The sequence below is a fragment of the Nelumbo lutea genome, chromosome 6 (assembly GCF_056320005.1).
Source record: "Nelumbo lutea isolate HS-2025 chromosome 6, American lotus-T2T, whole genome shotgun sequence".
NCBI lineage: Eukaryota > Viridiplantae > Streptophyta > Magnoliopsida > Proteales > Nelumbonaceae > Nelumbo > Nelumbo lutea.
Window position 1 is genome coordinate 62,996,114 of NC_142689.1, and position 144,179 is coordinate 63,140,292.

The 144,179-nt window shown below is 38.5% G+C and overlaps 2 protein-coding genes across 16 annotated transcripts; both read right to left on the reverse strand.

Annotated features, from left to right (window-relative positions):
- Positions 1 to 316: 316 nt before the first annotated feature.
- LOC148849228 (serine/threonine protein phosphatase 2A 55 kDa regulatory subunit B beta isoform-like) lies at positions 317 to 99,320 on the reverse strand. 15 transcript variants are annotated; one of them, XM_088950441.1, is made up of 15 exons: positions 98,929 to 99,276; positions 98,109 to 98,200; positions 95,930 to 96,033; positions 95,752 to 95,847; positions 95,530 to 95,649; positions 8,464 to 8,610; positions 6,067 to 6,158; positions 4,291 to 4,409; positions 3,321 to 3,444; positions 3,079 to 3,202; positions 2,540 to 2,608; positions 2,371 to 2,462; positions 2,211 to 2,285; positions 2,047 to 2,114; positions 317 to 953 (listed from the first exon to the last, which is right to left on the reverse strand). In XM_088950441.1, the coding sequence occupies exons 2-15, from the start codon at positions 98,143 to 98,145 to the stop codon at positions 793 to 795; spliced, it is 1,428 nt and encodes a 475-aa protein (XP_088806567.1). In that variant the 5' UTR covers positions 98,146 to 98,200; positions 98,929 to 99,276; the 3' UTR covers positions 317 to 792. The 15 variants fall into 15 exon arrangements, with proteins under 15 accessions (XP_088806567.1, XP_088806566.1, XP_088806565.1 ...); XM_088950440.1 differs by having other exon boundaries at positions 8,461 to 8,610; XM_088950439.1 differs by having other exon boundaries at positions 6,067 to 6,161; positions 8,461 to 8,610.
- A 17,612-nt stretch (positions 99,321 to 116,932) lies between these two features.
- LOC148849229 (L-ascorbate oxidase homolog) lies at positions 116,933 to 123,439 on the reverse strand. The gene is made up of 8 exons (XM_088951590.1): positions 123,293 to 123,439; positions 123,098 to 123,207; positions 122,468 to 122,738; positions 122,270 to 122,366; positions 121,832 to 122,177; positions 118,876 to 119,241; positions 118,467 to 118,545; positions 116,933 to 117,130 (listed from the first exon to the last, which is right to left on the reverse strand). The coding sequence occupies exons 1-8, from the start codon at positions 123,437 to 123,439 to the stop codon at positions 116,933 to 116,935; spliced, it is 1,614 nt and encodes a 537-aa protein (XP_088807716.1).
- Between the last annotated feature and the right edge of the window lie 20,740 nt (positions 123,440 to 144,179).

Here is a 144,179-nt window from a genome sequence, read left to right on the forward strand (position 1 = left end):
TAGCAGCTTTCCCTCATAACTATAGAATAATTTTGCCAACTTGTGCCTCTTCCTCAAATACATGCACAAGAGAGCCACATACGCATATACCTATCTTGGCTTGGGTTAACTGGAAAAACAAAACTGCTACAGAATCCAATTCTCAGACACGGTTTGCATGCTTTTCAAAGACCATCACTAGAAGAACCATAAAACAGAAAAGCAACAAGTCCAGACTATTGCTTAGTTGTGTACAGATGCCATAATCATGAATCCAACTACCAGTTCTTCCCTCCACTGCTACGCTGGTAATATAAATGAAACCATTTATTCAAAATTTTATAGACAACCAGAGAAAAGAATGAATGTTTTTAAAATAATCATACATGGAACTAGTGAACTATTATTCCATCACTAGATAGTCTGGATTTACACAAACTGCTAAAAGACATTGTGACAGGCATTTTTCAACTCTATTTATCATAGTAATCAAAATATGTATAAACTTACCAGAGCTTGTGATACGAACCAAATGGATGCCCTACCCCCAACTACCAAAACATGCTCTTCCCCATGGTTCCCAGGGAATAGGCAATGTGGGTGCAACTTCCCTCCTTTTGAGGTAACATATTTGCACCACCCTAACAAAACCTTCCAAAAAAAGGATGAAAATAGAAAAAAAAAAGAACAAGTAAAGAATTTCATCTTTTCTACAAAAGAATTAGACAAGTGAGCAGCTTGCCGCAGATCATGATACAAATTGCATGCAGTAATGGAACCCACTCCACCTCTTCCAATTCTGAAAATAATCATTCACTGAACATCATTTTGGGGAACATTCGCATAATACATATAGAGGCTATTAGCAGCAGCACAAGCAAGAACATTTGAGGTTGGATGCCATGCCAAGTGGAGCAACTTGGTTGAGAAATCATAAACTCCTCCATTTGCATCTGCACTCAGAACGTCAGCTCCTGATAATACAATACATGAGAACGTATCAAATTATCGGGCACGGTACAAGATGCAGTGAAGAATGACAAGATGTAAATAATGTAAGGCAGTTACTAAAACCCTAAAAGGGTCAGCAGGGGTTGGTCAATGTCCTAAAGACAAGGGGCTAGTTTAAAGCTTTGAGAGTTGGAAAAGTAATGGAGTTTGTTATTTTCTTTGGTTAAGGAGTTTGTTCTACCCAGAAAAAATAAATGAACATGGATCCTAGAACAGACCACAATTCATTGATCATGGTTTTCAATTCCAAATAAGACCCAACCTAGGGTTTTTGTCTTGTAGATGGAAAATAATGTATGTGGCGTGGCCCCAAGGATCTGCTTTTGCAGTTGCAGAGTGAGTGGACCAATCATTTTTAACAGAACCCACGCATGAACAGCCAAACAATTTTTGAACATCCAAAGGAATGCTCAAATCCTGTAGTTGCAATAAGCAGATAGATAAATTTTGGGCATGCAAGATTCTCACAAGGTGGAATTCCTCAGGTGTCCAGCCTCCATCCACCTCCCACCCCTTGTCTCTATGTATACCTGTATTTCTGTAGGTCAATTTTATGGTCTAACAAACTGATACCTTTAACTGGAGCTTGTCCTACCATTTAATGCATGCGACCTGCAGATTCATACATGGCCTTTTGGACAGCAAGAATATACGTATGGCAAGATATTCAGAAAATATTGAGCTTCAGGCATTATGCTATTTACAGACCATATTGAGCCCATACGAGAGTGATGAACCTTTACATATGGGTAGACCTGTTCATGGGCCAGGCTAAGGCTTGGCTTTTGTCAAAATTCTAATGGGCCTTCCCCGAAGCCTGAAGCCCGGCCCATGAACAGGTCTACATATGCGAATGGACTTCAAAGTACTTCCTCCCTTCTGTTTTGCCAATAAGTAATTCAGTTCAGCCAATTCGGCATTTATCAATGGGCTCATTGCTCTTATTCCTCTTTAGAATAGTAGTTAGTTTAACCCAGGATGAATAGGAAATTTGCAATGGTTATTCTTCTAAGCATGTGAGGTGATAGAAAACAAAACAGCCACACCAATACCTACCTCGTCTTCGAGAACGTGTCAAACTGGTGAAAGATCTTGAAGGCTTGGTAGGTGTCTGAGCTTGACGTCTGAACCATTTAGAGGGGTAGAAACAGAAATAAGGTAATACCCAAGAATGCATAAATGCCTTAAAAAAACCACGGAACCTAAACTCCTGTGAGTACCTGTTAGGATTTTTACTGGCCTCTAATGTTGCCTCATTATTGCCGGAAACAGTGCCAAAAACACGAAATAGGTTGCTGAATCACAGAATAACATTCAGTAAACAGCAATAAGTAGAGAATCTGAAAGCAGAACATAATAGATAAGAGTAGAAACCAAAACCTGTAAGAACCAGTGGCAACATGAAGGCCATCGCCACTCAAACAGCATTCGAATTTGTCAAAGATGGAATCATTTTCATATAGATCACATAGCTACATAACAGAAAAGTTAATGAATAATTATTGGCACAAGTACCAATGGGTTCAGAGATTTAAAAGCGGAAAGTCACCTTAGGCCTTAGATACTCGTGGACCTGGAAGGTTGCAACAGGTCTAGATTCCATGTTTAAATCCCAAAGCTGAAATGACAACCAACAATCTATCAAAACTAATTCACAGATATAGATTAGACTTTGGCATAGCCGCCTAAATTATATGGGAGTTAGATGCATATGGGGATTATCTGGTTCATCATGACAGGGTAAGAAATCTAAAAGCATTTAGAGAAATGTCTTGAGACTGTGCCTACAGGACCCATAAATAAACTTTCGGGAGTCTTCAAGGATGAGGACCTGCCTAAGGCAGTGATTACATTAAGAAACAGTACCAATCAGATGATCTTTAACCATCTGAACATGAAGCTCTTTTGCACTTCAAATATAAACTTTTCCGCCACCAACTAAAATCAAATAGAAATTACAGTTTAATCATCTTTAAAACTTTTCCATATTTTCAAAGGATTTAGACAGAATCTCAGATAAGAAAATAGACCCTTTAAAGAACAAAATGTAGACGACCTTCAGAAAGAACTCAAAAAACAAGCACCAACCTTTAGGGTCATATAGTCACGACTCAATATGTGTCTTCCATCCGTCCCAAACTTAATATCTGATATTGAAGTAATTATCTCAGTGAAAAATGATCGTGAACCAGGTGTACCATGTTCCTCAAACCTACAAAGTAATTTAAACATCACTTTCACTTGAATAAACACTGTTTAAGGTATGCAAAAATATAGAGCTAGTTGTCAACTGACATGCATGAGAACCATTAGTAAGTCAAAATTCTTACAGTTTAGCATGGGTGTCACACAAAGCTGATTGCCTCATGTCAATAAGTCGTATTGTGCCCTTTGAACTACTGTACGCTAATGTATTGCAATGGGTAGGATGGAATTCTGCAGATGTTATAACCTCTGTAAACCAATAAAAGATATTACTGAATTGATAAGCCAGCCTGACTGGTTGAAGCAGCAGTAACCAAGTAGATGAAGTTACAAATTATGAATGTGTCCACTTATCCTACACATCTATTTAACCTAAATACTGATGGATGTGCTGGTATCAAATACAAATAGTGGGATATAGCAACATGGATAAGTGCAATAGCTCAGAATATTTTGCATCCAAGAAAATATAAAAGAAAATGCTTGTATTTAATATACACAATAATAGTTCAATATATAAAGGATTATGAAAACGCAAATAGACAATGTATCTCAAGATTCATTTCCATACATATGTCCCCTTCCATCCTATTAGGCTATTACCACTTGGAAATCCCCTTCAATCTCCCAATTGGATAATCCATCAAGATAGCCAGTTCGAATCCCCGAAGAAGAGCTTGTTTGGTCTTTCTTGAAGTAAAAGGGAAAATTTCAGCCCAAAAGCCCTTGCAATGTGTCCAAGAAAGCCCTTGTCATTCTTCTTTTGTTTAAAAAAGTAAAATATTTAAGATATAAAAAAAAAGAGTAAAATCTTTGAAGCTACGCATCAGTCAGGTGAAACTCCAATATAAAGTGGAGTATAAAGCCAAGATGGACTGGCATAGCGGAAAAAGCAGCAAATCAAAAGTGTTCCCTATCCAAAGAATAGTTCACATTGGTGGCATAATTTCTCCATGTGGCAAAAATAGGAGTGTCATGTAGAAATGATGCTCTCTTACCCAATTTAGCCTACTTTTCTCCATATGTAGAGAACACACATAAATACATTGATATAAACCAAAAGAGGCAGAGAGGAGGAGGAAGGAAACAGCATACCAGTGAGGTCTTCCATATTAACAGGCTTCACATCGACAATGTTGAAACTTTGATTACATATCTCTAAGTTCCACAAATTTATTCGCAAATCATCTGCTGATATGAATGTCTCACCATCACTGAGGATGGTTAAAAAAGAGAAAACAAAAAAGAAACAGAAAACATGAACAGATGAGCCAAAATTAAAAGCTCATGGTAGCAGCAAAAGGAAAATTCTTATTTAAGCCATTAAGCATCCACGTAACTTCTGCCATCTTGAAAGCAATTCTGATAAATTAAATTTTTTCATCAAATATTATGACAAGTGGAGATTTTTTTTGATGAATTGACTAGCAGAGATTATCACCAAACACATTAGTTTGCCAGCAGATCTCAAAAAATAAATAAGACCAACCCAGCATTGATGAACTAAAAAGTAGAAAATGGACAAAATACTGCATAAAATATATCATTTTAAGGACAATATAGAGTTTGATAGTGTTTTGGTCATAATTCTCAAAAAAAAAGAACTTGAGTAGAATTAGGGTTTCCCTATTCAGGGTGTATAAGTATGCACTATGTTTGCTAAAACCCCTTAATTATATTCCTTAGAGAGAATACTCTTTGATTTTGATTTTATGTGAAAGAGCTACTTTGTAAGGGTTAAACCCAATAACAGGTATAAGCAGTCCCATCAGCTTAGACTCTTAGTGGGTTATACCCATGAGTGGGCCCCACAATTGGTAGATAGGTCATGGGACCCATACACCATTGGGTACGTATGTATTTTAAACTTATACATCTTAACGATGAGTCCCATTAATCGGTAAAAGGTGAAACCCACTATACTGATTTGGTAGTGGGCATGACCCACTTTAATATTTTAACAGTGGGCCCCACAAAAAGGTGGGCCCCACTGATATATACTGTTTAAATAGTGAGCATGGCCCACTTTAAACTTAAATGTTCCAACAGTGGACCCAAATGGAACTGTAAAACCCTTCAGTGGGTTATATGCATACCCTAAGATTAACAGTGTGTACTATTTTTTTATCTTAATTAGCATAAACAACTCTAATGGTTGTACTGCAACTTTTACAATAACAGTTTACTCCTTTTCACAATTAAAAATACTTGTACTTGTGTTTCTTGGTTTACCAGAATGTATGGTAAAACCAACAGACTTAAACATCACCTATGTGACACACCAAAGTGCATCTGAATTTGCACTTACAAAATATTGTACCAATAACAATACTTTAACCCATGGTCAAGGAGTGCAAGTTGAGTTCCCAATTTGAAGAATTTCCAGTGTCAGGCACTGGCTCTTGGGCCGGGTCCATTCAAATTTTAAGAAACTTGGAACCCTATCCCACCCAAGTTGCATCCCCACCATGGCCCCTGGCCTCTAAGACACTGGATAAGAGATTATAACATTATAGCCTCCAACTTTAACTGCTTTTCACCTGGGCACCTAAATCTTTCAAAGGCCTAGCTGATTCTCTACTCGGATTGGGGTGAATCAGGAAGAGCTTAATTGGAAAATACCAAGCTAGGGAATAAATTTGTAACTCTAGGAAGAAGTTATAAATGATCGTATTGGCAACCTATTGTTTTTTTTACTTGCTTGTAATTCCATTGTGTTCAAATGTGTGGTTTTTTCTACTCATTTTATGACATAATACAATCTGATTGCTATTTCCAGAACAAAGAAAGAAGATCTCACATCATAGACATGAGAGAACATAATCATATTTACTTCTAAAAAGGGAACGAAAGAAATAGGCTCAAGCATACCTGTTGTTTGAAATGGAATTAATATGATAATCATGTGCATGTGCATATACTCTTCGACATCTAGGAACAAGATTTGTCTCATGGCCAATGATCTGCTAAAGAGAAAACAAAGAAACACATCTTTTAAAGAAAATTTCAAGTTCAGTCTCAAGGAACTGATTTGTGGAGCCAGCCAAATTAAAATTTTACTTACTACCTAATGGATGACAGAAAAAACTTGCAAGCACACAGAGATTTAAGAGTCAAATAAATAAAGCAATAAAAAATGCTTACCAAGAGACAATGGACAATAAAATTATAAGAGGGAAGGAAAGACTGAAAGATTCAAAAGCCCATAGTTAACTCTTAGAGGACATATTCACTGGTTACCATGGTTTACAATTTTCAAAATAAATCCTGTAATTTCAGTTTTGATCATTATTCAGAACATTTTTTATCAATATTTAGAGTATCCTTTATATATATTTCCAGTTTCAAATATTTCTGCAGGAGATTTCAGAAAATTCTCTGAAATGATGCAATGCTTCATAAGAAATTTCCATAAACACTGAAATTTCGACTGTAGCTTAAATAGATGAAAAAATACATAACCTCCCAATCTCTCCCAAGTTTTTTCTGGATTGCTTACTTCTTCCCAAAGAATTTATAACATCGATGCATGAATTTTCATTAAAAATAATTACATTATGTTCTTTCCAAAAATTTATATATCATAGAAACATGGGTAAACGATACATAATTTATTGTAGAAGTTTAGTTGATTTGGTACATGAATTAACAAAAATACATGTCCACATAGATACCATTTAAAAAAATTATATATAAGAATGTTATTTTAATATTTCATAAGTTGTCTTTGTTGTTGTTGTTGCTTGAAGAATAATTCAAGAAATAAGCAAAACAACAGACGATAAAGTTGTTTATACCATATATGGAGAGAGAGAGAAAGATGAAAAACTACCTTGCGTGCATTCTAAAGTACAATGACAGTTAGATTTAATGCTTAGCCTTGCTGGTAAATATATTAATTTTTAAAACCAATCATATATGTAGAACTTTTATAACTAAGATATTAAATTCGACCTAATATTTACTAATAATATAAAAGATTGGGGCACTAGAATAAATAATACCGCACAAGTAGAGCAGATCAATTTCCTTCCATGTCATGGAAATCCGGCTTTTAGATCAAATGATAGATATACAGTTGTAACCATTATATATAGTGCCTTAGAACCCGGGGCAACAGTAGACAGATAACATTAAATAGCAAATATAACTTGTGAAGTGTCATTTGTTCAGGGATCAGGGCATATTGTTGATTTTGTCCCCTAAGAAATTCCTACATAGTAATCATCAAATTGGATGAACTTTAACCATATAATGGATGCATCATTTTGGGACCTTTCTACGAGTTGAAATAAAACATTCAATATGGCAACTCACAGTGGCATAAAACTTTAACCTATATAACTTGTGAAGTGCCACTTGTTCAGGGATCAAGGCATAATGTTGATCTTGCCCCCTAAGAAATTCCTACATAAGTAATCATCAAATTGGATGAACTTTAACCATATAATAGATGCATTATTTTGGGACCTTTATATGAGTTAAAACAAAATATTCAATATGGTAACTCACAATGTAATCATGGTTCAACACGATTTTTTAGCCCAGTAATATATAGTGGAACCCAGACAGTGGACAGTACTGTGCCCTCTGAGTTTGAGATGTGGCAATTCACTAGACCCCAATCAATTTTGCACCGCTTAGAGTACCAGTAATAAGACAGAATTAGATCCATGATTTATCAATCCCTTTCTTATCAATAACTAATAATTTCATTAGATACTTCAATCATGTAATCAGTATGGCCTCCCAGGTGTTCATCATAACTAGTAATGGATTTGTTGAAGACCTTCTTTGCTGAACTGTATTGCCAAACATAATATGCTTGTTAGATGTAACATATTATGGCCTCCAAGGTCATAATATGTTTTGTTCTTTTCCTCTTTGTAACATACTATCATCAAAATATCATTATTCTGTTGAATATCCAAAAAAAAGCAATTATTTTCTATATTTTATGTTTCTTGTTTTAAATAGTTGTTTTGGTTGTAATAATAACTTCCAAATATGTATCAATTTCAATTCTATATTTTTATAAAGGTTTACCATTTATCATAGATTTCAAACATTTTCATAGTGTTCTAATAGTTTCATAATTTTATTATGCTTCTACAAGTCAACTTTAAGAAAAAGCAGTAAAGAATCAATCATGTCATGATAGTTTTTTTTTTTGTTAACTTTAGGCGAGTGTGAAGCAGAAAAATAAAATATATGACAACATTAAAATTTGAAAAACAGAACCAGAAAACCAGAGTTGAATACAACTACCACAGGTAAGTGTAGAGAAGGAAATCCTCCAGGGGGAAATACAAAGTCAGTTGCTACTCCAATTGGTCCCACAAGTCTTCTATTTCCTACTGATGCTGAAGGATCTAAATTCATGTCGCATATCTTCTTCACCTTCTTCTCTTGAACCTATTCAAAAGTCACACAAAAGACAGTACAATTTTTGTGAGACTAGCCTTCTTTTCCCCCTCTAGAGATGCTAAAAAAATGCTGGTGAGAAAAAGAGAAAAAACGATAACCAGGATATCATAGACACCAAAAAGCACCAATGGCAACCAAATGATTAATATAAAAAGATTCACCACAAAAAAAATAGGTAATTATGATTTGGGTTTGAAATGAATTAGCATTGAAATGGAGAGAATGACAAGCAGCACAGAGATTAGAGAAAGGATACCTAAAAATTAGGTGAACAAGAGAAGACATAAATCAGAATATGTGTATACAGACATAAGGACCATTATGTGATGTTGGTTTCAGCTATCCATGGTCTTGGTTGGGGACTACTGGATACAGACCTAACCTTTGTTATTTTCTGCACACAATGTGTTCTCTTGCTTGAAAGCCCAAGATTTTATCATTGCACCAAGCAATGGTTCCTTTGTATAATAAGAACTATAGAAGCCACAGATCTGATAACTAGGGTTCGTACAGGAGAAGGGAGAAAAGTTTTGAGGGGTGTGTCTTGTGTATCACACACCCAAACAATATATGTTATATATTAATGAAATACAAAAACGAGAAAGGACCATTGTGCCCTTCTCTAGTTCAAGAAAGAATAAAAGAACTAATAAGAAATATATGCAGTGATATGGTACATAGTATACACACTAAAAAGATACTCCCAAATAAGAAAAACAAGAGATCAGCCCTTTTCTCTACAACCCCCTCAAACTGATGCCAAGAAAAAAGCATCAGTCTATCAGCTAGAAATTTGTGTCGAGGATGAGTCATAGCTTTGGTGAAGATATCTGCAAATTGAAGCGCAGAAGAGATATGAGGAAGAAACTGATCTCAAATAAAATGGAAATCAACCTCAATGTGCTTTGTGCATTCATGGAGTATAGGATTTGAGGCAATCTTGATTGCACCAAACATTATTAGCTTGGATATGAACCGAATGAGAGACCAAAATATATAAGTCATGAAGAAGAGCTTTAAACCTACAATCTCACTGCAAACAGATGACATGGTGTGATACTCTGCTTCAATAGAGGATTTAGATACTGCTGGTTCCTTCTTGGACTTCTAGGAAACTGTTGGAAAACGTGGGATTTCTGGTGTAGATGTATATTTGGTAGTTAGCATTTATATTTGGTAATTGTGTAAAAATAGAATTATGTGAATATGTATTCCTAGGATTGTGGAAAAATATAATCCCTTAAATATGGGGATTAAAAAAGGTTAGTCCCTTAATTATAGGGATTGATTAGTCCCTTAATTATAGGGATTGATTTAGAAAATTTATTTTCTATTTATTGCAGCAGTTTACTATATAAATATGCCGATTGGCAATGGAATGAAGCAGATCAGTTTTCTACCATTTCAAACAGAAACAAGAGGATCACCCAAGAAAACATACCATGCTGTTGTAGACCTTTGAGTGCCTAGGCACCCTGCCCAGTCAACATTGGTATAAGCAAATAAGTCCAAGGAAGATGATGATGAGAAAAACACACATTCAGACAAAGTACCACAAATGTATCTAATAATCCTAAGGATAATGGATATATGTGATTGTCAAGGAGATGGGCTAACCACTTGGACAACATAGGAAGGGACAAGTCATGGTAAGATAAATAAGACTACCCACAAGCTGCTGATATAATGTAGCATCTGTAAGAGGTTCACCATCATCTTTAGAGAGCTTCAGATTGATTTCAAGAGGGGTGTCAACCTGCTTTTCATTTGTCAGATGAGCCAATGTGACTTAATCTATAGCGCACTTCTATTGGTTGACAAAATAGCCCTGAGAAGACCAAGTTACCTCAAAGCCCAAAAAATAGGTAAAAAGACCAAGATCCTTCATCTTGAAGGTCTTACTAAGAAGACCCTTCACATGAGTAATACCCTTAAGATCTCCAATAATAAGGATGCCATCCACATATAAAAGCGAAAGAGTAATGCCCTTCACATGAGTAAGACCCTTAAGATCTCTAATAAGGACTCTTAAAACTATCTGTAATAACAGAAGGAAATCTCTCAAACCAAGCTCTAGGAATTTGTTTGAGTCCATATGGAGATCTCTTTAGATTATAGACCATGGTAGGATCATCACGATATCCTAGAGGGGGTTTCATAAATACTATCTCCTTCAAATGTCCATGTAGAAAAACATTCTTAACATCCACTTGATAAATGTCCCATTGTTTGACAATAGAGATGGCAAGCACAATGCGAACTATGGACAGCTTGGCAACATGAGCAAATTTCTCCTCATAATCAATGCCATACTCCTGTTTATATCCTTATACCACCAAATGAGCCTTGTACCTATCAAGGCTACCACTAGAATTCAATTTCACATAGTAGATCCATCTACTGCTAATGATAGAGGCATCAGGAGCAGGAACCAAATCCCATGTAACATTTCTAGGAGGGCCTGAATTTCAGTGTTCAAAGCTTCTTTCCAATGCAGAATAGACAGCCTGCCAGTAAATCTTAGGAATCTCTGTCGATGACAAAATAGCGGAAAAGGAGCTATAGGGTGGAGAGAAACCATAGCGGTTAGGAGGCTTAGAAATGCAAGTAGAGAGACATAAAGGTGGAGGAGAAGAGGGTAAGGCATGAGAATAACAAGTAGGAAGAGAACTTACAGTGTCATCATTGGAGGAGTTACCTTGAACTGATAGTGTTGGAGCTAGGGCAATAGGTTCTTGACCAGTTGTCCACCTTCTTGCATACTGAATAAGAGATGGAGCAAGACCTGATGAGCAGTCCAAAGAACTTGTAGTATCAAAGGAGCACAGAACCGAAAAAGGAGTAGGACACTTTGCAATGTGACTAAAAAAGGAGATATTTTCAAGAATCACTACATTTCTAGAAATCTTGATTCGACAAACTTGAGGATCATAACAAATAAATCCTTTGTGGTTGGAGTTATATCCCATAAAGGCACACATGATAGACTAAGGATGAGCTTAGTCTGTTCATGGGGAGGAGGTGGACAAAGCACATACACCCAAAAACATGAAGAGAAGAGAAGTTTGGTGGCTAATGAAACAATGTTTGGAATGGAGAAGTATTACCAAGAACTAAGGAATCAAATTAATAAGATGACCAACTGTACAAGCTACCTCCACCCAAAAGGGAGTAGGACCAGGGGAATCCTACAACAAGGTTCTCACCAGTTTTTGCGTTCTGCAACCCCATTCTGTTGTAGAGTGCCAGGGCAAGACTTTTGTGAATGTATACCTTGTTCCCTTAGAAAAAAAATTGGAAGTCTCCATTAATGTATTGCCCCCCTAAATCTAAATGGAATATTCCCACAGTTGTGTCAAATTGGTTCTTCAGCAGAGCAAGAAAAAGTTTAAACATAGAAAAGCTTCTAATTTCTATGTAATGAAGTATATCCAAGTATAGTAAGTACAATCATCAACAAAAATCAAAAAATATTTGTAGCCCAACCGTGAAGTCATGGGTGACAACTAAACATTACTGTAAATCAACTTAGAAAGGAACACAATAATGCGCATCATAAGTTGAAAAAGGCAAAATATGACTTACTCAAACTACAAGAAATGCATGATTTATTTTTTTAGTAGTCAATAAAAAAGGAAGTTTATTAATAGAAAAAGTACATTTGATAGTGATACTGATGAGAAATCACTAGAAAAAAAAATGCATGATTTATTAACATGAGCAAAATGTGGATAAACTCACCGATGTACCATATTACTGTAGTTCATATTGTATTGTATCTCTTATTTTATTATTTTCTCTTCAGCCCTGCAAAGGCCTTTCTATAAATATTTTATTTGTTGCCCTACAAGGGCCACTCTGTAAATTCTCTAATTCCATTATCTATATAAAGGCCTATTGGGGTAGTGATACAGGAGCTAAAGAGGCAAAATCGGAATTTTATGAAATTTTATGTATTTCTGTATTTTCTTGGACAGTAGGGGTATTTTTGTGATCAATTATTTAACTGAACAGGAGTTGATGAGAAAAGAGATTAGCAAAAATCATGCCAGTGGCTTCTCATTCCTATTTGTGGTACTGATTGGTCTTGTCAGTTATGTCATAAATAGAGGATGTTGAAGTCCAAAGACCAAATATCAGCCATCTTTTGTCAGCATCACTGATGTAGGACCAGCTCAGTTCTAGTCCTTAGAGAATGTTGAATGATCTTCTTGATCAAAGTCATTGGCTTCGATGGCTGTAATGGCTTCTTGGAAGAATAAGAGATAAAATAGGGAGAAGAAGAGAGAAAATACTTCGAATCACTCACAGGGTGCCTAGAATCACTCTAGAGCATGGGAATCACTCACCATAGCTAGCATAAGCTGAAAAAACTCAATATAATTTATAAACTCTAATCTCATAATAATCCCAGGAGTCAAACTGTTAAACTCATAATAGTCTTAGGAGTCAAACTGTTAGGCTCAATAATCCTAGTAGGACTCAGACTAAGCTGTCATATCCTATTTCAATTCAAAGAACACTCAATAACTCTAATCCTACTTATGCAATGACTCTAAAATTTTAAACATAAACAAACTATAATTAAAAAAATGAAACCCTATCAATGGACCCCACATAAAATTGCTAAATGACAAAAACACCCCTACTATCCAAAAATACAGAAATGCATAAATTTTCATTAAATTCCAGTTTTGCCTCTTAAGCTCCTGCATCAGGTAGGGTCAAAGTATCCATTTCTTCACCCTAGAATTCTGTATTCTTCTTTGGGTTTGTTGACATGGTATCAGAGCAGGCTGCTCTATAATTTCTGTTCTTTCCTTGCTCACTCGTTGGCCATATTAGGGGTATTGTTCTCTGGGTGTTTCAACTGGTGTTAGGGCTGTTCTCTTCAACCCTAATCCTAGTTCTCTTTCGAGGCTTTTATTTGGGAGGATACTGTAGAGAAGATGGGCCGAATGGCCCATAGACTGTTACTGTATATTATCTTTATGTTCTTCTCTGTAATGGGCCTTATTCTGGGCCCATACTCTTTTATGTTCCTCTTGTAATTTCTTGTCCAACTAAGGACCTCTCTTGTAATTACTAAAAGATTAACTTAATAAAAGTGTATTAGAGAGTTAGAGGGAGGTTATGTTCGAACTCCTCATCCTCTAACTCTCCTTGCCGCAGCTCTCTCTTCTTCTCTAATCTTCTCTTGCTAGTTTTCTTTGTTTCAAACACAGTCCCTACTTCTAGGACTGTTTTTCAACTTGGTATCAGAGCAGGCCATTGCTTGGCGTGTCCCTCATGTGGTTCTAGTTCAGCCAACTACATGAGGAGGTTCTAGGGTTGAGAGTTTACAGTCATCCGCCTGATTCTTGGAGGTCATTGGAGGGTTCCCAAGCTTCTACACACTTGGAGAAGGGTTCGGTGACCAGGAAGAATCAGAGAACAAGTTGCTTTGCCTGATTTAAAATCAGAAAAAAGGGTTTTCGAAGTCATCCTAGAGGACAAGTGTTCAACCTGGTTTATAGTTCAAACTAGAGACTCTCTTACTGTAAGTCTTTGCTCAGTTGTTTCTGGGTTAATTTTTTACTGTTCCGGACTGTTAAAAGTCCGAAGTTTCTTTGGAAACAGTACAACTATTCGGCTATCCTCTGGTCTGATTTAATCCAGAGATTTCTGGGTTGTTTTTCATTTCTTTTCTGGACTGTCAAGTAGCCGAAATACCTCTGGAATCACTACTGCTGAGACTACTTCATTCGGCCACTGTTGCTGGACTGCTCCTACTCAGAAATTTCTGGGTTGCTTTGGAGGTCCTATTCGGCTGATCATTGGGTTGGGAAGTTGCTGAGACTATTTTAAAACTAAGTGATACTAGTCTCATCTTCATTCCAGCCCCTTCTTGGACCTATACTGAACACTTTGAAGTGGTTTCTTCAGTTAACAGTGGGCTGTTAAGTATTGCACACTGAGTGTTCGACAAAAGGTCTCTTAAGGACTGTGGTCTTTTGTCTTCCTCTTTGGGAAATCGGCTGTTAGAATCTGAAATACCTTGTGATTGGAGGTTGTTGGGTGTCTTTTTGAAGGCTGAAACAGTAAAAAAAAAACTACCACCGAACTTTGCATGATGGATTTCTCAAACTTTGAAAACAAGAATGCTGCTAAATATGGGCAGATTTTGGGAACCCCAACCGGTTCTATGCTGGCTATAACTACAGTCAAGCTTGATGGGACCAACTACTTGGCTTGGTCACAATCAGTGAAAATCCATATTTGTAGCAAAGGAAAATGGGGTTTTATTTCCGGGAGCAAGAAAGCTCCTTCAGAGGATGATCCATCTTATGAGAGATGGGTACAAGAAAACTACACTGTGATTGGGTGGCTTGTGAACTCAATGCAGCCACAGATCAGTCAACATTATCTGTGGATGAATTCGGCTAAAGAAATCTGGGATAGTGTTGCAGAGACTTACTCCCAGAAGTTGAATGTTGCTAGAGCTTACAAAATGAGAAGTGATGTGAAGAATCTAAGACAGGGGAAGATGTCACTTGCAACATACTTCTCAACCTTAAAATCTATATGGCAAAAGATTGATTTGATAGAGGCTGTGACTTGGGATACCCCTAAGGATGCTGAAACATACAGGAAATTGGTTGAACGGAATAGGGTCTTTGAGTTCTTGACAGGGCCGAAATTCTGAATATGATATTACAAAGCAAAACATCTTGTCCAAGGAAGATGTTTCATTGTCACAAGCATATACTCTGGTCAGTAGTGAAGAAAGTAGAAGGCAAGTGCAGGTTCAAGGAGTTGGTACCAATGATCATTTTGCAAACATGGGAATTAAACCCAAAGGGGTTACAGAAGCTCACAGTGGCACAGGAAGGAAGTAATGTATGAATATTGTAAGAAGCCGAAACATACAAAGGACGAGTGCTGGAAATTGCATCCCAATCTTGTACCTATCAGATTCCAGAAGAAGAATGATAGTAGAAAGACAGGAAGTGCACATGCAGCCACAGGCACAAATACAGAGGTTGAATCTACCAGTGCACAGTTGGCAGCCATGAAAGCTGAATATGAGAAGTTTGGAAAGATGATCAGTCAGCTTGAAGGTGCATCTTCATCATCCATCCCTTCTGGAAGTTCAGCCACCATTGCATTTGCTCACTCAGGTATAAGGGCTTCCGCTAACCATGCATCCACCTCAGGTACACACAAAACCCCTTGGATCATAGACTCAGGTGCTTCTGATCACATGACCAACCTTTCCACTTTATTTGTTTCTTATGATTTACTTCCTGGCCGTGACAAAATCACCCTACAAACTCCTTACTCTTATCTTCCACTCTTCATGTGCATAAATTAAATACCAACTTATTATCTGTAAGTAGCCTGACCAAATCATCGAATTGTTGTGTAACCTTTTTTTCCTTCTCACTGTGTGTTTCAGGACCTGAAGTCTCAGAAGGTGATTGGGAGTGGCCATGAAGCGAATGGAATATACTTGCTCGACACCCCTGGCCAATGCTTTGATCATCCCAAGAATGTTGCTTTTGGTTCTACTTTTTTAGAGTCTATTAGTCAAATTATGTTGAGTCATTGTCGGTTGGGTCATTTACCTTTTTCTGCTTTAAGCCATTTGTTTCCGAAACTGTTTAAGGGAGTCAGTGTGTCTAGTCTAAATTGTGAGTCTTGTCAGTTGTCAAAGCATTGTAGAAAAAATTACCTTGTGAGCAATAAAAGATCCTCTTTTCTTTTTCATATTTTGCACTATGATGTGTGGGGGCCGTACTATTTATCCTCTATGGGGGGTTACAGATATTTTATCTTGTTTATTGATGACTTCTCTAGATTCACCTGGATATACTTAATGGAATCCCGGGATGAAGTCCCAAGACTTGTGAGGCAATTTCATGAGCTTGTTCTAACTCAATTTGGTACCAGAATTAATGTTTTTAGATCTGACAATGCAAAAGAGTATTTTGAGAAGAGTTTATCCTTGTATCTTTCTGACATGGGGGTTATTCATCAAAGCTCCTGTGTTAGAACCCCTTAACAAAATGGAGTTGCTGAGAGGAAAAATAGACATATTGTTGAAGTTGCAAGGAGCCTTTTGTTTACCTCACATGTTCCCACAAGATTTTGGGGTGATGCTGTACTTACTGCTACCTATCTCATAAACCGTATGCCATCCATGGTACTAGGGTTTAAATCCCCCTTCAGTCTTCTTCATCTAGACAAGGATCTCTTCCCAATTCCTCTTCGTGTGTTTGGCTGTACCTGTTATGTTCACATTCCAAGTGTGCAAAGACACAAGTTTGAACCGAAAGCCCACAAATGTATCTTCCTTGGTTACTCCCCCACACAAAAGTGTTATTGCTGTTTTGATCCAAAGACTGGCACCCGACATGTATCTATGGATGTTACCTTTAATGAACTTTCTCCTTTTTATGGTTCCTCTCAGGATGGACATTGTCCACAAGGAGAGAGTCTGTCACAAGTTTTTGCTATTCCTCTTCCTGTTCCAGTTGAGTCTCTTGACAAACCTGTATCCTCACCAAATGAGTCAAAGGAGGATCAATCACTTCATACCTCTTGTCCCAGGGACCCTATTTCTTTACCCCCTCGCCCTATCCATAGTCCCAAAGTGTATCAAAGGTAGAGATCCAGGAATGAATAAATGGTTTCCTTTACAACAGATGAAACTCATACACTCCCAATCACAGATAAGATAATAGGTACTGCTTCAACTCCTTTGGAATCATCTTTTCCAGACCCTGATGTCCCCATTGCTGTTAGGAAAGGGAAGCGGAAATGTATTGCACACTGCATTTCCAAACACCTTTCTTATGACCTGCTTTCTCCTTCATACTTTGCCTATCTCTCTTCTGTTTCTTCTAACCCCATTCCTAGGTCTATCTCAGAAGCTCTTGGGATTCCAGAATTGAGAGATGCCATGGAAACCGAAATAGATGCTCTACATGCAAATGGTACTTGGGAGGTGGTGGATTTGCCTGAAGGGAAGGATCCGATTGGGTGCAAGTGGGTTTCACTATTAAATACAGGGCTGATGGAACTATTGAGAGGTACAAGGCTAGGCTTGTTGCAAAAGGCTACACACAGACATATGGGATTGACTACCTGGAGACTTTTGCCCCTATTGCCAAGATGACATCTGTGAGGGTTCTTTTATCTCTGGCAGCTCACTTTGATTGACTTCTCTATCAGTTGGATGTAAAGAATGCATTTCTGAATGGCGACTTACATGAGGAAGTCTACATGTGTCTTCCCCCAGGGATGTATGGGAAAGATATGCAAGGAAAGGTATGCAAATTGAAGAAATCTCTTTATGGTCTTAAACAATCTCCTAGAGCCTGGTTTGAGAGATTTAGAGCTGCACTTGTTAAATTCAGCTATGTTCAGACACAGTCGGATCATACTCAGTTTGTGAAGAAAAGTAGATCTTTAGCAGTGTATCTCATTGTGTATGTTGATGACATTATAGTGACTGGTGATGATGCCTCAGGCATTCTGGCTCTTAAGTCTTTCCTCTGTACAGAATTTGAGATTAAGGATCTGGGGGAGTTGAGATACTTCCTTGGCATAGAAGTTGCCAGATCCAAGGATGGGATCCTTATTTCCCCAAGGAAATATGTTCTTGATTTATTGTCTAAAACTGGAAAACTGGGTGCAAGATTAGCTGCAACTCCCATTGATATGAGTCACAAACTTTCAGCTACAGATGGAATTCTGTTGGAAGACAAAGGGGTTTTTCAGAGACTTCTTGGGAAGCTTCTGTACCTGTGCATGACTAGACCAGATATTGCGTATGCTGTCAGTTGCATTAGCCAGTTCATGCATGCTCCTAGAGATACTCATATTGCATCAGCAGAACGGATTTTGTGCTATCTGAAAGGCTCTCCAGGGAAAGGAATCCTTTTTACCAAGCTTGACCACTTGAAACTTGAAGCCTATACTGATGCTGATTGGGCTGGAAATATGGATGACAGAAGATCTACTTCAGGATATTGCAGTCTGGTGGCTGGTAATGTTGTCTCTTGGAGGAGTAAGAAACAATCTGTTGTGGCCAGATCTTCTGCAGAAGCAGAGTATAGGGCCATGGCACATGGGGTCTCAGAATTGTTGTGGCTAAGGTCCTTAATGGAAGAACTTGGGATTGATCATGACAGACCCATGATGTTGTACTGTGATAATCAGGCTGCCATCAACATTGCTCACAACCCGGTACAACATGATAGAACCAAACATATTGAAGTTGATAGACATTTTATTCGAGAAAGAGTCTCCTCCGGAGAAGTGTGCCTTCCATTCGTTACTTCTGAAGGACAATTGGCAGACTTTTTCACCAAGGGCATTTCCAAGGCAAGACTTCATCATGACACTGGCAAGCTGAGCATGATTGACATCTATGCTCAGCTTGTGGGGGAGTGTAGAGAAGATGGGCCGAATGGCCCATAGATTGTTACTGTATATTATCTTTATGTTCTTCTCTGTAATGGGCCTTATTCTGGGCCCATACTCTTTTATGTTCCTCTTTTGTAATTTCTTGTCCAACTAAGGACCTCTCTTGTAATTACTAAAAGATTAACTTAATAAAAGTGTATTAGAGAGTTAGAGGGAGGTTAAGTTCGAACTCCTCGTCCTCTAACTCTCCTTGCCACAGCTGTCTCTTCTTCTCTAATCTTCTCTTGCTAGTTTTCTTTGTTTCAAACACAGTCCCTACTTCTAGGACTGCTTTTCAACTGATACCTGACTGGTTGTGTCACCCATATTTGTTTTTCTTCTCACTCAGAAAATCTGTGGGATCTGACAAGTCTTGGAGGAGTTCTGGTCTTCTCTATTGGGTGGGAGCTGTCAACAAACCCAGAGCAGAATACAGAATTTTGGGGATGAAGAATGGATGATTCGACTCTACCCCAAGGGTCCTTTATATAGAAAGTGAAATTAAAGAAATTACAAAGAGGGCCGTAGGGCAACACAATTTAGAGAATTTATAGAGAGGCCCTTGCAGGGCTGAAGTGAAAATAATAATAAATAAGAAAACAATACAAAAGAGACTACAATAAAATGGTACATCAAGGAGTTTCTTCACACTCCCTCTCAAACTGATGTAGAGGCATGAGCATCAGTTTGCTAAATAGAAATAAGTGTCTGGATCTCGTCATGGCCTTTGTGAAGATGTTAGCAACTTGCATATCAAAGGCAACATGAGGGAGAGAGATAGAGTTTGCAAGAAACAGGTCACGGATAAAGTGGTAGTCCACCTCAATATGCTTTGTCCTTTCATGAAAGACTGGATTAGAAGAAATCTTAATGGCACTAGTGTTATCCACATACAGAGGAATGGGCGTAGGAGAGGAATATCCTAACTCTTGAAATAAAGATTGAAGCCAAACAACTTCACTACAAACAGATGACATTGTCCTGTACTCTGCTTCCGTAGAGGACTTGGAAACAATCAGTTGTTTCTTGCACTTCCATGATATTAGAGAGTCACCCATGAAGACACACCACCCGGTAGTGGAGCGTCGTGTGTCGGGGCGTCCAGCCCAATCTGCATCAGCATAGGCCTTTAGTTGGAGAGAAGAAGATGAAGAGAAGAAAAGACCCTGTGATAAAGAACCTCGAATATAGCGTAGGTTGACGAGGTGCAGAAACAAACTAACTAATAACTTGAATTGCATGTGAGATGTCAAGATGAGTCATGGTGAGATAGATGAGAGACCTTACAAGTTGCCGATAGAGGGAAGCATTAGGAAGCAGGGAGCCTTCTAGTTTGGATAATTTGACATTCAGCTCCAAGGGAGTACCAACCTGTTTATTATCACTGAGGTTGGCCAACTTAACAAGATCAGAGGCATACTTATGTTGGCAGACAAAATAACCTCGGGAGCTCCGTTGGACTTCAAGTCCCAAGAAATAGTTAAGAGGGCTGAGATCCTTCATGAAGAAGGAACTATGGAGAAGAGACTTGAGGTCTTGGATTCCTTCTATATCATCTCCAGTCAATAATATGTCATCCACATACAACAAGAGAATGGTAAGGCCCTGGGGTCTTTTCTGAACAAAGAGAGTAGTCCAATGCGCTTTGGCTATATCCGGTTTGCACGACAACATCTTTGAATTTTTCAAACCAAGCTCGAGGGGCTTGCTTGAGCCCACAGAGGGACTTCTTTAGTCGACAAACGAGGGAGGGATCACTACAGTACCCTAGAGGAGGTTTCATATATACTGTTTCCTTTAGATGCCCGTGTAAAAAGGCATTTTTCATATCCATTTGAAAGGTCGTCCTAGAGTGAGCAAAAGAGAGGGCTAAAAGAACACAAACTATAGTAATCTAGGCTACTGGAGCAAAAGTTTCTTCATAGTCAATGCCATACTCCTGCTTACATCCCTGTGCCACAAGCCTGGCTTTGTAATAGTCCCAAGACCCATCAGATTTCAGCTTGATGGAATTGACCCATTTGCTCCCAATAATAGAGCCATCTGAAGGTGTTAGGACAAGGTCCCAGGTGTCATTCTCATGCAAATCTTGAATCTCTGCATCCATGGCTTCTTGCCACTGAGGGTTGCTACTAGCCTGCTGGTAAGAACTGGGAATATCTGTAGAGGTCAAAATAGTAGAGAAGGAACTATGATTTGAAGGAAAACCATAGCGGTCAAGTGGTCTAGAGATATGAGCAGAACAACGTAAAGGAACGGGAGGAATAATTGAGGAATCAATTATAGGGTTGTTTGTGATGGGCGAGGGATCTGGACTAGGAGGAAGAGGGGTCGTAGGTGTAGGAGCTGGACCATGAACCCGCTTGCAAGAGAAGACGAGAAGTTCCTTCTCAACAGTGGATGATGGAGTTTCCTGTTGTTCAAAATCATTCAAAACTGAAACAGAGGGTGCAGATAACTTGGCAAATTTTGAATAATTACAAGGGAGACCCTTGGTTGGGCAAGAAATAACAAGAACATAACATAGAAGAGGATGGGCCCAGAATAAAGCCCATTACAGAAAGGAACATAAATAATAAGAAAGAATAACAGCCTATGGGCCATTCGGCCCATCTTCTCTACATGATTCTTGTAGGAGAGTCCTTAAAACACTGAGAATGTGGCCATTCTTTCTTTCTGCCACACCATTTTGCAAAGGAGTGTCCGGGTAGCATCGTTGGACTTGTATGCCATGATGTTTCAGGTAAGCCAAAAATTCTCCGTCACTGTATTCTTCCCCTGAGTCTGAGCATAAGGTTTGTGCATTCACTTGGAAACGAACTCGAACCATGTTATGAAACAACCTAAAGGTTGGAAAAACTTTTGATTTATGTTTGAGAAAGTAGATCCAAGTGTACCCGATACAATCATAAATGAATAACACAAAATACTTGTATCCCATCCAAGAAACAACAAAAGAAGTTCAACATCACTATGAATAATTTCAAGAAGCGAAGTAGCATGTTCAACTCGGTAAGTGAAAGGTAAAATCTGACTCTTACACAAACAACAAGAAACACAAGATGTATCAAAGGATTTCATAGAAGGAATTTTAGTTTTAATACAACTAGACTCAAATAAGTATTTAAGTTTTTCAAAATTTGGGTGGCCCAAGTGTTTATGCCACAAATCCCAGACATAATTTCTCTAACTCAAAACAAGACACAAAGTAGAAAAGCTAAAAAAAAGCAAAGGGTGGTGCTGATGGAGATTTCTCAAACTCCAATGCAAACAAGCGGCCCATCCTACGCCCCTTCCCTTTCACCTTCCCAGTGCACTAGTCCTAAATCAAACAACCATCATAGGAAAAGGTTAGAATGTGACCATCAACTAATTGACCAATTGAAATAAGGTTGGCAATAAGTTTAGGAACAAGGAAGGTTTTAGCAAGGGACAAGGAATATGAGAGGGAAAGTTTGATACACAAGTCATCACTCCCAGTGATGTCAAGTTTCTCACCATTAGCAGTGACAATGTGTCTATGGTTGGTCTCAAACAGTCTGTTTGAAGGTTCAGGATAGGCCCCAATCATATGATTTGTAGCACCAAAATCAATTATCCAAATGTAAGAGGGAGAAGAGCAATAACCAGAGAACTCACCAGATAGGTCAATAGTAGAAAAGGTAGATGACATGGCAGAGGATACCAGTTGTTGTATCCCTTCCTTACTCATGGAAGCAGAGGATTCTCCCTTGGCAATAGGGGTATCGGACACTCGTCCTTCATATTCAGCCCAGAGATCAATAAAGCCTGAATAGTATTCTTGTATCTTTTTGTCCCCCTACCAATAAGCATAGATTTCAGGTTCAACCCGGTATTGCCGTGACATATTGGACTGATGATAAACCTTTTTCAAATAGGCATACATCTCATAGGCAGTCCTCAGTCTTCTCATAGGAACATTAATGTGAGGCACAGTCGAGCTCAAAATCCAAGAGACTAATTTTCCGTTGTCTAGCTTCCATTGTGTATAGGCTTTACTATCAGCCTCAGCCGCAGCCTCATCAGGTTTACATACAGTCCCATTCAAGTAACCTTCAAGTCCCTTTCCCTCAACATAGAAATCAAAATGGAACTTCCACATATTGTAGTTAGTTCCACCAAATTATATAGGGAGAAAATCAACCTTTTCAGCCATCATAAATGAAAAAAAAAACAACCCAGAATAGAAGCACTGATGTTGAAAAGTACTCAAATCAGCAATGAAAGGCAGAAAACTACTTCACAGTATTCTTTAGAAAAGTAAAATGAGGGATGAAGCATGAAATACAGACAAATCCAAGGCAATTTCAGTAGGAAACTTTAGAGAATAATAAAAAAATCCTCTAGAATTAGGGCAGCACAAACTAGGGTTCCAAAGATTGATAACCAAGAGAAGAAAATACCCTAGGGCAGCACAAAAACTAGGGTTACAAGGACTGATAACAGTCCAACCTGAAATGAGAAGTTTTCCAGATCAGCTTTAAGAAAGAACCTGATGTCTGTTGAAGTTCCTCAGTCAGAAGTAAAAGAAACCAGGTTCAAAACTGTTGCTATTGAGAGAGGAAGTAGCTAGACTGTTGAGATTCCTTAATCTGTGACTGTTCAAAACTGAACCACAAGGAGAAAAGCTGTTGCCGCCCTGGAGAGAAGACCAGAACTCCTCCAAGACTTGTCAGTTTCTGCCGATTTTCTGAGAAAAAGAAGAAGGTTCTGGGCGACACAGCCGGTCAGAAATCCTTCCAGACAAGCTTTCAAGAGGAACAAGGGTTAGGATTAAAGAGAACAGCCCTAACACCAGCCAAAAACACCCTGAGAACAAAGAACCCTAATATGCCCAACGAATGAGCAAGGAAAGAGCAGAGATTATAGAGCAGCCTGCTCTGATACCATGTCAACAGACCTAGAGCAAAATACAGAATTCTAGGGATGAAGAATGGATGATTCGACCCTACCCCAAGGGTCCTTTATATAGAAAGTGAAATTAAAGAAATTACAGAGAGGCCCTTGTAAGGCAACACAATTTAGAGAATTTACAAAGAGGCCCTTACAGGGCTGAAGTGAAAATAATAATAAATAAGAAAACAATACAAAAGGGACTACAATAAAATGGTACATCAGGGAGTTTCTTCACAGCAGCAACCTTCTTCCTCCTTCTATGAACTGGTTCCTCCAGGGTGGCAGTAGCCTGGCTTCTTATGGTTCAGTTTTGAACAGCAACAGACTGAGGAATCTCAACAGTCTGGCTTCTTCCTCCTTCAACAACAGCAGTCTTGAACTTTATTTTTCTGGTTTCTTATGCTTCAGACCGAGGAACTTCAATAGACATAAGGTCTTCTCTTCAAGCTGCTCTAGAAAACTTCTCATTTCAGGTTGGGTGTATCTCACTATTGTCTTAATCAACTGTTATCAGTCCTTGAAACTCTAGTTTTGTGCTGCCCTAGGGTATTTTCTTTTCTCCTCAGTTATCAGTCCTTGGAACCCTAGTTTTGTGTTGTTCTGGGTTGTTTATTGGAGGATTTTGATTCCTCTATTAAGTTTTCTTGCTGAATTTGCTATGGGTTGGTGTTGTTTTGGGATCAGACTTCATTGCTATTTGTATGCATTTCATGCTTCAGCCCTAATATTAAATCTTTTTTTTTCAGAAATACTGTGATTGGATGAGGTGATTCACTGCCTAGTTTATTGCTGATTTAAGTGGACTGATTAACATTGCAAACATCAGTGCTGCTATCCTTTTCCCTAGGTTGATTTTGCTTATTTATGATGGCTGAAAAGATCGACTTTCTGTGTGTAAAATTTGATGGAACTAACTACAGTATGTGGAAGTTCCATTTTGATTTCTATGTTGAGGGAAAGAGACTTGAAGGTTACTTGAATGGGACTGTATGTAAACCTGATGAGGCTAAGGCTGACAGTAAAGCCTATACACAATGGAAGCTGGACAACGGAAAGTTAGTCTCCTGGATTTTGAGCTCCAATTTGCTTCACATTGGTGTTCCCATGAGAAGACTAAGGACTACCCATGAGATGTATTCCTATTTCAAGAAGGTTTATCATCAGTCCAATATTGCCAGGGGGACAAAAAGATACAAGAATACTATGCAGGCCTTATTGATCTCTAGGCTGAATATGAACTAGTTCATACTGAACCTTCTGACCCCGTTGAGTGTGTCAAGTATTTGCAGAAGCATATTGAAAATAGAAAGGTGAACTAGTTTCTTATGAGGCTGAGATTTGAGTATGAAATAATTAGGTCAAATATTGAGTAGAAGAACTCTTCTAGATTTAGATTCAGTGATGGGAGAGTTGTTGAGGGAAGAAACAAGACCCTAACTTTTGCCAACATAGAAGGGAAACATCTTGATTCAGGGACTGATATTGTTTTTATTGCATGTGGGAATAAGAAATTTGGAGGAAAAGATCCTTCTAAAACTCAATGCTATGAATGTAAGGGATATGGGCATATAGCTTCACATTGCAAAAAGAAGAATGTCTACACCTGTTAAAAACAACACGGACATATCATTCCAAATTGCCCAATTCGTCCACCTAAGGGTCCATTGAAGAAGAATCAGCCACAATCTTATCAGGTGACAAGTGTCCAATGCCTCTACTGCCAAGGAAGAATCCTCTGCTTCCATGAATAAGGAAGAGATACGACAACTGGTATCCTCTGCTATCTCATCTTCCTTTTCTACTACCGGCCTAACTGGTGAGTTCTCCGGTTATTGCTCTTCTCCCTCTACAAATCATATTACTGGGACCTATCCTGAACCCTCAAATAGACTGTTTGAGACCAACCATAGACATATTGTCATTGCTAACAGTGAGAAACTTGATGTCATTGGGAGTGATGATTTGTGTGTCAAACTTTCCCCCTCAAACTCCTTGTCCCTTGTCAAGACCTTCCTTGTTCCTAAACTTACTTCTAATCTTATTTCAGCTGGTTAACTAGTTGTTGAAGGTCACATTCTAACCTTTTCCTCTAATGGTTGTTTGATTCAGGACCAATGCACTGGGAAGGTGAAAGGGAAGGGGTGTAGGCTGGGCTGCTTGTTTGTGTTAGAGTTTGAAAAATCACAACTAGCATCATCCTATGCTTATTTTAGCTCTTCCACATTGAGTCCTATTTTGAGTCAAAGAAACTATGTTTGGGATTTGTGGCACAAATGTTTGGGTCACCCAAATTCTGAAAAACTTAAATATTTGTTTAAGTCTGGCTTTATTAAAACTAAAGTTCCATCTATGAAATCTTTTGATACATCTCGTGTTTCTTGTTGTTTGAGTAAGAGTCGTATTTTACCATTCACTCACCGAGCTGAACATGCTACTTCACCTTTGAAATTATACATGGTGATGTTTGGATTTCATCTGTTATTTCTTGAATGGTATACAAGTATATGACTGTACTAAGTACACTTGGATCTACTTTCTCAAACACAAATCAGAAGTTTTTCCAACCTTTCAGTTGTTTCATACCATGGTTCGAGTTTGGTTTCAAGCAAATGTGCAGAACTTACCTAGGGGGAGAATACAATGACGGGGAATTTTTGGTTTATCTAAAACATCATGGCATACAAGTCCAACGATACTGTCCAGACACTCCTCAACAAAATGGTGTGGCAAAAAGAAAGAATGAGCACATTCTCAGTGTTGTAAGGACACTTTTACAAGAGTCACATGCACCTCCCACATTTTGCATAGAACCCACTAGTACGATAGTAAATCTAATAAATTTTATCCATTCATCTGTTCTTGTTAACATATCTTGGATCCCCCCAGATCTTTCCCATCTTCATGTGTCTTGGTGTTTATGCTTTGTTTATCTTCCCCTCATGAACGTTCAAAGCTTTCAACTCAATCTGTCATGTGTGCTTTTATGGGATATAGCCCTAACCACAAGGGATTCCTTTGTTATGATCCCTCTGCACGTCATATTTGTATTTCTTGAAATATGATATTTCTTGAGCATTTCTCCTTTTTTTTTCAAGAATTGCCAAGTTATTTGCACCCTTTGTTTCAGTTTTGTATGATTTTGAATCATAGGATACTCTGTCGTCGACTGCTAAGAAGGATCTTCTCATCTTCTCTCGCAAGCAGGTTCGTGGTCCAGCTCCTGCGCTATGACCCCTCATCCTCCTAGTCCGGATCCTTCGCCCATCACAGACAAACCTGTAAGTAACGTTCCGATTTCAGATTCCTCAGTTGTTCCTCTTGTACCTTTGTGTCATTTTACTCATATCTCTAGACCACCTGACCGTTATGGTTTTCCTTCAAACCATAGCTCCTTCTCTACTATTTTGTTCTCTACAAATATTCCCCGTTCTTACCAGCAGGCCAGTAGCAGCCCTTAGTGGCGAGATGCCATGGATGTAGAGATTCAAGCTTTGCATGAGAGTGACACCTAGGACCTTGTCCTAGCACCTTTAGATGGCACTATTATTGGAAGCAAATGGGTATACTCCATCAAGATAAAATTTGATGGGTCTTTGGACCACTACAAAGCCACACTTGTGGCTTAGGGATATATGCAGGAGTATGGCATTGACTATTAGGAGACATTTGCTCCAGTGGCCAAGATCACTAAAATCCGTGTTCTTTTAGCCCTCTCTGCTACACACTCTTGGACTATCTTTCAATTGAACGTGAAAAATGCTTTTCCACATGGGCATCTAAAGGAAACATTATATATGAAACCTCCTTCTAGGTACTATAGTGATCCCTCCCTCATCTATCGGCTAAAGAAATCCCTCAATGGGCTAAAGCAATCCCCTCAAGCTTAGTTTGAAAAATTCAGATATGTTATGCAAGCCAGGTATAACCAAAGTGCATCGGACTACTCTCTCTTTGTTCGGAAAAGACCCCAGGACCTTACCATTCTCTTACTATATGTGGATGACATGTTGTTGACTGGAGATGATATAGAAGGAATTCAAGACCTCAAGTCTCTTCTCCATAGTTCCTTTCACATGAAAGATCTGGGCCCTCTTAACTATTTCTTGGGACTTGAAATTCAACGGAGCTCCTGGGGATATTTTATTTGCCAACACAAGTATGCCTCTGATCTTGTTAAGTTTGCCAACCTTACTGATGATAAATGAGTTGATACTCCCTTGGAGCTGAATATCAAATTGTCCAAATCAAAAGGCTCCCTGCTTCTTGATGCCTCCCTCTATCAGAAACTTGTGGGCTCTCTCATCTATCTCACCATGACTCGTCCTGACATCTCACATGTAATTCAAGTTGTTAGTCAATTTGTCTCTACCCCTTGTCAGCTTCATTTGACTGTAGTGCATCAGATCATCTACTATGTTCGGGGCTCTTTATCATAGGGTCTTTTCTTCTCTTCATCTTCTTCTATCCAACTAAGGGCCTATGCTGATGCAGATTGAGATGGATGCCTCGACACACACCGGTCCACTACCGGGTGGTGTGCCTTCATGGGTGACTCTCTAATATCATGGAAATGCAAGAAATAACATACTGTTTCCAAGTCATCTATGGAAGCAAAGTACAAGGCAATGTCATCTGTTTATAGTAAAGTTGTTTGGCTTCAATCTTTATTTCAGGAGTTGGGTCATTCCTCTCCTACACCCATCGCTCTGTATGCAGGCAACACTAGTGCTCTTAAGATTGCCTCTAACCCCGTCTTTCATAAAAGGACAAACCATATTGAGATGGACTGCCACTTTATCCGCGACCTGTTTCTTGCAAACTCTATCTCTCTCCCTCATGTTGCCTCCGATATGCAAGTTGCTGACATCTTCACAAACTGATGCTCATGCCTCTACATCAGTTTGAGGAGTGTAGAGAAACTCACTGATGTACCATATTATTGTAGTTCCTATTGAATTGTACCTCTTATTTTATTATTTTCTCTTCAGCCCTACAAGGGCCTTTCTGTAAATATTTTATTTGTTGCCCTACAAGGAACTCTCTATAAATTCTCTAATTTCATTATCTATATAAAGGGCCCCTTGGGGTAGGGTTGAAGTATCCATTTCTTCACCCCAGAATTTTGTATTCTTCTCTGGGTTTGTTGACACAAAAGAGGTAGATTTAGAAGATAAACATCCAGAACAAAACAAAATTCAAGTTTATTAGCAAAAGGGTGGCCAAGGTGTCTAAGCCATAAATGTCACTCATTGTTTTTGCAAATGAATTCTAAACTAGGTGTAGTAGAAATTAGGCAAGAAGAGTCAGGTGATGTAAGTGTCTTCTCAAACTCCAAGACAAACAACCGTCCAAGTCTACACCCCTTCCCCTTCATTGTCCTAGTGTGTTGGTCCTAAATTAAACAACCACCACGAGAAAAAGATACAATGTACCATCCTCAACAAGTTGTCCAATAAAAAGTAAATTAATAGTAAGTTTAGGGACAAGAAGTGTCCTAGGAAAGTGAAACTAAGAGGAAGCAGAAGCATGTAAAGACAAATCACTACAACCAATGATTGCTAATTTTTCACCATTGGCTGTAATGATGTGTTTATCAAGGAACTGGGGTTTAAGATACTAACCAGAATGTGCCCCTGTCAAGTCATTAGAGGCACCAAAATCAATTATCCAAGCATGATTGGGTGAACAACAATACAAAGAAGACTCACCAGACAATCTAATGGCTAAAGATGCAAAAGAAATAGCAGTAGAAACTAATTGCCACACCTTCTCAGTAAGAATACCAAAAGACTCACTCTTGGTTGTAGACCTAGCCGAAGAGGAGGGAATTGTACCACCACCAGCTGAATTCTCAACACTAATGTAAAAAGTCTTATGTTGTCCCTTTATATAACCAGAAGTACTTCCCTTAGGTAGACGTGTAGGCCACTCAGTTATTATGTGTCCCTTCTGTTTGAAGTAGGTACATGTATTTTTCTTTTTGCAATGAGAAGCAACATGACCATACTCCTTATACTCATAGCATTACACCTTGCATAGATCCTTTTTAGGCTTGGACCCATTTGCTAGAAAAATTGCTTTTGACCCCATATCCTACTCCCCACTGATAGCTGACTGAGTTACAAGTCTTGTTTCCTCCCTTAGAAGTTCTCCCAGGATCACATCTAGAAATGGAGTGACATCCCTACTCAAAAATTTTGATATGACCACCTCGTATTCCAGTCGAAAGTGCATCAAGAAATGCATGATCTTTCTTTTATCTAAATGTTCTATCATAACCTTGACACAACATGCGATCAAGGATTCACCCATATGAATCAGTTCATGCTCTGCCCAAGGATTCACAAAGCCAACATAATACTCCTAAATTTTCTTCTCCCCTTGGCTATAGGAGAAGACTTCGGTCTCTATCTGATATTGTTTGGAAAGATTAGATTGTTGATAAACTTTATCCAATCTCAATTGATCCAAGAATCCAAGAAACAATTTTAGCCTCATCAATCTTGTAGTGTTTAACCCCCTTACTATTAGATTCATTTGGTTTGAGTAATGAATCATCAATATGACCCCAGAGACCCTGCCCCCAACACAAAACTAGAAGTGGAACATCCATAGTGAATAATTACTCCAATCAAATCTGACTGCAAGAATATCTCTCCTTCTGACGCCATTACAAAGAAATACAACTTCAAAGACAAGAAAATTGGTATTAAAGCAAGTAATAAAGGGAAAACTTGCAGAAATCCAATCTAGAACAAGTTTGATGAAGTAAATAACAAGGAGACAAAGAGGTCCAACACAAAATGAATCAGCCTTCACTAGGAAACAACTTCCAACATACTAGAAGATCAAATAGCAGTCCAGAGAAGGAAAGTTGTTGAGCAAGAGCAAGAGAAGAGAAGAGAGGAGAGAAGAGAGGGAGAGAGGAGAGGAGAGCAGAGAGGACTGAAAGCCCCTTCAGAACATAGAGGGCGAAAGAATGATATATTATTATTTATACTAGTACAGTCGAACAATATAAACAAAGTAGAAATTACAACAGTACCCTCATGGTACTAAACCTGAATACATAAACAACTGACAACACTCCCCCTCAAGTTGGAGCATAGATATCAATCATGCCCAATTTGTCACAAAGATCATGATGTCTGGAAAGGTTTAAACCCTCTGTAAAGATGTTTGCAAGCTAGTTCTCAGAAGTGACATAGGGGGTACACACTTCGCCTGTGATAACTTTCTCTTTGATAAAATGCTTGTCAACTTCGATGTGCTTTGTTCTATCATGTAGCACCGGATTGGCAGCAATGCTTATAGCTACTTTGTTATCACAAAATAGAGTTATAGGTTTGGTCACTTGGAAACCCAACTCCCCCAACAAATTCTTTATCCACATGCCTTCAGCAACCCCGTGGGCCATAGCACGATATTCAGCTTCAGCACTGGATCTACCTACCACATTTTGCTTTTTACTCCTCCATGTAACAAGGTTCCCTCCTATAAAGGTGCAGTAGCCACTGGTAGACTTTCTGTCACTTTGTGATCCAGCCCAATCTGCATCTGTATAAACTTCAACTTTCAAATGTCCGTGCTTTTGAAACAACAAACCAGTACCCGGATACTTCTTCAGATATCGGAGGATTCTCTCTGCTGCTTCAAAATGAGAAGACCTAGGAGCATGCCTGAATTGACTGAGGACACCAACAACATATGCAATGTTTGGGCGAGTCATAGAAAGGTATAACAATCTCCCTACAAGCCTCTGAAACTGTTTCACATCCTTGAGCAATTCACCACAATTGTCACCTAATTTATGGTTGGGGTAAATGGGAGAGTCAACTGGTTTCACCCCCATCTTTCCAGTGTCCTGAAGTAAATCTAGGACATATTTCCTTTGAGAAATGAAGATACCCTTCTTTGATCGGGCAACTTCAATTCCAAGGAAGTATCTGGCAGGTCCTAGATCCTTCACTTCAAACTGAGTGGCAAGAAAAAGTTTCAATTTCTGAATTTCATCTTCCCAATCACCAGTAACAATTATGTCATCCACATATACAATTAGAGCAGCAATTTTACCTTCTCCTTTTTTCACGAACAGTGTGTGATCTGATTGACATTGCCTGTATCCTTTCTGCTGAACTGCCACATGGAATCTACTGAACCAAGCTCTTGGTGATTGTTTCAGCCCGTATAAGGACTTCTTCAACTTGCACACTTTCTGTTCATTGCCTTGGGCTAGAAACCCAAGAGGTTGAATCATGTACACTTCCTCTTCAAGGTCACCATTCAAGAATGCATTCTTGATGTCCAGCTGGTGTAAAACCCAATCCAGATTGGCTGCAAGAGAGAAAAGAACTCTAATGGAATTCATCTTGGCAACGGGAGCAAAAGTTTCTGCATAATCAACTCCATACACTTGAGTAAATCCCTAAACGAGCTTTATACCTTTCCACTGTTCCATCAGCCTTATGCTTGACTGTGAACAACCATTTACATCCAACTGGAACCTTTCCCTTAGGAAGGTCAACAAGTTCCCATGTGCCATTTTTGTGAAGGGCATTAATTTCTTCCCTCATGGCATTTGTCCATTCAGGAACTGAAAGAGCTTCTGCCACATTCTTAGGGATAGGGACACTGTCAATAGAGGTAAGGAAGGCACGGAATGAGGATGAAATGTTCTCATAGGAGACAAAGTTGGAAATGGGATGTTTAGTGGTGCACAATCTAACACCCTTCCTGTGAGCAAAAGGACGGTCAAGATCATTAGCAGTAGAGGAATCATTTTCAATAGATTCAAGGACATCATTGGGAGCCAAAATACCTGAGTGAGTATGATTCTCCCTCGAGGAGTCTGGTGGCACTGGAGGTACAGCTTCCGGATTCTCTACAGCTCTTGGATTTGGTTGGCCTTTGTGACAACGAGAAAAAACACGAAAAGGTGGAGGGTCAGGGAGAGAGGGAAGCTGAACCAGTTTCTCCTCATGTCTACGCTCCCCCTGAGGAGAAACAGGATAGAAAGGAGTTGAAAACAGTCCTAGAAGTAAGGACTGTGTTTGAAACAAAGGAAACTAGCAAGAGAAGATTAGAGAAGAAGAGAGAACTGCGGCAAAGAGAGTTAGAGGATGAGAGTTTCGAACATAACCTCCCTCTAACTCTCTAATACACTTTTATTAAGTTAATCTTTTAGTAATTACAAGAGAGGTCCTTAGTTGGACAAGAAATTACAAAATGGGCCCAGAATAAGGCCCATTATAGAGAAGAACATAAAGATAACATACAGTAACAGCCTATGGGCCATTCGACCCATCTTCTCTACACTCCCCCTCAAGCTGAGCATAGATGTCAATCATGCCCAGCTTGCCAGTGTCATGATGAAGTCTTGCCTTGGAGATGCCTTTGGTGAGAAAGTCTGCCAATTGGCCTTCAGAGCTAACGAATGGAAGGCACACTTCTCCGGAGGAGACTCTTTCTCGGATAAAATGTCTATCAACTTCAATATGTTTGGTTCTATCATGTTGTACCGGGTTGTGAGCAATGTTGATGGCAGCCTGATTATCACAGTACAACATCATGGGTCTGTCATGATCAATCCCAAGTTCTTCCATTAAGGACCTTAGCCACAACAATTCTGAGACCCCATGTGCCATGGCCCTATACTCTGCTTCTGCAGAAGATCTGGCCACAACAGATTGTTTCTTACTCCTCCAAGAGACAACATTACCAGCCACCAGACTGCAATATCCTGAAGTAGATCTTCTGTCATCCATATTTCCAGCCCAATCAGCATCAGTATAGGCTTCAAGTTTCAAGTGGTCAAGCTTGGTAAAAAGGATTCCTTTCCCTGGAGAGCCTTTCAGATAGCACAAAATCCGTTCTGCTGCTGCCATATGAGTATCTCTAGGAGTATGCATGAATTGGCTAATGCAACTGACAGCATATGCAATATCTGGTCTAGTCATGCACAGGTACAGGAGCTTCCCAAGAAGTCTCTGAAAAACCCCTTTGTCTTCCAACAGAGTTCCATCTGTAGCTGAAAGTTTGTGACACATATCAATGGGAGTTGCAGCTGGTCTTGCACCCAGTTTTCCAGTTTCAGACAATAAATCAAGAACATATTTCCTTTGGGAAATAAGGATCCCATCCTTGGACCTGGCAACTTCTATGCCAAGGAAGTATCTCAACTCCCCCAGATCCTTAATCTCAAATTCTGTACGGAGGAAAGACTTAAGAGCCAGAATGTCTGAGGCATCGTCACTAGTCACTATAATGTCATCAACATACACAATGAGATACACTGCTAAAGATCTACTTTTCTTCACAAACAGAGTATGATCCGACTGTGTCTGAACATAGCCGAATTTAACAAGTGCAGCTCTAAATCTCTCAAACCAGGCTCTAGGAGATTGTTTGAGAACATAAAGAGATTTCTTCAATCTACATACCTTTCCTTGCATATCTTTCCCATACATCCTTGGGGGAAGGCACATGTAGACTTCCTCATGTAAGTCACCATTCAGGAATGCATTCTTTACATCCAACTGATAGAGAGGCCAATCAAAGTGAGCTGCCAGAGATAAAAGAACCCTCACAGATGTCATCTGGGCAACATGGGCAAAAGTCTCCAGGTAGTCAATCCCATATGTCTGTGTATACCCTTTTGCAACAAGCCTAGCCTTGTACCTCTCAATAGTTCCATCAGCTCTGTATTTAATGGTGAAAGCCCACTTGCACCCAACCGGATCCTTCCCTTCAGGCAAATCCACCACCTCCCAAGTACCATTTGCATGTAGAGCATCTATTTCGGTTTCCATGGCATCTCTCCATTCTGGAATCCCAAGAGCTTCTGAGACAGACCTAGGAATGGGGTTAGAAGCAACAGAAGAGAGATAGGCAAAGTATGAAGGAGAAAGCAGGTCATAAGAAAGGTGTTTGGAAATGCAGTGTGCAGTACACTTCCGCTTCCCTTTCCTAACAGCAATGGGGACATCAAGGTCTGGAAAAGATGATTCCAAAGGAGTTAAATCAGTACCTGTTATCTCATCTGTGATTGGGAATGTATGAGCTTCATCTGTTGTAAGGGAAACCATTTGCTCATTCCTGGAACTCTGCCTTTGATAAACTTTGGGATTATGGATAGGGCGAGGGGGTAAAGAAATAGGGTCCCCTGGACAAGAGGTATGAAGTGACTGATCCTCCCTTGACTCATTTGGTGAGGATACAGGTTTGTCAAGAGACTCAACTGGAACAGGAAGAGGAAGAGCAAAAACTTGTGACAGACTCTCCCCCTGTGGACAAAGTCCATCCAGAGAGAAACTATATAAAGGAGAAAGTTCATTAAAGGTAACATCCATAGAGACATGTCGGGTGCCAGTCTTTGGATCAAAACAGCAATATCCCTTTTGTGTGGGGGAGTAACCAAGGAAGATACATTTGTGGGCTTTCGGTTCAAACTTGTGTCTTTGCACACTTGGAATGTGAACATAACAGGTACAGCCAAACACACGAAGAGGAATTGGGAAGAGATCCTTGTCTGGATGAAGAAGACTGAAGGGGGATTTAAACCCTAGAACCCTGGTGGCATACGGTTTATGAGATAGGTAGCAGTAAGTACAGCATCACCCCAAAATCTTCTGGGAACATGTGAGGCAAACAAAAGGCTCTTTGCAATTTCAACAATGTCTATTTTTTCTCTCAGCAACTCTATTTTGTTAAGGGGTTCTAACACAGGAGCTTTGATGAATAACCCCCATGTCTGAAAGATACAAGGATAAACTCTTCTCAAAGTATTCTTTTGCATTGTCAGATTTGAAAACCTTAATTCTGGTACCAAATTGAGTTAGAACAAGCTCATGAAATTGCCTCACAAGTCTTGGGACTTCACCCGGGATTTCATTAAGTATATCCAGGTGAATCTAGAGAAGCCATCAATGAACAAGATAAAATATCTGTAACCCCCCGTAGAGGATAAATGGTATGGCCCCCACACATCTGAGTGCACAATATGAAAAAGAAAAGAGGATCTTTTATTGCTCACAGGGTAATTTTTTCTACAATGCTTTGACAACTAACATGACTCGCAATTGAGACTGGACACACTGACTTCCTTAAATAGTTTTGGAAACAAATGGCTTAAAGCAGAAAAAGGTAAATGACCCAACCGACAATGACTCAACATAATTTGACTAACAGACTCTGAAAAAGTAGAACCAAAAGCAACCTTCTTGGGATGATCAAAGCATTGGCCAGGGGTGTCGAGCAAGTATATTCCATTCGCTTCATGGCCACTCCCAATCACCTTCTAAGACTTCAGGTCCTGAAACACATAGTGAGAAGGGAAAAAAGGTTACACAACAATTCAATGATTTGGTCAGGCTACTTACAGATAACAAATTGGTATTTAATTTAGGCACATGAAGAGTGGAAGGTAAGAGTAAGGAGTCTGTAGCCTTGACAATTCCCTTGCCGGAAATAGGGGCAAGAGAACCATCAGCTAAGGTGATTTTGTCACGGCCAGGAAGTAAATCATATGAAACAAATAAAGTGGAAAGATTGGTCATGTGATCAGGAGCACCTGAGTCTATGATCCAAGGGGTTTTGTGTGTACCTGAGGTGGATGCATGGTTAGCGGAAGCCCTTATACCTGAGTGAGCAAAGGCAATGGTGGCTGAACTTCCAGAAGGGATGGATGATGAAGATGCACCTTCAAGCTGACTGATCGTCTTTCCAAACTTCTCATATTCAGCTTTCATGGCTGCCAACTGTGCACTGGTAGATTCAACCTCTGTATCTGTGCCTGTGGCTGCATGTGCACTTCCTGTCTTTCTACTATCATTCTTCTTCTGGAATCTGATAGGTATAAGATTGGGATGCAACTTCCAGCACTTGTCCTTTGAATGTTTCGACTTCTTACAATATTCACACACCACTTTTTTCCTTCCTGAGCCACTGTGAGCTTCTATAACCCCTTTGGGTTTAATTCCCATATTTGCAAAATAATCATTAATACCAACTCCTTGAACCTACACTTGCCTTCTACTTTCTTCACTGCTGACCAGAGTATATGCTTGTGACAATGAAACATCTTCCTTGGACAAGATGTTTTGCTTTGTAATATCATATTCAGAATTCAGCGCTGTCAAGAACTCAAACACCCTATTCCATTCAACCAATTTCCTGTATGTTTCAGCATCCTTAGAGGTATCCCAAGTCACAGCCTCTATCAAATCAATCTCTTGCCATATAGATTTTAAGATTGAGAAGTATGCTGCAAGTGACTTCTCCCCCTGTCTTAGATTTTTCACATCACTTCTCAGTTTGTAAGCTCTGGCAACATTCAACTTCTGAGAATAATTCTCTGCAACACTATCCCAGATCTCTTTAGCCAAATTCATCCACAGATAATGTTGACTGATCTGTGGCTACACTGAGTTCACAAGCCACCCAATTATAGTGTAGTTCTCTTGTACCCATTTCTCATAAGATGGATCATCCTCTGGAGGAGCCTTCTTGCTCCCAGAAATAAAACCCCATTTTCCTTTGCTACAAATATGGATTTTCACTGATTGTGACCAAGCTAAGTAATTTGTCCCATCAAGCTTGACTGTAGTTACAGCTAGCATAGAATCGGTTGGGGTTCCCAACATCTGCCCATATTCAGTAGTGTTCTTGTTTTCAAAGTTTGAGAAATCCATCATGCAAAGTTCGGTGATAGTTCTTTTCTTTTTCTGTTTCAGCCTCCAAAAGACACCCAGCAACCTCCCAACACAAGATATTTCTGATTCTAACAGCCGATGCCTCAAGAGGAAGACAAAAGAAATACAGTCCTTGAGAGACCTTCTGTCGAACACTCAGTGTGCAATACTTAACAGCCCACTGTTTACTATTTTAGCCTTCAAAGTATAGGGCACTGTTTACTGTTTCAGCCTTCAAGAAGGGGCTGGAATGTAGATGAGACTAGTACCTCTTAGTTTTAACAGTCTCAACAACTTCCCAACCCAATAATCAGCCGAATAGGACCTCCAAAAACAACCCAGAAATTTCTGGGTAGGAGCAGTCCAGCAACAGTGGCCGAATGAAGTAGTCTCAGCAACAGTGATTCCAGGGGTATTTCAGCTACTTGACAGTCCAGAAAAGAGATAAAAAACAACCCAAAAATCTCTGGATTAAGTAAGACCAGAGGATAGCCGAATAGTAGCACTGTTTCCAAGGAAACTTCGACCCTTTTAATAGTCCAAAACAATGAAAAATTAACCCAGAAACAACTGAGCAAAGACTTACAATAAGAAAGTCTCTGGTTTGTACAATAAACCAGGCCGAACACTTGTCCTCTAGGATGACTTCGAAAAACCTTTTCTCTGATTTTAAATCAGGCAAAGCAACTTGTTCTCTGATTCTTCCTGATCACCGAACCCTTCTCCAAGTGTGTAGAAGCTTGGGAACCCTCCAATGACCTCCAAGAATCAGGCGGATGACTATAAACTCTCAGCCCTAGAACCTCCTCATGTAGTTGGCTGGACTAGAACCACATGAGGGACACGCCAAGCAGTGGCCTGCTCTGATACCAAGTTGAAAACAGTCCTAGAAGTAGGGACTGTGTTTGAAACAAAGGAAACAAGCAAGAGAAGATTAGAGAAGAAGAGAGAGCTACGGCAAGAAGAGTTAGAGGATGAGAGTTTCGAACATAACCTCCCTCTAACTCTCTAATACACTTTTATTAAGTTAATCTTTTAGTAATTACAAGAGAGGTCCTTAGTTGGACAAGAAATTACAAAAGAGGAACATAAAAGAGTATGGGCCCAGAATAAGGCCCATTACAGAGAAGAACATAAAGATAACATACAGTAACAGCCTATGGGCCATTCCGCCCATCTTCTCTACAAAAGGCTCATCTTCAAAGAAAAAAACATCCATGGAGACATAGAATTTATGAGAAACAGGATCAAAAACACGGTATCCCTTTTGAGTGAAGGAGTAACCAAGAAATATGCAAGGTATAGCACGAGAATCCAATTTCCCACGGGTGGGAGACGGATTTTGGACAAAACACCGGCAACCAAAGACACGAGGAGGAATAGAAAGAATGGGAGCCTTAGGAAAGAGAAGTTGATGTGGGGCTTTGTACTCTAACCGATGAGAGGGCATATGGTTTATAAGGTAAGTGGAACAAAGAACAGCTTCAAACCAAAACCGTTTGGGAACATTTATATGAAGTAGTAAACCTCGAGCCACTTCAAGGAGATGTCGGTTCTTCCGTTCGGCCACACCATTTTGTTGTGGTCTGCAGGCACAAGAGCTACGGTGAAGGGAACCATGCGAAGCAAAAAATTCCCTGAGGTCACTATGAAAAAATTCTTTTGCATTATCTGATTGGAAAATTTGGATTTCAGTTTGAAATTGAGTGAAAACCATCCGCTGGAAATCTTGAATGATTTTTGGTACTTCTTCCCTTGTTCGCATTGGGTATACCCAAGTAAATCTAGAATAATCATCAATGAGGGTAATGAAATACTTGTAGCCACTCTCAAATGGTAAAGTAACAGGGCCCCACACATCAGAATGAACAATGTGAAATGGAGATTCAGATTTACTATTTTTTTGAAGAAAATGAGTTCTACAATGCTGACTCAACTGACACGTTTGACAAGAAAAATCAGAAACAAACATTGACTTAAACAGTTCTGGGAATACAATTTTCAAAGACTCAAGACAAATGACAAGACGACAATGCCATAAATAGACTTTTTTCTTACAGGACTGACTCATAGACTCTGTAACATGAAGACTAGCCTTATTATCCAGCATGTAAAGTCCATCAGCCATACGACCCCTACCAATCGTCCTCCCCGAGGCCAGATCCTGAATCACACAATGAGAAGGGAAAAAAGTCATTGAGCAATTCTATGAATTAGTAACACTACTAACAGAGAACAAATTAATGGGAAAATTTGGAACATGAAGAACATCAGAAAGGGTAAGGCCAAGAGGAAGAGAGAGAGTTCCTTGACCAACTATGGAAGAGTATGATCCATCGGCTAGTCTCACCTTGTCTCTTCTAGAAAGAGGGTGATAGGTTTGAAAGTAAGAGGACGTACCAGTCATATGTTTTGATGCTCCAGAATCAATGATCCATGGAGAGTCAGGGGTGTGAGAAGTAACATGGAAAGCAGTGGCAGGGTTACCTGACGTAGATGCAAATGAGGTTGAGGGAGGAGTATCCATCTGACGAATTGCTCTAACATAGAGCTCTAAATGGTCACAGAAGGAATTCATAATGTCCTCCCTTGGGTCAGGTCCAGTGACATGTGTCTGAGTCACAGTAGAAATGGGGGGCTGATGCTCCCAAGTAGCCATGTTGGCCATGTGATGTTTCTTTGTACTTTGCTGTCCGTACTTCTTATTCACCTCTGAACCTTGCTTCTTAGTCAGATCTTGAGCCCATTTTGGTTTCCCATGAAAATCCCAACAGGTATCTTTGGTGTGTCGGGGTTTCTGGCAATGAGTGCACCACAATTTTTCCTTATCTTCTGTTTTTTTCTGGAGATCTCCTTTCTGGGAAGAAGATCCCACACCAGTAGATACACCCCCTTTTGCAACTAACACAACAGCATCCCCACCAGGGCTGTTCATCAAATTTCTCCTGCTTTCTTCAGATTGTACAAGAGCATAGACTTCCTAAACAGAAGGAAGATCCTTAGAGCTGAGAATCTGAACCTTGATGGATTCATACATAGGATTCAGACCATGTAAGAATGCAAACACCCTTTGCTGGGAGACAAGCTGTTTGTACTTCTTAGCATCCTCATCACACTTCCAATCCACACTCTGGTAGTGATCCAACTCCTTCTAGGCAGATGTTAAGTCAGAGTAATAGACCGATAAATACTTCTCCTCCTGTCTACAAGTAGAAGATGTTGCCTGCAGTTGATAAATTTTGGCATAGTGTCGCAATTTTGAATATGTAGACTTTGCTTGTTCCCAGATTTCATTCACAGTTTCAGCCCACATGAAATTCTTCCTGATTTGAGGTTGCATGGGAACCAAGAGCCAGGACATAACAATACTGTTCTCCTGATTCCATCTATCATATTCAGCACTCCCGGAGGATGGTTCTTTTATCCTCCCATTAATATAGCCTATCTTCTCCCTTGCAGTGGTGTATAACTTGATCCCTCTTGACCGCTCTAAGTAATTTAAACCATCAAGAGGGACAACAGCCATAGGAAAGGATAGGTCACCCCCACCCGTTCCATTCAGCATTGAGAAAACTCCAGATGTGGCTGAATCTTCACTACTCATGATTTCGGGTTTAAGAAAAAAAACAGCAACCAAAGGGGTACTTCCGTACAAGGCAATTATAGAAATAGGTCCTTCTGACCTACGGTTTCACTAGGAGCAAAGACTGAACACTGCTGTTGCAGTATTGGAACAGGTCTGTATAACCTACGGTCTTGTAGGAATCCAAAAAACAACACTGCAACTGCAGTACATAACCAGGTCTGTATGACCTACAATTGTACAGAGGTCATATGACCCCCCAACAGAATGGAAAATACAAGGTGAGGTTCACCACACCCCAAATCGGCAGGCCTGGTAGCCGAACAGTCAATGACTGAGATCAATACAACATCTGCTTTAGGGCATCAACAGTCCATCAAAGGGGTAAAGAAATACAAAAAAAAATTGTCGAATACAACTGCTTTGTTAAAGAAATACAGTTCATCAATAGTCCATCAATCGGCTGAACAGTCAATCCGTAGGGCAGCCGAACAGTAAATGAACAGTACCTCTTTTAACTTCAGATGATAGCCTCTCTGTAAACCAGAACTCCCTCTACGAACCTCAGATGATGTCCTCTCTACAGTCGAACAGACAATGAATACAACTTCTGGGCTGGAAGATGAAAAGTCTCTATAACTTCTAGGTCGAACTGAATACAACTGATTAGCAGTTCGATGGATACAGCTCTGGGAGATGAAGAGACTATCTGTTCGACATTAAACAACAGGTTTGCTTGACACCACCCTTCAGGCCTGGATGACTTGCTTTGATACCATGTTGAGCAAGAGCAAGAGAAGAGAAGAGAAGAGAGGAGAGAAGAGAGGGAGAGAGGAGAGGAGAGCCGAGAGGACTGAAAGCCCCTTCAGAACATAGAGGGCGAAAGAATGATATATTATTATTTATACTAGTACAGTCGAACAATATAAACAGAGGAGAAATTACAACAGTACCCTTATGGTACTAAACCTGAATACATAAACAACTGACAACAAAAGTCCAGATTCAAACAAGGCTGAAGGATGTGCCAAAACCCTCCAACACAATTATTCCAGCCACTAATCCAATAATATGATGAAATAAAATAACTGGTCAAAGGGGGAAGGATCAAAACCCTCTATAAATAACCACAGAATAATAGTTCTAAGATGTAACAGTCCAGAAAAGGTAAGTTGCAGGCCTGTCGATGGTAGGAAAAGCTCAAAACCCTTCAAATCAGGTTTGAACTCCAATCCAAGTGAATGGATAAGTTCCAGAGCCTAGGGTGGCTCAGAATCCAGAAGCCCGAGGTGATTGAACCAAGCAGCTGAGAGACAAGATAAACAAAATCAACCTGAAAGCTGAAAATCCAAAGAAATGGTGCTGAGTTTGTACAGAGCAGAACAACCTTTACACAGACCTCAAAACAGTCTTCAGTGACAGAGCTAGATTGCTTCCACGTTAGTCTTTTGAACTTGGAGCAAGAGCTGATGAAGACCTGCTCTGATACCATGATAACTAGGGATCATACAGGAGAAGGGAGAACAGCTTTGAGGGGTGTGTCTTGTGCATCACATGCCCAAACAAGATATATTATATATTAATGAAATACAAGAGATGAGACAGGACCATTGTGCCCTTTTCTAGTTCAAGAAAGAATAAAAGAACTAATAAGAGATATAGACAGTGATATGGTACATAGGAAACACACTAGGAAGATACTCCCAAACAAGAAAGACAAGAGATCAGCCCTTCTCTCTACAAGATCTACCCTCCCTGATATGGTGAGATAATGATCAAGCGCCATCAAATCCATCTCACATCCATCTTATGACAATGAAAGAATCATCCTCTACCTCCACTTAATCAAAAACCAATAAGAATACTAATCCAATACTCTGAACTAAAACCAAAATTTCAAATCTAAACATGACTTCCAACCTAATCTGGTGAGAAAAGATCAGGAACTGTTTAGTCACTCATGTCCTCTGAAAACTCTTCCAACACCAGAAGACCCTTGATTTCCAAAGAAGCACTTATTAAAGTTGAACTTAACTAGAATGGGGAACCACTAAGATGCCTTGAAAATCCCTCTATGCAAAGTTGCAAACCAAATTAGCAAATTCAGGGAAGCAAAAATAATAATAGTAATAATAATAAATATATAAATAAATAAATAAATGATCCGCCCTTCCCCAATTCAGAAGGCTTTGGATGACTAATTCCCTTAAAGAAATGCTTTCAGCTAAAATCGAGGAATGAGGAAAATGCAGCTAATAGACATCAACCGTGAATGTGGAATGTAGCAAAAATCTGAAACCATTTTCTACTCCACATTTCCATTTCTATCCAAATTCATACATAGTCTTATCATTATGATGCCAATGATCATCTCAGATGATTGCACCTTATCAAAGGATATGCAGTCATTTCTCTCCAAATATTCCATCAAATAGCTGCTCAAGTGCTTCTCCACATAATCTTCCTTCTTCTAGTGGAAAGCAAGAAGAAACATGCCTAAAACAAGCACAAGTTGTCTAAGGAAGGCTGCAAATGAGCACTGTGGAAGAATACCATTTCACCATTGTCCTTGCATAAAGTGCACATGTGAGAAGATTAGCTTCCATGTTTTATGTCAGCACGACACCTCTGATGTATGTCACTCATCAAGGAAAAAAAAACATGTCCACATGTTCCCAGCAAAGAACCCCAACTGTTGGTAAAATGAGACTCACTAATATAGCTTTCTCCAAAAAAATCCATGAAAAGTATTCTCATAACTAAACTGTCAAAAACCTCATAGAAAGATGAAAAAGAGAATATTCCATTAGGGTCTATTAATCAGATATAAACCATTTGGGTCAAGAAAGATACCTATAAGAAGGTTCTAAGGCAAGATTACAGAGGTCTAATGTGGGCTGTGCCGAGACGACACGGCCTACATTTTCATGCCGCCCACACTATAGCGGGCTATGCTGGCATGACCCGTGCAGATTGGGGGTGGGGCTCAGCATGAATCCAGGCCCATATTCCACGGGCCTTGGGTCAGGCTGGCCTGTATTATTTCATTTTCATTTTTTGTTTTTACTACAAAAAATAAAAAAATTATAAAAAATAATGAAATTTTGAAGGAAAAAATGACAAATTCAGTGATTGCAACAACAATTTGAAAAAAAAAAAACATCTTAAAATTTTATTCCATGTGAATAATCAATTCATAAAACAAAAATATAAAATGATTAAATGAACTTGAAAAATTGCTATAATAAAATGATTAAATGATGTGTTGGGCCGTGCCGACATGGCCCATGGGCCAAAAACCCTCAGTGCAGCCCAGTCCAGCCCCAGGGGTCATGCTGTGCCTAGCATGACCCATCACTATAGCTTGTGTGCCGTGCTGGCCCGCAGGTGGCCCAACCCATATTACACCTCTAAGATTATATCAGTAAACTGATAATTCCATTGTCATATTTGAAACCCAAAATTCCAAGAGGACCCGACAAGTGAAACAAAGGAAACTAAGGAAATAAGTTGAAAATTGAAAAAGAATATCACTAGATAGGGTCAATGATGCATAATTAGAAACCAAGATGCTCCTCAGCAGCCTTCTCAGCCTTGATCCTCAGTTTACAGTGAGTGGGATTATATCAATGTATTGATGGTTCCATACTCATCTTCAAAACAAAATATTCCAAGAGGGCCTAACAAGTGAAGCACAAACAACAAAGAAATAAGGGTATTTCTAAATGGATGTATCGAGAGGCTGGTCCAAATGGGTATAGGTGGGGAGCGAAGGAATGGAAGTAGAGTCATGGTGATTTAAGAAGTATCATGTCTCAAGATGCACATCAAACAATAAGAAATGTTTTAGTAGGGGATGGCGCACATATGGAGATTACAGGTGCAAGGAGTCTTGTGGCTTCACTTTCAAGGCCACATCACTCCAAATCGAGACTCGAACCTGAATTCACACACTGAACCAAACTTGGGTCAGGATTGTTTTGTCAATCCAAGCCCAAACAACTTATTACCTTTGTCTTCCTCGCAAACCCCATCTGAAGATTGTGAAAGAACAGAGGAAGGCTATTCACCGGTCTTGCAGGAGAATGAGAAATGACCTTCAGAATCTATGATGACCATAGATGCTGTTGGTACTGATGAAGGCAGGTTGACTAGCATATTTGTAGTGTCCAGGATGGAGACTCAGTTGAGCTGGAGAACCATAGAACAGTTGTTGAGTCGGAGAAGGTTTTGATGGTTCAAGAAGAAGATAGTAGGGGTTTAGAAAACCTGGATGAGGCGTCTGGCTCTAGCCCTATTGCGATGCTGCCAACGAGAGCTTGGCCTACAATAGGGGAGATGGCATGGAAAGGGAGTTGCAATTCAATGGTTGTAGAGAAGATGGGCCGAATGGCCCATATGTTGTTTGTCCTTTTTTATCTTTTTATGTTCTTTGCTGTTGTTTCGACTATTGCTACAGTAGTCCGAACAGGAAGAGGAGAAGAAGAAGAAGAAGAAGGTCTTCCGAAAATCTGATGGGTTAAACCCATTCAGTCGACCCCCTTAATCTATATTAGATTCTAATCATAGTTACAAAGACAGAAATAACCTTACTTAAGTGTGGGGCAGAGTAACTCTAATAACACTGCCACATAAGCAAGTTACTTAATAAACAGAAGAAGACTAAACTACCCCTATTCGGCACATCTTAACACTCCCCCTCAAGCTGGAGAATATATGTCATATAATCCCAGCTTGTTACATAGATGGTTCACTTTCCCTGAGCTTAGAGCTTTTGTAAACAAATCTGCCCACTGGTCATTGGAACCCACATGTTCTGTATTTATTTCTCTGGCAAGAACCTTCTCTCTCACAAAGTGGCAATCAACCTCTATGTGCTTTGTTCTCTCATGAAAGATAGGATTGGATGAGATATGTAGTGTAGCTTGGTTGTCACAGTACAATTTCATAGGTTTATTCATGTGAAACCCAATTTCTTGTAGGAGATTCCTCAGCCACACTAATTCACAGGTAGTGTGAGCCATGGCCCTATATTCGGCTTCCGCACTGCTTCTAGCTACAACCGTCTGTTTTTTTACTCTTCCATGTCACAAGATTTCCTCCCAGAAATGTGCAATAGCCTGTAATAGATCTTTTGTCACTCACTGAGCCTGCCCAGTCTGCATCTGTATACCCAACTACTTCAAGTTTTCCTCCTGGTTTATACAATAGCCCACGGCCTGGAACTCCTTTCAGATACCTTATAATTCTAAGGACTGCATCCCAGTGAGGTATACGAGGGTTCTGCATGAATTGGCTCACCACACTGACTGCAAAGGAGATGTCGGGTCTCGTGATAGTCAAATAGTTCAGCTTTCCCACTAGTTGTCTATACCTTCCAGGATCTTCAAATACTTCTCCTGTATCACTGCTCAACTTAACATTTGGTTCCATAGGGGTCTCAGCCGGTTTTGCACCTAACAGTCTTGTTTCTTCCAATAGATCAAGGACATATTTCCTTTGGCACAGATTCACACCTTGTTTTGACCTGGCAACCTTTATTCCCAAGAAATACTTTAATTTTCCAAGGTCCTTTGTTTGAAAATGATTTTGCAGAAATACCTTTAGTTTGCCAATCCCCAATTTATCACTACCAATGATGACAATATCATCCACATAGACCACTAATAAAATCTTCCCAGCTTCTAAGTCATAGCTAAACACTGAGTGATCAACCTAGCATTGCTTCATTCCAAAACTCTTCACCACTTCGCTGAACTTCCCAAACCAAGCACGTGGAGATTGCTTCAACCCATAAATTGCTTTCTTCAGCTTGCACACCTTACCACCCTCCCCCTGAGCAACAAACCCAGGTGGTTGCTCCATATATACCTCCTCCACTAGATTACCATGGAGGAAGGCATTCTTTATGTCAAGTTGAAGGAGAGGCCAATCATACATAACTGCCAAGGAAATTAGGACACGAACAGAACCAATTTTAGCCACTGGAGAGAATGTCTCCATATAGTCCACACCATATACCTGTGAGTAACCTTTAGCAACAAGTCTGGCCTTCAGACGCTCCACACTACCATCTGGCAAGTATTTCACAGTATACACCCATTTACAGCCCACAGCATGCTTCCCAGGTGGAAGAGTAGTAAGTTCCCATGTTTGAGTATGTTGAAGAGCAGAAAGTTCCTCCTCCATTGCCCGCCGCCATCCAGGTGAACTAAGAGCTTCTTGAACATTGTTAGGTAGGGAAATAGAAGACAAAAGTGAAACAAACTGGCGATGTGAGGCAGAAAGACGAGATAATGAAACAAAATTGGAAATGGGATGAGGTGTAGAACTACATTTACCTTTCCGTAAGGCAATGGGTAGGTCGAGATCTGAAGGTTCAGCAATAGGAGCCATGAGAGGATCCGCAGATGAGGTAGAAGCAGGAGGAGGGGCCGGTGTTGTTCGACGTGTATACACTTGTCGGATCGGTGGTCGTTCAGTGGTGGCCTGCACTGGATGAGGAGATGAGTCTACTCCAACAACAGCCTCTGGAACTGAATCATTGACAAGAAGAGGAAGAGGAGGTAAGGGTGAGGACAAGGGTGCTTCATGACTGGAGAAGAAGGGGACAGACTCAAAAAATGTGACATCAGGGCAGACATAGCACTTTCGGGCAATAGGATTATAACACTTGTACCCTTTTTGAGTCCGAGAGTAGCCAAGGAAGACACATTTAATTGAGCGTGCATCTAGCTTATCTATTCCAAGACTCAGATTATGAACAAAGCACACACAACCAAAGACACGAGGAGTTAATGGAAACGGAGATAAAGTGGGAAACAAGATGGAGAAGGGGGACCGGCCATGAAGAATAAAAGAGGGCATCCGATTAATGAGAAAACATGCAGTGAGTACAGCATCACTCCAAAGCCGTTTAGGAACATACATGTGGTGAAGCATAGACCGAGCAATTTCAAGAAGATGACGATTCTTCCGTTCAGCCACCCCATTTTGTTGAGGGGTGAAAGCACACGAGGTCTGATGAATAATGCCATGCTGTTCTAAATACTGTTGAAATGCAGTAAGAAAGTTGTTTTTTTCACTATAGCTACTGTAGCTACAGTAGTCCAAACCAGTAAGGAGAAGAAGAAAGAGAAGAGAAGAAGGAGAAGATGAAAGAACTGTCGAACTTGATAGCTAAACCCTATCAGTCGACCTCTTAATAGTGATTAAGCTTCTAATTAAATGTACAAGGACTAAACTGCCCCTACTTAAGTATGGGACAGAGAACCTCTAATAAGACTGCCACATAAGCTCATAACTTAACCAAGGTGAGATGACTAATCTACCCTTATTCGACTAACTCTAACAAAAGTATTCACGACCATTATCTGAATGAAGAATTTTGATTGGAACACCAAATTGTGTGCGTATTTCAGCATGGAATTTTTTAAAAATGGAAAATAATTCACTTCTTTCTTTCATTAAGTAAATCCATGTCATTCTTGAACAATCATCAATAAAGGAGACAAAATACTTGTACCCATTATAAGACTCTATTTTGATCGGACCCCAAACATCTGAGTGAACCAAAGAAAAAGGACTCAACATACAACTCTCAACTCTTGGACTGAAGGACACACGACGGTGTTTACCAAACTGACATGAATCACATTGTAAAACTGACAACTGACTCAATGATGGAACCAACATCTTGAGGACCTTGAGAGATGGATGTCCCAGTCGGCAATGCCATGTAGAGGAGTAAGGGAAGTCTGAAGTGCAATTGAAGATCCACCGCCATCAAGGTAATACAATCCACCAGCTTCATGCCCCCCACCAATCTTCTTCCCCATCTTGAGATCCTGAAAAACACAAGTGGAAGGAAAGAAGGTAACAGAACAGTTAAGAGCTTTGGTTATTTTACTAACAGACATAAGATTGAATGGAAACTTAGGTACGTATAAAACAGATGGTAAAGGGACAGAAGCCAAGTCAACATTACCAACACCACAGATGGGAGATGAGGACCCATTGGCAAGTGTAACAGTTTGTGGTGTGGAGGTTTCAGCAAGATGACATGCAAGCGATACCTGATTGGGCATATGTGGCAGTAGTATGCTGTGAAGTAGTTTGAAGGAACCGTTCATACTCATCACGCGGAACACTCACCATCTCCCTCCCAGAAGTATATGTAGATGTGGAAGGTGTTAGGTCTGCCAATTTACTGTCACTAATAGCAACCTCGCCTGCTACAGCATGATTAGCCCATTTAGAGGGAGGGCCATGTAGATCATAACAGAAATTCACTGTGTGTCCATCTCTACCACAATGAGTACACTTCCTTGTAGAGTTATTTTTTCCTCTGCCACGGCCTCCCCCTGAGTCACGGCCACCCCTACCAATCATGGAATTGCCATGGCCCCCTCTGGAATGACCTCCCCCTCTTGTACTATGTCCACCACCTCTAGCTGTCACAAGTGCTGATCTATCATACTGTGTGGGGTTCTCTGTCTGGCCCAAAGAAATTCTACGAAGTCTTGAGAATACTTCCTCAACTGTAGGAAGAGTAGAGCCCCCCAATATTTGAGCTCTAACTGGTTCATATTCCGACTTCAGCCCCACTAAAAATCTTGTAACATCTAGCTGCTCCCTTTGCTGTTGCTGAACTTGAATATCTGGAGTAAGGGGATGATAGACATTGAGTTCATTCCTTATATTCTTCATGCAGGCATAGTACTCTTCTAGTGTTTTGGTTCCTTGTTGTAAATCATACTCCTAATACAGCTGATATACTCTTGTTGTGTTATCTTGTCCAGAATATAGCTTCTTAGCATGCTCCCATATATCCTTAGCCGTATCAAGGAACATGAAGTTGGCACTGATTTTGGGTTCCATACTATTCCACAGCCAAGTCATGATTTGAGCATCTTCTTGTTCCCAATCATCAAACCCTGGAGAGTCAACTGGTGGCTTCTCATCTCTAACATGCTTTGCTTTCTTCTTTGCCTTGAGAAAAACTTCCACTGATTTAGCCCATGGAACATAGTTCTCCCCATTTAGCTTAATTGAGGTCATTTGTACTCCTAGGTAGTCGGAGGAAATTACTACACTAGGTTTCTGACTGAAAAGAAGACTGCTAGTGAGTAGTTAGCAGCTATGAAGGCAAAGTATGAGAAGTTTGGAAGGATGATGAGTCACCTAGAGGGTGTGGCCTCTTCTTCCAATCCTCTAGGAAATTCAACCTCTTTTGCATTTCCTCATTCAGGTATATGGGCTTCTGCCAATCATGCAACTATCTCAAGTAATCATAGGATCCCTTGGATTATTGATTCTAGTGCTTCTGATCATATGACAAGCCTTTCCAGTTTGTTTGTTTCTTATGATTTACTCCCTGGCCATGACAAAATCACCCAAGCCGATGGCTTTCTTGCTCTTATCTTCGACAAGGGAATCATCAAGGCTATAGATTCTTTGGTACTTCCTTCTGCTCTTCATGTACCCAAACTAAATACAAATTTATTATTTGTAAGCAGCCTAACTAAGTCTTTGAACTGCTATGTAACCTTTTTTCCTTCCTATTGTGTTTTTCAAGATCTGGAGTCTCAGAAAGTGATTGGGAGTGGTCATAAGGCGAATGGAATATATCTGTTGGACACTCTTGGCCAGGGCTATGGGCAACCTGGAAAAGCTGCCTTTGGATCTACATCTTCAGAGTCTGTCAGTCGAGTCATGTTATGTCATTTTCATTTGGGTCATTTTTCTTTTTCCGCATTAAGTCATTTATTCACAAAACTATTTAAGGGAATTAATTTGTCTAGTCTTCATTGTGAGTCTTGTGAGTTGTCAAAACATTGTAGAAGCAGTTATCCTTTGAATAATAAAAGATCTTCTTCATTCCATATTGTGCACTCTGATGTGTGGGGGCCTTACCACTTACCTTCTATGGGTGGCTACAAATATTTTATCTTGTTCATTGATGATTTTTCACAATTCACTTGGATATTTTTTATGAAGTCCCGTGATGAAGTTCCCAGACTTGTGAGGCAATTCCATGAATTTGTTCTAACCTAGTTTGATACTAGAATTAAAATTTTCAGATCCAACAATGCAAAAGAATATTTTGAGAAAAACCTAACCTGTTATCTCATTGATTTGGGGGTTATTCACCAAAGCTCCTATGTTAGGACATCATAATAGAATGAAGTTGCTGAAAGAAAAAATCGGCATATTGTTGAAGTTGCAAGAAGTATCCTGTTTGCCTCACATGTCCCTACAAAATTTTGGGGTAATGTTGCTCTCACTACAACCTACCTAATCAACTGTATGCCATCCAGGGTTTTGGGGTTTAAGTCTTCCTTCAGTCTTCTTCATCTAGGCAAGGATCTTTTTCCTATTCCACTCCGTGTCTTTGGCTGCACTTGTTATGTACATATCCCAAGTGTCTAGAGACATAAATTTGAACCAAAAGCCCACAAGTGTATTTTCCTTGGTTATTCCCCCACACAAAAGGGTTATTGTTGTTTTCATCCAAAGACTGGAACTAGGTATGTCTTAATGGATGTCACCTTTGATGAGTTTTCTTCTTTTTATAATTCTTCTCAGGAGAGGCATTGTCCAAAGGGGGAGGATTTGTCACAGTTGTTTGCTCTTCCCCTTCCTGTCCCAATTGAGCCTTCTTTTGAGCCTCTCCCTCCTTCATATGAGCTAAGGGGGGATCAGTCATCTCATTCTCATTCCAGTGTTCCTATCCCTCCTCCATTACCTCCCCGTCTTCTTTTTAATCGCAGGTTGTACCAACGGCAAAGAACTAGAAGTGAGCAGATTGTTTCCCCCCCACAACATGAGCCTCTTGCACTTCCAGTCACAGAAGATACAACAGGTACTGATACAACCCCTTTGGAGCATCCTTCCCAGACCTTGATATCCCTATTGCTATCAAGAAAGGAAAAAGGAAGTGTACTGCACATTGCATTTCCAAACACCTTTCTTATAGTTTGCTCTCTCCCTCATATTTTGGTTATCTTTCTTCTATTGCTTCTAACCCAATACCAAAGTCTGTGTCAAAAGCTCTTACTATTCCAGAATGGAGGGATGCTATGAGAATAGAAATTGATGCCCTGCATAAGAGTGACACTTGGAAAGTGGTTGATTTCCTAAAGGGAAGGAACCAGTAGGCTGTAAGTGGCATGGCATTATTGAAAGGTACAAGGCTAGGGTGGTTGCAAAAGGTTATATACAGACATATGGGATTAACTATCTGGAGACCTTTAATCCCGTTGCAAAGATGACTTCTGTGAGGGTTCTGCTATCTCTGGCTGCACACTCAGACTGGCCTCTTTACTAGCTGGAGGTAAAGAATGCATTTCTAAATGGAGAGTTACATAAGGAGGTCTATATGTCTCTTCCTCCAAGGATGTATGAAACAGATATGAAGGGGAGAGTTTGCAAGCTGAAGAAATCACTTTATGGACTTAAACAGTTCCCTAGGGCATGATTTGAAAGGTTTAGGGCTGCCCTTGTTAACTTTGGCTATGTACAAACTCAATCTGATCATACCCTCTTTGTGAAGAGGAGAGGATCTTTGGCTGTATATCTGATTGTGTATGTTGATGGTATTGTTGTGACTGGTAATGATGTATCAGGGATTAATGATCTTAAATATTTCCTTCATACAGAGTTTGAGATCAAAGATCTGGGGGAATTGAGTTACTTTCTTGGCATAGAAGTTGCTCGATCTAAGGATGGGATCCTTATCTCTCAACGAAAGTATGTACTTGACTTGCTCTCTGAAACAAGGAAGATGGGTGCTAGACCAGTTGCTATTCCTATTGATATGAGTCATAAACTCTTTGCCTCAGATGGAGTATTGTTGAAAGATAAGGGAGTCTTCCAGAGGCTACTTGGGAAACTTCTCTATCTATGCATGACTCGGCCAGACATTGCATATGCTGTCAATTGCATTAGTCAATTCATGCATGCTCCCAGGGACACTCACATGGCAGTAACAAAATGAATTCTGTGTTATTTGAAGGGTTCTCCTGGAAAGGGAATTCTATTTGCTAAACATGGTCATATGAAACTTGAAGCCTACACAAATGCTGATTGGGTAGGAAATATTGATGACAGAAGATCTACCTCTGGATACTGTAGCTTGGTGGCAGGTAATATTGTCTCTTGGAGAAGCAAGAAACAATCAGTTGTTGCCAGATCTTCAGCCAAAGCTGAATACAGGGCCATGGCTCATGGAGTTTCTGAACTGTTGTGGCTTCGATCTTTGATGGAGGAACTGGGTATTGAGCATGATAAGCTATTGATGTTGTACTATGATAATCAGGCTGCCATCAACATTGCTCACAATCCAGTGCAACATGACAGTACCAAACATATTGAAGTTGACAGACACTTCATTCGAGAAAGAGTGGCTTCTAGAGAAGTGTGTCTACCTTTCATCACTTACGAAGGACAGTTAGCTGATTTCCTCACCAAGGGCATTCCCAAGGCTAAATTTCAGCATGATAATGGCAAGCTTGGCATGATTGACATCTATGCTTAGCTTGAGGGGGAGTGTAGAGAAGATGGGCCGAATGGCCCATAGGTTGTTTGTCCTTTTTTATCTTTTTTATGTTCTTTGCTATAATAGGCCTTAATTTGGGCCTTTATTTCTCTTATGTTATGTTTTTTAATTTTTTGCCCAACCAGGGCATCTCTATAAACTACTAAAGTTTAAGTTAATGAAATGGGATTAGGAGTGTAAGAGGAGATTATGTTCGAAATCTCTCTCTGAACCCTTATTGCCACCACCTTCTTCTTCCTCTTCTCTCTTCTTGAAACCTTATTTCTGCTACTTTCAATCGATTCACTGCAATATTTTAAACAGTCCTTTCATTTCAAAAGGTTGTTTTTCTTCTATGGTAAAGTGGATTTTGCAGCAAATGGTGGGAACCAAAACACAGAGCCTTGTGGCAGATGCACATATAAGAAAGTGGAAGGCAGATATCCTTTGCTTATAGGAAACTAAAATGCAAGTAATGGAAGCCCAGAAAATCACAAGTATTTGGAGGGAGCGTGATTGTGACTTGGAAATCTTGACAGGGGTGGGTACTGTAGGAGGGCTGGTGGTGATTTGGGATACAAATTCTGTAGGGGTGAAGGGCAAAAAGGTGGGGCAGTTATCTATTTTAGTTTGCTTCTAAATTCTCGAAGACGGCTGGGAGTTTGTATTAACACCTGTATTATGGCCCAAATTCTCGAAGAATGGAAGGGGACAAGGCTCGAGGTTCAGACGGTTTCACCATGGCAGTTTTTAAACATTGTTGGGAGTTCTTGAAGGGTGATGTTGTGAGGGTGTTAGAGGAATTTCATAATAGAGCAGCCTTGTAAAGGAGAAATTCAACTTTTATTAACCTAGTTCCCAAGAAAAAAGGTGTCAAAGAACTGAGATTATAGGCCAATTAGCCTTGTTGGCAGTATCTACAAGATAATTGCCAAGGTTCAACCCAAGATGTTCTAGCTGGTGATTGGGAGAAGAATAATGTCAGAAAATCAAGGTGCATTTGTGGAGGGAAGGCTCATGGTGGATGGAGTGCTAGTCACTAATGAGATGATTGATTCTAGATTAAGAAGTGGTAGATCTGGTTTGCCATGTAAAGTGGATTTTGAAAAGGCCTATGATCACGTTGGCAGTTCTTGAAATACATTCTAAGAAGAACGATTTTTGACTCCAAATGGAGAAATTGGATGAAAGTGTGTACCAATACTACACCATTCTCAGTCTTGGCAAATGGAGTGTCTTGTGGTCGTTTTAAGAGTTAAAGGGGTCTGAGGCATGGGAACCCACTATCCCCTTTCTTATTCATTTGTGTAATGGAAGCTATTAATAGAAAGATAAAAAGGGCCACTTCAGTGGGGGTTTTATATAAGGATTTGCAATGGGATATGAAAGGGCTGAGGTCTCTTTTTTAGTTTGCTGACAACACACTTATTTTTTGTGATGCATCTCGTGAACAACTTGGTTATATCATGCAGTTTTGTTGTAGTTTGAGGTTGTGTCAGACTTGCATGTTGTTAGAGTCAGCTAAGGAAGGGTATTTCAGTCTTTTCATCATATGTTTAAGTATTATGTTAGTTACATGTCCCATACTTAAGAAGGGGCATATTTGACTTTGTACCTTATTTTTTTGATATATATATATATATGGTCGTCTGGGAGTCTTTTTGACTTCTCAGTTCGACACTTCTTTCTCCTCTCTTCTTCTTCTTTCTCTCTTTCTCTCTTCTTTATCTCTGAAACCAGTTCGACTGGTCTATTTTCACATGGTATCAGAGCATCGCTAAACAGGAGAAAAAGATACTACAGCTTCATTCGATCAGATCCTCTTCCCTCTTTCTTTCTTTTATTTTATTTTTTCTGGTCTGCACAATCTGGAGTGTGGGAGAAGGCTGCGGCAATTCCCAGAGGTCTGCGGCAACCTATTCAGGTGTTCCTAGGGTTACGGTGGCCTAGTTACAGGTGAAAGCGGAGTGCGGAAGCCCTAGTAGGAGATTTCTGGACTGCTGGTGTGACAGCCTTAGTGGTCGTGTAGTTGTAGTTGTGGTGGTCTGAACCCTCTATTGAGCAGTTTCAAGAAGGATATTTTTATGGTGGTTATGATTTTTTTATTAGAAATCGTATGTTAACAGAAGTGGTCAAATGTGTGCTCGGGTAGTATCGTGGTGATTGTATGAGGAGACGCTGTACGGTAGTGAGCGTGTTGGTGTAGTACTCAAAGAACAATAGTCGACATGTTTGGGACTGATAATTTTTTTTTGAACGGGCAGAACTAGTTCCGTAGATTGAAATGGCGTCAATGGGAGATGTTAGTAGTGATAAGGGTGTCAATTGGACTGGATTTGGTTCAATCCAATCCAATCTAATGTGAGTCCATTATAAATGGACCAGGTCCAATCCAATCCAATGAATGTTTTGGATCAAATTGGACCGGTCCAATTCAATGTCTGGACCATCCAATCTGTTCAAATTTATTTTGATTTAGATTGGTTTCAACCCAAACCCAGCCCATTGACACATATATTCCTATCTTATATCAATGGACCAGATAGACTTAATCCAACCCAATCCAATATAAATTTGTTACGGAAGGACCAGGTCCAATCTAATCTAATAAATATTTTGGACCGGATTGGTCCAATACAATATATCTTGTTGGTCCATCCAATCCGTCCAAATTGATTTTTTTGGACTGGACGGGGTCCAATCCAAAACCGGTCCATTGACACCCTTAAGCGGTGACCAGAAATCGAGTGTGATGATTTCCTCTGATTTTTTAAGTGTGCAAATGACATCCATCAAACTCAACAGTGAAAATTATGTGCCATGGGCTAAGTTGGTGGAAGTGTTTCTTAAGGCTAAGAAGAAAGTAAAACATGTGCGGGAGGAGAAACCTACAACTGAATCTCTAGGTTTCAGTGATTGGGAGCAGGAGGATGCTCAAATTATGACATGGTTGTGGATTAGTATGGAACCTAAAATCAATGTCAACTTCATGTTCTTAGACACAGCAAAGGAAATATGGGAGCACGCTAAGAAACTCTATTCTGGACAAGACAACACTACGAGAGTTTATCGGCTTTATCAGAAGTACTTTAGTTTGCAGCAAGGAAATCAGACCCTTGAAGAGTATTATGCCAGTATGAGAAATCGTCGGAATGAACTTAATGTCTACCACACCTTAACTCCGGATGTCAAAATTCAACAACAACAAAGGGAGCAACTTGATGTTACCCAGTTCTTAGTGGGGTTGAAATCAAACTATGAACTTGCAAAGCACATATATTAGGTGGATCTGCCCTCCTCACTCTAGAGGAAGTGTTTGCCCATCTCCTTAGGATTTCTCTTGGTCCCACAAAGAGTACCATACCTCCTAACAGATCAGAACTCATTGGAACACGAGGAGGAGCTTATGGAAATAGAGAAGATGGTCGTGCAGTTCGAGGGGGCCGTGGTAACCCTATGTTTAGTTGTAGTAATGGTACTGGTGGAGGTCGTGATTCAGGGGGAGGCTGTGGTAGACGAAGAGGATGCACTACTAGGAAATGTACACACTGTGGAAGAGAAGGGCACGCAGTTAACTTCTGCTTTGATCTACATGGGCCACCCTCCACATGGGCTAATCATACAACTGTTGGTGGTTGTGAAGTCAGTGATAATCAGCCAATTGATCCAACACCTTCTACAACCACAACTACTTCTGGGAAGGAGATGATGAGTATTCCAAGATATGAGTATGAGAGATTCCTTCTAGCTACTTCACATCAGAACATTGCCACCCTTGCTCATTCAGGTATGGCTTGCCTAGCATCAAAACCTTCCCCTTGGATAATTGACTCTGGAGCCTCTGATCACATGATTGGGACTCTAGGTGTGTTTTCCTCTCTTTCTCAAACCTCCACATCACATAATGTTACCCTACTCCCATTTATGGTGTTGGTAATGTTGACACTGCATCTCTTTTTGTTTTGTTTTATATGTACCCAAGTTTCTTTTTAATCTTATGTTTGTTAGTAAATTAACCAAGTCTCTCAATTGTTCTACCACTTTTTACCCTTCCTCTTGTGTTTTTCAGGATCTCAAGATGGAGAAGAAGATTGGTCGATGGCATGAAATTTGTGGATTGTATTCCCTTGATGGGGGTGGTTCTAAAGTTGCACTTCAAACTTCTTTGACTCCTCTCTAGTGGCATTGTAGACTTGGCCATCCATCTCTTAAAGCTCTCAAGCTACTTGTTCCATCATTGTGTCGTTTGTCTTCTTTGCAGTGAGTCGTGCTAGTATGGGAAACACCATCGGATTTCCTTCAATCCTAGAGTTGATAGTCGCATATTGAGTCCTTTTGCTTTGGTTCATTCAGATATTTGTTTATTCTTTCTTGTTTTTTTTTTTATGTTTCTTTTCTGTAATGGGCCTTATTCTAGGCTCATCCTGTCAATATTAAGTTCTTTGTAAATTCTTGCCCAACTAAGGGCCTCCTTGTAATTATTCAAATATATCTAAATAAAATAGTGTTAGGGTGCTGAGAGAGGGTAAGTTCGAAACTCTCTTCTCAGACCCTCATTGCCGAACTCTCAGCTCTCCTCTCTTCAGTTTTCTTCATGGTATCAGAGCATACCTGAACTTCAATATCCTAGGGCTGGAAGCTTAACTCGTGTTGCCTGATTCTTGGAGGTCATTGGAAATGCCCAAGACTCAAATCTCTTGGAGAAGTGGTTCAGTGGCCAGGAAGAATCAAAGAAAAGAAAAAATAAAGGGGAAGGGGAACAACTCGGTTCTGGTTTGAAGCTCGAAACTGTAAGTTGTGCTCAGATTTCTGGGTTCAGTTTTTCTTCTGGTTGTTTTGTATTGCTTTCGAATGTGTTTGGACTGTTGAAGTGTCCGAAAACTTTGGTTGTTCTGTACTACCTTCGGCTGCCATTGAATCTGGTTTAACCCAGAAATTTCTAGGTTGTTTTTCACTCCTTCTTGAACTGCTAAAACTGCCGAAACATCCTTGTAACAAGGTTGTGGATTGTTACTTATACTTGGCTGTTTTTGGGGGGCTGTACGAACTGTTCTTGAGGCCTTTTTTTCTTTTTGACAGTAGGGTTGTCTCTATTGCCCACACTGTGTTTGTAAAAATGGCTATTTCAGCAATACCAAGTGGTACTTACCTTGAAGTCCAGATTTGAAAAGGTACTTCGGCTGAGTGCCTAGAAGGCTGAACTCAGTGTGTTGCCTTCTTGTGATCGGCTGAACTCTGTTATTGCTTGTCCTTATTCAGTATACTTGTAGAAGTCATCTGAAATCATATTTGGAGTGTTTACATGATGTACACCTCAAAGTTTGAAAACAAAAGTGGTGCTGAATATGGACTGGTTCAGGGGACTCCAAGTGATTCCTTATTGACTGTGACCAAAGTTAAACTAGATGGAACTAATTATCTGGCATGGTCACAATCAGTAAAGACTCATGTATTTAGTAGAGGAAAGTGGGGGTTCATTTCCGGGAGTAAGAAGGCTCCCCCAGAAGATGATCCATCCTACAAGAAGTGGATGCAAGAAAATTACACTGTCATTGGGTGGCTTGTGAACTCAATGCAGCCACAAATCAGTCAACACTACCTATGGATGAATTCAGCAAAAGAAATTTGGGACAGTGTTGCAGAAACCTATTCCCAAAAACTCAATGTGGCCCGGGCATATAAGTTGAGAAGTGATGTAAAGAATTTAAGGGAAGGGGAGAAACCTCTTGTTGTATATTTCTCAACCCTGAAGTCCCTATGGCAAGAGATTGACCTAATAGAAACTGTAACTTGGGACACCACCAATGATGCAGAGACCTACAGAAAATTGGTTGAAAGGAATAGGGTATTTGAGTTCTTAACTAGACTAAACCCAGAATACGATATCACAAAACAAAATATTCTTCCCAAGGAGTGTGTTTCTTTGTCACAAGCTTATGCATTGGTGAGTAGTGAAGAGAGCAGAAGGGTTGTCCAGGTTCAAGGGGCTAATATTAATGATCACTTTGCCTATATGGGGATTAAACCTAAAGAGAATGCTGGAACTTCTGGTGGCACAAGAAAGAAAGAAGTTATGAGTACTGCACGAAGTCGAAGCACACCAAAGACAAGTGCTGGAAATTACATCCTAATCTTGTTCCCATTCGGTTTAAAAAAAAACATGATAGTAAAAGATCAGGAAGTGCAAATGTAGCTGCCGGGCCAGATAGTGAAGAGATGTCTGCTTCTGCACAGTTGGCAGCCATGAGAGCAGAATATGAAAAGCATGGGAAGATGATCAGTCAGTTGAGTGATATGACCTCTCCTTCCAACCCTTCAGGAAATTCTATTGCTTCAGCATTTGCTCATTCAGGTATAAGGGCTTCTGCCAATCATGCTACCACTTCAGGTAATCTCAAGATCCCTTGGATTATTGACTCAGGTGCTTCTGACCATATGACCAATCTGTCTACCTTGTTTGTTTCATATGTCTTACTTCCTGGACGTGATAAAATCACTTTAGTTGATGGTTCACTTGCACCTATCTCTAGTAAGGGAACCATCAAGGCTATGGATTCTTTGTTCCTACCTTCTGCCCTCCATGTACCTAAACTAAATACAAATCTGTTGTCTGTGAGTAGTTTAACCAAGTCACTAAACTGTTGTGTAACCTTTTTTCCTTCCTACTGTGTTTTTTAGGATCTGGAGTCTCAGAAGGTGATTGGGATTGGCCATGAGGCAAACGGAATATACCTGCTTGATACTCCGGGACAATGCACTGATCATCTTGGGAATGTTGCTCTCGGATCTGTCTCTTCAGAGTCTATTAGTCGGATTATGCTGTCTCATTGTCGTTTTGGTCATCTGTCTTTTTCTGCCTTGAGTCATCTATTCCCTAAACTGTTTAAGGGAATTAGTTTGTCCAGTCTTCATTGTGAGACTTGTGAATTGTCAAAGCATTGTAGAAACAATTATCCTTTGAGCAATAAAAGATCTTTTGTTCCTTTTAATATTGTGCATTCTAATGTGTGGGGACCTTACCACTTACCCTCCATGAGTGGCTACAAATATTTTATCCTGTTTATTGATGATTTTTCTCAGTTCACTTGGATATTCCTGATGAAATCCCGTGATGAAGTTCCAAGACTTGTAAAACAATTCCATGAATTTGTTCTAACCCAATTTGATACCAGGATTAAAATCTTCAGATCGGACAATGCAAAAGAATACTTTGAGAAAAACCTATCCTGCTATCTTTCTGACATGGGGGTTATTCACCAAAGCTCATGTGCTAGGACCCCAGAACAGAATGTGGTTGCTGAGAGGAAAAATAGGCATATTGTTGAAGTTGCAAGAAGTATCTTATTTGCCCAACATGTTCCTACCAGGTTTTGGGGTGATGTTGTTCGTACTACTACCTACCTTATAAACCGTATGTCATCCAGGGTTTTGGGGTTTAAGTCTCCCTTCACTCTTCTTCATCCAGACAATGACCTTTTTCCCGTTCCTATTCGTGTCTTTAGCTACACCTATTATGTTCATGTTCCAAGTGTCCAAAGGCATAAATTTGAACCTAAAGCTCAAAAGTGTATCTTCCTTGGTTATTCCCCCACACAGAAGGGTTATTGTTGTTTTGATCCAAAGTCTGGCAATCGGTATGTCTCAATGGATGTCACCTTTGATGAGCTTTCCCCCTTTTATAGTTCCTCTCCAGAAGGACATTGTCCACAGGGGGAGGATTTGTCACAGGTGTTTGCTCTTCCTCTTCCTGTCCCTGTTGAGTCTCTTGATGTGTCTGCCTCTCCTTCAAATGCATCAAGGGTGGATCAGTCGTTCCATTCTCCTTGTCCCAGTACTCTACCTCCTCGTCCTATCCTCAATCCCAAGGTGTATCAAAGGCAAAGATCCAGAAATGTGCAGGTTGTTTCTTCTACAACACATGAGCCTCATACACTTCCAGTCACAGAAGAGACAACAGGTACTGTTTCAGCACCTTTGGATTCATCCTTCCCTGACCTTGATATTCCCATTGCTGTTAGAAAAGGAAAACGGAAGTGCATTGCACACTGCATTTCCAAGCACCTTTCTTACAGTTTGCTTTCACCTTCATACTTTGCATATCTCTCTTCTGTTGCTTCTCACCCTATTCCCAGGTCTGTGTCAGAAGCTCTTGAGATTCCAGAATGGAGGGATGCTATGAGATCTGAAATCGAAACCCTACACAAGAATGACACATGCGAAGTGGTGGATTTGCCTAAAGGGAATGATCCAATTGGTTGCAAGTGGGTCTTTACTATCAATTACCAAGCTGATGGCACCATTGAAAGGTACAAGGCCAGGCTGGTTGCAAAAGGCTATACACAGACATATGGGATTGATTATTTAAAGACCTTTCCACCTGTTGCCAAGATGACATCTGTGAGGGTTCTTCTGTCTTTAGCTGTTCACTTTGATTGGCCCCTTTACCAATTGGATGTGAAGAATGCATTTCTGAATGGTGAATTACATGAGGAGGTTTACATGTCTCTTCCTTTAGGGATGTATGGAACCAATATGAAAGGGAAGGTATGCAGGCTGAAGAAATCTCTTTATGGACTAAAACAGTCCCCTAGAGCATGGTTTGAGAGATTTAGAACAGCACTTGTTAACTTTGGTTATGTGCAGACATAGTCCGATCATACTCTTTTTGTGAAGAGGAGTGGACCTTTGACAGTATACCTCATTGTGTATGTAGATGATATTGTAGTGACTGGTAATGATGTTTCAGGAATTCATGATCTAAAATCTTTTCTCCATATAGAGTTTGAGATTAAAGATTTGGGGGAATTGAGATACTTTCTTGGCATAGAAGTGGCTCGATCCAAGGATGGGATTCTTATCTCCCAAAGGAAGTATGTTCTTGACTTGCTCTCTGAAACTGGAAAGATGCTATTGATATGAGTCATAAACTCTCAGCCTCAGAAGGGACATTGTAGAAGACAAAGGAATCTTTTAGAGACTTCTTGGGAAACTTTTGTACCTATGCATGACTCATCCAGATATTGCATATTCAGTCAGTTGCATTAGTCAATTCATGCATGCTCTCTAAGACACTCATATGGCAGCTGCAGAGAGAATCCTATGTTATTTGAAGGGCTCCCCAGAAAAGGGTATTCTGTTTGCCAAGCATGGTCATATGAAACTTGAAGTCTACACAGATGCTAACTGGGCCGGGAACATTGATGACAGAAGATCTACTTCTGGGTATTGCAGCTTGGTAGCTGGTAATGTTGTTTCTTGGAGAAGCAAGAAACAATCGGTTGTTGCTCGGTCTTCTGCTGAAGCAGAATACAGAGCCATGGCACATGGAATTTTTGAATTATTATGGCTCAAATCTTTGATGGAAGAACTTGGAGTTGAATATGACAAGCCAATGATATTGTACTGTGATAATCAGACTGCCATCAACATTGCTCACAACCCAGTGCAATATGATAGAACCAAGTGTTTGCTGAAATAGGGCTGTCAAATGAGAGAAGAAGAGGAAGAAGAAGAAGAATAGAAATGAAATGGGCGGCAGTAATGTGTTCGGCCAGCCCTAATCTATTATATATAAAGACATTACATAATGTTACATAAATGGACAAGACTGCCCCTGATTAGTGATGGGACACCTAGTCAAAATAAACACTAAGTAAGATTAGGCCCAATAACTAATGACTTAAGACCCAACAAAGATAAACATACAAACTAAGACAACCGAATCAACACTCCCCCTCAAGCTAAGCATGGATGTCAATCATGTTTAGCTTGCCAAGTAAGTCCACAAATTTCACTGTAGCTAGCCCTTCAGTCAGAACATCTGCAATCTGCATCTCGGAGGGAGTATAAGGAATGCAGAGTTCTCCTGAGACAATTCTTTCTCTAACAAAGTGACGGTCTATCTCAATATGTTTTGTTCTATCATGTTGCACTGGGTTATTTGCAATGTTGATGGCTACCTTGTTGTCACAGTACAACCTGAGAGGGCACTCAATCTTTATTCCAAGTTCACCAAGCAGGATCTTCAGCCATAAGAGTTCAGCAACACCATGAACCATAGCTCGGTACTCAGCCACATTCTATTTTTTACTCCTCCATGTAACTAAATTTCCTCCAACAAAGGTACAGTACCCAGAAGTAGACTTCCTGTCCCCAACAAAGCCAGCCCAATCTGCATCAGTATATCCTTCAACTTCAATTTTACTGTTTTTCCTGAACAGAATCCCTTCCCCCGACCAAGACTTCAAATATCTGAGGATCCTTTCCACAGCTTTCATGTGAGGGATCTTAGGAGTGTGCATGAACTGACTGACAACATGTACAACATAAGCAATGTCAAGAAGAGTAAGGGACAGGTAAATCAACTTCCCCACCAGCTTTTGGTATCTTTCCTTATCAGGGTAGTCCTCTCCTACAGACACCTGTAGACCATGATTCTGTTCTATTGGAGTATCGGCTGGCCTACACCCCATCATGCCTGTCTCTTGAAGAGGATCAAGGATGTATTTCCGCTGACATATATAGATGCCCTCTTTGGATCTTGCAACTTCAATCCCAAGAAAGTATCTCAGTTGGCCCAGATCTTTGATCTCAATTTCAGCAACCAAAAACTCCTTTAGTCTTTTAATCTCTTCCTGATCATCCCCTATAATTACCATATCATCCACATAGACAATAAGTGTCGTAAGTTTGCCATTTCTCTTCCTTATGAATAGGGTATGATCTGCTCCACTTTGAGTGTAACCCCCTTTCTTCATGACTCCACATAGCTTCTCAAACCAAGCTCGAGGGGACTGCTTAAGGCCATAAAGGGCCTTTCTCAGTCTGCATACCTTCTTGCCAAAGACATAACCTGGTGGAGGATCCATGAACACCTCTTCATGCAGGTTGCCATTCAAGAAAGCATTCTTCACGTCCAACTGATGTAGCTCCCATGAGAAATTTGCAACTAATGATAATAGAACTCGGATTGTGTTGAGTTTTGCCACCGGAGCAAAAGTTTCTTTGTAGTCAATCCCTTCTTTTTGAGTAAACCCTTTTGCTACCAGTCTAGCCTTGTACCTCTCAATGGACCCGTCCTCCCTGTGCTTCATAGTGAACACCCACTTGCATCCAACAGTGCCTTTCCCTTCTGGTAGATCCACTAATTCCCAAGTCCTTGCTTTCATTAAGGCTTTAATTTCTTCATCCATAGCCTCTTTCCATTTTGGGTCAGACACTGCCTCAGTATACCTGGTAGGAACATGCACAGAAGATAGAGCAGACACAAAAGAACAATAGCGAAGAGACAACTGTGAGTAAGACACAAAATCAGCAATGGGGTATTTGATAGTACAAGAACGAGTAGACTTACGAAGGGCAATAGGAAGATCTAAGTCAGAGGAACTGATAGGATTACCTTGAGTTTCTGAGACAGGTTGATCCGAGTCCAATTGGTCACTATCATGAGTTAGAGGACTCTTCTTCCTTCTGTTGTAGGTGATTCTGATATCTCTTTGCAGTCTGCTAGAGTCTTCAGTAATATTTGCAACATCACTAGTAGTAGCTGGTACAATGGGAGCCTCACTAGATTCACCCGGGATACCACAACTAGGTGGATCAGGAGGAGAATATGGAAGACCTGAGGTCGAGAGAGGTACAAAGAATGGGGGAACAGAAGAATCCTCTTCCATCCCACTAGTCTCCCCCTGAAGAGGATTCTGGGAAGAGTGAAAATAGGATTGAGACTCAAAGAATACCACATCCTTTGTGACATTTTTTCTTGGTGAATGGATCATAACACTTGTATCCCTTCTGAGTAAGGGAGTACCCCAAAAAGATTCCTTTGTAGCCCTAGGATCCAATTTGGTCTTCTTCGGATCCTTGACATGTATAAAGCATACACAACCAAAGACTCTCGATGGAAGAGAAAAGTCAGGAAGATGGGGGCAAAGAACAGAGAAAGGAGTTCTCATCCCCAATACCTTGGATGGCATTCGATTTATCAGATATGATGCAGTAAGGATTGCTTGAGACAAAAAGCTTTTAGGAACTTTGTGCTGAAATAGTAAGGCTCGAGCAGTCTCCAATAGGTGCCTATTCTTGCGCTCAGCAACCCCATTCTGTTGGGGGGTACTAGCACAAGATGACTGATGAATCATTCCAGCATCCTCCATAAACAGATTCAAGGACCTTTCAAAGTATTCTGCAGCATTATCTGACCTGAATTGTTTGACCTTCGTACCAAATTGTGTTTCAATCATTTTGCAAAATGTCATGGTTACCCGCGGCACTTCTTCTCGTGCTTTTAATAAGTAGATCCATGTGCATCGAGAATAGTGATCAATAAAACTGATAAAGTATCGAAAGCCATCAACAGAAATAATGGGAGAAGGACCCCAAACATCAGAGTGGACTAAGTCAAAATAAGCTCGAGTTTCATTACTTGAAGTTGAATAAACAGTTCTACATTGCTTTGATAGTTGACAGACTTCACAAACTAACTCTTGACTTGAAACACCTTTGAATAGTTCTAGAAACAACACTTCCAATGATGAAAAAGGTAAATGACCTAGCCTAGCATGCCATAGATGTAACCTAGCTATTGACTCCATATTGGACTGACTACAAGTAGCAGATGTTTGCAAGGCCGAACTGATGTCTGCATTAAGGTAGTAGAGACCTCCACATTCATGACCGCTCCCAATCGTTCTCTTCGTCAATCTGTCCCGAAAGATACAGTGAGTAGGAAAAAAAGTTATCCTACAATTCAAATTTTTGGTAAGCTTTGAAACAGATAAGAGATTTGAAGAAAGATTGGGAACATGCAAGACAGATTTTAGTGAGAGGTCCTTGCTTAGGTCAACCACTCCCTTCCCAGAGATGGTAGAGAGAGAACCATCAGCAGCCCTCATTTTATCTTGGCCAGACATGAAATGATAGGAAGAAAATAAAGAAGACGTGTGTCACGTGGTCAGTTGCACCAGAATCAATAATCCAAGAGGCAGGATCAATAGAACTAGTTGCACTAAAGGCAGAGACAATACCTGATCTGGCAAGGGAGGAGGATGGAAGAGAATTGGTCCTTAGACGGACTAGGGCCCGGCTAAGTACCTCTACCTCATCGGCAGTAAAACCCAAGGACCCGGTTCAAGGGGAATTAGAAGCCTGTCCCATGGAAGAGGAATTAACTGTAGATGTGTGTTTTGAACCATCATCACTTTGACCCATAGCCAAATTCACACATGCAGATTGACCCTTCTGATGCTTCTTATCTTTCCTTAATGTAGCTGGCTTCAGATGCGGATGGAGAACCCAACAGGTCTCTTTCACATGCCTTTCCCCTCCACAGTGGGTGCACTTCAGATGTCTCTTGTCAGAGTACCTATTTCCCCTTTGATTTGTAGAGATTAGGGCCGAATGCTCCACAGGCTGTTCAGCTAGTTTTATTTGAGTATCAACCTGCATCTCTTTTCTTCTCACCTCTTCATTCCTCACAAAGTAGTAAACATGATGTAAGTCTGGCATTTCATCCCTTCCCAGAATTTGGGATCTTATGCTCTCATATATAGGATCTAGGCCAGCTAGAAACTTAAATGCTCTACCCTCTTCAATTTGTTTGTCATGCTTTTCTTTGTCTCCGGCACTCTCCCAATCAATGATAAGGTGGTGATCTAACTCTTCCCATAGTCCTTCTAGTGTAGCAAAATATGTTGCAACACTCATATCTCCTTACCTCAAGGCAGCAATATCTTGATTCAGTCTATAAACTCTAGCATTATTCTTTTTCTACCCATAGGTTTTAGAAACCTTTTCCCATATCTTGGCAGCCGTGGAAAAATGTTGAACAGTCCTGGCTACTCTTGGAGTCATTGAGGCAAGTAGCTAGGACATAACTATAGCATTCTCTTTGCGCCAAGTTCCATATTCAGCACTTCCCACTTCTGGTTCCTTCTTCTGCCCATCTAAGTAACCAGTGAGTTCACGGGATGTGATGAAAAGCATGGCTGAGACAGACCATTCCCTGAAGTTGTACTCATCTAACAACACACTTGTGATTTGTAGGCTGTGCAGATTTGGATTCTCCAGATTAGGAGACCTCCCATAAGCCCTAACATCTCTAGAAGACACTTCCCCGGATATCGAAGACATCTTCACTTACTTGTAAGTGTCAAGACTGTAACTGCAATGTATAGAGAACTGTTTCACACTTACGGAACTTGTTGCACTATAAACTCAGTCTTGAGAACCAGACAGAGATGAAACACTGCACACTGTGCCCAAATTACTGTTGTCACCGAGTACTACACTGCAACTTGCTGTGTTGGCTTCTACTGTGTGCTAAGCACTGCTATCGCAGGTTATAACCTCACCCACGAACAGTTCTAGGACTGCTGAGATCAGTCCTTCTGCCTAGATCTGTTCTACACAGATCTATCTTAGCTGAATGGCTACAGTCTGTTGTACTGAGTCTATTAGGGCATCAGCCTCTGGGTCTAACTCCCCTTGGGCCCTACAACCAAGGGAAACCCTAGATGTAGGTCTAGCTGTGTTCTACGACCAACCCTAGGGTTTCTTTGCAGCAACCAACAAGAAAGATGGGAGAGTTACCTGCGAGTGGAAGAAGATGCGGCTACTGTAACCAGTCGAAAGATCAGTGCTCTGATACCATGTTTGCTGAAATAGGGCTGTCGAATGAGAGAAGAAGAGGAAGAAGAAGAAGAACAGAAATGAAATGGGCGGCAGTAATGTGTTCGGCCAGCCCTAATCTATTATATATAAAGACATTACATAATGTTACATAAATGGATAAGACTGCCCCTGATTAGTGATGGGACACCTAGTCAAAATAAACACTAAGTAAGATTAGGCCCAATAACTAATGACTTAAGACCCAACAAAGATAAACATACAAACTAAGACAGCCGAACCAACACTAAGCATATTGAAATTGATCGACACTTCATTAGGGAAAGGGTCTCTTCGGATGAAGTGTGTCTTCCTTTCATCACATCTGAAGAACAGTTGGCAGATTTTCTCACCAAAGGCATTCCCATGGCAAAACTTCAACATGATACCAGCAAACTTGGCATGATTGATATCTATGCTCAGCTTGAGGGGGAGTGTAGAGAAGATGGGCAGAATGGCCCATAGGTTGTTTATTCTTTCTTGTTTTTTTTTTATGTTTCTTTTCTATAATGGGCCTTATTCTGGGCCCATCTTGTCAATATTAAGTTCTTTGTAAATTCTTGCCCAACTAAGGGCCTCCTTGTAATTATTCAAATATATCTAAATAAAATAGTGTTAGGGTGCTAAGAGAGGGTAAGTTCGAAACTCTCTTCTCAGACCCTCATTGTCGAACTCTCAGCTCTCCTCTCTTCAGTTTTCTTCAAGGTCCAATTAGAATTGAGTCCTATAATGGTTACATGTATTTTGTTATTTTTGTTGATGACTGTTCAAGAATGACATGGATTTATTTAATGAAAAAAATGAGTGAATTATTTTCCATTTACCAAAAGTTTCATGCTGAAGTGCGTACACAATTTAGTGTTCCAATTAAAATTCTCCACTCAAACAATGGTAGAGAGTATTTCCTTACTTCATTTCAGTAGCATTTGGAACAATATGGCATTATTCATTAGACATCCTGTGCAAACACTCCTCAACAAAATGGGATGGCTGAGAGGAAGAACCGACATCTACTTGAAACAGCTTGGTCTCTTCTTCATCATATGAATGTCCCTAAACGTTTTTAGAGTGATGCAGTGCTTAACGCTTGTTTTCTCATTAATCACATGCCCTTGTTCATTCTTGACGGTCGTTCTCCATTCTCTATCTTGTTTCCCACTTTGTCTCCATATCCCTCGACTCCCAGGATCTTCGGGTGTGTGTGCTTTGTTCAAAATCTAGGTCCTGGTCTAAACAAGTTGGATGCACGCTCCATTAAGTATATCTTTCTTGGCTACTCTAGGACTCAGAAAGGGTATAAATGCTACAATCCCATTGCTCAAAAGTCATTTGTCTGTCTTGATGTTACATTCTTTGCGTCTGTGTCATACTTCTCAGGTTCTGATATTTCTCCTTCTCCCAAAGAGGTTCCTCTTCCTCTTCCAGTTGATAATCCTATCCCCATTGTTCCCATTGTGACGGATTCTCCACCTCCTCCAATGTAGGATCATATTGAAAGGCCACCAATCTGTCAAGTGTAGATCCAGTTTCTTCCACACCCGAGTTGCCTTCTAATCTTGACCTTCCTATCGCATTGTGGAAAGGTAAACGTAGTTGCACTCTGCACCTCATATCCAATTATGTTCCTGTCTCTCACCTTTCCACTTCCCATCACTAGTTTGTTTCTCTGTTATCTTTTGTGCCTACACCTAAGGATGTCCAGGAGGCTCTTACCAACAAAGACCAGCACCTCCTCCAACTCTCTGCCCTTAATCACAATCATACGTGGGAACTCACCAATCTTCTCCCAGGTAAGCATGTTGTTGGTTGTAAATGGGTGTATACTGTTAAATATCTACCAGATGGGAGAGTGGAACGGTTGAAAACCTGTTTAGTTGCCAAAGGATATTCTTAACTTTATGGTATAGATTATGTGGAAACCTTTTCCCCTGTTGCCAAAGGATATTCTCAACTTGCAGCATTCACACACAACCTCCTTTCTCTCAATAATCACTGTTGAGCAAGAGCAAGAGAAGAGAGGAGAGGAGAAGAGAGAACAGAGGAGAGTCGAGTGGACTGAAAGCCCTCCAAAATACAGGGGGCGAGTGAAAGAATTATTATTTATACTGGCCCAGTCGTACAATATAAACAAGAGAGAAATTACAATAGTACCCTTGTGGTACTAAACCTGAGTACACAAACAACTGTTAACACTCCCCCTCAAGTTGGAGCATAGATATCAATCATGCCCAACTTGTCACAAAGATCATGATGTCTGGAAAGGTTTAAACCCTTTGTAAAGATGTCTGCAAGCTGGTTCTCAGAAGTGACATAGGGAGTACACACTTCGCCTGTGATAACTTTCTCTCTAATAAAATGCTTGTCAACTTCGATGTGCTTTGTTCTATCATGTAGCACCGGATTGGCAGCAATGCTTATAGCTGCTTTGTTATCACAGAATAGAGTTATAGGTTTGGCCACTGGGAAACCCAACTCCTCCAATAAATTCTTTATCCACATGCCTTCAGCAACCCCGTGGGCCTAGCACGATATTCAGCTTCAGCACTGGATCTAGCCACCACATTCCTCCATGTAACAAGGTTCCCTCCTATAAAGGTGCAGTAGCCACTGATAGACTTTCTGTCACTTTGGGATCCAGCCCAATCTGCATCTGTATAAACTTCAACTTTCAAATGTCCGTGCTTTTGAAATAACAAGCCAGTACCCAAATACTTCTTTAGATATCGGAGGATTCTCTCTGCTACTTCAAGATGGGAGGACCTAGGAGTATGCATGAACTGACTGAGAACACCAACAGCATATGCAATGTCTGGGCGAGTCATAGAAAGGTATATCAATCTCCCTACAAGCCTCTGAAACTGTTTCACATCCTTGAGAGGTTCACCACGGCTGTCACCTAATTTATGGTTGGGGTCAATGGGAGAGTCAACTGGCTTCACCCCCATCTTCCTAGTGTCCTGAAGTAAATCTATGACATATTTCCTTTGAGAAATGAAGATACCCTTCTTTGGTCGGGCGACTTCAATTCCAAGGAAGTACCTGACAGGTCCTAGATCCTTCACTTCAAACTGAGTGGCAAGAAAAAACTTCAATCTCTGAATTTCATTCTCCCAGTCACCAGTAACAATTATGTCATCCACATATACAATTAGAGCAGCAATTTTACCTTCTCTTTTCACAAACAGTGTGTGATCTGATTGACATTGCCCGTATCCTTTCTGCTGAACTGCCACATGGAATCTGCCGAACCAAGCTCTTGGTGATTGTTTCAGCCCGTATAAGGACTTCTTCAATTTGCACACTTTCTGTTCATTGCCTTGAGATAGAAAACTAGGAGGTTGAATCATGTACACTTCCTCTTCAAGGTCACCATTCAAGAATGCATTCTTGATGTCAAGCTGGTGTAAATCCTAATCCGGATTAGCCACAAGAGAGAAAAGGACTCTAATGGAGTTCATCTTGGCAACGGGGGCAAAAGTTTCTGCATAATCAAAACTCCATACACTTGAGTAAATCCCTTTGCCACTAAGCGAGCTTTATACCTTTCCACTGTTCCATCAGCCTTATGCTTAACTGTGAACACCCATTTACATCCAACTGGAACCTTTCCCTTAGGAAAATCAACAAGTTCCCATGTGTCATTTTTGTGAAGGGCATTAATTTCTTCCTTCATGGCATTTGTCCTCAGGAACTGAAAGAGCTTCTGCCACATTCTTAGGGATAGGGACACTGTCAATAGAGGTAAGGAAAGCACGAAATGAGGATGAAATGTTCTCATAGGAGACAAAATTGGAAATGGGATGTTTAGTGGTGCACAATCTAACACCCTTCCTGTGAGCAATAGGACGGTCAAGATCATTAGCAGTAGAGGAATCATTTTCAATAGATTCAAGGACATCATTGGGAGCCAAAATACCTAAGTGAGTATGATCCTCCCCCGATGAGTCTGGTGGCACTAGAGGTACAGCTTCCGGATTCTCTACAACTCTTGAATTTGGTTGGCCTTTGCGACGATGAGAAAAAACACGAAAAGGCGGAGGGTCAGGAAGAGAAGGAAGCTGAACCAGTTTCTCCTCATGCCTACACTCCCCCTAAGGAGAAACAGGAAAGAAAGGCTCATCTTCAAAGAAAGAAACATCCATGGAGACATAGAATTTCCAAGAAACAAGATCAAAACAATGGTATCCCTTTTGAGTGAAGGAGTAACCAAGAAATATGCAAGAGATAGCACGAGAATCCAATTTCCCACGGGTGGGAGACAGATTTTGGACAAAACACCGACAACCAAAGACACGCGAAGGAATAGAAAGAAGAGGAGCCTTAGGAAAGAGAAGTTGATGTGGGGCTTTGTACTCTAACCGACAAAAGGGCATACGGTTTATAAGGTAGGTGGAACAAAGAACAGCTTCAAGCCAAAAATGTTTGGGAACATTCATATGAAGTAGTAAACCCCGAGCCACTTCAAGGAGATGTCGGTTCTTCCGTTCGGCCACACCATTTTGTTGTGACGTGCAGGCACAAGAGCTACGGTGAAGGGAACCACGCGAAGCAAAAAACTCCGTGAGGTCACTATGAAAAAATTCTTTTGCATTGTCTGATTGAAAATTTTGGATTTCAGTTTGAAATTGGGTGAAAACCATCCGCTAGAAATCTTGAATGATTTTTGGTACTTCTTCCCTAGTTCACATCGGGTATACCCAAGTATATCTAGAATAATCATCAATGAGGGTAATGAAATACTTGTAGCCACTCTCAGATGGTAAGGTAATAGAGCCCCATACATCAGAATGAACAATGTGAAAAGAAGATTCAGATTTACTATTTCTTTGAAGAAAATGAGTTCTACAATGTTTACTTAACTGACACGTTTGACAAGAAAAAATAAAAAACGGACATTGACTTAAACAGTTTTGGGAATACAACTTTCAAAGACTCAAAAGACAAATGACCAAGACGACAATGCCATAAATAAACTTTTTTCTTGCAGGACCGACTCATAGACTCTGTAACATGAAGACCAGCCTTATTCTCTAGCATGTAAAGTCCATCAGCCATACAACCCCTACCAATCGTCCTCCCCGAGGCCAGATCCTGAATCATACAATGAGAAGGAAAAAAAGTCACTAAGCAATTCAAGGAATTAGTAACACTACTAACAGAGAACAAATTAATGGGAAATTTTGGAACATGAAGGACATTAGAAAGGGTAAGACCAAGAGGAAGAGAGAGAGTTCCTTGACCAGCTATGGAAGTGTATGATGCATCGGCTAGTCTCACCTTGTCTCTTCCAGAAAGAGGGTGATAGGTTTGAAAGTAAGAGGACGTACCAGTCATGTTTTGACGCTCCAGAATCAATGATCCATGGAGAGTCAAGGGTGTGAGAAGCAACATGGAAAGCAGTGGCAGGGTTACCTGACGTAGATGCAAATGAGGTTCAGGGAGGAGCATCCATCTGACGAATTGCTCTACCATAGAGCTCTAAATGGTCACGGAAGGAATTCATAATATCCTCCCTCGGGTCAGGTCCAGTGAGATGTGTCTGAGTCACAGTAGAAATGGGGGGCTGATTCTCCCGAGTAGCCATGTTGGCCATGTGATGTTTCTTTGTAACTTGCTGTCCAGACTTCTTATTCACCTCTGAACCTTGCTTCTTAGTCAGATCTTGAGCCCATTTTGGTTTCCCATGAAGATCCCAATAGGTATCTTTGGTGTGTCGGGGTTTCTGGCAATGAGTGCACCACAATTTGTCCTTATCTTCTGTTTTTTTCTGGAGATCTCCTTTCTTGGAGGAAGATCCCACACTAGTAGAGACACCCCCTTTTGCTACCAACACAACAGCATCCCCACCAGGGCTGTTCATCAAATTTCTCCTGCTTTCTTCAGACTGTACAAGAGCATAGACTTCCTGAACAGATGGGAGATCCTTAGAGCTGAGAATCTGAACCCTGATAGATTCATACATAGGATTCAGACCATGTAAGAATGCAAACACCCTTTGCTGGGAGACAAGCTGCTTGTACTTCTTGGCATCCTCATCACACTTCCAATCCACACTCTGGTAGTGATCCAACTCCTTCCAGATAAATGTCAAGTCAGAGTAATAAACCGATAAACACCTCTCCCCCTGTCTACAAGTAGATGATGTTGCCTACAGTTGATAAATTTTGGCATAGTGTCGCAATTCTGAATATGTAGACTTTGCTTGTTCTCATATTTCATTTGCAGTTTCAGCCCACATGAAATTCTTCCTTATTTGAGGTTGCATGAAAACCAAGAGCCAGGACAATAACAATATTGTTCTCCTGATTCCATCTATCATATTCAGCACTCCCAGAGGATAGTTCTTTTATCCTCCCATTAATATAGCCTATCTTCCCCCTTGCAGTGATGTATGATTTGATCCCTCTTGATCACTCCAGGTAATTTAAACCATCAAGAGGGACAACAACCATAGGAAAGGATAGGTCACCCCCACCCATTCCATTCAGCATTGAGGAAACTCCAGATGTGGCTGAATCTTCACTGCCCATGATATTAGAATAAAAACGAAACAACAACCAAATGAGTACAGCCGTACAAGGCTATTGCAGAAATAGGTCCTTCTGACTTCCGGTTTCACTGAGAGCAAAAAACAGAACACTGCTGTTGCAATACAAGAATAGGTCCTTCTGATCTACGATTTCACTGAGAACAAGTCTAAACACTGTTGTTGCAGTACAAGAACAGGTCTGTATGACCTACGATTTTGTAGGAATCAAAACAAACACTGTAGTTGCAATACATCACTAGGTCTGAATGACCTAATCAGTAGGCATGATAGCCAGCAAGTCGAGGAGATCAACAAGGTAGCCGAACAGTCAATCAATAAGATTAATATTGAGCAGACAATCAATCGGCTAAACAGACAATCAACAGTCCATAATATAAAAAAAAAAGAGTTGAATACAGTTACTTTGTTAAGGAATACAGTCACTCAACAGTCCATCAATCGGCTAAACAGACAATCAATAGGGCAGCCGAACAGAAGATGACCAATACCTCTTTTAGTTTCAGATGATAGTCTCCTTGTAAACCAGAACTCCCTCTACGAACCTCAAACAATAGGCAACTGAATAGAAGATGACCAGTACCTCTTTTAGTTTCAGATGATAGTCTCTCTGTAAACCAGAACTCCCTCTACGAACCTCAAACAATAGCCTCTCTACAGTCGAGCAGACAAGAGGTGCAACTTCTGGGCTGGAAGATGAAAAGACTCTGTAACTTCTGGGTTGAACTGATTACACCAGATTAGGAGTTCGATGGAGACAGCCCTGGGAGATGAAAGGTCACTATAACTTCTGGGTCGAACTGGATGCAACAGCAGTTTGCTTGACACCACCCTTCAGACCTAGACAACTTGCTCTGATACCATGTTGAGCAAGAGCAAGAGAAGAGAGGTGAGGAGAAGAGAGAAGAGAGGAGAGTCGAGTGGACTGAAAGCCCTCCAGAATACAAGGGGCGAGTGAAAGAATTATTATTTATACTGGCCCAGTCGTACAATATAAACAAGAGAGAAATTACAACAGTACCCTTGTGGTACTAAACCTGAGTACACAAACAACTGTCAACAATCACCTTCAACTTCATCCCAACATTAGCAAAGTGTTCTACTAGGAACTCCACAATCTGAACTTTCTCTTGCTTTCCTCACTACTAACCATAGTATAAGCCTGAAAAAGGATTACCTCGTCCTTAGCTAACACATTTTATCAAACTATATCATACTTAAGATTGATCCTAGCTAGGAATTCAAACACCCCATTCCTCTCCATCAGTTTCCTATGGGTTTCAACATCTTTTGTTCATCCCCATTGAACCATCTCCATCAAATCAATTTCCTGCCACATAAACTTCAATATTGAGAAATACACAGCCAATGACTTCTCTCCTATCTCATTCACATCATTCTTCAATTTATGGGCCTTAGCAACATTTAACTTTTGTGAGTAGGTCTCTTTAACAATATCCCATACCTCCTTTGTAATCTCTATCCACAAGAAAGTTGACTAATATGAAGTTGCATAGAATTCACCAACTAGCCTACAACAATGTAATTTTCTTGCATCCACTTCTCCTAGATAGGATCATCCTCCTTGGGGTTTGCCTTACTCTCAATGATATACGCCCATTTAATTGATTAAGACCATGTCTAATTGTTTGTCCCGTTGTCCCATCTAGTTTTACAACAGTAACTGCCCCACAAAGATTCTCTATAGACCCCTGGCCACATCCGAAGTCTGTAGGATATTTTGTCTCACCTCCAGTATGCTCCATTAATCAAAGAGAGGCAAATGATAATAAAAAATAAGATACTACCAATCAAAAAACACTAACATGAGCTTTTCTACAACAAAAGGCTAGGGTTTCACAACACCTGACAGAATGGGAGAAAATGGGAGAAAGAGAAAACTTATGGCTGCTCCTACTAGGGACTCTAGATACTTCTCCAGCTAGAGTCAATCTCCAAATAGGTCAGTAAACTCCCTTTTAAGCCCCAAGCACCAGCTTCAAACCATCTCTAAATCCCTTAGTCTGATTTCTCTAGTCAAAAAAAATCTCCAAGAACCTGCCTTGGGCCTCAATCTATGTGATAAATCTTCTCCAAAAATCTCCCCCGACTGGGCAACATCAATTTTCAATTGATCAGAAACTTACTTCTCCATACATAGTGTGTATAGGGATAAGAGAAGAAAGCAGGAAGTGGAAACCTGCTCTGATACTAAGAAGAAAACCAGTCCAACAATATCCTGATTGTATAACAGGAAAAAAAAATAAGAAGGAAGAAGGAAGAGGCTGTCTAGGAGAAGATGGAAGAAAAGAGGAAGAGAAGAGAGCTGAATTGTTCCTCTCTCACTCCCTCTCCCTTAATCAATATACATACATACATACATACATATATATATATATATATATGCTGAAATAAAATAAAAGAGAAAATCACATGGGTGCCCCTAGTTAGGTGGCTATCCCAAAGAACATAAGAAATAAAAAGGTTTAAGGCCCATAGCCAGCCCACTACAGCAGAAATAAAGAGGGAAGATAACTAAACAAAACAAAGGCCCATTTCAGCCCAGTTTCTCAACACTTTAGGAGGAACCAAAGGTAGTTCATCATCTGGAAATAAAGCCACCAGATCATAGAGGCAGATCTCTTCACATCAGATAACAACGACCTTCTGACTGTTGACAGGCTTCTCCATTGTGAAAGCCAGGCAGCCTAACATGTGATGGTGCATATCTACCACCATTCTTTAAGCACAGATTCCTGGCCCTGAGATGGTTTTCTTTGCTGTCTTGAGATACAACATAAGTCATATATGATCATCATCATCTAAGCCTTGTCCCAACTATATGGAGTTGGCTATATAAATCCTATGCAAGTCTAGTATCCCATCCGTTAGCAATAATACCATATTTTCTTCTCTAGACTGAATGCCAAAAACTCACTGTAATTTTCTTTCTTTCTTTCTTCGTCTGTTTTTTTTGATAAGTCACTATGTAAAAAAAATTCCACTTTCCACCACCATTTTTCAAGGAGAGACGTATTTTATCACTCATCCTTCTAATACCAACCTTCCATCTTCATTTCTTTTAACAAATGCCTCTGAATTATAAGGTAGTATTATTTTTGGTAATTGGCTCCCACAAAGGGTTCCTACTTATTCTTTATATTCTCTTGACTACCCTAGTAGTTGACCTGAAAATGGAGAACAAATAAATTAACAGATTGAAAAGAATGCGTTTAATTAATATGATCTTGCCTCCAAGGGAGCTGTAGCATTTTTCTTCAAAGCAGCAAGTTTTCTGGATAAACTCAATGAACCTAGAATTGCCTCCAAAGAAGAGACTGGTACTTGAGCAAACATTCCAAAATGTTACATCCCAAACTCCAAGAATAATCCTCTAACTCTCCTTCCAAAGGACCGATCCCCATTATGATACATCTTGAAATAATTTAATTTATTTGTTAGGGTCTGTTTGGTTGGTTAAAGTGTTTTTTTCTTCTGTTATTGTACTTTACTTATAGAAGGGGCACAAGGGTCTTTTCCCCTTTTATTTTCTGTCGCCCTATATATTATTGTTAGAGTAAGCCGAATAAGGGTAGATTAGCCAACTCACCTTGGTTAAGTTATGAGCTTATGTGGCAGTCTTATTAGAGGTTCTCTGTCCCATACTTAAGTAGGGGCAGTTTAGTCCTTGTACATTTAATTAGAGCCTAATCACTATTAAGAGGTCGACTGATAGGGTTTAGCTATCAGGTTTGACAGTTCTTTCATCTTCTTCTTCTCCTTCTCTTTCTTCTTCTCCTTACTGGTTCGGACTACTGTAGCAACAGTAAAAACATGGTATCAGAGCAAGGTTTGTGACCTGTTTCAGTTCGTGACAACTTCAGTTCGTGCTTCAGTTCTCTCCTTTTCTTCTCTGGGCTGTCAATGGAGAAAAGTGGTCCGTCCCAGGCCTAAAACATCTCAGCTCTTCTTTTTTTCTGGTGCGCAGAACCTCCTTTCCTAAGAAAACAACTTCAGCAGTGAATGGTTGGCTGAAGCTCTCAAACGAAGGTTGGTTATCTCTTCTCTTTGTGCTGTTGGTATTTTGGGTTGAAAATCTTCAAGAACTTGAGAGGACTGATCAGAACCTAGAGAACTAGGTTGGTTGTTGCCCTGGTTCTTGGAAAAATTCCAAGAACAGGCTGTGTTTACAGTGACCAAATGGTGTAAGGGCTGGTGGCCGAATGGTGTAGGGGCTACTGTAGGTGGCCGAATGGTGCAAGGTGTAATGCAATGGTACTAGTTGAGTTCTTGTTGGTCTTGTGGTGCCCTCTTAAAAGCGTTAAAACAGGTATGTATTGTGTGTGACAGCTATGGCTGTGTGGTGGTGCATGTCATGCACAAACTCTGTTAAGTAGTTGTAAGAGAGCTTGCATGTGGTTAGTAAGTGCTGAATTAATGTCGGTGTAGTCTGTGTTTTTTTGTGAAATCAGTAGTGGTGTGGATAAGAACAAAGGCGTGTGTATCTATCATTGTGTTTAGGGACTGCTGTAGGTTCTGAAACATCAAACTCTTGACAGGAGCACTTAGTTGGTGATTGGGAAGCCAGATTAGAGGCAGCATTGAAAGAGTATCATGGCAGCAATGGGAGATGGCTATAGTGATCAGAAACCTAATGTGGTGGTTTCCTCTGACTATCTAGGTGTACAGATGACCTCAATTAAACTGAATGGTGAGAACTATGCTCCATGGGTCAAGTCGGTGGAAGTTTTTCTCAAGGCAAAGAGAAAAGTGAAGCATGTGAAAGAAGATAAACCATCGGCTGACTCTCCAGGGTTTGATGATTGGGAACAGAAGGATGCTCAAATCATGACATGGCTATGGAACAGTATGGAACCCAAAATAAGTGCCAACTTCATGTTCTTAGATACAGCTAAGGACATATGGGAACATGCCAAGAAGTTGTATTCTGGGCAACATAATACTACAAAGGTATATCAGCTCTATCAAGAGAACTTTGGTTTGCAACAAGGAAATAAAACCCTAGAAGAGTACTATGCCAGTATGAAGAACCTCATAAATGAACTCAATGTCTATCATCCTCTCACTCCAGATGTTAAGGTTCAGCAACAATAGAGGGAACAACTAGATGTCACAAGGTTCTTAGTGGGATTGAAATCAGAGTACTTCGCAGGATTTCTTTGGGACAGACAGAGAATCCCACACAATCTGATAGATCAGCTTTTGTGACAGCCAGAGGAGGTGGATGTGGTATTAAAGGGGGAGGACATGTCTCCCGAGGAGGTCATGGTGGTTCCATATTTGGCCGTGATGGTGGTCGTGACTCAGGGGGAGGTCGTGGCAAAGAAAAAGGCAGCTCTACAAGGAAGTGTACCCACTGTGGCAAGGAAGGACATTCGGTAAATTTCTGTTATGATCTCCATGGCCGCCCTCCCTCTAAATGGGTCAATCATGCTGTTGCTAGTGGGGTTGATGTCAATGATAATCAACAGGCAGACCTAACTCCTTCCACATCTACATCTGTTTCCAAAAGGGAGATGGTGAGTATACCGCGTGATGAGTATGAGCGGTTCCTTCAGTCCACTACCGCTACTCTTGCCCACTCAGGTATAGCTTGCCTGTCATCTAAAATCTCTCCTTGGATTATTGACTCTGGAGCCTCTGATCACATGATCAGGACTCCAAGTGTGTTCTCTTCTCTCTCTGAAACTTCCACATCTCAAACTGTTACCTTTGCCAATGGTTCCTCCTCTCCCATCTGTGGTGTTGGCAATGTTGACATGGCTTCTCTTTCTTTATCATCTGTTCTATATGTCCCTAAGTTTCCATTCAATCTTATGTCTATTAGTAAATTAACTAAGACTCTTAACTGTTCTGTTACTTTTTTCCCTTCCTCTTGTGTTTTTCAGAATCTCAGGACGGGGAAGAAGATTGGTGGGGGGCATGAAGTTGGTGGATTGTATTATCTTGACAGTGGTGGATCGTCAGTTGCATTTCAGACTTCACTCACTCCTCTACAGTGGCATTGTTGACTGGGACATCCTTCTCTCAAGGCACTCAAGATATTAGTTCAGTCTTTGAGTCATTTGTCAGTGTTACAGTGTGAGTTGTGTCAGTTTGGGAAACATCGTCGTGTTTCCTTTAGTCCTAGAGTTGAAAGTCGTATGTTGAGTCCTTTTGCTTTGGTTCATTCAGATGTTTGGGGCCCGATCAAAATAGAGTCTTATAATGGTTACAAGTATTTTGTCACTTTTATTGATGATTGTTCAAGAATGACATGGGTTTATTTAATGAAAGAAATGAGTGAATTATTTTCCATTTTTCAAAAATTCCATGCTGAAATACATACACAATTTGGTGTTCCAATCAAAGTTCTTCGTTCAGATAATGGTCGTGAATATTTTCTTACTTCCTTTCAACAGTATTTAGAACAGCATGGCATCATTCATCAAACTTCATGTGCATCCACTCCTCAAAAAAATGGGGTGGCTGAATGGAAGAACCGTCATCTCCTTGAAACGGCTCAGTCTATTCTTCATCATATGAGTGTTCCTAAACAGTTTTGGAGTGATGTTGTACTTACTGCGTGTTTCCTCATTAATCGGATGCCCTCCTTTATTCTTCATGGTTGGTCTCCCTTCTCTATCTTGTTCCCCACCTTGTCTCTCTTTCCATTAAAACCTCGTATCTTTGGTTGTGTGTGCTTTGTTCACAATCTGAGTCCTGGAATAGACAAGTTGGATGCACGCTCCATTAAGTGTGTCTTTCTTGGCTACTCTCGGACTCAAAAAGGGTACAAGTGTTACAATTCCATTACTCGGAAGTGCTATGTCTGTCCTGATGTCACCTTTTTTGAGTCTGTTCCCTTCTTCTCAGGAACTGAAGCATCTTCGTCTCCACCTTTACTTCCTCTTCCTCTTCCGATCAGTGATCCCGTTCCAGGTGTTCCTGTTGGAGTTGACTCATCGCCTCATCCAGTGCAGATCCCTACTGAACGACCACCAATTCGGCAAGTGTATACACGTCGAACGACACCGGCCTCTCCTCCAGCTTCTACTTTGTCTGCGGATCCTGTCGTTGCTCCTATTGCTGAACCATCAGGACTTGATTTACCCATTGCCTTACGGAAAGGTAAACGTAGTTCTACTCTCCATCCCATTTCCAATTTTTTTTCAGTATCTCGCCTTTCCACCTCACATCGCCAGTTTGTTTCACTATTGTCATCTATTTCCATACCTAACAATGTCCAAGAGGCTCTTAGTTCACCTGGGTGGAGGCAGGCAATGGAGGAAAAACTCTCTGCTCTTCAGCATACTCACACGTGGGAGCTCACTACTCTTCCTCCTGGTAAGCATGTTGTGGGTTGTAAATGGGTGTATACTGTTAAATACTTGCCAGATGGTAGTGTGGAGCGTCTGAAAGCCAGACTTGTTGCTAAAGGTTATTCACAGTTGTATGGAGTGGACTATATGGAGACCTTCTCTCTAGTGGCTAAGATTAGCTCTGTCCATGTGTTAATTTCCCTGGCAGTTATGTATGATTGGCCCCTATTTCAACTTGACATAAAAAATGCCTTCCTTCATGGTGACCTTATAGAGGAGGTGTATATGGAGCAACCACCTAGGTTTGTTGCTCAGGGGGAGGCTGGTAAGGTGTGTGGACTGAAAAAAGGCAATTTATGGGTTGAAACAATCGCCTCGTGCTTGGTTCGGGAAGTTTAGTGAAGTGGTGAAGAATTTTGGAATGAAACAATGCCAGGTTGATCAATCAGTGCTCAGCTATGACTCAGAAGCTGGAAAGATTTTATTAGTGGTCTATGTGGATGAAATTGTCATAACTGGCAGTGACAAACTAAAGGTCTTTCTACAAAATCATTTTCAAACAAAAGACCTTAGGACATTGAAGTATTTCTTGGGTATAGAAGTTGCTAGATCAAGACAATGTGTAAACCTGTGCCAAAGAAAATATGTTCTTGATCTATTGGACAAAATAAGATTGTTAGTGCAAAACCGACTGAGACTCCTATGGAACCAAATGTTAAGTTGAGCAGTGATACAAGGGAAATATTTGATGATCCTGAAAGGTATAGACGACTAGCGGGGAAGCTGAACTATTTGACTATCACGAGACCAGACATCTCCTTTGCAGTCAGTGTGGTGAGCCAATTTATGCAGAACCCCCGTATATCTCACTAGGATGCAGTTCTTAGAATTGTAAGATATCTAAAGGGAGCTCCGGGCCGTGAGCTATTGTATAAACCAAGAGGAAAACTTGAAGTAGTTGGGTACACGGATGCAGATTGGGCGGGCTCTGTGTCTGATAGAAGATCTACTACAGGTTACTGCACATTTCTTGGAGGAAATCTTGTGACGTGGAAGAGTAAAAAGAAGACGGTTGTGGCTAGAAGCAGTGCTGAAGCGGAGTACAGAGCCATGGCACACACTACATGTGAATTAGTGTGGTTGAGGAATCTACTACAAGAAATCGGGCTCCACATAGATAAACCTATGAAGTTGTACTGTGACAATCAAGCTGCGCTCCATATCTCATCCAACCCTGTTTTTCATGAGAGAACAAAGCACATAGAGATTGATTGCCACTTTGTGAGGGAGAAGGTTCTTACTGGAGAGATAAGCACAGAACATGTAGGCTCAAGTGATCAGTGGACAGATTTGTTTACAAAAGCCTTAAGCTCAAGGAGAGTGAACTATATATGTAACAAGCTGGGATTATATGACATATATTCTCCAGCTTGAGGGGGAGTGTTAGAGTTAGCCGAATAAGGGTAGATTAGTCAACTCACCTTGGTTAAGTTATGAGCTTATGTGGCAGTCTTATTAGAGGTTCTATGTCCCATACTTAAGTAGGGGCAGTTTAGTCCTTACACATTTAATTAGAGCCTAATCACTATTAAGAGGTCGACTGATAGGGTTTAGCTATCAGGTTCGACAGTTCTTTCATCTTCTTCTTCTTTTCCTTCTCTTTCTTCTTCTCCTTACTGGTTCGGACTACTGTAGAAACAGTAGAAACATTCCAAAATGTTACATCCCAAACTCCAAGAATAATCCTCTAACTCTCCTTCCAAAGGACCGATCCCCATTACGATACATCTTGAAATAATTTAATTTATTTGTTAGGGTCTGTTTGGTTGGTTAAAGCGTTTTTTTTCTTTTGTTATTGTACTTTACTTATAGCAGGGGCACAAGGGTCTTTTCCCCTTTTATTTTCTGTCGCCCTATATATTATAATAGAAGTTGGCGCTGCCAGTACTGTTCTATTGGCCTCTAATCCTTCTTCCTTTCTCTCTTCTCTTCTCCTCTTTTCTTCTCTTCTCCTCTCTTCTTCTGTATTTTTCAATCGGATTTATTTTTTTGATCAAATTTCCAATCGGATTTATTGTCAAGATAGTATCAGAGCAAGGCCATTGAATATGGGCGTTCAAGTTTCTTCTCCAAGTTGCTGAATCCGGGCGGAACAGAGGATTAAATTTGGGTTGATCGAATCAGATCTGCAACTGGTACAGCCTTTTTTTTTTCCTTTTTTTTTTTCTTTCCTTGGTCGTGTACCAAGAGGAAAATGAATGAAACTGAACCACTGAATGTTGGCAGACCCTTGTGAGGTTTATACCTCCCTTTGTTTTGGATCGTGTGATCCTGCACCTGTGATAAGGTGGTTGTAGGTCACAGATGACCTGTTTTCTCTACTTGTTGGCTTGATTTCATGTGTGTGAGGATACTCCTTAGTGATTAATGCTTGTAGACCTGCTAGAAAACTAGTAGGCAAGGACTGTTATTCCATATAGGTCTGAAAATCAGTTTTGTCATACTGTTTTGTCTGGAAAATTGTTGTTGTTCTTGTGCTCAGATTAAGTCCAAAACTGAAGTGTGTGTGGACTGGTCACTTGTTGTGTGTGGAGCTTCTTATTCTGATATAAGGAGGGATCCTAAGTTGAGAGTTTAGATCAAAAATTCTGTGTTGGCCATGTCGTTTGAGAATTCTGCTACTTAGCGGTTTCAAGAAGTCAGAATGGAGTAAGTGGGGGAATGGATATGAGTTTCCCCATGGCTGTTATTCCCTTTGATGGTCTGAATTACCTTGAATGGTCTAGGGGAATAAAACTCTACATCACTGCTAGGGGGAGAATAGGATACATCAATAGGAAAGTGAAGGAACCAAAGAACGGAAGTGCTGAATATGATAGGTGGAACTAAGAAAATAGTATGGTGATACCATGGCTCTTGGTTTCCATGCTGCCACAAATAAGAAAGACATTTATGTGGGCTAAAACTACTTGTGAAATATGGGAACAAGCAAAGTCCACCTATTCAGAGCAGAGACACTATGCCAAGATATATCGACTGCAAGCTGAATGCTCTACTTGCAAGCAGGGGGAAAAGAGTCTCTCGGTGTACTATTCAGATCTGGCATCGATATGGAAAGAACTTGATCACTATCGGAATGCAAATTGGAAGTGTGATGAAAATGCAAAGGCATACAAGTCACTTGTATCTCAGCAACGGGTATTTGTCTTTTTCTTGGAGCTGAACCTTCATATGAGTCCATCAGGGTGCAAATCTTAAAAGTAAAGACTTGCCATCAGTTCAGGAGGTTTATGCCTTAGTCCAGTCCGAAGAGGGTAGAATAAGTATGATGAATTGTACAAAGGGGGAGCCAGTTGCCCTAGCTGTCCGGGGAAGTTCAGATACTAACGTCAGAGGTGGTTTTAAGAAGGGTGACTCTCAGAAGAGAATAGATGATAAGAGTAAGCTTTGATGCATTCACTGCCAGAAGACAAGACACACCAGAGATACATGTTGGGATCTCCATGGAAAACCTAAATGGGCACAGGATTTGGGTAAGAAGTCAACAACTGATCAGGGCAAGAAACCAAGTCAGCAGAATCAGAAAAAGTACAACTCAACTAATATGGAATTTCAAGAGACTAGTCCCATGGTTACTCAGGAAAGGCATCCCAGTTCCGACCCTAAGGAAGAGATCATAAACTCCTTCTGTGACCATTTGGAGTCATATGGTAGGACTCTCCGCCAGATGGATTCTGGTCCTACTCCTACCTCTTTCGCGTCTACAACAAGTAACACTATCACTGCCTTCCATGTGTCATCTCATACCTCTGACTCTCCCTGGGTAATTGACTCCGGAGCCTCAAACCACATGACCGGTAAGTCAAATTTATTTTCAGGCGTACAACCTTCTCTCTAGGAGAGATAAGGTGAGACTTAGCTTATGGTTCTTTCTCCACTATAGTCGACCAAGGAACCATATCTCTCCCACTCGGCCTTACCCTTTCTAATGTATTGCATGTTCCTAAATTACCTATAGATTTGCTTTCGATTAGTAGTATTACTAATTCCTTGAAATGTACAGTTACCTTCTTTCCGTCTTCATGTGTGTTTCAGGGTTTGGCCTCGAGGAAGACGATTGGTAGAGAAAGCATGGTGGATGGTCTCTACGTGTTGGAGAATAAAGTTGATCTTGTGGCTATAGAGTCCTTGAGTTCGTCTAGTGAGAGTCAAGCCTATTTATAGCACAGTCATCTTGGTTGTCTTTCTTTTGAGTCATTAAAAGTTATGTTTCCAAAGTTGTTTGAGTCTTTGTCAGTGAGTCAGTTGCAGTGTCAGACATGTCAATTAAGTAAACATTGTTGAAACTCTTTTCCTTTGAGAAATAAAAGATCTGAAATTTCATTTCATATTGTTTATTCTGATGTTTGGGGCCATGTTACTCTACCTATTGAGGTTGGATATAAGTACTTCATTACCTTAATCGATGATTACTCTAGATACACCTGGGTTTACCCTATGCGGTCTAGAGATGAAGTGCCTAAAATTGTGAAAGACTTTCAACGCATGGTGTTCACTCAGTTCCAAACTAAAATTCATAATTTCCAGTTAGACAATGCAAAGGAATACTTCCATAGTGATCTCCCGGAATTCTTTGCTTAGAGTGGATCGCTTCAATGAAGCTCTTGTGCTAGGACACTCCAACAAAACGGTGTTGCTGAAAGAAAAAACCGTCATCTTCTCGAAGTAGCTCGTGGCTTGTTAATCCATATGAATGTTTCGAAACGTTTTTTGATGGATGTTGTTCCGTGTGCTGCATACATCATCAACCGTATGCCATCTCGGTTACTAGAGTATAAGGCCCCACATCAGCTTTTGCTTCCTATAGCTCCGTTGTCCCCAATTCCAATGCATGTTTTTGGGTGTCGTTGCTTTGTTCATAACTTGTCCCCTAGTCGGGGTAAACTTGATCCTCGTTCTATTCCTTGTGTTTTCCTTGGTTGCCCTTTATCTCAAAAGGGGTATCATTATTATGATCCCATCTCTCGCAAGTACTATGTCTCCATCGACGTATCCTTTTTTGAGCATCAACCTTTCTTCTCAGTTTCTCCTCAGGGGGACAGTAGGGCTAAGGAGAAATAGACTCAGACTCAACTACCTCCTCTACCTGATCCTCCTCCATTCCGTGTCTTTCTTCGCCGCCACAAAAGCCAGTAGAGTTCAAGAGCGGTGGAACCTAACACTATGCAACCAACATCATCGGCTTCACCGGAGGTTGATCATTCTCATCAGCAAGGTACACTTGCTCCAATTGATATGCTTGTTCCTCTAAATGTTGACTCCCCTATCATTAATGATCTTGATGTTCCTATTGCTAATAGAAAGTGTGAATAATTAGGTTCGAATGACCTATTTGTTTCATTCCAACAGAACATGTTTTTATATACAATTGGAGTCCTAACGTTAGGACTTGTTTCCTATTTTAAAAGAGAAAATCTTGCATAATCTATTCTAAATAAGGAAACAATTATATAGCTAATTACACCTGATTTGTAGCCTAATTTATAGCTAATTTACAACAAAGAATCCCAACACTCCCCCTCAAGCTGGGTTATAAATATTTATCATACCCAACTCGCAACTAAGATCTTCAAAATGCGCCCTTGGAAGTGCTTTAGTTAGGATATCGGCAGTCTGAAGATTAGAAGGAATGTAAACAGGCTTGATTACTTTCCCTTCTATCTTTTCTCTGATAAAATGTCGATCTATTTCCACATGCTTGGTTCGGTCATGATGAAATGGATTTTTAGCAATATTGATGGCAGATTGACTATCACACAATAGCTGGATTGTTCCCTCAGAAGGTATCTTCAATTCGGCCAATACTCTTTTCACCCAAATTCCTTCACAAATTCCTTCACCAGGAGCCATAGCTCGAAATTCCGCTTCTGCACTACTCCTAGCCACCACAACTTGCTTTTTTACTTCTCCATGTTGTCAAATTTCCCCAAACATAGGTACAATATCCAGAAGTGGGTCGTCTATCTGTAATTGAGCCTGCCTAGTCAGCATCAGAATACAATTCCACTTCCCTACTTGAGTTTTTTTTGAATAACAGTCCCTTTCCAAGAGTCATTTTCAAGTATCTCAAGACTTTGTACACCGCTGTCATGTGTTCTTCAGTAGGGTTGTTCAAGAACTGACTAACAACACTTACTGAGAATGCTATGTCAGGCCTAGTATGTGAGAGATAGATCAACTTCCCTAAGCCTTTGATATCTTCCCTTATCTACAGGAGCACTTTCTTTATTTGAACCAAGTTTGGTAGTGTAGTCCATAGGTGTCTCTGCAGGTTTACACCCAAGCATACATGTTTCTTTAAGAAGATCCAGTACATACTTTTTTTGAGAAACTGCAATACCTCGCTTAGACCTAGCCACTTCCATTCCCAAGAAGTATGTGAGTTTACCTAGGTCCTTGATCTCAAACTCTCTAGTCAGAAATTCTTTGACTCTTGGAAACTCCTCAGCATAATCCCTTGTTAGAACAATATCATCAACATAGACAATCAACGCAGAAATCAGTCCTTCTGAAGAATGTTTGACAAACATTGTATGATCAGATTGTCCCTATATATACCCATTACTCTTCATAACTCTGATAAATCTCTCAAACCAAGCTCAAGGTGATTGTTTGAGACCATAAAGTGACTTCTTTAGTCTACAAACTTTGTTGATGTTTGATGAGTTCTGTAGTCCTTGGAGAATGTCCATATAGACCTCCTCTTCTAGATTCCCGTTCAAGAACGCATTCTTGACATCTAGTTGATGGAGGGGCCAATCCAAATTTGTTGCAAGAGAGAGAGAAGTATCCGAATAGTGTTGAGTTTTGCAACTGGAGCAAAGGTCTCCTCATAATCTATGCCATAGGATTGAGTAAATCCCTTAGCTACCAACCGAGCCTTGTATCTCTCAATACTACCATCTACCTTGGTTTTTACAGTGAAGATCCACTTGCACCCAATCACATTCTTTTCATGAGGCAAATCAGTAATTTCCTAAGTACCATTCTTCACTAGAGCATTAACTTCTTCATTAACTGCCTTCTTCCATTTTGGGATAGCCATGGCTTCTTGGATTGAATCAAGAATGGAGATGGAATTGATTTTGCTGGTAAATGCTTGGTAAGATGAAGATAGTCCCTCATAATTCACATAGTTGCCAATAGGGTACAATGGCCTACTTCTGCATTCTCTCACCCCTTTCCTGAGTGCAATGGGTAGGTTCTCATCGGAATTATCATGATCACTTAAACTAGTACCTGCAGAATTTTCCTCCACAGTCTGTAAGTCAAATGTAGGGATTTTTACTTCAAGTTTAGATGTTGGCAGTATCTGTGAATCTGCTAGAGCCTCTGATTCCTTCGGTTCTCCCCTTTTCTGTGATAGACAATTATCTCGGGAAATTCATAATCAATTGGTTTTGGTTCAGGTTCAATTTGGACACTTGGAGAAGGTGTTTCAGGTGTTTCCGGTGTTTCTGGTGTGCAAATCTCGGGAAATTCAGAATTAGTTGGTTTCGGTTCAGGTTCAATTTGGACACTTGGAGAAGGTGTTTCAGGTGTTTCCGGTGTTTCTGGTGTGCAATCTATGCCATCCAAGAAAAACTTATATTCTTGTGGTTGACTTTGACTAGAACTCTCCCCCTAAATATCAGTTTTCGAGTAATAGGGTTTGGTTTCAAAAAATGTGACATCCATGGTGTGATAAAACTTTTGGTTGTTAGGACAAAAGCATTTGTAACCCTTTTGGTTGGGAGAGACCCTATAAAGATACATTTGGTGGATCGAGAGTCAAGCTTGGTTCGATGTTGTTGATGGATATGCACAAACACAGTCTACCCAAATATTTTTAGTGGAAGAGAGGAAATCATCCGACTTTGAGGAAAGTGTTGTAAAAATACTTGATTTGGAGTGGAAAAATCTAGTACTTTGGATGGAAGTCGATTGATTAGGTATGCTGCTATAAGTATAGCCTCACCCCAAAAATGTTTTGGAACATTGGATGAAAATAACAGAGACCTGGCAATGTCCAAAAGGTGTTTATTCTTTCTCTCGGCTATCCCATTTTGCTGAGGGGTATCTACACAGGAACTTTGGTGTATGGTTCCCTCAGTTGATACATATGAGCCAAGATTAGAGTTAAAAAACTCTCTTCCATTGTCAGTTCTAAGTATTTGAATAGAAGTTTGAAATTGATTTTTAATCATTGTTTTGAAATTCTTAAATATTTGAGGAATTTTTTATTTATTTTTCATGAGAAAAATCCATGTGAGTCGTGTGTGATCATCTATGAAAGAGATGAACCACCGAGCTCCTATGACATTTGGAATTTGAGATGGACCCCAAACATCATTGTGGATCATAGAAAAAGGTTTCGATGCTTTGTATGGCTGAATTGGGTATAAAAGGCGAGAGTGTTTTGCAAATTGACAAATTTCACACTGAAAAGAACTACCACTTTTATTTCTGAATAAATTTGGAAAAAGTTTGGATAAGTACATAAAACTTGGGTGACCTAACCTGTGATGCCACACCATCACCAACCTCTCACTCTTACTTTTCAACTCACTAACAGACACACAAGAATTATTGTGACAAGAAATAGGTTCAGTCACTCCTAGATGAGATTGTCTTACAGAATCCGGTTGAACCTCAAGATGATAGAGCCCAACATGATTCCTAGCACTGCCAATCATCCTCCCCGGAGTCAAATCCTAAAATTCACAGACATGAGGAGAAAAATTAGCTATACAGTTAAGATCTTGGGTAATTTTATTTATGGAGAGTAGGTTGCAGTCTAGATTAGGAACACAGAACAAATTTGAGTGTTATGTCCTGGATACCACAACCGAACCAGTTCCTTCAACTTTTGCCAAAGAACCATCTGCAATTCTAACTGTGAGAGTTTCATTACAAGGAGAATATGTGTGGAAAACTCGCCTATCTCCTGTCATGTGATCGGAAGCACCAGAGTCTACAATCCAAGGTTTATAGTGCTCTTGTTTTACAGTCAAAGCCTTAAGAAAGTTACCGTTTTGAGCTATGGAACCTGACCCAACAACTGGTGGATTTTGCTGTGATTGGAGCAGCCTTCTCAGTCCATCAAGTTCCTCTTTGCTAAAATTTGCAAGTTGCTCTGAACTGCCAGCCATGTTGCCTCGAATTTACTTCTCCGATGCTGTCTTTGGCTTCCAATCAGCAGGTTTTCCATGGAGTTTCCAGCAGGTTTCTTTGGTATGACCAGGGCGGCGGCAATGTTCACACCATGGCCTTCTCCCTTTGCGTGGCTGCTGCTGGTTTCGAGCAGCCAAGGCTGATGACTCACCACCACTAGCTGATTTTTCCATCCCCATCATCAAATGGCGTCTACTCTCTTCCCTTCGGACCTCAAAGAATGCTTCACGTAAGCTTGGCAGCGGTTTTGTGCTAAATATCCTTCTTCTTACAGCATCAAGACTTGAATTTAGTTCCAAGCAAAACTTGTAGACCCACTTATTCCCAATTATCTTCTTGTATTGTTTGAGATCAGCGGTAGTATCCCAAGAATATTTTTCAAAAGCGTCCAGTTGCTGCCAGCTTTGATGGAGTTTGTTGTAATCCTCGGTCACAGATAAATCACCTTGTCGGAGATCATGCAAGACGCCCTCAATTGTCACCAGTTCAGAGGTGTTGTCTTTGTGAGAATAAGTTTCTTTTGTAGCCTCCTAGATCTCTGCAGCTGTTTCATATAGGAGAAAATTTTCTCCTATGTGTGGCTCCATGGAATTCACTAACCAAGACATAACTTGGCTGTTATCTCTCTTCCAAATCCGATAACCAACATCTTTTTCATCTGGTTTGGTGATATTTCCAGTGAGATAATCTTCTTTCTCCTTGCTGTGGACATGAAACATGAAGGACTGAAACCATTGGATGTAGTTTCGGCCATTCAATTTGTAGATGGTGATGGGTGTGGATGAGTAGTTTGTAAAGTCTCCGCCATTGTTGTTGAACATAACAGATTCGACGTTTGAGGAGGAGGATTTTGGAGTTTCAATTGAAGATTCGTGGGTGTTTGTCATGGATGGTATTTGATGTTGCTGCCGGGAATGAGATAAAGGCTAGGATCGCTGATGAATACTGCCGGAATAAGCAGTGTAGAATGCTGCTAGAAAAGCAATAGATAGAGAATTGACCTAGGACAGTTGTGGGTAGAACAGGAGACGTCTAGGGTTGCTCTGATACCATGTGAATAATTAGGTTTGAATGACCTGTTTGTTCTATTTCAGCAGAACATGTTTTTATATACAATTGGAGTCCTAAACGTTAGGACTTGTTTCCTATTTTAAAAGAGACAATCTTGCCTAATCTATTCTAAATAAGGAAACAATTACGTAGCTAATTACACCTGATTTGTAGCCTAATTTATAGCTAATTTACAGCAAAGAATCCCAACAGAAAGGGTGTTAGATCTTGTACCACTAATCATCGTATCTCTCACTTTGTGTCATATGGCCATATTTCACCTTCATATCGTGCATTCTTCTCTTCTTTTGATAGTATCCTTGTTCCTAAGAATTTGGCAGAAGCTTTATCCAAACCTGAATAGACAGATGCAATGAAGGAATAAATTAATGCATTACAAAAAAATGGCACTTGGGAGTTGGTGGATTTTCTTGAAGGGAATGAACCAATGGGTTGCAAGTGGGTGTTCACAGTGAAACACAAGGCTGATAGAACTATTGAAAGGTACAAGGCTAGATTGGTGGCAAAAGGTTTTACATAGGTATATGGAGTGGACTATGTAGAGACTTTTGCTCCAGTAGCGAAGATGAACTCTATCAGGATTCTTCTTTCATTGGCAGCAAATCTTGACTGGGAACTTCACCAATTGGACATCAAAAATGCTTTCTTGAATGGTGACCTAGAAGAGGAAGTGTACATGACCCGACCTCCAGGTTTTTGTGCGAAAGGCAATGAGCAGAAAGTGTGTAGGTTAAAAAAAAATCTTTATATGGGCTGAAACAATCACCTCGGGCCTTGTTCAATAAGCTCCACTTAGCGGTTCAACAGATGGGATTCAAACAATGCCAGTTAGACCACACCCTATTTGTGAAGAAAGGTGAAGGGAAAATTGCAACTCCAGTTGTGTATGTGGATGACATAGTGATCACAGGAGATTGGGACGCTGAAATACAGAGACTAAAAAAATTCTTAGCCACTCAATTTGAGGTGAAAGATCTAGGCCCCTTACGGTAATTTCTTGGGATTGAAGTTGCTCGCTCTCACAATGGCATCTTTATTTCCCAACAGAAATATATACTAGATCTACTAGAAAATATAGGAAAACTAAGAGTGAGACCAATTGACTCACCAATTGAACCTAACCATCAACTAGGAGACAGTCAAGGAGAGTTCTTGAAAGATGTGAAGAAGTTTCAGAGACTTGTAGGGAGACTCTTGTATTTGTCTATGACCAGGCCTGATATTGCTTATGCAGTGGGTGTCCTTGGTCAGTTCATGCACAATCCTAAGACAACTCACCTTAAAGCTACAGAGAGGATCCTTAGATACCTAAAAAAGTTTCCTGGAGCTGGTTTGTTGTTCCAAAAACATGGACATTTAAATGTGGAAGTATATATTGATGTTGATTGGGCAGGGGCAGTTGATGACCAAAAGTCTACTAGTGGGTATTGTGCCTTTGTAGGAGGAAACCTAGTAGTCCTAGTCAGACAGAGAAGTAAGAAGCAAAGTGTGGTGGCTAGATCTAGTATTGAAGCAAAATATAGAGCTATGTCTCATGGGGTTGCTGAAATCTTGTGGATAAGAAATTTGTTAGGTGAACTGGGTTTTGTAGTTAGCAACCCTATGTCACTCTATTGCGACAATAAGGCTGCTATCAACATTGCAACTAATCCAGTCCAACATGATAGGACAAAACACATTGAAGTGGACAAGCATTTTATTAGAGAAAAACTTGTGAATGGAGAAGTGTGCATCCCATATGTCAACTCTGAAGAACAACTTGCAGACATCTTCACCAAAGGTCTTCATCATGTGTGGCATAATGATTTGTGTGACAAGATGGGCATGATTGGCATCTATGCTCTAACTTGAGGGGGAGTGTTGAAATAATTTAATTTATTTTGTTAGGGCCTGTTCGGTTGGTTAAAGCGTTTTTTCTTCTATTATTGTACTTTACTTACAGCAGGGGCACAAGGGTCTTTTCCCCTTTTACTTTTTGTTGCCCTATATATTATAATAGAAACTAGCACTGCCAGTACTGTTCTATTGGCCTCTAATCCTTCTTCTTCTCTTCTTCTCTTCTTCTCTTCTTCTCCTCTTCTCTTTTCTTCTCTTCTCCTCTCTTCTTCTATATTTTTCAATCAGATTTATTGTCAAGAATACACAAGGATAAAAATTCAGCAACCAAAATTCCGTAAATACTAATAATAAACAAGATAATCCATATATATCACCATGTTACCATGCCTAGCAATCACATCCTCTAAAATCTTCTTTTTTTTTTTTTCTTTTTCTTCTTGATAATCAAAGATAATGGTTGTATTTACTTACCCAACTAAACAAAGCCTTGTCCCACAATTTGGGGTCAGCAACATTGCATTAATGTGTAAATGGGATTGAACCCATATACAAAAATGCATGGTCCCAACTATGAGCCTATGACATGCATAAAGGATGCAAAAATGCTTAAACATGCTTTTCCATATGATGCCTTTACCTACACCAGACCTCCCATGATAAAAACAGTTGAGATTCTACCATACAAGTTTCTTTATCTGTTAACACTTCCAATTTTTGTGCTCTCTTCCAGTCTTTTGACCAACTCTTAATCAATTACCTTTCCCTATATATCATTATTTTTTCGTACAATAACTCATCAATCAATTAAAAAATGAGCATTCACCATTGCTGCTTTACAAAATTGGTTATAAACAAGTCTATATCATTTATCAGAAAAAAAAAAAAAAAGTCTAGTATAGTATATCAGTAGATTGTGTCAAGGCAAAAGTTCTCTTTGTCAGATTCTGATGGAACTCACTTCAAAACAGTACAAAACAAAATAACAATAAAGAATATTCACGAAAGAAACTACATCAGTAGGATAAAAAACAAACTACATTTCAAAAGAAAAGTAGACACATCTCACTAACCTTCCAATACTTTATAGTTTTGTCATTGGTTGATAGGAGGAAAAGAGCACCATTGGCTGTTTGACACCACCGTACTTTATTAATTTTCTCCTCTATTTCCAAGCTTTTGAGGTAGTCAAACTAATGAAAAATGTAATTAAGATCATAATTAATGTATATAGATAACAGAGTCAGCCATATTTTTAATCATCAAGCAAAAGAGCAGCAATCCACATGAAATACCTCAGGTTCATGACTCTGGAACTCTGTCTTGTATCGAAATTCAGGATGCCAAGCAATGGCATGGTCCATCTTTTCTTTGTCCTTTCTGAAGGCATGCTGCATTGAGCAATTTCTATATTGAAACTAACCATATTTCAAATAATTAAAACCAGACTATCAAAGAAATAGGCAACCTTACATCTTTTCCATCTGTCCTTTCGAACAGAACAACCCGGCCTCCACGATCTCCAGTTGCAAGATGCTCACCACTTTTGTCAAATTCAATAGCAGATATAATATCAACTGCAAATGATATAGAAGGTAAAAGGCATAAGATATTATATTATATTATATTATATCTATATAAAAGGGCATAAGATATTATACTACCAGAACTAGAGTTTATATGAGTCTCAGTCTGACATTGCACAATGAAACCAAAGATGAAACAATTAAAAGAAATGGTATCAATCATAGAATGGATTAGCAACATATAAGCAAAACCCCTTGCATGGACTCTTCTAAATAGATAAGTGCCAAAGACATAATCTGACAACCTAGAGATTTTTGTTCAACATTTTTGTATTTCCTAGTCTTTCTTTTTCTTACTTGCTTGAAATAAACTATCCAATATACATTACAAAATCTTATCTTTTTCCAATTGTAAATTCTCAAGTAAGAAAGCTAACATTTTCACATATGCCCTCTCCAAAGGTGGCATGAATTCCAATTTACAAAATATAACTTGTGTGGTGGTTATGGTTGACACTTAGCAAAAATCCCAAAACCCATTTCTTCAGCTCACAAATTCAGCATTCTATGCTCACTAGATCCTGACTTCTACATCCATGCCTATGTTTATATGATACAAGTCCAGGGTGATTTTAGGTTTGAACTAGAATTAACAGTCAATACAGTTTCATTCTATATTCACAGCATTATTGAGGTGAAAAATAACATTACAAGGTATCTCACAATAAAAATTATTGAGAAACAACATGTTTAATAAAAATGAGTGTAGCTAAGTTGCAGATGTTGAGATGGACAAGTAGCAAGAATAGAAAGGACATAATCTGAATTCTGAAATAAATGCATTAGAGAAGACTTAGGAGTAGATCTAAATAGCAACAAGATGAGGGGAAGTTGAATGAGATGGTCTGGTCATGTGCATAGACAACCAATGACCATACCAATTAAGAGTGACTTGGTGCAAGAAGAAGGCTCTAAAAGAGCAAGAGAAGCCCCAAGAAAATTTGGTCTGAAGTGGTAAAAAATTATTTAAGGACTTACAATTTGACAGGAAACATGGATCTTGATAGAGCACAATGGTGGAACAGGATTGTATAGATGACCCCAAATAGTTGGGATTAAGGATGAGTTGAATTAATGTATGGTTGATACAATAAAGTATGAGGTGAATTGATACAATAAAGTAGATTTACATTTATTCATTATAAAAAAGGAGATACTTGTACATGAGAGGGTGTATGGTTGATACACAGAAAAGAAGTGAGCTTCATCCATCGTATGCAAGAAATTAAGAAGGTATATAGTTGTCAGTATACAAATCCTTCCTCCCACCCCATTCCAGCTCTTACAAGGCCATCTGCTATCGAATTATGATCCCTTAAATCCACATAATTTGGACAAGAAATGAGGCAAGTATTTCTCTAATTTCATTCAAACGGCAGGCCACTACCAACTACTCCATTAAATTGTGTTGACCAAATCCCCCTAAGAGCTAAAGAAGAAGGTCTGAATCGTTTTGCTATTTAAACTCAGGTAAGAAGGGCAATTACCTCAGCCTTGTTAGAGGTGACATCAGCAATAGGACCCTTAAAGGACCAAAAGAGACTTCCAGTAGATTTGGTTAGGAAGCCACCCAGGATGTAACCTGAAAATATCCACAAGGTTTCTTTTGCATGTTTCCATAAGATAACCCTCTATATTACCTGGTTGCAAGCACCCAGGAATTTGAGATAAAGAGAAACTTTACACAATGCTTCAAAAGAGGATTCCTCTTGAGCTTTCCAGAATGTAGCAAAAATTCTATCCTCTTGTGTTTTCATTTTCGTTTTTCTCTAGAGAAAAGAATAAATGAATAGCCTACTAAATCAAAAGGGGAAAGAGCTAATGAGGATTTCAATCACCAAAAAAGGTACCAGTTATGCACAAAAACAAATATACAGTGAGCAATAGATATCTACCATGATCTTAGACCGCTCTATAGATCATGATGGCTACTGACTGACTAAGTATATTAACCTGAGCAGAAGAATGTACTCCAATGCACATTAAAAACTTGCATCTTTGAACAACACTCCCTTTCTTTTAAATAAATTATAATTTTATATTTTCACCTTCACCATTTTTCGTACAGTTTAAGTAGTTATGCTCCCCAATGCAATTAAGCATTAACAAAATAATTATTTAAAAGCATCAGCAGCCTTTGAAGCCATCCCTTCCCAATCTGCAGTCATAAACATTGATGAAAGCCATAGTCGTCAGCTCAATTAGACCAAAACATGAATCAGAAATTGCTGGAGACATTCATACAGATTGATAGAGACATGACATACTACCCGTCAAATGATATATTGCCCAGCCTAAATATAAAAAAGAATGTCACAGTGATTCAGAACTCCCAGGACAATATTCAAACTGGCTTATCAGAATAGTCATAAAACAACAGAAAAATGAAACACTGAATAATATTAGACCTCTTGATCACCTCTATAAAAGTTGTGCCCCAAACAAATACGTTGATGGGAAAATAGTATCAATTCTATTAAGCAATGTGAAAATAGTATCAATTATATGAAGCATATAATGAACTTAAATAAAAGAACTCCAACAGAAAATCTCCATATCAAATTACTCAGCAGATCTCGGAACAAACACAGCAAGTCAGAAGAAAAATACCACGAATTCCCGATGTATACTCCAACAGTACACATCAACAAGCCTGAAACATAAAACCTCCTCCGGCTACATAAACTCTCAGGATAAAAAGAATCACGAGGTAAAATAACGAAAAAACAAAGGAAAAAGAAATGGATTACACAGTAGATTCAAAAGACGATTCTCATTAAATGTGAAAACCATCTTACGTACACATCAAATTTTGAGAAACAAATACACCCATCAAGGAAAATCAGCTAAGAACAGAAAAAGCAATAAAAAGGAATGTCGATGTACCTTCCTGAACTTCTTCCCCGGCCGCTCGCTCTCCAAAAACCTGAGAGAATTTCCATTCAAGGGGAGGTGGGGCCCCCACTATTCCATTCCCATGAGGGATCATCTTCAAAAATAAATTAGAACCCACCCTCAACATTCCGACGTCACCGATCAGATTCAGGAAAGGGACGCCATCGGAGTTTTCTTCAACAATAAACGGAACCAACCCTCAACATTCCAAAGTCGCCGCATTCATACCAAAATGCAGCTACATAGTAATACAAATATCCCAATATTTGTTCTCTCTCTCTTTCTCAGTGTGTCTGCGCAGAGAACACTGGTTTAGGAAAGAGTGTGGAAGACGAAGACAATGATATAGAGGAAAAAGGAGGTATAATAGGGGAACTGAATTCATGGAAGCGGGTTTGCCACTCCTGTCGTTTAGTGAGCTTCCCTAGACAACTTGGGAATCTTCCACGTGGCAAAGTAAGTTGGGAGTATAAAAAGAAGTCTCCAAATCGAGATCCCCTCCAACAGCTTGCCATGTGTCTAACACAAGTATCCTAAATTTGGAAAACAAAAAACTAAAAACCTTAAGCCACTAATTCCATCATTGGTGAAAAGTGAACCATGAATACAAGTGGAATGTCCAACCCATAGTCCATGACTGCATGCCATTCTTAAATTCAAAAGCAAATGGAGTGGGTCCCTATATTTGTTGTGGAATGTTGGATCAATCTCAATGGATCAAGCCAGGCTTAGATTACCCCAAAGCCAGGATTGGATATTGGTCGAATCTAACTGGGTCCAGTATAAATCCATTACAAATAGACCAGGTCCAATCCAATCCGATGTATACTTTAGAAGTTTGGATCATCTAAAATGTTAAAATTGGTTTTAATTTAAATTAGGTCTAATCCAAATATGGGCAATTGACACTTGTACTTTTATCTTATGTTAATGGATTAGATATTGATTCAATTTAACCCAGTCCGGTTTAAATCTATCACAAATGGATCAGGTCCAATCCAATTTAATAAATACTTTGGACTATTAAGTATAGATTGATTCAAATCTTATATTATTGATCCATCTAATCCATTCAAACTGATTTTGATTCAGATGAATCCAACTTAAATCCAGTCCATTGACACCCCAACTCAAATTCAGATTATTTTTTTCCTTCTATGATAACACATCTTAAAGGGTTCGGGACATCTCTCTTTCTGTCCTTTCAACCCAAACTTAGAAACGAAAATGGGGACATGAGATGATCATTTAGTGAATTATTAATGGACAATAATATCTTACAATCTAAGCTTAAAACACACCAATATTTCCAAACTTCCCACGCTTAATTAGTAGTAGCGCATTGTACAATAAAAGAACGCTTATCACATGGAAAGCCGAATCATTCATAGAAATGAGGCAGTCAATCATCATGAAGGGATACATGGCCTAAATAAAATGACAATTGATTTTTGATCCGCACTATATGTCATACCCTAACAATAGCATTACTTATCTATCAAAAAGAAAACAATAGGCTTCCTTCCCTAACGTACGTTACTTCTCTTTCCATCTCTTTGTTATTACTATTACGAGCCAGCTTGGGAAAGATCAACTTGAGCTTATGACCAACTGCTTAGTTATTGATAGGTTTTCTGACTCCTAGGAGTAGAGACCTAAGATCAAATCCCATTGTGTATTGCCATGAAAAAAAAAGAAAAAAAGAAAAACTTAGGTCCTGTTTGGTGTGTCTTTTCGTACAGTCTTTTAGCTCTTTATAAGCTGGACAGATCGCACCATAGTCTTTTTTCGTTTGATTCATAACAAATTTAGCCCATTTTAGAACTTTTGGCATGTTTCTCACTTTATTCTCACACTGAAAGGTGCACAATAGCCAAACTAACTTAGGGTTGCTCAGATCTTCATGTAAAAACTCAATACATTTTTTAACGGTCAGAACTACCAGAAGATCTTTCCAAAAAAACTTGTCAAACGACCCCTTAACACATAAGCCATGGTGTCCAACTTTAGAGGACAAATAAAGCAACCCTAGCTAACATACATTGAAAAATAGAAAGAAAACAACTAAAAAGTTAATGTAAATATTTATCTTATACATTATATCATATCTAATTAGAAAATTAGGTTATTACTCAATGCTGATTCCTGACTGTCAAGGGTTGCTATCAGAAATTGCATTTAATACTAAAACAAAAAAAAAAAAAACAAGTTTCAATTGAACGGACCAAACCCCATTCAAGGTCATATAGCCAAGCAAGTTTCAAGTTAAAGTAAAGTTTGGGCTTTGCTCCTATATATATAATCCAAGCTTCTAAACCAAGTGTGGGTCCATGTGTTTCTCTCTATATCTTCTATCACATATATTGCTTTCTTTTACCCAAATTCATTACCCAATTGTAGGGGTGGCAACGAGCCGAGCTTTTCACGACTTGCTCGAGCTTGGCTTGTGAAAAGCTCGGCTCGACTTGTTGAAACAGAGCTCGAGCCCAATTCAGTGGCTCGATTGTGAAACGAGCCAAGCTAGAGCCTACTAGAGATCGGCTCATGAGGCTCGTGAGCCGGCTCGAATATATATATATATATATATATTCTTAATAATATATATAATAAAAATATTATAATTCTTAATTTTTTAAATATCAAATAAAAATATTATTTTTATATATAATTTTTATTTTTATAAAATATTTTTCTTAAAATCGAGCTCAAGCTTATAAATTTTTTACTCAAGCCAAGCTCGAGCTCAAGTTTCTGGCTCAAACTAAGCTCAAGCCTTGTAGAATAGTCTCAAGCCAAGCTCAAGCTTGGTACTATTCAGCATGGCTCAGCTCAAATCCACCCTACCCAATTGGCACAAATCTTTTTTAAACCATCATCAAATTGGGTGGTTGAAATTGTCACTCTGCATTATTCTCATAATAAAGACAAACTGGGTAATTTGACTCGTAGTTTGATAAAAGCTAAATTTAAAAGATAGAGGATAAAGCAACTCCAAATATGCAACTAGTAAACCCTGTCTTATATGCATACTTGCACAAAGAATTAAAAATTTTATTCTATCTTCAGTTTCTTTTTTCTTTTTTCTTTATGGCAGTGCAAATGATTTGAGTGTAAATTTTGACCTATTTTTTTTTTCAAATCTTAGCTTATTTTGTTTGATTGCAGTACAAATGAAGTAAATTAAGATATGAAACAAAGTAAAATAAAATCCGTAACAAAATTAATTAAGAATTTGCATTCCTATGCATTTGTAATAGTGCAAACTAAACACAACTTTATCTATTTTTTAGCCCCAAACCTTATTTAGGTAGGGGTGAGCATTATTCGATTAAAACCAAATAACTGAACCAAAAATTTCGGTTTCAATTTTTTTGTTTTTTGGTTAAATCGGTTTGATTTTTCAGTTTTTGGCTATTTCGTTTTTCGGTTTCAGTTTTTGGAATTAGAATTTCGGTTAACTGAACTTTTTATTATTATATGTAATATAATATATATATATATATATATATATATATATATATATATATATATATATATAATAGAGTATATATTATTAAAATTCGATTTTAACTGAAAACCGAATCTAAAATTTTGGTTTTTCTAAATTTTCGTTTTGGTTCAGTTTTTATTTTTTTAATTCGGGTTTTACATTTTTGGTTTATTTGATTCAGTTTTTAACCGAATAAACTAAATGCTTACCCCTAATTTCAAGTGGAGGGGTGGCCACCTTAAATTTTGTTAATAACAAAATTTGAAATAACAGACTTGCCCCAAAAGCCAAGCAAACAAATATCTCCCTCACCATCTCCAATCTCTCCCCCCCTCCTGAAAAAAAAAAAAAAAAAAGAAAAATGCATTGCATAACAAAGGAATCTAATAGTCGAAACAATTATGAGAAATCGGTAAATCGAAATAATCTTTCTGAACAAGTCTTGCTAAATCAAATTACCCTAAAAAACCGCGAGATTATCCTATATTCAATTAGGGAATTTGTCTAAAACTCGCCATGAGTTTTCAACATTTCTCTTAAACTCACCACAACTTTTCAAAATGTCTAAAACTCAGCATGTTAGTAAGTTTTTATTTTCCAAAACTCACCTTCCGTTAGTGCACTGTTAATGCTTCTTAACAGAGGTGTCCATGTTAGCATAAATAACAATTTTCATGATCAAATTACCCTTGAATTGTGAGTTAGAGGAAAAATGGTCTTTTTCGGTTTTCAATTTTCTTTTTTTTTTTTGTATTTTTAGTGTTCTGTTATGATTTTCAATGTTTTTATAATTTCTGTTTTTTACATTTTTCTATTTTCTACAATCTATAAAATTTCATCTATTTTTTGTTATTTATTTACAATTTCTGTGTTTTTCTATAACTTTTGGTGTTTCTTCTACAATTTTTATTTTCTGATTTTGTTTTTCAATTTCTAAAGTTTTTATCATTTGAAAATATTTTTTTTATTTTTTTTTCAATTTCTATGATTTTTTATATTTTTTTGTAATTTCTATGTTTTTACATATTTTATATTTGAAAACATTTTTTTGAACATTTCCTTTTTTCATGTCTAAATATTAAAATGATAATCTATTAACACCCCTTAATTTATTTGTATATGTGTTTATATTTTTCTATGAAGGTTAAAATGGTAATATATTAAAATTTGTTAGTTTATTTAACGTCAAGTTAGTGACATGGTGAGTTTTAGACATTTAAAAAAGTTGTGGTGAGTTTAAGAGAAATGCTGAAAACTCATGGTGAGTTTTAGATAATTTCCCATTCAATTATAGTATAAATTTTAATTGCATAAATAATAAAATTGTCTTTGTAGATTGCCTTGCCAAATATTAAATGAAAGCATACATTTTGCAATATATCATTCGGTAAAAAAATAGAAAATAATGATTAAAAGAAAGCCACTCCAAGTGACCTTTTTCTCTACCAAAGACAATGCTTGAATCATTATTTTACTGTCACACTAGCGGGGACCCATGTGATGCACAAGATTTATTGAGCAAAAGCTAAATAATAGAAAGGGACATTTAATAAAATACCCCTTATAGTTTATTGGATTTACTAAAATCTACCCTATAGTTAAAATTTTACTAGAACACCACTTATAATTTGCAATGGATTTAATCAATCTTCCATTAGATGATAATGGAAAATGACAGTGTTGTCCTAATGTTTATTCAAATAAATTTAATCAAAAGAAAATAAAAATAAAAATACCATTTTTACCCTTTATAAGACACATGCAACCACTCTATTGGCTATATTTGATAATTTTGTTTTTTGTACAAAAAAAGTGTTAAGGGTATTTTTGGAATAAAAAAATCATGGGCCTAATGGCAAAACAAATACTCCTTAATGAAAGGAACTAAATAAGTTATAAAATATATGGGATGTTTTAATAAAATGAAAACTATAATGTAGGTTTAAGAATATGTAAAACTGTAAGATGTGTTCTAGTAAATGACCCTAATAGAATCACATAAGAGTATACAATTGTTTTATATTTTCAACTTTTTAAATAATTAATAATTATTCATATTTTATATACTACTTTTAATAATTTTTTATAATATAAAAATAACAACAATTAATTTCAGGTAGGTTCACTCATCAAACTGATGAAACCAAGCAACCCGATCAACTCGACTTGAGTTGGTCGGTTTTCTAGTATTTTAGGTTGGCTTTTGTTCAAAATTTTCCCAATTCGACCAAGTTGGATTAATTTCACTTTGGCCATTTGTAAACCAACCAAAGTCGAACGACTTAATCATGGATATATATTAATATTTTATATTTTAAATATAATTTTAATATGGAAAAGCGAGAAATTTTCCATATTTCTTAGTCTAAAATGTTTTATATCATAAGTCTAATTTTTAATAATTATACTATAATTTTTAAAATTTAATTTAATTTTTAAGTTTAAATCTTTTGAACCGACTGACCAAACAAAAAACTCAACCCAAATCAATACAACCTAAGTGGGTCAGTTTTCACAAAACGTTAGTTGGTTTCAGCTAACCAACTCCCTAACCTAACGAGGTCAATTTGGTTGGCGAAATAACCTATGACCGAACCAAACCAACTCATGAACACTCATAATTTCAACTAAATTAATAGTCTCATATATGATAAATAACAATAGTTTAATCTCCAATAATTATTGATAATATATTGATAATGAAAAAAGTAAAATAAGTACTAAAAATACATTAATTTATTCAATAAATAATATAATCTCAAAAAATAGTTAAATCTCTAATAAATATTAATCAATAAGTTATAACAAAACAAAATAAATTTATACCTAACCATTGAAAATACATTTATCACAAAAACAATACAGAATTACTGAAATACAATAAATATTAATTTTAGTATATATAATTATATAATAAATACAGATTAAGAGTTTTAAATTATTATCAATAAATATTAATTTTTGTGAAATTTATTTACAATATATGTAAAAATATTAAATTATTATTATTTTCAATATTATATTATAATTATTTTTCAGCTTTTTAGAAAATTTTTAAATTTATTACATAATTTTTTATTTTAAATATTTAAAATCTAGTTATGTTAAATATTTTGTTATTTAAAATATCTATTCATTTAAATACTTAAATAATATGTAAAATATTTAAGTTTTCAAATATTATTTATTTATGGAATTTAATTATCCATAAAATCCTAATTTGTACTATTATTACATAATTTCGTTATTAATTTTGTAATATACAAAAGTTATTATTTATTTCAAAATTATGTTATAATTATTTTTCTGCTTTAAAGATTTTTTTTTAATTTATTACATAATTTCATTATTTTAACTATTTAAAATCTAGTTATGTTAAATATTTTGTTATTTAAAATACCTAATTTGTACTATTTAAAATCTAGCTATGTTAAATATTTTGTTATTACATAAAATCCTAATTTGTACTATTATTACATAATATAATTATTAATTTTTATTAATTTCAATATTATGTTATAATTATTTTTTTTGCTTTAAAGAAATTGTTTACATTTATTAGATAATTTCATTATTTTAACTATTTAAAATATAATTATGATAAATATATAGTTATTTAAATATTTAAATAATCTATAAAATATTTTTTTTTTTGTTATTTGAATTTTATTTATTTAAAGATATTACACATTATTAAATGTTTGAAAAACATTTAAATTGATTATCTGGAAAAACATAATTTAAATTGTTAGTACATAAATTAGTGATATATTTTGTAAAAATATAAAAATATTTATTAGATAATTTCGTTATTTTAACTATTTAAAATATAGTTATGATAAATATGCTGTTATTTAAATGTAGTTATGATAAATAATTATTATTAATTTCAATATTATGTTATAATTATTTTTCTACATTTTAGTATTTTTTAAATTTATTACATAATTTCTTTATTTTAACTATTTAAAATATTTAAAATTTAAATTATTAGTTATTTATGGAATTTAGTTATCCATAAAGTCCTAATTTGTACTACTATTACATAATTTCATTATTAATTTTGTAATATATTAAGTTATTATTAATTTCAATATTATGTTATAATTATTTTTTTATTTAAAGAAATTTTTTAAATTTATTACATAATTTCGTTATTTTAACTCTTTAAAATATAGTTATGATAAATATGTAGTTATTTAAATATTTAAATAATCTATAAAATGTTTATAATTTTTTGTTATTTTAGTTTTATTTATTTAAAGCTATTACATATTATTAAATGTTTGAAAAACATTTAAATTGATGATTTGGAAAAACATTATTTAAATTGTTAGTACATAATTTTGTAATATATTTTGTAAAAATATAAAATTATTTATTACATAATTTTTTTATTTTAACTATTTAAAATATAGTTATGATAAATATTTAGTTACTTAAATATTTAAATAATCTATAAAATATTTATTTTTTTATTTGAATTTTATTTATTTAAAGCTATTACATATTATTAAATATTTGAAAAGCATTTAAATTGATAATCTGAGAAAGATAATTTAAATTGTTAGTACATAATTTCATGATATATTTTGTAAAAATATAAAATTATTTTTTAAGTTTTTAATAAATATTTCAAAGTTATCATATAATTTTGTTAGAATATTTAAATAATTCTTAAATTTTTTGATCCAATCTTTCTTTAAATAGTTATAGATAAAATGTAGTAGGAATTAGAGATAATTTAGGAGAGAAACTCTCTACTAATTAGAGATAGTTGTGGAGGTAAATAAGAATTAGATATAATTTAGTAGATAAATTGAAATTAGAGATAGTTGTGGAGAAAGTGGGGGAGGTAGTTTAGGATAAATTTTAGGAGAAGAGATTATTTAGGTTAATGGGAAAGTGCATCACATTGGTTATTTGAAAAATGACATGAAATAAAAAAAGTAAAAAATTCAAAAAATGTAGAAAATTTCTTGACTGCTTTATTTTAATATATATATATATATATATATATATATATATATATATTGAAAGTTTTATTGAAAGTTTTCTATTAAATAACAAACAAAATAAATTTATACATAATCATTGAAAAAACATTTATGACAAAAACAATAAATAATTATTAAAATACAATAAATATTAATTCTAGTATATATAATTACATAATAATACAATTTAAGTTTAAAATTATTATTAATAAATATTCATTTTTTTGAAAGTTATTTTCTCCAATTATTACTTGATATAAGTGAAATTAGTTATTTATAATATTATGTAAAAATATTAAATTATTATTAATTTCAATATTATGTTTTAATTATTTTTCTACTTTTTAGAAATTTTTAAAATTTATTACATAATTTCTTTATTTTAACTATTTAAAATCTAGTAATGTTAAATATTTTGTTATTTAACATACCCATTTATTTAAATACTTAAATAATATGTAAAATCATAATTTATACTATTATTATATAATTTCATTATTAATTCTGTAATATATTAAATTATTATTAATTTTAATATTATGTTATAATTATTTTTATGATTTAAAGAAAATTTTTAAATTTATTACATATTCGTTATTTTAACTATTTAAAATCTAGTTATGATAAATATCTAGTTATTTAAATATTTAAACAGTCTATGATATATTTAAAAAATTGTTATTTGAATTTTATTTATTTATAGCTATTACATATTATTAAGTGTTTGAAATACATTTAAATTGATGATCCAAAAAAGCATAATTTAAATTGTTAGTACATAATTTCATGATATATTTTCTAAAAATATAAAATTATTTATTAGATAATTTCATTATTTTAACTATTTAAAATATAGTTATTATAAATATTTAGTTATTTAAATATTTAAATAATTTATAAAAGATGTATTTTTATTATTTTTTAAAGATATTACATATTATTAAATATTTGAAAAGCATTTAAACTGATAATCTGGAAAAATATAATTTAAATTGTTACTACATAATTTCGTGATATATTTTGTAAAAACATAAAATAATTTTTTGTGTTTTTTATAAATATTTTAAAGCTATTATATAATTTTGTTAGAATATTTAAATAGTTATTAGATTTTTTTAATCCAAACTTTATTTAGATAGATATAGATAAAAATCAGGGAAGAGGATAAATAGGAATTATAGATAATTTGGAAGATAAATAGGAATTAAAGATAATTCTGGAGAAAGTGGGGGAGGTAGTTTAGGATAAATTTTTGAAGAAGAGATTATTTAGGTTATTGGGAAAGTACATCTCATTGGTTGTTTAAAAAATGACATGGAATAAAACGGTTTAGGGGAATTAAACTTTATATTACTACTAGAGGAAAAATTGGGTATATTAATGGTAAAGTCAAGGAACCAAAGACTGGTAGTGCTGAAAATGACAGATGGGACTAAGAAAATAGTATGATGATGTCATGACTCTTGGTTTCCATGCTGCCACAAGTAATGAAGACTTTTATGTGGGCTGAAATAGTTTGTGAAATATGGGAATAAGCAAAATCTACCTATTCAGAACAGAGACACTATGAAAAGATATATCAATTACAAGTTGAATTCTCCACTTGCAAGCAGGGGGAGAGGAGTCTCTCAGTGTACTATTCAGATATGACATCAATTTGGAAGGAACTGGATCATTATCAAATGTGAATTGGAAGTGTGATGAAGATGCAAAGGCCTACAAATCACTTGTTTCCCAGCAACGGGTGTTTGCTTTTCATTTGGAGCTAAATCCTACATATGAATCCATGAAGGTACAAATCTTAGGAAGTAAGAACCTACATTCAATTTAAGAAGTTTATGCCCTATTTCATTATGAAGAGAGTAGAAAAAGTGTAATGAATTGTACAAAAGGGGAACCAATTGCACTAGTTGTCCAAAGGGGTACAAGTTCAAATGTTGGAGGTTCTTTTAAAAAGGGTGATTTATAGAAGAGAGTGGATGACAAAGACAAACTTCAGTGCACTCACTGCCGAATGACCAAGCACACTAGAGACACATGTTGGGATCTTCATGGCAAGTCTAAATGGGCTCAAGAATTGAATAAGAAGTTTGATCCGAGTAAAAAACCAATCCAAAAAAATCAAAAGAAATATAAATCAGCAAATGTGGCATCTCAAGAGACTAGTCCCATGGTACTCCAGGAGCGACACTCTAGTTCTGACCCCAAGGAAGAGATCATCAATTCCTTTCGTAACCACTTGGAATTATATGGAAAGACACTTTGTCAGATGGATTCTGACCCTACTCCTTCTACCTCCTGTGTGTCTACATCAGGTAACACTACCATGGCTTTCCATGCGTCATCTTATACATCTGGTTCCCCTTGGATAATTGACTCTGGAGCCTTAAACCACATGACTAGTAAGTCAAATTTATTTCAAGCGTATAACCTTCTCTCTGGGAGAGATAAGGTGAGACTAGCTGATGGGTCTTTTTCCACCATAACCGGTTAAGGAACCATCTCCCTTCCTCTTGGTCTTACCCTCTGTAATGTGTTGCATGTTCCTAAATGACCTATCAATCTACTTTCCATTAGCAATATTACTCATTCCTTGAAATGTTCAATGACCTTCTTTCATTCTTTGTGTGTGCTTCAGTATTTGACCTCGGGGGAGATGATTGCAGAGGAAGCATGGTGGATGGCCTTTACGTGTTGGAGAATAAAACCAGTCTTACGGCTACAGAGTCCTTAAGTTCTTCTAGTGAGAGTCATGCCTACTTGTGGTATAATCATCTTGCTCACCTTTTGTTTGAGTTTTTAAAACTTATGTTTCTTGAGTTGTTTAAGTCTTTGTTAGTTAGTAAACTGCATTGTCAGACGTGCTAACTGAGCAAATATTGTAGAAATTCTTTTCCTTTAAGAAATAAAAGATATGAATTTCCTTTTCATATTGTCTATTCTAATGTTTGGGGCCCTATTTCTCTACCTACTAAGACTAGATATAAATATTTCATTACTTTGATCGATGACTACTCTAGATATACGTGGGTGTATCCTATGTGATCTAGAGATGAAGTGCCAAAGATTGCAAAAGACTTTCAACGGATGGTTTTCACTCAATTTCAAACTAAAATTCACATTTTCCAGTCAGACAATGCAAACGAGTACTTCCATAGTGATCTCACTAGTTCTTTGCTTTGTGTGGATCCCTTCATCGAAGCTCTTGTGCTAGGACACCTCAATAAAATGGTGTTACTGAAAGGAAAAATCATCATGTACTTGAAGTATCTCGTGGTCTATTACTTCACATGAATGTTTCAAAACATTTTTGGATGGATGTTGTTATATGTGTTGCATATATCATCAACCATATGCCATCTCGGTTATTAGAATATAAGGCCCCACATTAACTTTTGTTTCCTACAGCTCTACTAGCCCCTATTTCAATGTGTGTCTTTGGGTATCGTTGCTTCATTCATGACTTGTCTCCTACTCGCGGCAAAATTGATCCTTGTGCCACTCTTTGTGTTTTTCTTGTTTATCCGTTATCTTAAAAGGGTTACCGTTGCTATGATTTTGCTTCACGCAAGTACTATGTCTCCATGGATGTATTGTTCTTTGAGAGTCAACCTTTCTTCTCGGTTTCTCCTTAAGGGGAGAGTAGGGTTGAGGATAAACATACTCAGGTTCAACTACCTCATCTTCCTAACCCTTCTCTATTTCGTGTCTTTTTTCACTACCATAAGAGCCAATAGAGTTCAAGAGTTGTGGAATCTAAACTATACAACCAATATCATCGGACTCTCTAGAGGTAAATCATCATCATTAGCCAAGTACACTTGTTCCCATATGCCTGAACCTCTTAACATTGACACTCTTGTTGTTAATCATCTTTATGTTCCTATTGTTAAGAGAAAGGGTGTCAGATCTTGTACTACTAATCATCTTATCTCTCACTTTGTGTCCTATGATCATATTTCACCTTCACACCGTGCATTTATTTCCTCTATTGACAGTGTCTTTGTTCCTAAACATGTGGTAGAAGTTTTATCCAAACTTAAATGGACAGATGCAATGAAGGAAGAAATTAATGTCTTACACAAGTGTATGGAGTAGACTATGCAGAGACTTTTCCTCTATTGACTAGTGGATCTTCCTGAAGGGAAGGAACCAGTGCGTTGCAAGTGGGTATTCACAATAAAGCATAGAGTTGATGGTTTAGTAGAAAGATATAAAGCTAGGTTGGTGGCCAAAGGGTTTACACAAGTGTATGGAGTAGACTATGCAGAGACTTTTGCTCCAATTGCCGAGATGAATTCAATCAGAATCCTCCTCTCTCTAGTAGCTAACATTGACTAGGAACTTCATTAGTTGGATATCAAGAATGCATTCTTGATTGGTGACCTAGAGGATGAGGTTTACATGACTCAACCTCCAAGTTTCAATGCCAAAGGTAGTGAGCAGAAGGTGTGCAAGTTAAACAAATCTCTATATGGGTTGAAGCAATCACCTCGGGCCTGGTTTAGTAGGTTTCATTTAGCAGTGCAACAGATGGGATTCAAACAATGCCAGTTAGATCATATTTTGTTTGTGAAGAAAGGTGAAGGGAAAATTGCAGCTTTAATTGTATATGTTGATGACATAGTAATCACCGAAGACTAGAAGACTAGATGACATAGTAATCTAGGCCTCTTATGATATTTCCTTGGAATTAAAGTTGCCCATTCAAAAAATGGCATCTTTATTTCCCAAAGGAAATATTTATTAGATCTATTAGAGGATATAGGAAAGTTGGGAGTGAAACCAATTGATTCACCCATTGAACCTAACCATCAACTAGGAGATAGTCAGGGGGAGTGTTTGAAAGATGTGAAGAAGTTATAGAGACTTGTAGGGAGACTCTTATATTTGTCTATGACCAGACCTGATATTGCCTATGTAGTGGGTGTTCTTAGAAAGTCCATGCATAATCCTAAGACAACTCACTTTGAAGCTACAAAAAGAATCCTTAGATACCTCAAGAAGTTCACAGGAGTTGGTTTGCTTTTCCATAAACATGGGCATTTGAAAGTGGAGGTGTATACATATGCTGATTAGGCAGGAACAATCGATGACGAAAAATCTATTAGTGGGTATTGTACCTTTGTGAGAGGAAACTTAATCACCTAGAGAAGTAAGAAGCAAAGTGTGGTGGCTAGATACAGTACTGAGGCAGAATACAGAGCTATATCTCATGGGGTTGCTAAAATGTCATGGATAAAAAACTTGTTAGGAGAGCTGAGTTTTGCAGTTAATAAACCTATGTCACTCTACTATGACAACAAAACTGCTACCAATATTGCTGCTAACCCAATCCTCCATGATAGAACAAAACATATTGAAGTGGACAAGTATTTTATTAGAGAAAAACTTGTGAGCGAAGAAGTGTGTACTCCTTATGTCAGTTTAGAGGAACAACTTGCAAACATCTTCACCAAGGGCTTTCATCATGTGCAACATAGTAATTTGTGTGACAAGTTGGGCATGATTAACATCCATATTCCAACTTGAGAGGGAGTGTTAGAATGTTAGTTTTATCTCTTATGTTTGTATTTTGCTGAGTTAGGATCCGTTTGGACTAATTAAACCAGTTTTTTCTTTTGTTTTTTTATGTTGTAACTTAAGTAGGGGCATAAGAGTCCTTTCCCTTCTAATTATGGTCGCCCTATATATATTAATATAAATTGGCACAGCTAGGATCAGTAGTTGACTCCAAATCTCTCTCTTCTCTCCTCTCTTCCTCTTCCCTTCTCCTTCCTCTCTCCTACTTTGTTCGGTTGTTAATAAAAATAACTCAATTGCTTAAAATACCCTAAAAACTAGCAATTTTTAGTTGTTGGGAGGGATATTTTGGTCATTGTAAAGCTATATATCACTTTACCCAAAATGCCCCCAAACTAGCTGTTATACAGCTATTGGGGATATTTTTGTAAAACCCCCCAAAGGCTAGTTCATTGGACAGGCCAAGTGTGGCCCACTACGGGCCTGCGGGCCGTGCCGCATGTTGTGCTGTGGGCTGGCCCAAATTTGGGCTGGACTGCAAGTGGCACGGCCCGATTTATACCTATACTGTTGAGGATCCTCACTTCACGGGTATCCGCCAATAGACATGGAGTGTTTAATGTCAAAAGCAAAATTATTTGGAGGCAACGACTAGTACCACTCAAGGATTAAAATTTTGCAATGTATCTGAGCATATTGGATGATACGTATCATTTTGGTGACCCTCCGATAGGGTAAAAGAAAAATAAAAATAAAAGTAGCCAATATATCAGGGCATATCAGCTTGTATCGATATTTATAACGTTGATGCCACTTTACTACATAATTGTAGATATTTGATTTTCATTGCAATGAACACTCTCCCATGAATGATCATTTGCACAAAATTTGTTTATAATTGGGTGTGTGATTTGTTTGAAAAGCACAATGTGAGGGGCAAGTATTGAAGCATGTGGACTGACTTTTTTTTTTTTTACTTGATCTAAGATACTAAATTATAGTGATTTGATTTGGAATAAAACAACCCACTTTATCTAGAGAATGCGAACCACATCTTGAAAGCCTTTTTTTTTGTTGGACTCTTGTTTGAGTTGGGAAACTAAAATTAGATTTGATTTATTATGAAGAAACAAAATAACTTTTGTAAGGAGACAACATGATTTTAGCTAGAGTGGGATCCACACCAGTTTAGCTATAATTTTACTTCATTTTCCTACCTTTTTTGTCAAACCAAACACAACCTTAAAATAAAATTTATTTGTCCATTTTCTTCATTGAAGGCCAACCATGTGTAAGCCATCCAATTTTAGGGGTTTGCTATATTAACTAGCTGAGGCAGCCCAACCCATGCATATATTTTCATGGGTGCACAAGCATGACAAAAAGATGTAGGAGAGGGAATCTTTAGGAAGGAAAACTAATTTTGGGTGGAAGTGAGAAAGTAGGAAAGATAGAGAGGATTTTCAAGAATGAAATACACTAGCGAAAGAGAACAAGTGCTTGAAAATAAATTATGAAAAAGGAGAGAGAGAGAGAGAGAGAGAGAGAGAGAGAGAGAGAGAGAGAGAGTATGTACTTCATCTCACATTTGAATTAAATTTTATAAATATTTTGAAAATACATTATGGAAAAACCATGGTTTTTAAAACCGAATCAGTGATCGAATCGGTCAGGGGTCCGGTTACCAATTCTAACGGTCCGACTGTTCGACCCGAATGGCCGGCCCATTTTGACAAAAAATAAAAATATTTAAAAAGAATTAGAAAAATTGAAAAATGGTCAAAACCGTTCGAATAGTTCGAACGGTTAACTGAAAAATTCAGCGATTTGCTTACCAAAATCAACGATTTTGGGAAAAAACAAAACCAATCAAGTGACCGATTCCCAGTTTTTCCGATTCAACTGTCTGGTCCAGTCCAATTTTAAAAACCATGGGAAAAACTAAAAGGAGAGCATGAGTAAAGAAAATTAGAAATAAGGGAGAAATTCATGAGGAAAAGCAGTTTTGAGTGAAAGAATAAAAAGTAACAAGAGATAATAGAAAGAGTTGAGGAAGGAAAAACCGTATATGGAGTGGAAAAAGGTAGTCAAGAAAAGAAAATATTTGAACCCACTTAAGACCAAGCCGTAGGTTCAACCGTGTTATAATTAGATGGCTGGGAGCTCTTTTGCAAATGACCTTGTTAATTTATCCAAGTGTTCCCTTGCAAAATTGCTCATATTAAATTAGTATGTAATGATACTTCCAAGTTCCAATATGCATTTAGTGGCATCAATTCAACCTAGAAAACTTTGGTTTCTATTAAATTGCCTTTTAGCGGTGGATTTAAAGCCATCTTGATCATTCAGCCTTCAAAAATTTTAACAAAAACAATGAGGCATAGATTCATCATCCACCCAATTCAACCCTGTTTGGACATTTGTCTCAAACCCTGTATATACTGGTGGGAGCCTTGTTCTGCTTTCAATCCATATAGAAGAGTTATTCATTTTTGGGTAAATTGTTTAATGCTTCCTTTAATTTGAAGTTTATGACGGTTGCTGAAACTTCCCTTGAGTTTTGGTAGTTACAGTATTTACATCTTTTGAACTTTTTAACACAAGTGCAAGTATATCCCTCTATTAAAATTAACTTACAAGATGTATGAAAATGTTTAAAATATCTATATAATTACTTTTAATTAAAATGTTTATTTTTTCGAGTTTTCTCTTTGTACCAATAGTTACCATAAACCCTTTCAATCTCTTTTTTAAGATTGATTTATTTTTCAAAATTTCCCTTTATATCAATCACTCAAAGGTAAAACTATAATTTTAAATGCTTTTTTTTTGTTGTTGTTAGGGGTCGCCAAGCCGAGTTCTTCATGAACTACTCGAGCTTGAGCCCAATTTACAGGCTCGTTTATTAATTGAGCCGAGTTTGAGCCTAATAAGCTCGGCTCGTTAGGCTCACAAGCCAGTTCGAATAGCTACATACATACATACATACATACAATAATAATAATAATAATAATAATAATAATAATAATAATAATAATAATAATAATAATATTATTATTATTATTATTATTATAGAAAATACATACATACAATAATAATAATAATAATAATATTATTATTATTATTATTATAGAAAATAATATATAATAAAAATATTATAGATATAACATTTTCATTTTATATATAATAATAACTAATTATTATAATTATTAATTTTTTAAATATCAAATAAAAAATATTTTATATATATATTTTTTATTTTTATAAAACATTTTTCTCAAGTCGAGCTCGAGCCAAACCAAACTCGAGCTTATAAGCTTTTGACTCGAGCCGAGCTCGAGCTCAAGGTTCTAACTCGAACCAAGCTTGAGCCTCATACTACCTTGGCCAACTGAGCTCAAATAGCTAACTATTTGGCTTGACTTGGCTTGAATCCACCCCTAGTTGTTGTTCATAAAGTTTGTATTGTTTTTTTCTTTAAAAACCAGCCTAAATTATAACTCAATGGATATTTTGGACATTCTCGTGCCTCTTTTTTGAGGATCTTAACAAAAGGGCTTTGCTTGTAACTACGTTAAAGCTCAAGGAAAGTGATTGCAATAACCAAACCTCTTAAAAGGTTTCAGCAACCATCAAAAACTTATGGGAAGTTTCAGCAACTTACCCTTCATCTTTTTTCATGAGAACAAAGTCTAACCTCCAAAGAAAACACGTCCGGACGTGTCTAACAAGCAAATTAAAAGAAAAAACAAAGATTTAAGTGAACTCTGTTTTCATAGAAGTCAGTACAGGCTATGTTTATTGAATTGAGACCATTGATAGGAAAGAAACCTCAACAAATTGACACTTCTAAAGCTTTTTCCTTTCTTTTTAATTTCAATAATCTTAATTTTTCATTTCTTTTTCTGGCAGCAACACCATCGTGACTGAATAATAAAGCCACCACACATGCATAGATACATTAACAATGGGTTTATTGTTTATTTTAATGGCCCACGGCTTTTCCACATCGAAGAGCGTTTGGGGGGATATCATATTCAGTATAGAGGCTTCTTTCATTGTTCCAAACTCTTAGATACAATTCTTGTCCTAGATAGCGCCTATCCCAAATGGCAGACCTTAAGTTCCACATGCCCTTGTTGTCTAAAGACACCAATATTGCACTCCATGATTTTGGATACACCTGCAAAAAAACATAATACAAAGACACAGAGAAGAGAAATTTATTACCTGTAATGCTTAATGAAAATATATTTAGGGATCTCACTTAATGGCTTAAACTTCTTGTCGTTTGAATGGTTTTTTGAGATGATATTATAAGAGTCTACTTGATCAAGTGGTCTAGTGTTTGATTTTCATTGCCTTCATTTATTTATAGTCAGACTACATATTCCCCCTCAAATAAGTGGGGCATCCTATTATTTCAAGAATTAGGATCTAAGTGGATATTTTCACTTTCCTATCAAAATTCAATCATCAAAAAGTAATCAATTTAAATACTTTTTAATTAATTCAAAAGAAAGTCATGATTTTTAAAACCGATCCAACAATCGAACCTCTCAGGGGTCCAGTTAATTCCCAGTTTTTTCAGTCCGACCGCCTAGTGTGATCCAATTTTGAAAACCCTTAAAAAAAGTGGTTATAATGTGGGATCCAAGCTATGTAATTAGGTTTCCTAATACAAATAAAAGACTCATGATAAGTATTCACTCGGAACACGATTACTACCGCTTCATAAGGTGTTGGCGGTTAAGTCCACTTTCTTGAAAAGTGATAAACATTGCACAAAATAGAACAAATATTACATAAATGGATTAAAAATCAAATAAACTGATAAAAGAAAAATGACTAATTAATGAAAATATTAAATAATTAATAAATAGATAAAAATGAAATAAAAATAGGTCGTTGATTGCAAATTTAACCTAAGTCATTATAAAGAAGATATGAGACTAAAATAAAGAGCCATTATAAAGACTTTGTATGATGTGGGTCCTATTTTTTGGATAAAATAGGTCGTTGATTGCAAATTTAACCTGATTTAATTTTCTAAATTAAATAAGTAACCTAAGTCAAATGTATCATATAAGCATAAGTTGTGAATCTCAAATGAAATAATAAATAGTGTGGGTCATTTCAATAAAAATGAAATAAAAAACATAAAATAAATTTCTAATATAGATGATTCAAAAAAATTGAAATAGTTTCATTCCTAGTTATAATTAATTAAATTTAAGTATAAGGTATGTAAGGAGGAGTGTTAGAAAATAATAATCTATTCATGGGCTTGACTATGATAAAGAAAAGATATGATATCCGAAAAACAACTGACTAATAAACCAGAATCATAAATGTAATAGGGAACATGGTGTTATTTATCCAAATTCATGGGTGGGTTTTGATTGATCAAAACTCTTTCCATATCATATCTTTTCTGCATCATAGATTTTCCCTCCATTCAAAGACTTCAACTAGCAATCTAAGCCTTTTAGGTTAGAAGGGTTCTTTGAGACATTTACCTGAACAGTGTGTCTAGTGGTAGTGTCATATAGATTGTAGCTTTTCCTGTTCACTGGTGTCCACTGCCCATTTCCATAGCTGCATACCATTCATAGACATAGTGATCAAAACATTGTTCTTTGCGGTTTATTAATTGATACTAAGGTTCAAAATATCGATACACCTGATGTGTTAGTAGAGGCGTATCGGGCGATATTGATAATATTTTTATCCTTTTTTTTAATTTTTTTAAAATTGGTTCAGAGAGGCCGGTTTAAGGCTTCTCCACCCCCTAAATCGGTCAGAACCCCGATACATCCCCTGTAGAGACGTATTGAAAAATCACCAACATGATACGTATTGACCGATACTTTGAACCTTGATTGATACTATGAGTCCTGAGTACTTTATACAGATCTAGAGTCCTACCCGACAACCCAGAAGTCAGAACCGTCGAGATGCCAAGACTGGATGGAGGTTTCATTGTTTTGGAAGATGATTTCCATAAAATCGTGGAGGGCAGTTTCTACGACGGAAGTTCCAAGGAAAACAGGACCAGGAGTTGGCTTGTCCTGGATGGTGTTCAGGTTGAAGACACCCGGGATGTTGAAGTAATCGGCGAGCTTCAATGGAGTGGTTGGGTTAACGTACGAAACTCTGTTAACTGCATAGCGGAGCTTTCCATTTATCTGGGATTTAGAATTAGCCAATACCAGCGTCCTTACTGTTGGTATGGTGCCGTAATGGAATGATCCCTGAGGGTTCGGCCTTGCTGCATTCGCTGTCAAATTCCATCTTCAACAAGAAAAAAGCATATATTATTATCAAATAGATCAACTGCATTATTAATTATGCCATATACTAGTCCCATGGAAGCGAATTTTTACGTTACCACCATAATTAATACTGTTTTGGAGGGTGGTGCTTACTTGCTTAGTCATCCGCCGATAACATTAATCCCCCTCCCACCTCTCTCTAGAGGTGTTAATTGGACTGTATTTGGTTCAATCCAATACAGTCTAATGTGAGTCCATTTACGAATGAATTGCACTCAATCCAATACAAAGTAAACCCAATCCAATTCGAATGAAATATCAAAAATTATATATAAAAAACAGAATATATAAAAATTATAAAAATATATTAAAATGAATAAAATCTGAAAATTACAGAAAATATACCCTTTTGGCATTGAAAAAGCACTTTTAAGTGCTTTCAATCTTTCATATAGGTACTTTGATAAAAATGATTTTATAAAAATACTTTTATGAAAGTACTTTGTAAAATTAGTTACGTAGAAGTGCTACTTTTATAAAAGTACTTTCGTAAAAGTGCTTTCGTAAAGGTTCTTTCATAAAAGTGGTTTTATAAAAGTGATATCGTAAAAGTGCTTTAATAAAAGTACTTCCGTAAAGTTCTTTCGTAAAAGTGTTTTTGTAAAAGTACTTCCACAAAAGTACTTTTATAAAAGTACTTCTGTAAAAGTGCTTTTATAAAAGTACTTTTGTATAAGTGATTTCATAAAATGCTTTCAGGTAAAAGTACTTTTGTAAAAGTGATTTCATATAAAAGTACTTTTATAAAAGTGCTTTCGTAAAAGTACTTTTGTAAAAGTGCTTTCATAAAAGTATTTTTGTAAAAGTGCTTTCGTAAAAGTACTTTTCATAAAATTACTTTTATAAAAGTGTTTTTGTAAAAGTGCTTTCGTAAAAGTACTTTCATAGAAGTGATTTTATGCTAGTTTTAGTTTTGATCAGTTTCAAATTGGACAAGGGTTTAGCTTCATGATCGGATTATTGGAAATTTGATTTAGGTCCAATTCAGACCAATAAGAATGTGGACTAATTTATTTTGGATTGGCCCAATCCAATAATTATAATGGACCAAATCCCATTTGATAAGATTTGGATCGGATAGGATCCAATCCAAAACCAGTTGATTGACACCCCTACCTCTCTCTTATCCAATCCAAAACCAGTCTTGATTAACAACCCTACCGCTCTCTTTACCTAGGCATGCAAAAACACACAATAATGTTGGCATTGATCTTATTCAAGCAACATTTGCTTAAGAAACACTTGTCTAGATAAACTCACTTACCCATATTATAAGTCAAAACCATGGTTTTGAAAACTAGACCAGACTGGATGGTTGGATTGGGAACTAGTCTGGTAACAAGTTCCATTTCATCCTAAAACTGCTTTTTGGCCAAAAGCCATGGCCAAAAGCCATTTATTTGGTTAGAGACTTGTTGATAGGGCTGTCAATGGGTCAGGTCTGACTCGATAGACTTGATGGACCCGAATCTATTGGACTAGTTCTAGTTCTGAGACATAGAACCAACATATCGGTTCTAGGTCTTGATATAGGGTCCTGATTACTATCGATTCAAAACCGGTTCCACCTAGTCCTGAACCGATTCAGACCCAGCCCGATTATATATATATTATAATATATTAAATAAATTATATTTATATATATTATAATATATTAAATATATTATATATATTATAATATATAATGTATAATGTATGTATAGAATATTTAATATATATTAAACATAAATATTTATTTTTTATTATAATCGGGTCTGTCGGGTTAGATCCGATTGTCTTGAGAACCGATTAGTTCGGTTCTAGGTTCGAGCTCTCAACGTTTCATGTTGGGTCGGTTTTGGTTCCAACCCATACCTAGATCCATTGACGACCCTACCCATTGACCGAGGCAGTCGAATCGTCGACTACTTGGATTGTGGTTTTTGACCACTTTTTCAATTTTTATGATTTTTAAGTCAGAACGGGTCATTCATTCGAACCGAACGGTCAAACTGTTCAACTCGAGAACTAGTCCCCTGATTGGCCTTAGTGGAATCAACGCTATTGGAACCTACCTTGGAATCAAACTTGCCTTGAAATAAACCTTAGAATACTTTTGGGGATGTGAAGATTTGAACCCAAGCATTCATGGCTACAAAGGCCATGGCCTCACTTGACCATTGACTTACTTTAAGTGATTTGATAATTTGTTTTCATGTTAATATTTGAATGTTTACCATAAGTAGTGTAAAAGGTAATATTTACAAAATTTAAATTTAATTTACAAGTTTTTAACCATATAATGATAATCTATACATATTAAGTTATCCAATTTAATCGATAGAGATAATATAAGTTTTAAGGGAGAGTAAAAAAAGTACAGGTTCCATGGGTAAATTCTTGAATCGACATTGGAACCACCAAGACTAAAGCCGACCGAACAGGGTAGATTCCAATTTCTACCATAGAACCGAACCGAACCCGCCCATGCTCATTCCTAAGAGCTACTACTTTTTCTTCTTAGTTCTTTAATCTCAATGAAACAGAAAAGAGACATAGATGATATATACCTGATGGTTCTGGCTTGCTTCATCGACCAATGGATATGGTAAGTAGGAGCAATAGGCAAGGGTCCAGAAGCTGGGGTGTGGGAGTTGGAATAGTGAAGTATTGCTGTTGTGGTGAGAATAGGTTTTGTGAAGCGCGTAGAAGCAACAATATAATAGTCTTTTGGTGGCTGGTTTAAGGTGACTAGCACAGCCACAGATTGGCCCACATGTACGTCCAGAGATTCATAGAAGTCCTGAACGGTATGGGATCCTTCTACTTCAACAAGCTTCAATCGGTGGCCCTGAATTCTGAAGTTGATCGAGGTCGACAACCCCACATTTGAGACCCTGAACATGTAGCTCTTCCCTGAACCAAATACCCACTTATCATATCAATTCGGAGAACCAAACAATCGATATATAAAAATAATTAATGGTGCCTTCGGTGAGGAGAATTGCCTTGGTCTCCAGTGAAGGAGGAACTCGTATGACCATTTATAAGAAGATCACTAGGGAAAGGAAGACTTTTTCCTGAGTCCAGTGTTTGCTGTAATGCCTGAAAGAGAAATTAACCGGAAAGCATGGTCAAATTCTGATCACTTGATTTAGAGAAAGACAGAACTGCTAGCGTGCATGGCTTCTCCTACGATTACTAACCTTATGACCGGCCTTATACCAATCACCGACAAGTAAAGTAAACTCGTCGGTAGGTATAGGATAAGGAATTGATATTCCAGGCCTTGCGTAGATGTTGAAACCTCCAAAGCCACCGGCAGCTCTTTGCATCAAAGTTGATGGGAAGTACGTGAAGGTTCCGATCTGATCTTTCGTCTGGAAATGGTAGGTATAATTTGAGTTTGGAGGAATTGGACAGTTGGTTCCCAGAACTCCATCTTGCCATGAGTTCTTCCTTTGTTTCACTCCATTCCTAGTTTTGACAAAACAAGTTACAAATCCCAACTAATTAAACTATAATCTATAACCGAAAGATTTAATACAAGCATATACTCAATAAAGATTGAACCCAGATAGTAATTATATATAAACTCTATGTATCTATTGATAGGAAGTCGAAATAGATATATAGTAGGATTAGGAGTTTCACTTCATTTCTGAATGTGAAAATTAAAGAAGATAATACACTGGTGCAACTTCTTCCCTACCCACATCTTGGAAGGATTCCAATGCCCAGATCCTTCATCGTAATAAACACCCAGAAAGCGCTCTGGCTAGATTTGAAACAAGTAATGATGATAGAAAAGAGAAGAGATCAGAAGAAAAGCAGACCATGTAATTAGGAAGGGCTGATCCAATTTATTAATAACGTTTACAACTATGTTGTCATTTGTCACGCAGTCAATTCGTGGACCAGGGAACTGTCCATTGATGAGAATTCCCTGCGAAAAACATGTCCAATTAAATTATTCTAACCACATACTGTCATTAGACTGAACATTAATCTGGGTAGGTTGATAACCGAACCTGTTGAGGAACACCAAGAGGAGATATTGTCCCATAGATCACTGTCCAGGTGAAGTATTTGTAAGGGTCTTCTGCTTCCACCAGCAGGAAAACCCTTAAACAGGCTAAAGCTCCAACAAAGAGATTCAAGAACACAGCTCTTATCATGATCACACCAGGAGAAAATATATAGACTCTCCAAGATTCCAATTTCTGCTAAAAAATAGAAGAAAAAGGAACGTTTCTGTCAATTAAAAACAATAATTCCTAGCCAAACTGCGAAAGAGCTTTTTAAAACTGAAAACTAAATTAATGCCTATAAGCTGATGATCAGACTCTAAAACATATCCACTTCAAACGTAATTCAGGCGTAGATGGCCGAGTGGAGCTGTGTATTATAGATGAGCAGCTGATCTTTTAAGCATTATAAGCTGAACCACAGAGAATTGACTAAATGCATGGATTAATGGTCAAACAGATATAGAGAGGCCAAAGGATAAACAAATAGGAACGTACCTGAAGTTGAATCTCCTCGGTGAAGCAAGGAGAAAAAGAATAAGAGATAGAGAAGTGCAAGTGCAATTGGCCCTTTATGCATGGGTTTAAGCTGCAGCTTGGCACCTTAAATATATAACAAATCACAAATACTAAACTAGTGGAGAATTTTTTTTTTAAGTGGCCGGGGGCGGTGGCATGAATCGATCGACAGGAAAGCTCATTTGCGGCGCACTCCATGCCCAGAGAGAAAGAGAGAAAGAGAGAAAGAGAGAGAGAGAGAGAGAGAGTCCAAATCCAAGGGACTGATTTGACTAGAATTTCTCGAAGTTCGGCAGCCACCCTTTCTCCAGTTCCAATCGGAAGAAGTAGATTAAAAGTTTAGATTTGTGGGTGATGATGACGAGGATCTCATGGACAGAACGTTTTATAAGCGAGAAGGTCGCAGTCCAGAGCGGATCAGCAATAAATGCAGTTCAGGTGATCAATAAATAAATATAATAAAACACATCTACGTACGTACAGTTTCAGATGAAGTTATACTCAGCTCAGGCAGGGCGGCTAGTAATAGTAACTTCCGTGTTCCGTCATCACCATCACAGTATCTCAGTCTCACATGCATGGACCATGGAGAAATAGAAGACACAGAGAGGTTTTCACGGATCGAGTTTTTTCTCCTTTTTCTCGGATTTCCACTTGGACGGAAAATTTCTCCATCTCTGTACGTGGACATGGATGGAGGGAACGCAATGGGAATGATGAAGGAATCTTGCGAAAAACGAAGAAAACAATCAACCAGATGACACCAGAGATCTAGTAAAACTAACCAAAGACACAGAAACGCCAAAACAAAATAATTAGACCACAAAGTTAAATCACAATGAAAGCCATGCTCATCAGTCCGAGCTGATCCGACCCTTTGCCCATCCAACAATGAAGCCTTACAAGATACCAGTCATCTGATGCGTAACTAATAAGCTTCCTCCTCCCCTGTGATTTCAGTAAAATCAGAGGGGGTTTCTATAATCAAAGAGACAAAATTTGGCATATATGTGGAAATAATTTTTTTCCAATATACATCCTTGATAACAAAATACAGTTTTCCATTGAAATATATATTCTGAAATCACTTGAAATAGCCTCCTTCATAGATAATAAATACAGTTTTATCATAATACCATCTCCAAATTTTATTTTACTTAGTTTTTTTTAATATATTTTCAACTTTTCATTTCAATCTTAATATTGATCAGGTAATAATTAGGTATTCTGTGTACTTTATATGCAATAAGTAAAAAAGAGTAAAATGGACCTTGAAACAATTTTCAATTGTTACTTGGACTTTTCAACACTAAAACTGACGTATATTAATGAATAATATGTGGAATTCCCAACCTGAACCTAGATCGCCCAGCCTCTGAATTCACTCGGACTGTGCTTGGATCTTAGTCCTGCGGTTGTATGATTAGCTTGAATCCAACCTGATTATATACATTCATACACATGCAAACATAAAATTATATTTACATACAAACATAAAAGTATACATACATGCAACATGTAAGTCAAATTTTACAGTGGGTTCAATAATTAGTCCGGGCCCACGGTTAACCCAAGTGCACCAAATTTTTGTACGGGCTGGGTCTAGGTTGGGAAGTTTGGATTGACCTCAAGTTCGGTTTGTATTCAGGCCTTAGGCCCAAATTTTAGGGTTGGGCCTAAGTTGACCATATGGCCTAATTTTTCTATATATATATATATAAATGATGTATAAGTATTATATCTATAATATTATATAATATATCTATACACAATGTACAAAATTATAAATATAGAATAAACTCTTTTTGTTTTATAATAAGATAATAAATAAAAAATTTTTAGTTTTAACTTTTAGGGGTGCTATTTGGGCTTTCTAATTGGTTCAGCCCAATAGAATCAAATAATAGTCCAAAGTTCCCCAAACTGTATTAAAAGCCACACCAAACCATAATAAAACGGTTTGGTCTAATTTGATTTCCATGCCAAAATGGTTTGGTTTTGTTTGGGAATTAATTTTTCAAACCATAATTTATTGGTTTGATTTGAGATCTTCGCTAAACCACACCAAACTAGACCATGAACACCTCTAAGTGCAAGTAAGGAGTTTTGGATCTCCTCCCAACAAAAATTGTTTCAACACTCTTTCAACATGATCTGTATCCGAACATCTTTTCATAAATTGGGACCATATTTGAACACAAATCATGTTGAATGTTTTTCTTTAGATTGAAACTTGCAAGTGAAGTACCTGATTTGAAGAATTTAAAGCTACATAGCAATGAGCCAGAACAAATGCTCAACCAGGGGTGGAGGCACATTTTATCAGGAATCTTTGGCTGCTGACTCTTGGCGAGAATTCTTGCCTACTTTTTAGTTTTAACGGATAAGTACGAACAAGCCTAATGTAGATTTCTGATTTCAAATGTAGAGCTATAAACATTCAAAAGGTTAAAAACCCACACACTATGCACCCATTCCTGCCCGTGAATTGGCATCAATTTTGAGTTGGCACCTACCCCAAATGTACTTTGAACCTACAAATCCGAGGTGGTGCACCAACTGAGGAGAGCAACCAGATAGTCCTTGCTAACTGGGCAGGGCCGAGCTACAAGGATGAGGTCGTGCTTTAAGACCTGTGATCAAGAAAGAAGTCAGAGGCCCGAGGAGTTATTCCCGGGTAAGTACTCAGACACTCAAGTCAGTAGGAGGTGGTGGATGGTTGGGCCGAGCAATAAGGGTGCTGGTCCGAGCTAAGTAGCTGTATGGGTTTCAGAAGTTGGGGTCCCTTATCTCGAGCATTGAGTACCTTTTTATAGCCGGAGAGTCCGTATCCTAGTCGGAGTAGGGTCTTCCCACCTTATCCGCTATGCGAACTTATCTGTGTGGCGCGTAGCTGACGTGGTCAGCGAGGGATTATAGTAATATCGTAGCTCGACTGGATTACGCTGACGTGGTTGTGGGCCTCTAGGCCAGCTCAGCCATATCCCCAACATTACTCCCCTAGTTCCGAAGTCGAGGAATGAGGTCCCCTAGGTTCGTTGCCTGGCTGAGGAACTTTCGGGCATGCGTATCATCCACACCGTGTCGGTCGTTGCTGAGGAGTCCTTCGATCGTCGACTATAGAACTTAAACAAGAACCAAATTTTTGGTTCCTGAACCACTCCCCCAGTTTTGCTGTCGAGGAGGGGAAATGCTCAGCCTAGCCAAGGATCCGCATCGAAGGTTGGACCTTTGTAATTTTCCCGGTATGTCTTTTTCATCTCGTCGGTCCTCTTCCTCTTCCGGGTGCTCCAGTAGTTTCGATTCTAGCTCTTTTCATGACTCGAACTATGAGCTCGAGCTAAGAGACTTTGTAGCCGCCAAAGTTGAGGAGGCTGAGATTGGTCCCTCCGATATGGAGGCGGAGCTTCCTCTATGTGCAGGTTGCCGGTTTAGCACCACACCCTACGTCTTGGCGCCTAGGGATATGGCTCGGATCCGAGCTATGTATGCTATTCCCGCGGAATACCAAATGAGGTGTCTGCAACCCAGGGAGATGGCCACTAATGCTTAGCTCGGTGAGCTATGCGTTTATGAGCACTGCTTAGAGGCTGGGCTGAGGTTCCCGTTGAACGAGGTTCTTGCTCGGCCTTTTGTTCTATTGCACTGTCTGCAATATCGAATTGACCCTGGGGATGGTGAGTTTTATGCTCCAACTGAAACACCACCAGTAGGGATGCTATTACTTCTCCAGTAGGCGGAACATTTGGTCACTGGTTGGGGCCCCTTCTTTTGTGAAGCACTGGAAGGAGTCATTCTTCTTCGTGCGTGTTCTCGGGGGTCTCCCTTTTCCCGCTGAGCTGCGGGAGCTGAGGATGACTCTGTTGTATCCCCACTGGTTGGCGCTCACTTGGGAGGAGAGGTTGGCCCTGAGCATGACCCACGAGATTGACGTTTATGCGTACACATGCTCGGAGATGCTGATGCTCGCCAGGTTGATGGAGAGGGTGGCCGATCTATTTCCTTTACTATTTGCTTGTCGAGTTAAATTTACCTTTCCTGCTTTCTACTTACCTTGGGTATCCTGTGTTGCAGGTATTAGTATGGCCAACGAGGAAGAGATTGTTCTCCGAATGAAGGCACTTCGGCAAAGGCAGGGGTGAGCTAGTGTGCAACCGGAATCTCATCCTGAGACAGAAGAGTAGTCATGATTCGCGGATAGGGCGCTTGTCAGCAAAGGAGAGTCCGACAGTAGGAGGCCAAGGATGATGATGTTTTCGTGGTTGATTCTGAAGGGGTTCGTCATCTTGTGGGCGCGTCGGGAACTGAGGCAGACAACATCTTGGGTCTGCACGTGTCGAGGTGTTTGGTTAGTGTGGATGACAATCTGGAGATGCATGGGGTTCCCGAGTAGTTACTGCAAGGAATCATGACAATGTCCATAGCTCGGGAATCGGTCGGGATCGACAACGGAGCCTTGGAGTGTGCACTTCTACGATCTGCTGCCCAGGTAAGTCCCCTCCTCTTATTCCTTGTGTTTTACTTTCTTTTTTGATATTCTTATCATGTTTCTTCTACAGAATGCTTGTGTGGCGGTTGCGCTAGTTGATCATGTCCGGGACCTCCGGTCGGCATACGAATGGGAAAACTCTGAGTACCTATGGTAGAAGGCCCAATTGGCCGAGCTTCAGGCTATTGAGGAGTGGTAGGCCGTGTTAGAGAAAGAGGTGGCCAAGTTGAAGGCACAACTGGCTGAGCAAGCCAGCCTTGTTCGGGAGCTGAGGTGAGAGATTGCCGAGCTTAAGGCAGAGCGAGCCAGGCTGAGGTAAGAGGCTGCCGAGGAGGCGGTCAATGAGTACAAGGCGTTAGACGAGTTGTAGCTATAGATGGACGAGTACGCCGAAGCTTCCTTTGCGGCTGGGTTCAATCTTTTCTAACGAAGGATCCTTTGCCGTCACCTAGAGTTGGCCGACGAGTCGCAGGGTTCGGGTGTCTTCGATCCAGACTCCCTGCAAGGATTCGCCGAGGGAGCTGATGAAGAGGCTAGGGACGAGGTCGACGTTGTTGATTGTGCTGCTGACTCTGTTGTCGATGATTGAGCGGCTGCCTTTCTTCCATTTTTCTTTTTTTTGGGCTCGGTATGCCGAGCCTTAAACGATGTAATGAACGATTTTGGGTTGAATATTAATGTTTCTTCATTGTCCATATGTTGCTTTCCTTGTGCATTTCTTTTTCCAGCCGAAGCATGTCTGGCGGGGCTATTATGTGTGCTGGGCTGGGCTATGCCTCGGCCCTTCCCAGTTTGGTCGGAGCTTCCCTTCTCCTGGTGTAAGGACTATTACTCTACGCTGGACGAAGTCACCTATCTTGAATTTGCGTCCTCTGAATTTGGAGTCATAATGCTTGGCCATCCTCTACTGTTGTGTAACCATCTTCACATGTGCTCGGTCCTGAGCTTCCTCTACTAGGTCCAACTTCATGTGTAGATCTTTGTCATTCTGCCCTTCGTTGAATAATTTGGTCCGAAAGGTTGGGGAACCTACATCCACAGGGACCATGGCCTCAACCCTGTAGGTTAGGCTGAAAAGGGGTCTCCCCTATGGTAGTCCGCGGGGTAGTCCTATAGGCCTAGAGAATGCTCGGCAGCTCCTCAACCCACGTTCCCTTGGCTTGATCTAGACATGTTTTCAGTCCGTGTTGTAGGATGCAGTTGGTTTCTTCAGTTTGTTCGTTGCTTTGAGGGAAATATACTGTAGTAGTCTGGTGGTCGATCTTTAGGTTGGCCTAGAGGGATTTGAACTTCTTGTCGGTGAATCGTGTCCCGTTGTCTGTGATGAGCACGCGCGGGATACCGAAGCGGCAAACAATTCCCTACTAGAGGAAATTCTGGGCATTGTGGGCGGTGATGCGTGCTAGAGCTTCAGCTTCTACCCACTTCGTGAAGTAGTCCACTACCACGAAAAGGAACTTCTTTTACGCAATTGCGGTGGGGAAGGGGTCAAGGATGTCCATTCCCCATTGGGCGAACGGCCACGGGCTGGTGATCGGCTTCAGAGGGGCCATAGGCTGGTGATGGAGATTGGAGTGGCGCTGGCAACTATCGCACTTTTGAACTAACTGGGGGGCATCCTGCTTCATCGTCAGCCAGAAGTAGCCCTGCCGGAGTGCTTTATGGGCTAATGTGTACGCACTTGGGTGATCTTCGCAAATGCCCTCATGTATCTCCTTGAGAACGTAATCTGCCTCGGTTGGGGGAAGACACTTCAGGTATGGAAGAGTGTGGGAACGGCAGTAGAGTTATCCCTGGATTAGGCAATACCTGGCCGCTCTGTGTTGGAGCCTTTTTGCTTCTGCTCGATCCTCTAGGGAAGTGCCTTTTCGAAGGTACTCGATTATGGGGTCCATCCAAGATGGGCTATGCTGCACTGGAAGGATGAGGATGGTTGTTGGTGCAATGCTCGACTGGGCCAATGTATCTAACTGAATGGCTGAGTCAAGGTTGGTTTGCGGTGAGCTAGCCAGTTTTGAGAGGGCGTTGGCTCAGGTGTTCTTGGCTTAAGGGATCTGTTGAATATTGAAATGTTTGAGTTGCTAAATGAGTTCCTGCACCTTTTGTAGGTAGCTCACCATAGAGGGGGTCCCTGCCTCGAACTGGCCATGGATTTGGTTGACCAAGAGCTGTGAGTCACTGAAGGCCTCGATTCATCGGGCCCCGAGGTCCAAAGCAAGGCGGAGCCCAACAATCAGAGCCTCATATTCGGCTCCAACACTGCATCATCTGGGCTGAGGAGGATAAGGCCAGCCCCACTGCCCTACTGGTTTGACAAGCCATCTACGTGGAGAGTCCATACTAGGGGTAGTGGGGCTGGTTCATCGGAGGTAAACGCACATTCTGTGATGAAATCCACCAGGGGCTGGGCTTTAATCGTCGGTCGAGGTGCATACTCAATGTCAAATTTACTTAACTTCACACTCCATTTGACCAGGCAGCCCGATACTTCTAGCCTTTGTAGCACATATTTAAGGGGCTGGTTGGTTAGTACTTGAACGCTGTGGGCCTGGAAGTAGGGTTTGAGTTTTCTGGCAGCGATGACGAAGGCCTGAGCTAACTTTTATAGATTGGAGTACGGGGTCTCTGCACCGCAGATGACTTTGCTGGTGTAGTAGATCGGCCTTTGTACTCGGTCCTCTTTTTTAATCAGTATTGAGCTGACGACCTCATCTCAGGCCGAGAGGTAGAGTAATAGCTCATCCCCTGGGCTCAGCTTAGTCAGGAAGGGCAGCAAGCTTAGGTACTGTTTCAGCTCCTGGAAAGACTACTAATATTCTTCTATCCATTGGAAGTCCTTTGGCCGTTTGAGGGCTTTGAAAAAAGGGAGGCACCAACGAATGGAATTGGGCATAAATCTGCCAAGATCGACTATTCTTCCGGTGAGCTGTTGCACTTCTTTATGGGTCCAGTGGGATGACATGTCAAGGATGTTCTTTATCTTCTCTAGATTTGCTTCAATTCCTCTCTATGTTACCATGAACCCCAAAAACTTGTCAGAGCCAACCCCGAAGGCGCACTTGGTTGGGTTTAACTTCATCTTGTACTTTCGGAGTGTGTCGATGACTTTGTGGAGGTTGGCTAGGTGATGTTCAGCCTTTTTGCTCTGCATGAGCATGTCATCGACATATGCCTCCACATTCCTGCCGAGCTGTTCTTTGAATACCTCATTCACCAACCGCTGATAAGTGGCATCGACGTTTTTGAGGCCGAAGGGCATTACCCTGTAGTAGTATAGGCCTTGGTCGGTGATGAAAGTTGTTCGCTCCTGGTCGTCCGGTTTCATCCAAATTTGGTTGTAGCCTAAGAAAGGATCCATATAGCTTAGGAGCTCATGTCTTGCTGTCATGTCGACAAGTTGGTCGATCATCGACAGGGGAAAGCTGTCTTAGGGACATGTCTTATTCAGGTCAGTGAAGTTGATGCATATTCTCCACTTTCTATTAGCCTTCTTTACCATCACTACGTTGGCTAGCCAATCGGGGTATTTGACTTTCCGAATGAAGTTGGCGTCGAACAACTTCTGCACTTCATTAGCTATTACTTGCCACCACTCTGTGGCGAAGTTTCTCTTCTTTTGCTTCACTGGTTAGTAGCGAGGATCAACGTTCAGCTGGTGTGTGATAACTTTAGGGTCGATCCCGGGCATGTCTGCTACCGACCAAGCAAATACGTCAGCATTATTCCTCAGTAGTTGCACAAGTTCCTCTCGGAGGTGATCGCCTAGCAGGGAGCCGACTTGGACTGTCTTTTCGGGATCATCTTCAAATAGGGGGACCTAGACGAGGTCTTCCATGGGTTGACTATGCTGTGCCTTTACCTTGTCACGTAGGTCATAGGCCTCCGCCATCAACATTTTGACGGTTGGACGTGGTCCTCGGCTGGATAGCTGATAGCAATGTCACGTTGTTTTCTAGTCTCCACATGCCACCCCTATGCCATACTTGGTTGGAAATTTCATGGTGAGGTGGTATGTCGAGACTACGACCTACAAGGCATTGAGGGTTGGCCTAACCGGGATCACGTTGTAGGAGGAGGGGCAACGCACCACAACAAAGCCTACCATGGCCGTCACAGTGACATCACTGTCACCAATCAAAAGGGGAAGAGTTATCCTCCTAGTGGACTAAAGGGACTCTCCCGAAAATACCATCAAGGGAGTGCTGACTGGTGTAAGCCGCTCTCTGTTGATGCCGAGTTTTTTGAATGCATCTTCAAACAATACGTCAGCAGAGCTTCTTGTGTCGACTAGGATCCTTCGCAACTCAAAGTTGGACACTTCGGCTGTGATGACCAAGGCATTGTCGTGCGGTGTCTGGACCCATCGAAGGTCGTCGTCAGTGAAGGTGATTAATGTGTCGCGCCTCCTCGTGTCACCTTGATCATTGATCTCGCACAATCGAGCATATCTTTTCCTATTCGAGTTGCTTTCCCCTCCAGCGGTGGATCCTATTGATATGACGTGGATGACACCGGCCGGGGGGCCTTGGGGCGGCAGTTGCCGAGCTTCATCAGCTCTTTGTTCCTCTTGGGCTGGCTTCTCCCTTCTGTTTATGAAGCCGCTGAGATAACCACGCAATGGTCCTTGTGGAACTCGCAATACTTGTCTTGGTTCCTCTTGTTACTTTGTGTCTTCATCTTCTCGGGCCACCTGACATAGTTGCAGTCACGGATTTGCATCAGGATCTCAGACTGCAGAATGTTAAGTGGCGTGAAATTCTGATAGGTCAGCGCGGGGGGGGGGGTCTGAGGTCTATGGTCAGTCCAGCGATCTTGTTTCTTGTGATCTTTGTCCAACCTCTCAGACTTCTGCTCGTCGATCTCCCTCCTCTTTCTATCAGGCTTCTCATCCTTGTCTCTGAGTTGCGCCTGAGCCTATTTGGAGTTGATATACTTTTGCGCATGGCTCATTAGCATGGCCAATGTCTGAAGAGGATTTTTGGAAATGGAGAAGTTGAATGGGGAATGGCAGAGTCCGTGCTGTATGATCGTCACCGCAACTGATTAGTTTAAGTCCTTGACTTGGAGTGTTTCTTTGTTGAACCTAATCTCTAAGGGGCTCCGCCTTCTTCTGTCGAACTTGCATAAGGCTGGTTGAAGTTTTCCAATGCTTTTGACTAGCGGTGAACTGTGCTAGAAATTGGGTCTCTATCTAGGCCCATGATGTTATGGACCTCGGTGGCAGAGAGGAGTACCATGCCAAGGTTGGGCCCTATAGCGTGGTTACAAGAGCTTTGCACATTAATCCCTCCTACGCGCTGTGTAACATCATCTGAGCTTTGAGTGCCACGACATTGTCGAAGGGATCGGAGTTCCCATCGTACTTGTAGAATTGGGGGGCTCATCATCCAGCAGGGGATATCTCGTCTACGATGTCTTGGACAAAGGGCGATTCCTTAGTGATAAGCATGGTGGCTTGCAAAGGTTGGTCTACGGCGAGAGTCATGCTCTTGTGGGTTTAGGGTGCATTCCAACTCTTCCAAACATTGTCGGAGCTCTTTGATCTCGGCATCTCTGTTGTCCGGGGCTATAGCATGTATGGCCTCCCTCTTGGGTCGTGTAGGGTGATCCTTGACTGACCTTAGCTCGGTAGCATCCTTTTAGTGAGCCTTTCTTTGGCAGGGATGCGCACTGACTGGCGTGTCTGGCTATGGTGGTCCTGTCCACTAGAGCGGGTAGTAGAGGTGTCCTTCGAGTCATGTCTTGCCTCATATGCTTAGATCGCTCTCCCCTCACATCTGACCGACGTGCTTTGGGGTCCACGGTTCAAGGATCGTCCTTCTTACATGCTGAGGCATGAGGAGGAACGACTCAGTTGGGTGGCACAACAGACCCCAATGTCTGCATGAACTCGAAGATCTTATTGACCTTCTCTTGCATGGCTTGGAATTGCGCTAGATCTACTGTGGCCAAAGGTTGTGGGGCTTCTTGATGTGTGGAGTCGCGATGTCGGTTCTCTCGAGACGGGGAATGGTCTACTGATTGTTTGGACTGGTTCTTAGGTATCTTCATCAGTTTTAAAGTTGTGCGGTGAGAAATTTTTTGGGAGAGCATTTTGTAAGTTCCCATAGACGGCGCTAATCTAATGCTACTCAACCTGAGGTGGTGCATGAATTGAGGAGGGCAACCAGATAGTCCTTGTTGACTGGGCGGGGCTGAGCTACAAGGAAGAGGACACGCTTTAAGACATGTGATCAAGAAAGAAGTCAAAGGCCTGAGGAGTTATCCCCGGGTAAGTACTCTGACGCTCAAGTCAGTGGGAGGTGGTGGATGGTCGGGCTGAGCTATAAGGGTGATGGTCCGAGCTAAATAACAGTATGGTTGTCAGAAGTTGGGGTTCGTTACTTTGAGCATGGAGTACCTTTTTGTAGCCGGAGTGTCTGTATCCTGGTCGGAGTAGGGTTCTAGGGTAATCCGGATAGAGTTCCTACCGAGGTTATAGGGGGTAGAGTCCTACTCCTCGGCAGAGTTGTCTTCCCATCCTTATCCGCTAGGCGAGCTTATCCGTGTGGCACGTAATTGATATGGTCGGCAGGAGATTACAGTAATATCGTAGCTTGGCTGGACTATGCTGATGTGGCCGAGCTGTGACAGGTGGCTTTGGGCCTCTGGGCCAGCTCAGCCATGTCCCCATCAGGTCCCATTAACGGGACAGAATGAAAGGCTATCTAAATTAGTAATTAAGATTATTCTACTTAACCTACTTGCTTTGTCTCTTGTTTGTTTCCTCTTCAGTCTCTTCTCCCTTTTCTTTCCCATTTGAATTTGAAGCTAAAGGTCCCCTTTTTGATTTCTCTTTTGATCAATTCATGCGATTGTAAGAGCTCGGTTGATTGAAGAGAAATATTATGGTTTCATGAAAAATATTGATTGTTCTTTCCAGTATGTGTCTTTACATCATTGATGCCAAAGTTAGTAAACTAAACCAAGAGTTCGTCAACAAGAGATTCTATTCTCACTCAACTTCAGGGGATAGCTCTGTACTTCTATCTGTCTCATTGTCTTCAAATCGATTCTTGCTATTTCTCCATCTTTATTCTTGTGTTCTTGTTTTTCTACTCGCTGAAACAACTAGGGATTCTTTTTGCAGAATAGTTTGGGCCCTTAATTTAATTATTTTGCTGGTGGAGGGAGGGTGGAGCCTCATCTTTAATGTCGTGTTGGAAATCGTAAGGTGTTTTGAAATGATAAATTTTTGGAGACAAAGAAGATGATTGGCACTTATCTAAAATGCTAGATCATATAAATGGTTAAGTATTTGGTCCATTTTGATTCCCACATAGACATAATGAAATCTTGTTTGACTTTGCGTCAACCAAAGTGGATTAATAGAAACTTGATGATAACTAAAGATTTATAGAACACGGAAGCTAGGGTTTTGATTTGCATTGGTTCGAGCAGCAAGGCATACAACCATACTAGGGAGGAGTGAGAGATTTCCACTATGATATGAAAAAGATATGATATCCGAAAAACAACTGGCCAATAAATTAGAATCATAAACGTGGTAGCGAATCAGGTATCATTTGTCAAAATTCATGGGTGGATTTTGATTGGTCAAAACTTTCTCCATATCATATCTTTCTCGTATTTTGTAGGTGGAGGGAGGGTGGAGCCTCATCTTTAATGTCGTGTTGAAAATTGTAAGGTGTTTTGAATTGATAAATTTTTGGAGATGAAGAAGATGATAGACACTTATCTAAATTCTAAAGATTGTTTGGTATAGATGGCGTTTATAAGATAAATGTTTTGTACGACTTTGTCTTGAAAAATGAGACAAAATTTGCTTTAAACGCTTTGTATGATTTTTTCACACCTCAACGACAATAGGCACCACTAGACGCCATTAGGCACCATATAAGCCAAATAGTGAAAAATCGGTTTTGAAAATGAAAAACGTCAAAATTGGTGTATTTTAATAAACGGTTCACATGATTTTCGAGAGAGTCATTTATCAGATAAATGGCTCAACCAAAAAAAAAAATTAGGCATTTTTCTGTTAAATGCATCTCCAATGCTGAAGTGGCACCGTTTCTTCCAAAAACTACATCGGTACCAAACACCATCCTAGATCATGGAATTTAGTGCTAACATCCATTATTTTTTCTGTATAAATGGTCAAGTATTTGGTCCATTTTGATTCCCACATAATGGAATCTTGTTTGACTTTGTGTCAACCAAGGTGGATTAACATAAATTTGATAATAACTAAAGATTTATACAACAGGGAAGCTAGGGTTTTGATTTGCAATGGTTCGAGTAGCAAAGCATACAACCATACTAGGGAGGAGTGAGAGATTTTGACTATGATATGAAAAACATATGGTATCCGAAAAACAACTGGCCAATAAATTAGAATCATAAACGTGGTAGCAAATCAGGTATCATTTATCAAAATTCATGGGTGGATTTTGGTTGGTCAAAACTCTCTCTATATCGTATATTTCCCGTATTTTGCAGGTGGAGGGAGGGTGGAGCCTCATCTTTAATGTCGTGTTGAAAATTGTAAGGTGTTTTGAGTTGATAAAATTTTGGAGATGAAGAAGATGATAGACACTTATCTAAAATTCTAAAGATTTTTTGGTATAGATGGCATTTATAAGATAAATGTTTTGTACGATTTTGTCTTGAAAAATGAGACAAAATCTGCTTTAAACGCTTTGTATGATTTTTTTTACACCTCAGCGCCAACAGGCACCACTAGACGCCATTAGGCACCACATAAGCCAAACAATGAAAAATCGATTTTGAAAATGAGAAACGTCAAAATTGGTGTTTTTTTAATAAACGGTTCACATGATTTTCGAGAGAGTCATTTATCAGATAAATGGCTCAACCAAAAAAAATTTTAGGCATTTTTTTGTTAAATGTATCTCCAATGCTGAACTGGCACCATTTCTTCAAAAAACTACATCGATACCAAACACCATCCTAGATCATGGAATTTAGTACTAACATCCATTATTTTTTCTGTATAAATGGTCAAGTATTTGGTCCATTTTGATTCCCACATAATGGAATCTTGTTTGACTTTGCGTCAACCAAGGTGGATTAACAGAAATTTGATGATAACTAAAGATTTATACAACAGGGAAGCTAGGGTTTTGATTTGCGATGGTTCGAGCAGCAAGCCATACAACCATACGAGGGACGAGTGAGAGATTTCGACTATGATATGAAAAAGATATGATATCCGAAAAACAATTGACCAATAAATTAGAATCATAAATGTGGTAGCGAATCAGGTATCATTTATCAAAATTCATGGGTGGGTTTTGATTGGTCAAGACTCTTTCTATATCATATCTTTCTCGTATCATAGATTTTCCCATTTATTTCTAACTAGTTTTTTTGATCACGATTAATGAAACGTTAAAGTGAGGTTGGGTTTCCTACACTTTGGTGTAGCCATGTAGGCCGGGGTGCAGTTTTAATGACAGTGCTGCACGTCAGCATCCAACATGCATCCCAATTTCTAGGGTTGTCAATTGGACCGGATTTGATCCAATCCGATCCAGTCCAATGTGAGTATTATAAATGGACTAGGTCTAATCCAATCCAATGAATGTTTTGGATTAATTTGGATTGGTCCAATTCAATGTCTGGACCATCTAATAATCTGTTTAAATTTATTTTGATTTAGATTGGTTTCAACCCAAAGCCGGTCCATTGACACATATATTCTTATCTTATATCAATTGACCAGATATTGGCTTAATCCAACCCAATCCAATATAAATTTGTTATAGACGGACCAGGTCCAATCCAACCTAATAAATATTTTGGACTGGATTGGTCCAATCCATCCAAACTGATTTTGGACTGGACGGGGTTCAATCCATGCGTGGGAATTATGAAAGTACAAATTTGGCTCCGTTAATTCTTCATATTTTATTTTATTTTTTAAATTTAATAAATAACAAAAAAAATTGACCGCTAATTCGAGAGATAGAAGAGGGTAAACACAATAGTAAAACGGATTGTAGATCAAATCCTGGCCCTTTCTTCTTCAGCCGGGGGTGGATGCCATTAACAAAAGATTTTTTCTTCATCGAGAAGAGGAGATTTGCAACTGATAGATGCATAACCAGCATCGTTTTACAACGACTCACCTTCCCCAAAACCAATATTCTAGTGGTGAGGACAGCCCTTTGAAATTATAAACCCACAACAAGGAACAAAGAAGATTTTAATAGTGAATGCTGAACATTACTCAGCAATTAGCACTTAAACATAAACATTTCTAACGATAAGAAAAAACATATATAATCATTTCTTTTAATTGCAAAAAGTTATTATTTGAACATTTCAACAAATAGTTACGCAGGATAGGATGGACACACAGAAGCATTAAATCTTCAATTGATAGAAGAACAAAAATTTAAGATTTGGAGTTCGAGAATAACATTTCTGACAACATGGTGCTCCTCTTCATGAACATCACCCAACATCGTGAAAACACACTAACTGCAACCTCAGCCTTACCCATGTCCATGGCAATAGCACCAAAGATGGCTTAGTAAACACCACAAAGGACCGATGCAGGGTAGAGTCTGTCTTCCTTTAAATTCTCACCTGGCACCATTTTCTCCAACCCAGCTCTAACCCCAACTCGTCAGATGTAGCAAGGAGATGCTGAAGTTTGAATGATGTTGATACATAAAATGGCTAAAGCTCTCTAGTTTTATCTAGATATGAGGAGTGGGTCATGGCGGGAAGAGGTTCAATGTTCTTAAACTAATATTTGGGGGGAAAAGGAAAACCAAAACAAATTAGATGAGCCTCGTGAGGAAAAAACAAAGATCGAGAGATACATATTTAGAAGTTTGGTTTAGGGTTTTGATAATCAAGAGAACTCTTAGGTTATAAATTGAAAGACATTTTTCAAACAGTCAAACCTGAGGAAGGGTATACAATCAGAAGGCGATGAAAAGAAGAAATGTGAAATAGTTAGAAAATGGATTTATCTTCAAATGGCTTTGGCCCCTGGATGATGACTGAAGAGAAAATTTTTCTTGTCAATGATTTCTGCCATGGAGAAGAAAGGGCTAAGGAGTTTGGTTTGCAATGGACCGTCTCTTGTCTCTCAAATGGAGAGCAATCAAACTTTCTTTTCTTTACATTTTATATTATTTTTAAATTTGAAAATATAAAATCTATATATATATATATATATATATATATATATATATATTAAATTTGGTCTGTCCACATCACCATACCTCTCCTTGCTTCAAACCCCCTTCCTAGTTTTCTGTTTTTTTGATTTTTTGATTTTTTTAATTCCACATAATTAGCCATTAAACCAATAGGGAAATCACATATGCTTAACCAATAAGGATTTGCTTTTCTAAATCCTATTATCTCTAATTCCAATTTATCTCCTAAATTATCTCTAACTCCCATTTATCTCTAATTTAGTAGGGAGATTCTCTCCTAAACTATCTCTAATTCCTATTTATCCTCTCCCCCACATTTTATCTATATCTATCTAAAGAAAGTTTCAATAAAAAAAATCAGAACTATTTAAATGTTATAACGAAATTATATACTAAATTTAAAATATTTATTCAAAACACAAAAAATTAATAGATTTAATAATATTCATATTATTATTAATTCAATATTTTTACAAAATTAATCATGAAATTATGTAGTAACTATATAAATTATAATTTTATGAATTATTCAATTTAAATGTATTTCAAATATAAAAGTTTAAAATAAAAAAATAAAACATTATTTAAATATTTCAATAACTAAACATTATTCAAACAAGGAAAATTTTTAAATATTTTACATATTATTTAAAGATTTAAATAACAAAATATTTAACATGGCAACATTTTAAATAGTTAAAATAATGAAACTATGTAATAAATACAAAAAATATTAAAAGTAGAAAAATAATTATAATAGAATTCATAATATTCATATTAATAATAATTTAATATTTTACAAAATTAAAAACGAATTATGTAATAATAGTGCAATTATAATTTTATGGATTATTAAATTCAATAAATAATTATTATTTTAAGAATTTAAATAAAAAAGTTATTTCAATAACTAAATAATATTGTAAATAAATAATTTCACTTATATCAATTAATAATTATAGAAAATAACTATCAATAAAATTATATTTATTAGTAATAATTTTACAATAATAGTATATATTCATTATATATTTATATATACTATAATTAATATTTATTTTATTTTTAGTAATTATTTATTATTTTTATAAATATGCTTTCAATAATTATTTATAAATCTATTTTTATTTTTTACTTAATAGAAATTTATCAATAATTATTGGAGATTAAACAACTATTTAACTTTTGAAAATTAATTTATCACATTTATTGTATTTTTGTTATAAATTTATTTTTAGTAATTATATATTTTTATAATTTATAGATGAATACTTATTAGAGATTAAACTATTATTTGGGATTACACTATTTATTGACTAATTTAGTATATCTTTAGTATTTATTATATTTTGGTAATTATTGTATTTTTATTATATATCTATTATATTTTCATTACAAACTTATTTTCAATGATTATGTAAGTTTGCTATTAATTTTATATAATTATTGAAGATTAAAATATTCTTATTTATTAGAGATTAGACTATAAATTTAATTGAAATTAGGAGTCTTCAATGATTAGTTTAGCTCAGTTGCAAACTATTTTTCCAACCAAATCAATTTGATCAAGTTCGCATTTTGTCACTCGAAACTGATTGACCATTAGTGAAAACCCACCAACTCGGGCTGTATCGATTTGAGTTTATTTTCGGTTTAGTATGTTTGTTCAAAAGATTTAAACTTAAAAATTTACTTTAAATTTCATAAATTACAATGATATTATTAAAAAATAAATTACAAAAGTTAAATCTATGATATAAAATATTTTAGACTAAGAAATATGGGAATTTTCCTAATTTCCCATTTTAAAAATTAAATTTAAAATATAAAATATTATTAAACCAAAGCCGATCTGAAATACTAGAAAACCGACCAACTCGGGTTAAGTTTGATCGGATTGTTTATTGTTCGGGTCATGACTGAGCTGGCCTTAGGAGACATGTGGTTGCCTAGTCATCACCCGGTTACCTCGGCCTTGTCAGCACATCCCAACCAATTCTGCAGCATACACCGACTCCGTGGCCTCGGACGTGCTACACTATTACCGTAGCCCCCCATTTTATCCTCCCAACCACGTCAACCACACGTCACGTGGATAAGCACAACTATGGATAGGAGAAGGGAGGAGGACAACTCCACTAGGGAATAGGACCCTATCCCAAAAACCTTGGCGGTTAACCTTGTCCCAGCAACACTGGAAGCCTAATCTGACCAAGACATGAACCTTCGGTTATAAAGAGGTACTCCCGCTCAAGGTAAGGGATTCCAACTTCTAACACCCATACTGTTACTCTGCATGGACCAACACTCTCATTGCTCGGCCCGATCATTCACCACCTACTTCTGACTTGAGCGTCGGAGTGCCTACTCAGGGATAACTCCTCGGGCCTATGACTTCCCTTTCTTGATCACAGGTCTTGAAGCGCAGCCTCGTCCTTCCACCTCGGTTCCGCCCTGTTGGCAAGGATTATCTGACTACAACCTTGGTTTGTGCACCACCTCAAATCGAGCAACATCATTTATTAAAAGTTAAAATATAAAACAATTATATACTATTATGTATTTCTATTTTTTAACTATCGCTTAACAAAGCCCGTGCACCGCACGGGCCTTGTCACCATGCCTCTCCTTGCCCCATTATCCCCACCCTGCATTCTCTTTGATTTTTCTCCTCTCCCCTTCCCACCACTCCCATTAAGCCATGTCACCCAACTAACTAAAAATATTCCTATAATCTCTCTCCTAAGGTATCTCATTTAAACCAATAGGAAAGTATCATGTTGCCTCACTCCCTAATCAATTCTTAAAATGCATCCCCTAATCTATATCCACTATCCCTCATTTAAAATATTCATATTAATTAATAAATAGTTAAATATGGTTAATATTTAATCCCACCCATATTCAATGAGTATTAAATAGTGTTATTACCAAAATTTAATAAATGCAATTATTAAATTACCAAAAATTAAATATTCTTATTAGTATGGATAGTAAATTATCAAAAATTAATAAATATTTTTATTAATTAACACATTAACAACATTTTATAGAAAATGAAAACTCTTTAACTAATTTCTATAAAATTGAGAATTATATTTAACAATTATAAAAAAATATAAAATTTTAGTTGTTGTTATTATTATAATTAATAACCAAATACAAACTGGGGAACAAAATATTATAATGTTAGAAAATGAAATTATTAATTAATTTATATTAAAAAATAAAAGATAAATTAGTGTAATTTTGTTAGTAAACTATCAAATAAAAATATATATTTAATAACAATTTAAAAAAATTTCAATAAATCCCCATAGTTACACAAATGTAATAAGTTTTTAAAAAATTTTCATAAAAATACATTTTCATAAAATAACATTTTTGAAATTAAAAGATATAAAGTATTTGAAAGTTTATTTAAAATGCATTAAATAATTAATGAAAATTATTAGAATATTTTGTAAATTTAAGGAAATTTTATTATATTTGATAGATTTTGGAAAACTATTGAAAAATTATGTAATTTTCATTGCAAATTATTGAAAATTAATAAAGATAAATGACTATTGGAAATGGAAAACTATAATTTCAACAAATAATTGCACAACTTATTAAGATAAATTAGTATAATATTGGAAAATGGAAATTATCGGTTAGTTTATATTAGAAATTATAAGATAAATTAGTATAATTCTGTAAGTAAACCATTTAAAAATAAAATAAATTATTTTATAAAAATTTAAATAAATTTGATTAAATTTTCAAAATTACACAAGTACAATAAAATTTTCAAACTTTTCATAAAATAACATTTTTGAATATCAAAGACAATTTAGTGTACTTTTAGACATTTACCATGTGGTTGATACCCAATATATTCTTTTGATCATTTCTAATATCAAATAATTGGATATTGGGTTGACAGGGATTGTGTTTTCAAAACTAGATCAAACCAGATGGTTAGACTGGGAAAATTGGGAATCGGACACCGTTGAACCTTAAAACTGTTTTTTGTCCAAAAACCGTTAATTTGGTTAGCGAATCATTGACTGGGCAGTCGAACCGTCAACCCGGACAAAAGTTTTTGTTCTTTTTTTTTATTTTTCTAATTTTTTTGTCAGAGCGGGTCATCCGTTCGGAGCGAACAGTCAGACCGTTTGACCCCATAACGGTTCCCTATTCAGTCCAATTTTAAAAACCTTGGATGGGGAGTGGGTGCGTTGGCCTTGAGCTTCTCTTGGTGTGTGACATGGTCTGGCCCAAGGCTTGGCCCATGGACCAGCTTGATCCACGACACGGCACGGGCTCAGGCCATGTCAAACCGACCTCTCAAATTATCCTAGAGGAGGGAGGCATAGCCCGGGACGCCTCGTGGGCTAGCACGGCACGATTCACACTTTGGACAGGCAACATGTGTGTCATGTCGTGTCGACCTAGCATGACCCAATTTACACCTCTACTTGAACCCGCCCAATATTGGAGATGAGACAGGGAAATTCAAGGATTCTCCATCCTTGATGAGGAGTGATGTGCCTTGCCCCTGAACTTGCCTGGCATTAAGGAGTGGTTACCTTGCCCTGAACCCTTGTGACATTAGGGACAGGGCAAGGATAGTGTAGAGTGTGTTGACTATGGGGTAGGGAAAGGGATGGGGTGCCTTGCCCTGAATCCACCCCGTTGT

Excerpts from the sequence above, each read along its gene's own strand:
- LOC148849228 (XM_088950430.1), bottom strand. The coding sequence starts at position 99,064 with ATGTTGAGGGTGGGTTCTAATTTATTTTTGAAGATGATCCCTCATGGG. Across the intron at positions 2,286-2,370 it reads GTTGCCACTGGTTCTTACAG|CAACCTATTTCGTGTTTTTG; the intron begins GTTTTGGTTTCT and ends TCTGTGATTCAG. Across the intron at positions 2,115-2,210 it reads GCCAGTAAAAATCCTAACAG|ACGTCAAGCTCAGACACCTA; the intron begins GTACTCACAGGA and ends TAAATGGTTCAG.
- LOC148849229 (XM_088951590.1), bottom strand. The coding sequence starts at position 123,439 with ATGATAAGAGCTGTGTTCTTGAATCTCTTTGTTGGAGCTTTAGCCTGT. Across the intron at positions 122,367-122,467 it reads GGTATAAGGCCGGTCATAAG|GCATTACAGCAAACACTGGA; the intron begins GTTAGTAATCGT and ends TTTCTCTTTCAG. Across the intron at positions 122,178-122,269 it reads CTCCTTCACTGGAGACCAAG|GGAAGAGCTACATGTTCAGG; the intron begins GCAATTCTCCTC and ends TATTTGGTTCAG.